This window comes from Chelon labrosus (genome assembly GCF_963514085.1).
Source record: "Chelon labrosus genome assembly, chromosome: 4".
In the NCBI taxonomy this organism is placed as follows: domain Eukaryota; kingdom Metazoa; phylum Chordata; class Actinopteri; order Mugiliformes; family Mugilidae; genus Chelon; species Chelon labrosus.
Genome location: NC_140340.1, coordinates 20,299,507 through 20,438,206, shown reverse-complemented (window position 1 = coordinate 20,438,206; position 138,700 = coordinate 20,299,507). Strand labels below are relative to the sequence as shown.

The following is a 138,700-nucleotide window of genomic DNA, read 5'->3' as shown; positions in this document are numbered from 1 at the left end:
TCGATATGTAACACTCTGCTGCAGCGCCTACATGATTTAGGTGGCACAGTCACATCTGAATCAAACACACACACATACGCACACACTATATATGAAGTGTGTGTTACAGTGAGGGAGGGAATGCATAAGACTGTATTTTGTATCTGCTGTCGCTGTGAAATGACTGGATGCTTAGATTCGTATAATATACAAAATACACGAATACATATGTGTACTCTCTCCATATATGTACATTTGTGTCAAGTATAATGTTTGTTTTGTGTGTTTTTATGCAGAGACATTGTTTAAGCTGTGCATACTTCATCAGTTCCATGTATTGTCCAAGATCGGATGGCGGTGGCAGCCGGCCAAGCGCAGTATTTCAGACGTCCCTCTCCCTAGCAATACATTCCAGTTCCTCGTGAGGAATCCCAAGACGTTCCCAGGCCAGACAAGATATTTATAATTCCTCCAGTGAATTCTGGGTGCAGTCTCCTCCTAGCTGGCCGTGCCTGGTAAACCTCCAAAGGGAGGCACCACGGAGGCATCCTCACCAGCTGCCTGAACCACCTTTTGACACGAAGAAGCAGCAGCTCTACTCTGAGCTCTCTCTAAATGTCTAAGCTACTCATCCTAAACCTGAGCCATGACCATAGCTGAGGGTTGGAACATGAATCTACTGGTAAATCCAAACTTTTTCCTTATGGCGTTGCTTCCTATTCACCACAATGGTTGGATACAGCACACATTACTGCAGCTTTTGCACTAAAATGCCAGTTCATGTCTCTCTCTTAATCCATTTTTACCATCACTTATACTCCTTTGCATGGGGCATAGAGCAGCAACTCATTCCCAAAGTGAAGAGAGCAATTCATTGTTTTCTGGGAGAGCAGAGTTGACTCTCATCAGGTGCAAATCGTCCAAATGTGTGCTGATGGTCTGATGAAACCTACAGAACCACATCATCTGCAAAAAAAAAGAAAAGATGAAATGTGATTCTGAGGGTCCCCATACCAGACATCCACTTCACTCTGGCTGTGCGTTGAGATCCTGTCCAAAATAAACAGAACCTTAGACAGGAGGCCGTTTTTGTGGAATCCGACACCCACTAAAAATGTGCTTGACTTGGTGCAGAGGATACAGGCAGAGCTCTCACTTGGGTTCCACACGGACCAGATTTTTATATAAAGACACTGTATCTAAACAGCATAGGTTTAGGAACTAATGTCACAGCTTCTTGTTGTGGTCAGGTCAGTTTAGAGTGGGCACACAGACATTTAGAAAAGGCTAACACCTCTGCTTCAGTGTTTATGTTCATGGTTAAGTTCATAGTAATTAAAACGTTTGCAAACAAACTAGGGAACAGATTGTTGTTTGTCTGACGTCAGAGAGTGAAGTCAGCTGAAATTATTACTGAGCAATTACGCTCTTGTGGTCATTAAGCAATGTACTGAATACGCAAACAGTGAGACTCATCAGCAACACTCAGTTGACTGATCTCTGTCTTATCTGCAGCTCAGGACTTCCACGACTTTCATTAAAGAGCAGCTTCCATCTGAACATGTTCGCTAATTAATGCGCTCCACTCTCGTTCCCACCAGCCCCACAAATGTTGGGAATGCGCAATTAGAAACTACCATCTGTGTCGAAGCAGAGATCAATCCCGAGGCCACACACACATGAATCCATAGATTTTGCATGATGATTAACAAACGGCAGACTGCTTTCATTTGTTCTGTTAATATTACATGTCTTATCGTGCTAGCTTGGTGCAGTCTTGATGGACTGCTAGGACGTGCAAGATGAGGCTTTGCCAAGCTAGCATTAGCAGGCTAATCTCCATGTTTACCCCAGAGTTTGATCCTTTGATCCCTCAGTGGCTGGGTCAAGTGTGTTTTACTACCTTTTACTCATCCCAGTGAATAGCATTTGTCCTACTGCTGCTGACAGGACAGCTGTGGACTCAATGGATTGAAAGCTTACACATCACTGACATCTGGCATCTTGTGTGGATTCCCAGTTAGTAATCTTTCCACCAAACTGAAACAGTGTTCAAACTTGACGGACAGCAGGAATACCAGTCATAGTTCTATAACTGAAAAGAAGTGAACAAAAACATTGTGTAACCTGTGTAGGCAGGTTCTGCCTTTGTTTCCATTGCACGTCACCATCTTTATTTGCAAATTCCTAGAGCTGGAGGTGATGCTATGTGCAAGTTCCAGGTATTCTCAATGGATGAACATGGCATTACAATCAAGCACCAACCTCCTGAAAAATGAGGCAATCGCGGAAGTGAGAAGTTTCTCAATAGGCTGCTTGGGCCTGGTTCCAAAAATGAGTCAGTCTTCATTGACCTCCATGTTTACATGTACAACTTTAAGGCAGAAACTACGGCTGGGTATCTCTACTGATTTGATTCCCAGGGTCCCGTTTTAATTCAATATCGGTTCATTTAGAAATACTTCAGTTTCTAAACTATTGTGCTTAGCTATAAAAGAGATTTTCACAAAGCTAGCCTAACATTATCATTGGCTTCAGAGATTTGTGATTTTTCCACAATATTTTCCCTCTAGTTTCACCTCTTTCACGTGTCTTTGCTTTTGTCCAGGTCTTCTCTGTCATCATACTATTTAAATCCAATCATCTTTCAGGTCTGACGGTGCTCTCAAAGTTGTAGCTTCTGTTGTGTTTTGTATCTCCCTCACACGTGGATTAATCTTGTTACCCGGTCTTGTGAGATTTGTTGTGCGAAACCAGTGTTGTGAGACCACAGCAAGATTTATAACGAGAAGATGCAGGAAATTGCATTTATCTTTTCTGTCTCTTTCTGTTGGCTGGCCTTAGGCAGATGGGTCCCTCCATATGAGCTGGGTTCTGCTCAAGGTTTCTTCCTGTTCCTGTTTTTCCTTGCCACCATCGTCCTTGCTCTGGGAGTTTCAGACCAGATGTTGTGAAGCTCCTTGAGGCAATTTGTATTGTTATTGACGCTGTATAAATAAAATTTAATTGAACTGAATTTTAAAATCTATCAGAGATTTAATGAATCGATATTGGATCTTTCAAAACAAGATCAATTTTAATTAGATGATTGATTTTTTTAAACCTAGCCCTAATGTTTATGCTTGATGTAAAAACTCTTTTGGTCTCTACAGCTAATTTTATCTGTCAATGACAACTGTTTGGTAAAATTAAAATGTAACTCGGCTGTTAAAATGATATCAAGACTTAAAGCTATGCATAAATTAGGGTGTGCCCACCTTGAGTGACAAGTGGGTATCATCTGCCTTAGCTCCCCTCATGATCTCATACCTCTTTGTACATTTTGAGAGAGGAAGGTGACGATGGCTACAGCCATTACACTGAGCTTCAAAACCACTCTTCTGAAATCTGAAGGTTGACTACTTGAGGGTGGCTCCTGGCTGCACAGGTTCCTGTATAGGTCCAGTAGTTACTGAGCAAGGCTATTTAAGTATAGCAGCACAACTGAACCCTGCATATAGTTGATACAGAGTTAGACTCTAAGGTCTTTCCATGATCCAGAGCCCCCACACTGAGCTTCAAACTGTTTTTCAGGGTGACATTATGAAGGTTTACCTCGTCTTTATATATAGTCAGTGTGTTAGATAAACACTTAAAGGATAATCAGGGTCAACATGTTATAGTTTTTTTCCTCCCTTGGTATTTCCAGCAGCTTCTGAACACAACTTTTTAGCTATGTCAGCGCAACCTAATGTTGAATATTGCCTATACAGAGTTGGAGATGGTCATGTTCTGTCCTCAAGTCCGCGTCTACTGTTGGTTGGCTCTTTCTAATAATAACTTAATGATTGATTTGCTTCGGTACATCATATAAAATCCCGTCCGTGGTTCATGTTGTGTCCCGTCTCGGACTCGTCACTGCTGACTAGGAGCACCCACGAGCCTTGCAGTTTCAGAGATTTTCCGACCTGTAATGATTTGATCCTGTCAAAACTGTCAGCTCTTCACACCTGCACATTTCTCCCACATACAACAAGATGACTGTACCATTCACACGCCGTTTCACAGGTGAGTGGATGCATATATCCATTTCCGCTCCACCTCTATGCCCATTTTTTTGTGATTAACATTTTTTATTTTCATTATTTCAACAGTAACAATAATAACAACGGTATAATAATAATAATAATAATAATAAAATGACATACGTGCAAAAATATAAAGAAGCAGCACAGGCATGTTTGTATCCACAATAACTGGAAACTTGCATCTCTCCACTATATAACCGTTCAGGAGCCATTTAAATATTTGCCTGTGTCCAGGGTGAGAGGGATCAGCCACAATCTTAGCTGCACGCTACAGAGTCCTGGAAGCATACAGCTCGTTGAGAGACTTCAGATGACACGCTGCAGTCTGCTCTTGTCCTTGGCAGAGGCTGCAGCATACCAGGCGGTGATGGAGTTGGTGAGGATGGACTCAGGGATGGCAGTGTAGAAGTGCACCATCACTGTCTTTGGCACCCCCTGATAAATATTTGTCTACCAATCATAATACTGGTTTGGACATAGCTTTTGATATGTTTATCCTGTCCTGTCAGAGCTGAATGACCACCCAAAACAAATAATCTAAAGTCAAATGGGATTTGTATGTATGTAATCTCACACAGGTTATCATTTACCATTAGGCTGCACAGCTGCTTCTGGATGCTTATATAATACATGGATCCATTTTATAAAGGTAATACCAAATCCAAACTCTTCCAGAATTTAGAGTAAGTACCCAACTTGCAGCAACTGGGGACTGGGCGTCAGCCACCGACCACATGACATCAACAAAGCGTCCAATATTATCTGAGGAGCCACGACCGCGAATGAACCGCACTTCGTCAATAAGGGGTCAATGATGTAATCACACTGTCTAATCCGTTTTCTAGAATATTCGAGATAGTTTTAACATCTATCTGCATTAATGAAATAGGACGGTAATTCTCGCATTCATCCAAATCTTTCTTAGGAACTAGACTAAAAAGTGCCTGTCTCAGAGTCGGTGGCAATCTCTCAACCCCCAGCGCCTCCTTATACATTTCTAGTAAAGGTGAAGCTAACTCTGTTGCAAAGCTCTTAAAAAGTCCCCAGTGAAGCCGTCTGGTCCAGGTGCTTTGCTTGATGGTAAAGTCTTAAGTACCCCTTTAATCTCCTCTCTTTACACTTTTTTGAATTACCTGGAAGATGTAGCCAGGCAGTGCCAAGATGGCAATGACCAGAACCCCCACACTAAGCTTCAAAACCACTCCTCAGGACACCTAACATTTGTCCATCTTCATATTCAGTCAGTGGTTTAGGTAGGATGAATATTCAGAGTCAAAGTGTCTGTTTTAGTCTTTTTGGTTTTTATCACTACAAGTCTCATTAACTCTTGTGTAGGTCATAGGTTTCTAATAGTTACTGAACAAAACTACTTTTTAATGGAAGTACCATGGGAGCAAAACCAACCCTTATACTGCATATTAATATTTTATATAGCTCTAAATCTTGTCCTTCAGCAGAGAATCATGTAGCAGCGCTGGACAACCAATGTCTTTACAGCCCATCTTTCCTAAAATCTTCCGAGCCCCCACTCTTGGTTGGACCTTTCTAATAATAATTTAATGATGGACATGTTCTGGCACAATATCCAAAATCCTGTTTGTGATTCAGGATGTGTGCCGTCTATGTCTTCGCCACTGTTGACTGCAGATTCAGAAATGTTCCGACCTGTAATAATTTGGTGCTTGTCAAAGTCTGTCAGTTCTTCACACCTGCACATTTCTCTCACATCCAACATGATTGATGTAAAAAACCAGCATCTGAAATTTATTCCTTTGCAAGAGGTCCTAATGTTTTGCTATATTAATTATGTGGATTCCCACAGTGGAAATCAGGGAACTGATGTCAACCCATGTGAATTAAACACACAGAAAAGCTCTGCAACGTGTAGATATTGACTCATTTGTTATAATTAACTTAATTCCTCAGGTCTTTGTTGAACCTACTATACCTTGACACACCAAATAATTACATGCACTGCCCAGCAATACTTCTGACCCCCTTGTTAGAATACAAGTCTTAAAGGCACTTTTAGAGTACTTCGGGACCTAGACACAGTAACCTGTGCACGTAGCCTACGCCGGTGCGAGCCATTTATACATGTGCTTGTCAGTCTTGCTCGCTCTGTAACAACAGCACCCAAACGCAAGTCGGCGCTGTGTCTTTTTTGCCAGTCAGGTTAATTTTGGTTTCTACTTCCTGCTTCACGTTCAACAATGGCGACTGAACCTTTCGCTGAAATTTTGCCGAACACGAGTCATAGAAATATCTCCAAACCTCCTCAGTTAACCATACCGATTCTTTATTGCTCTGCGTAGGTGTGTGCGCTGTCGCCATAGCCTCTGTGTCCACTTAATGCAGAAGTCTAAACTGCACATAAGTCAGTGGGTCTGGGTGGACTTTGAGACAATTGCATATTTTTGTGGGTGTTGGTTTGGTAGCAGGAGTTTTATAGAGAAATAAACTTGTTTATGGCATATTGTCAACTGTGTAGATTCAGCTTGATTTAAAAAGCTCTGGCTATTTCCTGGAAGAAGAACCTACTAATACAGATCATGTGTATAAGTGTTGAGAGTCAAACAAGTACTTTTTGATCTCTACATTTTTGAAGAGGTGTATTTTATGAGTATTTATGAGGCTGCGGTATAGCTACAGAGGCTCATGGGATCTACTTTTGCACCATTACCACCATATGTACGAGTTTAAATCCAGCTCTGCTCTCAGACTTAAGCAGTTCGTATTTGCACTTGGGAATAATGTGAAGAACCAAGAAAACATCCTAAACAGCTGAACTGGTTCTGCAGAGAAACTGTGTGTGTGTGTCTATGTGTGCAGTACTTACACTGCGTGTGTGTGTTTTTCTTTGTTTACGTGTGTCCCTGACTGCGTGGGTTGAATGTCAAATGAATGCATCTCATTGACATGTACAAAGTGCTATTTCTTCTACTGTTGTGATATATGAACTGTACTACATGGTCATAATGTGACGCTGTGCACGTGTGTGTGTGTGGGGGAGCTGAGGCTGTGCTGCTGTTTGAAGTGAGCGATGGGGTGCAGCGCTGCAGCTGCTGTTTGCATGCTAATGCTGCGGCAGAGCTGGAGGACGTGGGAGAGGAGGGGAAAAGGCCAGAGCCCGCCCACACACACACACACACACACGCACGCACGCACACACACGCACACGATCACAAACTGCCATTTCACACCTCTCCTGCTTGGAAGAATCAGAACAGGCTGGGTGTGTTGACGTGTTTCTGCCTCACTGCAGAAAATCGGGAGGCTCAATCCCACCAACACTAAACACAGATGAATCAAAACTCCATCAGACCTCGTTGAGTGTCTGCTGCAGATTAGAAAATGCTGTTTTTTGTTTTTGTTTTTTTCTCTATTTCAAGGCTCCTGTCTCATCCGAGAAGACTCATGCTGCAGACGTTCTTCCTGGGGACCCGGCTGTGCGAGCTGATAGGAAGAGCATATTAATAATAATGAAAAGAATTTTATTTATGTAGCATTTTTCAAGGACAGAGTTAGGAAATCAAATCCCAAATTTGCCTCAAGGGGCTTTGTGGTCTGCACACCGCACACTCACACTCTATTCTTAGACAATGTGAGGGAGCTGCACTCACTCCCTCACCTGTCAGGTCAGCTCTTTGTTTATTTATTTGAATATTTACTTTTATTTAGAGTATTTCTTTGTGTTGCTTAACTAAATATGGATCATCCGAGTATTTGTTTCACCGTGTTTGTCTGGTTTGATTTCTAATCATTCTCTGTTTTGGAGGTTTTCCTGTTTGGAGCTGGTGCACTTGAACGTCACATATCCACCAGGTGCTTCCAATCTGGACTGCACAATCTAGTATTTAGAGGGGGAGAGAAGGGGATTGCTTTCTTTTGTATAGTCTAGTAACATTCATTTAAAATTAACATATTTGTTTTGAAGTTATTCTATTTAAAATGGTTTAATTTAAAAACCTCTTTGTTTACATTTATAGTTTCTTGGTTTGGTTGTTTTTATTTCAACCTTTGGATCTCTAAGATGGTTTAGTCCAAATGGGTATTTAAGATGTGTTAAGGCTTTATGCCTCTTTTATTTTTTTCGGTGGGCTTGGGAACCTGTAAGATCTTTAATATCCAGTATCACAGCTGCCACGTTGTATTTTCCCTGAACCTTTTAAAAACTATCAGTGCTCTGAATTCTGCTATTTCATGTTCATCATTTTATGCTATGCTGCTTATGGAACTTTATGCTTAAGGTGGGACTCATTATGTGGGGGTAAAAATGTGAATCCCTAACAGACCCCTGGTTCAGATAAATAATGGAAGAAACATCAGGAGCAGCAGAGGTCCCTCTTTCAGAACAGATGAAATGGAAGTAAACACCAAATGTATGTTAAGTGGAATGAAATGGAAACAAATAATAATCAATACTTAGCCTGTGGATTTACTGGGCATCGTTATTAGTTCCTGCTAAAAACATTTGACTGTGAATCTGAATTGGAGGCTAATGCTTTTAATTGTCTTTTATTTTGTATTGTCTCTTGCCTGGTTGGTGGTTGTCGCCTGACCAGTGCATGAGCCGTGTGGACTGTCGACGTACAGAGCACAGAGCAGCGACTCAAATTTAAATGCCAACAATGAATAGAGTCAGACTTAGGGAAAACAGCGCTGCAGAGAGAAGAACAATGATCTATATATCCGGACTCTGTCATGGGACTGGAGCAGGACAGGAGTGAAACCCCACTCCTGTGTCACCCTCGGTTCAGAGCGGAGAGCCATCAGCTGCTTAAATTCAGAGCACAAAAACTGAAACACAGACCAGTCCAGGACAAAACCCTGCTCTGTAGAGATATTCAACTTTATCTGACCTCAGTCTGGGCTGGTGATTCAGCTCATTCACTCAATAAGACGTGACGAAGCTACTCCACTGGCTCATCTTTTATCCCATCACTTCCACTCCATGCAGTCAAGGATTTTATTGTTTACTGTAACCACCCATCAGAGAGTCCTGGATTAGACCTGTTCTCTGTGTAGGTAGGCTGTATGAGGTGCTGGTGTTATAGTGTGACTTGCCATAGATCCCATTTGTAGGAATCTATGGAAGTAATGTTGCCAGTTCATTATAGAAATGCCTGAGGTGTTGTAGGTTGTGTAAGACGCCACATTGTGAGTGTTTACTTACAGTCCATGTATATTTTGGACTGTGTAACATCAGCTTTGTTATAAAATTCAGTTATTTATTATGGTGTATTTATTCTGCAGCTCGTTTGTTTTATACAAGGATAACTTAAAATGATGTACACCTGACCACACGACAGACTTGTACATATATTCTTGTGAACAGCAGCACACGGTAGAGGAGGAAACCTCCCATCCATCATTCATCATCAGTCGCTCCACAACTCGCCAACCTGCTGTTACACTAAGGAATAAAAATGAACTGATGGTATTTATCGATCCTCCTGGGATTTCTACATGACTGTTACACTTTTCACATTTTAAATAAAGAATAAACTAGATTTTGTTCAGGCAGTTAAGGTCCATGATGTTCAAATGACAAATGCAATTGCATAGAGGAGTATATTTATAGTTGTTCCTTTAGATGTACTGTATATATAGTACATGGTGGGCTGTTGTAAAGAAAAAAGCTTCTCTAAGCTGATGAAAAGTTAATGGTATCCGCGTGCAGACCCTCCCACCCGGGCCTCAGTAATGACATGGTTGGACTCCATGACAGAGACCACCAGCAGAGCAGTAGGCAAGGAGGGAAGCCTTGTCCTGCTGCCCAGGGCGGGGACTCCTGTTCCTGGATATCCATCAGCTGACAGCTGGCTGCAGGAGCCTTGCTGCTGAGGATGATGAGAAACTCCCTGAGCAGGTTACAGAGATCAATATTCAGTGTGGAACAATGTCACCTCGTATGGATTCTCTGCTGACCTTTCACATTGACTGTCGGAAGCTATATTTCTTCTTGGTCAAACCTGGAAACGTGCAGCTGAAGTCATGATCAAACTGAATACATTTGAATTTTGTTCAGGGTTGCATTATAATAATTGAAAGACTGAGCTCATTCATGAATGATTCATAACACCTTGTTAAGTGTTTTAGTGTAAAATACCACATATGAGATGAATAGGAGAGTCACAGGCAATTAAAGGTAACCTCAAAGATGCAGATAAGAATAAGATTCTTGCTTATCAGCTCAGGAAATATATGTTGATAATATAATGACTCCTGGTATCCTCTAGGGCACAGGTGTCAAACATACAGCCCGCGGGCCAAAACCGGTCCGCCAGAGGGTCTAATCTGGCCCACAGCATGAATTTGCAAAGTGCAAAAATCACATAGACTGCAATTTTTTCAAGGATAGTTTATTAAATGTAAACATTCTCCTAATTTATTTGTTCTTTTTTGCACTAAAACAACTGGAAAAAATCTGGAGTCGTCATTACTTACAGGTTATTGTGCTGTTATCTTACCAGTCCGGCCCACTTGAGATCAAATTGGGCTGTATGTGGCCCCTGAACTACAATGAGTTTGACACCCTTGCTCTAGGGGCAGGATATGGGAGCAACCTCTGTGCGTCTCTTCTGCAGGTTGTTGTGATGTGGAACACCTGTGGCGCCCAGTCTGCCGTGGTTACATAGGTCCTGCCTGTCTAATCAGTCTCCCTCTGCTATTCTTCCCAGGCATTCACCTTCCTGTTCGGTTTGGCTCTTATAGATTATCTGTATGTCCCTTACACTTGGGTACTTGGTCACATACTTCTCACTCATGCACATCATACGCCACTGATGTTACTGACTTCCAAATTTCATGTGTTGACTCTTGATTTTTCACGCTAATTTGGTTTAAAATGGTGAATAAATTAAGTATTGTATGCCACTCATGACAATACTTTCAAAACTGTATCCCATTTGCTTCATCAGAACGGTGTTGGTGTGATTTGGTCAGATTTCATTGGCAGAAGACCGGAAATATCTGCAAACATCTGTACCACAGTTGAGAGATGCACCATCACCACAGGCGAACCAAGGAATGGTAGGTAAAATAATAAAGGGGAGGCCCCCCAGATGTCTACCTTTAGGCGTATTTTGCAGTGGCACCATAAACCCCTTAAACTATGAGGGTCCTACAGTGTATTGACAATAGATAACCTTCCCTTGAGGTCCTGCTTCTATCTACCCTATGACAGATTATGCTCGTTTGATCTTGGGGGGGCAGCACGTTGCCTGGGGCCACTGTTGTCGTGACTGGTGAATGTTTGCATGGCATCAGGTGTGTCCTTCCATAACATGTACAGAAATGTAGTTGTTGGATGGATGAATACATCAGTCAATTTAATGATGACTCACATCTCTGAGTTGCATAGGTAGAATCTAAAATCCAAATCCAAACCAAGGTACATGGAAAACAGACAGGAACCATCCGACAACAAGCAGGTAACTCAACAGACTGAACGAGGGGAAAGGCAGGACTATATACACACCCAAGGGCTGCTGAGTTCATAAAACACAAGTGAAACCAAGAGGGCATGTGCAGGTAAAGGATGCAAAGAGAGTGAAAGACAAACAACAGGAAGTAAAACTAATTAAGTGGCAGTGAGAAAACCGATTACAAGGTAAAACAGGAAACCAAACTGGATAACAAAAGGTACCAAAACACAGGATAATGAGAGGACAACAACAAGGTGCAGTGGGATTTATTGTAAGTAACAACTGAGAAAATAGATTTTCCAGCATTGTTGAATTTATTTAGTCTCCATAATTCATCATTTCCATCGTTTCTATATACAATTTATTTATTTTTTTAATAAACACATGCGGTTAGACGGTTAGAAAGGTTAGAAACTAATTGTTTCAGATTATCTAAAGCACCGTAATTTGAAAACCAGTCGACAGTGAATTCAAGCAGTGAAGTGCCGAAGGTCAGAGATGAAGGAGGACGTGAGTCTGTTCATGTCTCCAGATCAATCGATTATAAACTTGGTGACAAAACGTTAATATTACTGATAGAGGTTATGAAGAATCTTAAAAAACAACAGCCAACCTGAACCAAAACCAAAGCCTCGTGATGACGAGTCACAGTTTTAGTCCTTTTCTGCTCACGACTTGTATCCTGGTTTATGAGTAAACTGGTAAACTCATCATTTCACGAATCATATAAACGGAGGACTCCTCTCTGTGGTCTGATAGAGTCTAGGTTCATTCACAGTTAATCTTTATGTTTTGTTGCTGCACTCTGAGAGCAGAAGAAGGAAACAGATGAATTCATACATACATCTGGATAAAGCAAACGTGCAGCAAATAAACATAATAGAAACAAGAGTGCATGATAATAGGTGATGCATAATAAATGGCAGATTAATAATGGATAAAAAGTATATGGATACACTTAGCAATTAAAGCATTGATAGTAGAAAACCCTATGTACACATTAAGTTACTGTTATAGGAAACGAGAACACTGGGGCATGAAATAGGTGAGTGAATGAATATATATGAGGTGTAATAAGCAGAGGGGAGCATTATGCATTCATGTAGGAATGAATAAGTATAAGCAATGAACCCTGGGCAGGTGACAGATGCCAAGACTAAGACGGGCACATGTTTTCAGCCCATATCAGGTCTGGTTTTGTTCATCTTTTCAAACACTTATCTCACCAACTGGCTGTTCTTCTGTTCCTGTCCATCCTGGAAACTCGTCACCTGATGTTAACCCCTTGTGGGGCGAACATGCTCAGAAGGAATTGATTTCTATTGAGTGTTTACTTGGGTATTAGGAGCTAATATTTTCCTATAGAACATATTATCAGAGGTTTACACCACCCCTTTTTTACTTTCACTAGACTATTATTTTGATTATTAGCAGAGCACTCAAGCTTTTCCCCAGTCCACAAAAAAAAACAGCAAAAACAAGAGTTACATTTCATAGAAAGGGGTTTGTAGGTGCAACTCTACATCCATGTGATGAAATGTGTATCACATCATTGACTTAAACATCAGTTGAAGTTACCCAGACTCCTGTTTGTACTGCTGATGATAAAAAGCTGCCTCTGTGTTACTGAGCCTGTTTGGTATTGGTTTCTTCACATATAGAACTGAATCTGAGTATATCATGTTAGCAGGAGGCTTGGGGAGGAAAAAACAGAACGTCTTTTGTGATAAAAATAATACAGATTACGTGAGAAGGTAGCCATGGATACAACATCCAGTCACCCTTGTCAGTGCATATATGGAGAGATTTATGTGTTTCCACCTCAAGTAGTTGTCTAAATGCTGTGTGTGTTGTCAGATTGCTGCAGTGTAGGTGGATCCTGACCCCAGGAAGTCACAGCGTTACATAAGCCTGATGGATTTGAATCACAGCCTCCATTTCATAATTAACATTAATGCCATGCTGAAAAAGTTTCTCTGGGAAAACTGCACCTCATTCCTGCTGATCAACGATTTCACCATCAAATCAGTGGTTTCAGTGGGCTCCTGCGGTGGCACATTTTCAGAGAAAACTCCCACGTACGAGACCTCGTGAAAGCCTCCAGCTGAAGTGTAAACATGTTGTTTTAAAGACTGGACACGTTACAGAGAAGCAAAATGACAGTCGTGTGTTTTACAACCTGCGTGGAGTTTTGTCCATTCTTGTAATTTCTGAGATAATTCTTATTGTGTCTGAAAATATTTTACTCGCAAAGGATGTTTCCAGAATCACAGCCTCCTTCAGCGTCAGTGAATAATGGACACTCAGTGTTTTACTCTATAGTGAGAAGTACTTATCCATACAATTTTGCTTTATCACTGGAACATGCTGAGGTTGAGTCACCTACTGATGAAATTAGCAGGAAGTAATGTGCATATCATGGACACAATGTTGAGTGTGTTATATAACGGCTGATTGTATTCTCTGTCAGCAAATAAAAAGCACAGAGAAGTTATTTCAGATGCTTTGCTGTCCACCACACATGCCAGCCTCCCCCAGTACGTCACTACAACATATCCAGAGTGGCAGGAACATGATCGCACACGTTTCACTTCCCAGTTTATCCAGATCATATAGATATGCTGGAATGTGTTGTCAAGGTACATTCAACCGTTTCTAAAAAGACATTCCTGTTTTTTTCTTTCTGGTTCTTGTGCTTCATTATAGAAGTGGAGTCAAGTGAGGAGAGTGGTTTACAATCATCATTCACTACTTACAGCAGGCCTCCACTCCATCTCATCCCCAGATTGTGATATCAGTCACCTGGTAAATATTCTGCTCAAAGTAATTTAAGGAACACTTTGAAAACACATCAGAACTCAGTGGGAAAATGATATTGACTGGGTGTGTTAGGAACCAAAGGATGAAGGCAGCTGAATTCAAAGACTCACCCAAAATCGAATTGAAAAACTGATTTTGCAGGCTCGTCCATTTTTGCTGAAATTTCATTGCAGCAACTCAAAATAGTTTGTATTGCCCCTACATGCTTGTATGCATGCTTGACCATGCTCCTAATGAGATGACAGATGGTTTTCCTGGGATATCTCCTCCCAGATACAGACCAGGGTATCGCTGAACTCCTGGATAGTCTGAGGTGCCTCCCCAGACCATCACTGACCCACCACCAAACCATTCATGCTGAATGATATTACACACAGCATAACTTTCTCCACGGCTTCTCCAGAGCCTTTCTTGTCTTTCATATGTGCTCAGGATGAACCTGCTCCCATCTGTGAAAAGTGCAGGGCACCAGTGGTGGACCTGCCAATTCTGGTGTTCAATGGCAAATGCCGATTGAGCTCCACGGTGTCGGGCTGTCAGCACACATGAAGTCTGTTTCTGATTGTTTGGTCAGAGACATTCACACCAGTGGCCTGCTGGAGGTCATTTTGTCTCTGGCAGTTTTTCTCTTCCTGTTCCCCTTGCACAAAGGAGTAGATAGCGGTTCTGCCGATCGATTGAGGACCTTTTACGTCCCTGTCCAGCTCTCCTAGAGTAACTGTCTGTCTCCTGGAATCTCCTCACCGTTCTTTAGACTGTGCTGGGAGGCACAGCAAACCTTCTGGCAATGGCACGTATTGATGTGCCATCCTGGAGGACTTGAACTGCCTATTCAACCTCTGTAGGGTACAGGTTGTAGGGTCCAGGTATCGCCTCACGCTACTAGTAGTGAAACTGACCCTAGCCAAATGCAAAACTGGTGCCCCTCTAGTGCACCAGTTGTCAATTTCATAAACACCACAGCAACTGAAACTGATTAACAATTAACAATCCCCTTCTGCTACTTAACTGACCAGATCAGCATCCCAGGAGTTTAACTGACTTGATGCTAAGTGCCTTTTCTTGTAGCCATGATTCTGATTTTACTGCCCACTTATTTTACCTTTTTGGACCCCCTGGAGATCACAAGAACATAAAAGAAGCACTCTCTACCCAGCTCAACACCCTTTTAAAAGAAATTAAACTCTTGTTGAATCCTGTGATGCCACCTGCTGTGTTCTGCCTCTGGGTCCAGTGGTCAGCCTCCATCCTGATAGTGATACTGTATGTTTAAATGAAGCGTATGTGAGCGTGAATGGTTGTCTGTCTCTCTGTGTTAGCCCTGAGATAGACTGGCGACCTGTCCAGGGTGTACCTTGCCTCTCTAGAATAATAAATGATAATAAATGTTCTCATGCAGACAGAAAGACATCAATTTCCTATTAGACATTCTCTGTCAGTATGCTGCCTATGAGGCTCACAGCGTTTACATAGAACACTGAAATCTGGTCATTTGTGTCCTGTGTGCATACTGAGTGCTAATATTAGCACTTACTTAGGTTTTGATGTGTCACCCCGTGAAGGCTAAGAAGCGCATGTAAAGCCAGTAGCTTAGAGCCACTTCCTTGGGTTTTCTGTTCATGTAGCAATGTTTGTTTTCCACTGTGAACACAACTTTCTCAACCATACATGTTCTGAAGGCTTTGTTTTGTAGTCTGACGAGTACAGACGTAAATAGGTCAACATTTTAATACTTTTCCTCTGAGAATATTTAATTTTGGCATTACAGAAATGTTGAATGAAAGTGAGACACTTCCATTGCTGCAGTTATATCTGTGGGTGCTAACTTAAGCTAAGTCTGCATAGGTGGGAATTTGAAAGAAACCAGGATAAAGGTGTGGACACATCAAACTGACATAAATGGTGACATTGCCTCACATTTCCTTTGTGGACTAAAGGTTTTTACTTGAATGGCACGACTATGGCAAACAGCCGAAACCTGGATACGGGCTTACCCAGGACATGTTGCTTAGATTAACCAACACAAAACAAGATACTCCCAAAAACAGATCATTGTGAATACAGTCAGCGGTTGGTCATTTCCACAGCTGATTAGTGTTTCTGTTCCCTCTACTGATTACCTGGAGGTGCTGATGCTCTCTCCCACTCTCTGAACACTTCAATCATGCAGCAGCAGTGAGCAGGATGAGTGCATGCGTCCTCCAAGGGACAAAAGCTAACATCCGAATAAGGCTCGGGATTTGTCACTAGGCTCATTAAAGAAATGAAAGCTGCTAAAGGGTCTTTAAACTTAACTGGATGTATGAGACAATGACTAGGCCGCAACATTGCACACAAACCACTTTTTTCTCCAACTCTTGACAAAACCTTTCAAAACATGACAGTAAGAAATCTAAAAATCTAATTTGAAATCTTATTTTTTTTTTTTTTTTTTTTACAGAATAGCAAATCAAAGCTGAACCAAGAGGTGAGTCTAACGAATATTACAGAAAATATCAATACAGACATGCTACATTGAAAGCCACAAAGTTTGTCCTGTGAGCATCTGAACATCTGTGTCAAATTTCATGATCATCACACAGTTTAATTCTTTTAGCTACGCAGCTAAAAATAAACCGAAACTATAAAGTTATGTTTCCATGAAATTCACCAGAGCAGCTGCTCGGTGCTGCAGTAACTCTGAGCTGCAGGTGGAATCAGTCTTTCGTATCTGTGAAACTGCAGGGCAGAAGCACCAATAACACATCACACAGTGATGTATGACGCAATTACACTGCAGACAACGAGATCAGTCAGCGGCTCGCTTCAATCGGTGCTGCACTAACCTTTTTGTAACAAATACTGCCTACAGTGGTTTTAACCATTCGCTCATTTCTTGAATTAAAGCACTACTGTGTTTAATAATATTCTGGTGATAATGATGGTGGTTTTGAAAGGGTTGAGTTGGAGCTTTATTTGTTAAGTTTCGTGTTCACTGAATGATGAATGATTCAGAGGAAGAAAAACTGAAAAATGGATTTGATAATGAGTCATAGGGGGCATGAGCTGAGCTGGTGGAGCTAGTAACATGCTGAGGTTGAATCCAGTGGGTGAGGAAAGGTCCAGTTAAATCACGTTCCTATCTGATTTTTCAGTGAAGTTTGCTGCAGCTCATCTTTCTCACAAAATGTGACTCAAACAAGCTGCTGCTACCAAGGCTGTCAGAAAGACACTTCGGGAAATATTCAGTTATTCACTCCCCTTTGCCTCTTTGTGCTCTTGTATTACTCATATTGTCTAGACATCAGTCTGTTTACATCATTATACTGAAAAGGCCTTGCTTCCTGTTTGCAGTTGGAAAGTCCTCCGAGATGCCAGTCTTTCAAATTGAGGTGGTAAGGGTACGATAAGTAGTGATTGTGGTCATCGTAAATCTGCAGGAAATTAATGTAAGTCAGTGTGAAGTCCTTTTCTGAAGTGATGGAAACATGACTGTGTGTGTGTGTGTGTGTGTGTGTGTGTGTGTGTGTGTGTGAGAGAGAGAGAGAGAGAGAGAGAGAGAGAGAGAGAGAGAGAGAGAGAGAGCGCTCCCACTGCTTTTGAAGCCATGAACAGATGGAGAGGTGACTCTTTTGCCCTGATCTGAGTCTCTCGGGACTCTCTCCCTCCAGGCTCTGGACAACCTCCAACAACTAAATAAATGTCGTAGATGGTTTAGGTTATGGATCAGGGGCTCCATTTACAAAACATCTTTAGGCTTAAAGTGGCTGCTAAGTTGCCAAGTTAGGAAAGAAAACACTGAAAGTATTAATCATGTAAGTCACATTTTTATTTATTTATTTTCCCAGACCTTTTGTGTTTTGTGTTTGTTCTGGGTAAATAACTCTGGCCTCGCTCACCTCCTTGTAGATATTTAAAGAACTCAGACAAAACAGGCTGAATGAGCCTCCTAAAGCTCTCCATAGGTCTTACATTTTTGCATAAGTAATTTCTTGTCAAGCGAAAACACAGAAGGAAGCTCCATAGATTAGAGGGCATTCAGAGGACGTAGCAGAGCAGCAGCTTCATCTGTTTCTACGCAGGAAACGTTCAGGCAGAGTCACAGTGTAAATGACTTCTGTTTTGGTGCAACCCAAAACACACTGACTGTGACTGTGACATATTCAGAAGAATCTGACTTAAAGCATGAAAGAAGTACTGCTGGTCATGTTTGCAGAAGAAGTGAAACATGACTCATTATTCGGCCTGTGTAGACATCTGGATTGATTAAAATAGGAGTGTAGACACGTGAGATGTAGGACTAACCAAACAGCTGTTTGTTCATCTGCACGCATGTTCATGCTTAAAAATGTAATTTTCCAGAAAATTATGTTTTTATTACCTGAAAGGTGTTTGGTGCAAAGATAGCAAGACCCTTAGCCTGTATGAGATCAATTTTCAGGTTAGAAACCCTGTAATTTTCCTTCAGAATTTGTGTAGGAACAATTTAAAAAGCCTTGAAGCACGAGGACCAGCTGCAGTGCAGGGATGGGTTCCAATAGCTGATTCCATTTTGAAATAATAAATATCAACATTTGTTAACATATCCCAACCTTTTCTCTCTTTTTATTTTTTATCAGCAAAGAACAATGGGCAAAACATTCAGGCAATGTAGGCGGCTTCTCCTTTTTTGTTGTCAAAATGACAAAGTCCTGTGTTTGTGTGTGTGTGTGTGTGTGTGTGTGTAGACCATCATTTTTCTATTGTAACAAAGACTTTGAGGCATGGGCATCACATGTTCTGGTGGCACACAGCTGTTGTACAGTGTTCCCTGGTATCTACAGTATATTCGTCATATACACCGATCAGCCACAACATTAAAACCATCTGCCTAATATTGTGTAGGTCTTCCTTGTTCATCCAAAAAGCTCTGACTCATCAAAGAATGATAACAGATCCTCTGAGGGTGTCCGTGTGGTGTTGGCAATTGGTAGTAGGAGCCTTTGGGTCCTAGAGATTGAGGGGAGTGGCCCCTTTGGATCAGGCTTGTTTCATAGCATCCTGCAGATACTCGATCAGTGTGGGATCTGGGTAGTTCGGAGGCCTTTTTTGAGTTGTTCCCGAGCTGTTTTTGTTGTGTTTCAGCCTGCATTGTCCTGCTGGAGATGGTTGTTATGGTCAGGGAGTGTTGTTGCTATGGTGGTGGTGGTGGTGGTGGGGTCCTCAATGTTCAGGTCGGTGGTACGTGTCTACATTACATCCATGTGAATACCAGGCCCAAGGGTTTTCCAGCAGAACATTGCATTGCAGCAAGATGATTAATGTTTTTAACCCCACCTATATCTACCTTATACTGTCACTTTTGTTTTTGCTGTCTACACAAACAACTTCCCTCCTCTGTTTTTTTTTTCCTGAGACCACACTGAGTTGTATAAACTTATGCATTTTTGTGTTGTCTCTCTTTGTTGTGAACCCAATAGCTGAGGAAGGCCCTGAGGGAATTACATTAAATTTGTCACAAATGTTCACAGTCAAAAATAAACTGATTAGAATCTGGTGGTCAAAGGTCAAGGCCACTGCCCCTCACAAAACACTTTCTTTTGGCCTAAACCCAAGAATGCATGTGACTAACATTTTCACACAAATGTCTACTTTGCAAAATAGTCTGGAAAAGGTCAGGTATTTGTCAAAATACATCTGTGTTGTAAAACAGTGAGAAATATGTTGTATTATTGTTTTCTTGAACTGAACCAGTAAGAGGAGGTAGAAGGAAAAGCTTCTCTGACTATTATAGTGATTGGACGCCATGAAAAGATGTTTAGCTTTTGGTTAATCTGTGGGGAAACTACTGTATAACTTGAAAGCTTTTCTTGCTGAAATAGTTTTGATCTGTATTTTAAGGTTTTAAAATGACAGAGAGCCACTGAAGAAACAGACACACTGAGTGTTTATCAGTGTTCTTGTCTGTGCTCGTGCTCTTGTGGATTTGAGACGTCGCAGTCGCTGCTCAAGTACCGCTCCAATTCAAAGTACACATTCAAAGTACAGTCAAAATACTCTGATGTGTTCTTGTCTCACCGGATTTATTGGGGCTGCATCAGGAGGTGACTTGTGTGGACTTGTGACAGACAGGTATCTCAGAATGCATTTCACAGGTGTCAACGAGTACACTGCTGCTGAAATTACAGAATGACCATCCACCATCCTGTTGTCTTCCATAGTCCATAGTCCATGCACTGAACTTGTCAAGTCTGAACTACAGAGTAAAAAAATCTGGAGTTTGCATACTGAGTCATATTGATTCTTCTTCTGTGTTTACCTGTGGCTGTCTTGTATCTTCTGTAAATAGCTAGTAGGAAGAGAGGTACCCATTTTGCAGTTTTAATGGGATTGTGTTTATTGCCACGCATGCTCACACATACAAGGAACTTGTTCTGGTGGTTGGTACAATAAACATAAGTCAGGAAGAAAAAGAACAATACAAAAAACATACAAAATATATAAACAGAAGAACTGTACAGATGATGACCAGTGCATGAAAAAGGTGTGCATTAACAAACAAACAAAGTGTGTTAATGTAACACATGTAGACCTATAGGCGGTTTATACTTCTGTGTTAAGTTGATGCAGAAGCCACGGTGACAACACAGACCCCTACGCAGACCCTAGCGCCGTAGCTGACGTGCACCTCCCCAGAAACTACGCACCGGCGCCGAAGCGACACAGAGCACAAGAGCTGTGATTGGTCCGCTTCATTGTTGCATGTTTCCGCTTCAGTATTTCCTGCTGCTTCTCCATCTCATTGCAATTTTTGAATTGATTGTTTTGGATCAATAAAGAATCAGTAAGGTTAACTGAGGAGGTCTGGAAATACAGACATTTGAATTAAATTGAATTGAAATTCGGCCAAAAGTTTCAGTCGCCATTGTTGAAAGTGAAGCAGGAAGTGGAAACAAAAATTAACCCCACTGGCAAAAAAGACACAGTGCCAGGTAGCCTTTGGGTGTTGTTGTTACAGAGCGAGCCAGACTGACGAGCACTCAAATATAAATGTCTCGCACAAGCATAGGCTACTTGCGTAGGTTACGGCGTCTATGTTCCACAGAGGTATAAACTAGAAATCAGGACCTTCACTATTGGTATATATAAGCTGATGTAATATTTGGTGTAAGTTATGAGTTTGTCTGACTTAAAAACTGCTGCTTTAAACTGTAAAGGTAGAGACAGTCCAGGGGACACCTGGGACACAAATAGCTTCTCAAAGTCAGTGAGGCTGAGGTCGGAAAAGTGATTCATGTTTTAGAGTGTTTTAGAAAATTAATAGAGGTAATAATTGTTAGTGTTTTGAAGGTGTTGAAGTCATGTTATCAACAACTGGGTCAGTCCAGTGACTCTAGTCATTAATGTTTGCACGATGATACTGCAGACTCTGCAGAAATGCAGCCAGGATGAAAATGGAATCATTGTCCACATGTCCACCAGTTCATTAAGTTTTTATTAAGTAATCACTAGAGTGTCAATAATAAATTTCTGGATTACCTGATGCATTTGGCGTTAGATTAAGAAAACAAAGATCAAATCCTAATCCTACAGGTGTCCTCTTTTGCAGACTTTGCATGTTCAGATGAAATGTTCAGCTCTTCTCCTGCCTGTCCTGCCTCGGACCGACCCTGCTGGATGTATTGACATTAGATACACAGGTGTGTTGTGACAACAATGTGCTCGGGAGGGGAGGTGAAGGACTCCAGCGAATGAGGCAGGTCAGTCGTGACATGGTAAATTCTTCTTATCGGATTCACGGTTACACAAACGTAACAAGAATCCAAACACATGCTGAAAGAGTAGGTCTCAAGCCACCAGCGTTATCAGGCTCTGATAAACTCTTCTGTGCACAGTCTGAGGACAATTTAAAAAAATTAAAAAAACTACCTACCATCTTTAGACAGGAATGTGCAATCTCTTTCTTTAGAGAGCCAATGGGTATATATTTCACCCAGTGATGAGTGCTTCTTCTTTAGTTAACAAGAAACTCAGCAGTAAAACCACCTGTTGATGTGATTCAAATAAAAACCTGGTGACTTGTGGCTCCCTGTAGATCATGGACGGACGTCAAAGGTCAAATTCAAAAGAATATCTTGTTTTAACAGAACTAGTCGTCTCAAATGGTGCTAAAACTTCATAACAAAACAAAAAGATATTAACATAAATCCGACATAAGGTACTCCATTGCAGCCAAGTTGGAGACATTGTGGAGCAGTGAATGTAGCTCATTCACATACAGCAGCAATAAAAGGTCTACACATCCCTGTTCAAATGACAGGTTTTTGTGATGTAAAAAAAAAAAAAATCAATAATTTCAGACCTTTTTTCCGCCTTTAATGTGAACCTGTACAACTCAACTGAAGAAAAAATGAAATATTTTAGGAGGGAAAAATAAAAATCCAAAACAATGTGGTTGCATATGTGTGTTAAATAAGTTACCAGAGAGAGAGTACATCAAGTCTCAAAGCCAAGCACACAGGTTATTGGGAACACCCTCCTCACCCTCACCAAAGGCAGACCACGTAGAATAGTTTGCAGCATGGACACAGCATATCACGTGAGAATATTCTGGACAATATTTGACATTGTTTTGGATTGTTGCAATAATAACAACATAAAATTTCCTAAAGCAAGCATATTTGTAACTTTCCCATGTTGATAAGAATATTAAAAACCAGAATAACTACAAAAATGTGCAATTCATTCACAGCAATTAAATATTTTAATCATTTGACAGCCCTAATGCAAACCTTATTTTTGTGGTTTTGAAAACTTTTGACATCTACTGTACTAGCTGCACAAACAATGTACTGCAGCACTTTAATCTGAAGTCTGGGACTGGGATGCAGCACTGATGTCAGACCCAGTAAGGATGAGAAGGTGATGACTCACCGCAACTTTGGGAACAGTTAAAAGATTCAGCACCTCTCGTTCATCTACAGTCATCTACAGTTTTTTTTATATTGAAAGGGAAGCAGTGTAATGTGCTGGTAAATGGCAGCTTTAACCACCTCTCTGCCTCTCTGTCATTAGCATAGCGTAGGAGGCAGAGCTGATTGAGTGGCCAGTTGGCAGTCGCAGAGAATTTTCTTTTCAGATTCTTTGTTGGTGTTCTGCATTTGCACCAGAAAAAAAATAAAACAATAAAAAAAAAATCACCATCTCATCAACATACACCTCCATCTGTGATTCATCATAACATGATGTGAGCTTTTCTCTTGGGTGCAGATGTGCATGGAAAATCACAGGTGTAGATTTGCAAAAAAACCCAGATTAAAATGGTAAAAACAAACATTACTCATCCATAATATCTAGATACAGTACACGATCACATATTTTAAATTTTAAAAAAGTTACTAAAATTAAATTTGTACAAAATTCTACAAAAGATTTGAATTGTTTCTTGAACTATTACACCATCACTCATGAAGTCTTAACTTTTTAAATATTACAATTTTTTTCTAAGAATTGTATGATTTTTCATTTTAAATTCTTACTTTATTATCAAAAAACGGCAGACTCAGACATGTTAGTTATATGATATGGCTGGTGTCTATCTTGAAATACAAATAAATGTATTGTTAAATATTGCAACTTTTACTTCTAGTGTATTGACTTTATCCATATTATTAACTTATTTTAAAATACTGGTATATCTTTTTAGAGATATTACACATTTTTGTTGAAATTAGATTTTTTTAATTTTTTTTTTACTTTTACAGTCACGCACTAAATCTGATCTGCATCAAGTTTCTGGTATTCATAATTTTTTTAAATAACAGACAGCTGTTCATTCCACTGTCTTTTCACTTTTATAGGCTGTGGTTTGTAGAACTATTTAATTGTATCGTTCCTATTATTTTGACAACCTCTTTGTAGTCAGTGGGCGAGGCTGAATAACAAACATTTTGGTGTTTACTTCAATACAGTTCAACACCACCACAAACTACATCCTCCAACATTATCGTACAGTCGAATTACAGTCACAAAAGGGGGATTTAGTGCAGGAGTGTTATATAAGTATATCTGTAAGAGCTCTCAGTCTCATCTAGGCCATGGTATATCCAAAAACAAAACTGAAACAATAGCGACTGGATTTGTTGGGTTTCTTTAAGATGTTTCACCCCCATCCAAGGGGCTTCCTTGGTTCTAAATGACTGCTCAGGGTTTGGGGTTTTTATTAGGGAAGATCTGTGGGTGGTGCACACCTGTAACTCACATGACTAAAAGTCCTCAGGAATTTCTTTTAATCCTGTTTTTCAGAGCACCAGGGGAAAGGAAATCAAAATTCTTCCGATTGCGAGTGAGTGTCTGGTCTTTGCAGATCCTACAGATGTTCCTCATAAAGACCCCAAATCCCTCAAAAACGACTCCAGTTTCCCTTGTTTCATGTTTGTTTCACTAATGTACCTAATGAACTGTCCAGTGAGTGAATACTATTATATATTTTTTTTGTCTCACCGTCTATCAATTTTTTCTTTATTTGCTGTCTTGTCCTACAGCAATAACACCTACATCCCCCCTTGGAGATCAATAAAGTCTTGTCTTACGTGTCAGTTAAAGTAAGGAGGACGTTATGTAATAATAAATGAGATAGTATCTCGTTGCTTCTCTGCCACAGGGGGAAATGAGCCTGCATACATCGCTCCAGATCAGATCCAGATGTTGCATGTTCTTTTTCCGTCCTCTCGAGCCCTCGGTGTGCACCTCTGGGCTGATGTTCTCTGGAGCCGGGGCTCCGTCTCCTGCCTCATTACTTTATTAATTCATAGATCCACCTTAAAAACAGGGTAATCCCGGCCTGGCCCCTCCCTCCACCTCCCTCTCTCTCTCTCTCTCTCTCTCTGTTTCTTTCTCTCTCACTCTCTCTCCAGTCCGGGCTCACCTCCCCTGCCTCAATCGCCCCAGCTACGCAGGAAAAGACGTTGATCCCGGACGTTGGGTCTTGTCTCTGGTCCTGGTCCCCTCCAGTCCCACCCACCGCTCTGACTGCAACACAAAACACACAACGCCAGTCCTCTCTTTGTCGGAGCCGTTTCCCTTTTCTGCTTTTATTCCACAATAGAAAGAGAGCGAGGGAGAAAGGGGAAGGGTGAGTTTTCTTTTCTTCTTCTCTCTTTTTTTTTTTGTTTTTAAAAGGATTTGATTTTTGACTTGAGTCTGGGATCCGGGTTGGTTTTTTCCCCCTTTCTCGGGGCTGCCGTTGCAGGACCAGAACCGATGCTTCTGCGAACATAATTAGTCAAAGAAACTGGTTTCGGAACAAAGAAGATTTTTTTTTTCCCCCCTCTTCCACCACTACCGCCACCTCCACCCGGTCTGCCAGTCCTTTTTCCATCCACCACTGCAGTTGTCAAGTTGGAGCCCTGCTGGGAAATGGACAAACCCCTCTAAACTGAAGACGCTGCCCAGCCGTACCGACACAGCTACGGGACGTGATTTGGACGAGGACCCGCCAAGTGGAGGTAACGTCCATCCTTTTTTTCCTTTTTTTTATTAAACTTTACACATCGCAAGTGTGTAAGGTGAGGGTTTCAAGCATTTAAAGTGACATTTTGACGTGTTTTAAGGAGTCCACCGTGTCCCCAGTTGTCCGCACTGCTCAGCATCCGGGTAACGTTCCTAACGGCTGCTTCTTTACCTTGACAGCCACTTATTAGCAACTACGAGCAAATTTGGGATTTTCCACAGGTGTGAAAACACAGCCATTCAGTTTCAGAACGTTTTAAATCCCCTTTCTCGTCGTATTTTCCGCTAGATTAACCTCGGAAGTGTTTTGGGATCCCCCAGAGGCACGTCTTCTGTCCGTTTCTCCGCGTCAAACGTCCCGACAGTTAGCTAGGTGCCTTTTTTCCCTGCAGTCAGCGCTGTCAAGCCTCCATTCAATGTTGCGGCCATCAAACGCCAACTTAAACATCGCTTTTCGACTAATTAAAACGCTCTATGAAGTACACACAGCGGCACCGCGCGATAGTTTAGACGTATACAGACATAAAATTGATCGAATGGCACTCATTTCTGATAAAACATCAACTTTTTAGACGGGGTACGCAGTGCTCGCTAGTTTCTGTCGCCTGTATTTTCCAGCCTGCAGACAACAGTGCGTGAAGTGAAGTTGTCATTTCAGTTGAATAAGAGGCTTTTACAAGTCGTAGGAGTATGCCGAATATAAGAGTTGCGGCCAGTGATTCTTTTTATGATGTTATGTTGTATAAAATATTCATATTCCCCGCCCAACAAGGACACGTATTTGAATCGGTGAGATCGTGAATAGCGCTGTTGTGGCGGGTCTCCCTTCGCGACAGGAACGGCATGTGTTGACTGTTGCTGTGGCTGCGAGGCAGGAATCAGACCCGCCGGTGAGTGTCTGGAAACAGTTTGCTAACAGTCTCTGCCTGCATTGGTTTTTTTGTTTTGTTTTGTTTTGTTTTCCGAGTCGTATTTCTCGCCCCTTTGATATCTAAAAATAAGCCTTCATCCCATCAGTAAATTACATGGTCTCCGCTAAGTTGATTAAAAACCAGGCTTTTTTTTTTTTTCATTTTTCCTCCACTGCTTGCTGCAGTTGTTCGTTCTTGTTGTGTTATTAATTGTGTGTATTTCTGGTGTCCGCACACTGTTGACACGAAATGCGGCGCCTTCGGGATGAGCTTGTTGAGCTTGTCGGAGTGGTTCCCCCACATTTTGCGGTTCACATCGTAAAGAGCCTTTCTCTTTTTTCTGGCCGGAGGTCGGGGCAAAGAATCGTTACCGATTTTATTTCAATTAACGGGGAGTTCAGCTCATGAAGAACCGTCCTTACGTCATCTGTTAAGATGGGCGGATGAGTAGAAACAGCGGCTCTGCTTCTTTTTTTCCTCCTCTCCTTTCATTTCATCCATCTCCTCCTCCTCCTCCTCCTCCTCCCCTCTCTATCTGGGTGTGTCCTGCCTTATTGCGTTAGAAAGGAGGGGGGATCCCGCATCTTGGCTCATGGTGACTCCTCCTCAGCTTGTGACCTCCAAACGAGGGCATTGCTCCTTCTGTTTTTCTGCTGCCGCAAACACCAAATCTCTTTGTAAGGAAAATCATCTGCAAGACGAAACTTTGTTGAAATATGTTGTGTTTTAGGTGATACTGAGAGAGAAAGAGACAGAGAGAGAGAGACAGAGAGAGAGACAGAGAGAGAGAGAGTGGCACAATGACTTTGCTGTTTGCCTGATCCCACAAGCTAATATGTTTAGTAATGTCCAGTTTTCCACCAAATCTTGCAAATCCACTTGAATTTAAGGAATAATAAGTGATGCCCTTATGTGATGCACCAGATAACACTCTCATTTCATCAACAAGTTTTCTATTCTTTCAGGTTTTCTGCAGATGACATGCGTAAATACATTTTAATATTCGGCACAGGTGATCAACAGTTTATAGATTTTCTTTGGATCTTCATGATTTTCTTTTCTGAGTGGTTGATCGCACAATGTCATTGCTGTTTGCTGGATCCCACAGAGGGAATTGTTGATGATATGTTTAGTAATGCCTTGTTTTCTACCAAATTTTGGACATCCATTTGAATTCAGCGACGCACCAGATCACATTCTTACTCCATCAACACGTTTTCTATTCTTTCAGGTTTTCTACAGATAAAATGCACAAGAACATTTTTATAGTCAGCACATGTGATGAACAGTTTAGAGCAGTGGCCCCCAACCTTTTTTGCGCCACGGACCGGTTTAATGTCGGACAGTATTTTCACGGACCGGAAGGTGTAGCAGATAAAAACAAAATAAAATGATAAGACCGGCATAAAAACTGTAGTATTTTCTCTATAAAATAATAATAATAATAATAAACGTAAATCCACTGTGTATTCATGTGCAACTTTATTAGCAGCGTCCTAATAACGTCACACCAACAACAGAACATGACAACATCGTCTCTGCCCCAACGCTCTCTGGTCGCTATGGTAACGTTAAAACATGCCTTCAAAATAAGACACACCACCAAAACAAAAAGTGCATGAAAATACTAGCTACTCACAATAGCACTGAATCAGTGGGAGCCCTGCGCTTGTTTTGCTGCAACAAGACGGTCCCATCTTGGGGTAATGGGAGACAATGAAACCCGAAGTGTGTTGCAGAAAACCCTGCTTCACACAGACGAGATGTCGGAAATGGCAACAGCGTTTTCAATGCTGTTGTGGCGATCTCGGGGTATTCTGCCATGACTTTAATCCAGAACACCGGCAGAGTTGTTGTCTCAGACGTTTAAGGCCCCCGTCATTTACGATCTCGGGACGTATCATGTGATCTATGGTCTCGAGGCCTTGACATGCGTCGAGTGAGTCATAGACGGATGTAATGGAGAGAATCCGGTCATTTTTCAAAATAAAAATTTCAAAACATCATTCCGACTCAGATAATAAATCAAACGGAAATAATGGAAGTTATTTATTATCTCTGTGCGGCCCGGTACCAAATGACCGGTCCGCGGCCCGGGGGTTGGGGATCACTGGTTTAGAGGATTTCTTTGGATCTTCACGATTTTCCTCATTTTCCTAATATTGGCAGAGATGATGGCACTTTGACTTTGTTGTTTGGTGGCTACCACAAAGAGAATCGCTAGTTTGATATGTTTAGTAATGTCCTGTTTTCCACCAAAACGTGCACATCCCTTTGAATTTAAGGGATAATTAGTGATGCACCAGATCACATTCTGATTTCATCAACACGTTTTCTAATCTTTCAGCAGTTCTACAGTTTAAATGCATATATTAATTTTAATAGTCAGCACATGTGTTGAGCACTTTATAGAATTTCTTTGGATCTTCTGGATTTTTTCTCATTTTGACAGAGATGACGACTTTACTGTTGGGTGGTTTCTTTAAAAGGAATTGCTAGTTTTTCATAATATGTTTAGTAATGTCGTGTTTTCCACCAAACGTGCACATCCATTTGAATGTAAGGGATAATTAGTGATTCCCTGATGTGATGCACCAGATCACATCCTCATTTCATCTACTAGTTTTCTTTTCTTTCTGGGTTTCTATAGAGAAAATGCACAAATACATTTTAATAGTCAGCACAGGTTATGAACAGTTTATAGTACAGTTTAGATTTTTTCTCTTGCATAGGTTCAGCTGAAGTAATTTGACACATAAACCTGATAGAGATCCTGCTACAGTTGCTACTCCGATGGCACTTGCTGTGTGAAACAGCACCGCTGCTCTTTTTTCCCTGAAGGTAAATGTGCATTTTAATAGAAGTGTATCTATTTTTTTATACAGTTAAGTGGGGTTTGCTTCAGGCAAGTTGGCCTACATCACATCTAACTAGAGCTGAAAAGATTAGTTGATTGATCGCTTATATCACTTTAAACTGCTCTCTAATAATGTGTAGTTGCATAGATGCACATCTACACATCTTTACATAAAAAACCTGCAGAGCAGCTGAATCTGATTTCTCTCCAGTGTCTTATTTGAATACCAATTTTTTAATACGATAATTTAAACAATAAATGGCAGACGTCTGACAGACTGGTGACAAACCTACCCCAATGTGTGCTGAGGCCACTGCTGGCACAGAATAATACATAGTTACAGATGCAGCTGGCAGTTGATTTACATCCTGTGTTTATATGTGTAGTCGTCATTACCACTGTGACTGATTGGGACTTGACACATTTAGATTGGGTTAATTGGCGGTTGGGTTAATGTCAGGCGTATAGAAGTTTGGAGATTTATATGGAAGATATTCAAATGAAAAGAACCTCTTGTTGATTTATGGAAAAATAACATGAGCATAGCTTCCACAGTCTGGCTGTTGTGTGGAACAGTTATTATTGAAGCAAGTGTTTTACTTGCATAACCAAACTCAACGATTTCATGTATTGTATTCAGAAGAAAAGTACCATTTAATATCAGTGGTAGTGTCACTACTCACTTTCTGAGTCAAATAGATTCCAATTCACAAGGTCCTGATTCGATTGAATTCAGTATGGATTAATTTTGAGATACTGAAGTTTGCAAACTATTTTGCTCTCCTGTCTGATGGTACTTTCAGAGTTGTTGTTTCCATCATATTTTGGATCTCCCTAAAACATGGACTTATCTCGTTGTGTGGTCTCACGAGACTAGTCATGCAAAACAAAAACTAGTTGTAATTCAAGCTTTCAGTGCGGCGAAGTTTTTTATAGTTGTCCTGGTCAATGCGAAGCTTAGAATACCATTGAGACATGAGGATTTACTGTATTTAAATCAGATACAGTCTATGGAGCAAAGCCTTACAGCTTTTACTTATTTTCTGAAGTTTTTTCAATCCTAATGTGTATTTGAATACCAAAGGTCACTTTTGACTACACACATAGGGGCTTTCATGATCTCCTGGACAGATTTCTTGGTTAAACACTCCCAATGGGATTCTTGAACATTACAGTGCTATGTCAGGTGTGCCACTTCTATAATGAATGACTGCTTTTGCCTCCCCAGATTCTTCTACACATATTAGATAGATGGAGCCAGCTGTGGTCCAAAGCAGAGTATCTGATTTTTATTATGCGCACTTGAAATTATCTTAACAAATAATGTCTGGAAAACAAAAACTAGTTGTAATTCAAGCTTTCACACTGATCAATATTGTCTGAGCGACTTTGACCTCTTCCCAGCAGTCCCGTTTACCTGCAGACAGACGGGTGTTATGTTTGTGTCTGAAGCTGTTACTGAGGACCTGACGTCCACAAGAAGCAACCGAAGTTGACTCTGTTGTGTCTGTACTCTTAACATCCTTCAGCATCAAATAGAAGATAGCATTTAATATTACACTGGTATTTATTTGTAGAAAACAATCCGGAAAGCTGTCTGTTTAGTGCCAAGTGTGACTAATATACAGGTTATATGGACTATTCCTAAGATTTTTAATTATTACAACAAATCTTTTGTTTTTCCACATTTAACAGGAGTTATAAGAAGGACAGTTTATAAAAATCTAAGTAGAGACTGTAAGCTAAAATTGGTTTGGTATCAACAGCTAAATGATGGCTTTAGCTACAAGTTAAAGTTAGATAATGAAGACTTGTGATCAGGCAGAAATAATTTAAAGCAGAGCTCTGCCTCATGTTGTTTCCTGAAATACATAGCTGTTGCTGTCCTATAAAAAGAGTTTTATTCAAATCTAAGTTGATCTGGCTGTTCTGCGATGATAAACCACCCTGAGCCACCGAGCATTAGTGATGTTTGATCTATTCTCTCTTCTTGTATCAGCTTTTCGGTCAACCTGCCTTTGGTAATTTATTATAAAGTCTTGTTGTTCCTACATGTCCTGAGGACAAGGAAAAGAGGAGCTGGTGTTTAATTCTGTTTTTGTGTGGTTGTTGTATCCACTAAACCCATCATGGATGCTGTTGTTTCACATACCACCCATCACAGACTGTTTAAGATGTGAATTGTGGGTGACTGATGACCGTCCCTCTGGTTGTTAAATATTGCTTACAAAATGGCAACTCCATAAAAATCCCATATCAAATTACAACAGTGCACAACACTGATTCTTTTTTCTTTTTCCTGCGGTTGTGGACAGTAACACACAATGGAAGCTTCAGATGTATATCAAGACATTAGTGCAGCTTTTTATGCATACGTGGTTTTTACTGGAAGTGAGTTTCAAATGTTGACATCTCTGCCTAACTTCATGCACTGACAGTGAGGCTGCAAACAAATGAGTTACTGTGATCTCAGTGATTCAGGCCTTCAGACCCCCAGATGGAGTCTAAACCATCTGGGACTTGATTCACAGATCAACGTGATCTGAGTTACCCCCGGGGCAGAACAGCTTCCGCTCCGGCTGCTGAACTCTGAACTGCTTGGACTTCAGTCTTCTGCCAGTATATCACTGTTTATCAGTTGAACGGTGATATTCAAGCTGTTTGACTGTTGCTGCAAATACTAGTATATTTTATTGTTGGAACCCATATTGGACAAAAGCAGTTTAAAATTAATTTATCGCTTTTGATTGCCTTAGGTTTTTTGAGAGCAGTTTTCATAAACCCATCATAACAATCTGTCTGATGGCTCTTATACTAAGCTAATGGCACAATGTGGTTAAACTCTGCACTAAGCTCCGTTCTCATAGGACATGTGTCTTTACAGTGTTTTTGTCTGGTAGGACGCGGGGGAGCGCTTCATTCCATCACCTATTCAAATCAGCGCTGCCACACTGAGTGTGGGTTTTGTTCCTATGACAACAATATTGCGACAACATAACACTCACAAACAACATTCAGTATTTGGGCAGTCTGCTCCCACAAATTAGCATTTCTCGCTTACTTTCTGTCTGACATATAATACAGCAGATCAAGCTTCTCCATTATCTTTCTAAAAAGTTCAGAGATTTTCCGCCAGGTGAATAAAACTGAGTGAACATTTTGAATTTCTCCGACAACCTGTGGACCCCCAGTTGTGTGCATATTAATTATCTTTTGTCAGTCTTTTATTGTCACACGCATCCCCTTAGTGTCTAGCTAACTTAAGTCATTGTTTCAAAATGTCACAGCAGCATGTGCAGCAAGTGTCTAAAGAAACCCAGTAAATGTGAATAGAGCAAGGTGGGAAAAAAGAGGAATTGCTGCTGTGGAGGCTGAAAGACAAGCAAGTCATAATGATAATATTAATCAGCCAGCAGCAGCTAGTGTTAGGGTGAATGCAAGTAGTAGGGGTGGGAATCTCTTGGCACCTCACGATTCGATTCGATTCCGATTCAGAGGTCAACGATTCGATTCTAAAACGATTATCGATTAATCGATTATCGATTTATTTATTTATTTATTTATTTATTTTTTTATGTACATTTCCATGCGTGACTTTAAATTTTGTGATATATATATATATATATACACACACACACACACATATTTTAGTTTGGTCAGATTCTTAAATATGAGTTTGCTACTCAGAATTTGCAAATCATTTCCTACTATTGTGTTGATCATCAGAGAAAGAAAAACAGATGAATTACCTTCTCTAATTTTTTTAGAATTTACCTTACAAACGGTCTTGTCGATCTTTCCTCCATCCTCAAAAAATCCAAAATGCTGCCATACGTCAGCTTTTAAAGAAGCCGGTGCAAGTCTTATGACTGTGTCTCAAATGGCGTACTTTCGTCAGTACACTTCGATATCATGCACCATGAGCACTATGCACTTACGTCCGTAGTGCGTAATTTTCAAAAAGGTAGTATCGTCTCAAATCGGGTGCTACGCTGGTGCTACGCCTATACTTACCGGAAATGACGAATGACTAACGCCGTATTTTGATTTTGACCGCGAGCGTATATCGAGCAGCAATTTAATAGTACTACGTGTAAAACAGCAATATAGATCATTTTCATTAAATGTCATATTATAACTTACATCTGTATGGACCTGTAAAACTGCTCCACCACCGCTTCCAAATCACTGCCGCCGATATCAGCCGCCACTATCGCAAGTTTGAATTGGGTTGATAGTCCCTCCCCTTCCGTCCGCTTCGTAGTCAAGATGGCTACCGTTTAGGGTGGAAAGTGTGCAGCGTTCCACACTCAGCTTTTTGACCGTTATGAGTACACCATCCGGGTACTTGCAGTGCACTTCGTCTCGTTGGAATTTTCAGTGTGAACGCCCTCACGTACTCAAATTAGGTATTGTAAGTGCAGAAGTACGCGATTTGAGACCGCTTGCCATTTTATCGCCGCATGTAAACAACTCGCACGTGTGTGCGCATGCGCGTATAGCAGAGAATCAGCAGGCCAGAGAGGAGAGTTTTCTGTTGAGCTCCGCAGCAGGCGCACAGAATATTGCAGCGGGCGAACTAATTAAAAATTTTAATTTTAAAATTCCGATTATGAACTTATTTGAATCGAGACAGAATCGTTCAGGATAGAATCGAAATAAATCGGAGAATCGATTTTTTTTCCCACCCCTAGCAAGTAGCAGCCAGAAGAGGGAATTGAGATTCAGTGGGACGAGTTTTCTTGGCTGACGAAATGGAAGATGGCAAAATGTTCTGAAATATCTGGAGCAAAAGTGGGTGAACAATCCATCAATCAGTATTAACTTTAAGCTGTTGTTATGTATATAAATTAATATTTCAGTTGTTTTTGAAAATTGCATTAATTTAGCTATCATCATCAATTAAAATTTTGTCAAGCTACAACCAAAAACAACTTCCAAGATGATTGTGGACGGAGGTTTCATAGTTCACTGAAATGTGGAACCCCCTCTGCAGACGGAAATCCCTGCCTGTGAATCAGATCCAGCAGCGCACACTTTGTCTCTTATGTAAGTCCACATCCATTATTAATGGGTGCAATGCAGCTGTGAGAAGCTCGGTCCTTTATTTAAGATATGGATCCTCTCTGCTCAGGAGACCCTCAGTGGTTATAATGGAGCTGTTGGCCTTTATCATTATTTTATATCCCTGCTGGCAGAAAGAGGTCACCCCACTGTCATGGAGAACTGGCGAAATATGACTACATGTTGCCAATTTATTTCTTTTAATTTGACCTTTGTTTTCCAGTGTGTCCAAGCCAATTAACCAGTAACAATGAGCTTCATATTAACGAGACCCATAACACAAAATATACCACAACTCCTGATTTTAAAATCATCATAAAATCACAAAAGATGAACTGTAAATTATTTACAATGCACAAAATGACCTCAAATTTCCATTTTCATGTTTCCAGACTGCCTCATACTGGGTATCTCTGTGGTAGAGTGTCAGCAGGTGCAGTATTTGCATCTGCCGGCCTTTATATGACCTTTATAATCTGTATTTCCTATTTATTTATTTATTTATTTTTTTAAATCATGTTTTAATTTAAATGTAAATAATTAATATTCAGTTGATTTCAAGCTGGGTCTTCTTTTAACATCTGCAGGAACTGTTGGGGTTCAAACTACAATTTTGAGAGAGAAAATTTCAACATAAATTTCAAATAGAATTCATTGTGCAGATTTTAGCATGTGACCCAAAATAGTGCTGGTGTCGTGGCTGCTCACTGAGGCAATAATGTAGTCTCACTCCATTTGTAACACATGGAAATATTAGACCAGATCCACACTGTTAAATGTATGTCTAAGTGCAGGTAACCGTAGCAACATGCTTCAGGCTTTCTTAGCAGTTGACTGACCGGTAAATCTGGTCCATTTGTGGAGACCTTGGAATACAGTGACTACAAACACACTTAAAAGCATAGACGAGTATTCACCTCAGCTGACCTTTGGTCCTTTAGTCAGTGAACATGACAGGAGACACAGTAATGGACTCTCAGGCGTCCACATAGAGACAATTTTGGACTCCCATCGTGGCGTTGTCTGCCTCCTCCTTGGATTATCTTACATGGGAAAAACTATTTACAGTGGGATGACTCTGCACCTGTTTTTTGGAAATATCCACACAGATGACGTGGAGGCGTCAGCAGTATTGGTGATTGTAACTGGACCAGTGTCCTCCCGACCAACACTTGCATAACACCTGTGTGTGTGTGTGTGTGTGTGTGTGTGTGTGTGCGTGCTGATTGGCAGGTGTTTAGTGGGAGCGATGGTGGGAGTTAGTGTGTGTGTGGAAGAACGTTCAACAACAGCATTTTCCTCAACACTGTTTAAAAATGAACCGAACATAAGAGTCTGCCTTTGTACTTTGCAGTATTTCTCAGTTGTTAATAAAGTGTTTGTGTGATTAGGGTTGCTATGCAGTAGCATTTTATCAAATCTGCTTGACTAATTACAACCAGATTTCATTTCCAATCAACTAAAGTTACAAATAAGTAAGTGAAAGATTGAATTCAGCTGTGTAATAACCTTTGTTTGAATGTTCCAGTTTTCATTAATGGCTTAATACATATTGACAGCCTGGAGCTTGAACCAGTTAATTAGATAAGAAGCAGGAGATATGAAATGTTGATTAAATATCTGATTCAGTCCTGATTCACGCTCTGAAGCTGTTAAGAAATTTGTATTATACACTTAAACCTCCTGATATTTATGTGACACGAATATAGAGTTATGTTACAGATTTGACTGCAGGGAGCTGAGTGTTAACTGTTAAACATCCAAACATTAAATTTTAGCTATTACAAAAGTGACATTATTATCTTTTTCTGATTTAAGCTGTGGCTTTGATGTTTATCATTTTAACAAGAGATAGATGATGGTCACACCAGCTTAAAATAAGATGCTGCTACCTGCTGGGTATGTTGCTGTATGCTGATAAAAGTAATGAGTAGAAATAAGAAGGTTCAATAAGAAATAAGCGCGAGAGATCAGATATTTGGGAAATGCATCCAAAGTAAAAGAAGTGATAAAGAAATAAACAGATAAAAGCTGAAATACTACTGATGACTTAATTACAAATAATTTCTTATGTTGACTCACTCTTGTCCAGATTACTTCTAGTCTGACCAGTTAAAGACTGTGGACTACACGTGTGCTAATTTGTTTCCTAAAATGAATCTTAAAGGTATCTTTTTACCCGGATCGTTTAATTTACTGCTCTGATGATCACGCTTGATTTTGTATTTCATTTCTCTTCACTATTCTGTCAGTTTTCTTAAATTGTAACATGTCAAACAAATAAATTAGTAATTCCAGTAAGACACAACAACTATGTTGAGCAGCTGCACACAGACATTTCTCCGAATCACGTCCTCAACCTTAATCCCGCCCAGAAAGGCTGTGACAGGCTGTTCGACCTTTCCGACCAAATTGTTGGCAATTAGCACACAATGGCTGACTTGTTTGAATCACAATACAATCTGAGATATGGACAATGATTCAGTGAGCTGCAACCAGACACTGTTGGCCTATATGCAGTTCTTTGACATCAGTGCACATCGGCAAATTGAAGCAGCTGTTTTGCATACTGCATTCAAACGAAGTGGAAACACAGTCATCTGTCACGGACTGGTCAATGTTGGAGGTGTGAACAAGACCGTCAAGTCCAGACAGAGAAGCTCTTAATTTGAAGGGGAATCAATGGTTAGCCTTTAATTAGTCAGCTGTCTGATTCTTGTAGATGTTCTGCAGCTCCAGATAGGAAGCCAACTAACTGATTGCACAAATAGAAAATAGACTGAAATAAACAATAGGCTAAATAGCAACCAGATTATAAGGAAAACACAACAATATAAAAAGGTTAGAGTAAAATATAATACAGTAAAGAAGACAACAACGCATATTTGAATTATAATTATTATAGTCTGAGCACTATGATTTTGTTCATTTCTGGAATTTGTATCTGTTTAACATAATTTCTTCTGCTCAGTGCTCCAAGTTTAACTTTTCTCACCTCATAGAGGTGAAGGTGTTACTTTAACACGCTTTGTGTGTTTGTGTGTGTTAATCATGATGAAGCCATCGGTGCAGAGGTGTTAAACCTTGTTGTGAATGTGATGAGCTGCAGTGAGATCTGTGTGTGTGTATGTGGGGGGGTGTGGGTGTGTGCGTGCGTATGTGTGTGTGTGTGTGTGTGTGTGTGTGTGTATGTGTGTGGGTGTGCGCCTGTGTGTGTGTGCGAGTGTGCTTGCTTTTCACCACAACACAAAATACCTCCGACCTCCACCGACTGTGACTCGCAAAGATACACCACTCAAAGTCAAGTTGTCTTACCACAAATGTTGCACGATAAATTGCCACAGATAGTAGCACATATTTACAGTGTGTATTGTATACACCGATCAGTCATAACATTATGACCCCCTGCCTGATATTGTGTGTCTCCCTTGTGCCTCCAAAACTGTTGTGACTCATCAGAGAATGGACATGGGCCTTCTGAGGGTGTCCTGTAGTGTCACCCTGGTTGAGGGGAGGGACCTCTGTGGATCAGGCTTGTTCCAGTACTTCCCACAGATACTTGATCAGTTTGGGATGTAGTGAATTTGGACGCCAAGTCAGCACCTTTTGCTGTTCTTCATGTTTTTTGAGTTGTTCCTAAACAGTTTTTATGTGTGTGTCATTGCTATGGGATGGAGGGTGCCTGGTCTTGTCTATGTGTGCGGTACTTGTCTAAGGTACATCCACGCGAATGCCAGGTCCAAAAGTTTCCCAACAGAACATTGTATTGTCAAAAGATGGTCAGTGTTATTTACTTCTCCTGTCAGTGGTTTTAATGTTGTGTCTGATCAGTGTATACTTTACTACAGACAGTTTACATGTATCATAATATATATATATATATATGTATGCTGCATATAAATGCACATTTCTCTTAATTTTACTATATTTGGTTATTGTATATTCTGTTCTAGTCTTTTTGTACACCACTTTTGATGTTTCTGTTTCTGTAATCGATTCAATCAGAATCGATTCTTCCTCTGTGGATTGGTATAGGTCACAGGTGTCGAACTGATCCGTGAAAGGGCCATGTGGCTGCAGGTTTTCATTCCAACCATGCAGCAGCACACCTGACTTGGCTCAATCAATCAACTGAACTGCCTTCACGCAGTCATTTCAGGTGTCCTCTTGCTTGATTGGAACAAAAACTTGCCAGCCACACCCACTGCATGGGTGCTGCATGGTGGGAATGAAAACCTGCAGCCACATGGCCCTTTCACGGATCAGTTTGACAACCTCTTGTATAGGTGATGAGAGAGGGTGGCTCCTTAGCCGGCATGGTGGCTGTTTACATCGGAGGTAATGGAGGCTGGCACCGCTCCATGCCTCAGCGTTCCTTTACATTAGTTATTATATATCAAGCAGACTGTGGTAAACTGACGCAGCTCGGACTGAGAAGCTATGTAATTTGGGACCGCTGTTTGTGAAGAGTCTGAAGTCTGCTATGAGCCTCTGTGTACGTGTGTGTCTCTATTAGGGCTGCAGCTATCGATTCTTTTTGTAATCGATTAATCTAGCACTTTATCGATCGATTAATCGATTAATCGGATATTTGTTTTACGTTTTTAAACAACCAAAACAAATGATGCATAACGAAAATTATGTGGCTGTAAAATGATCACGCATTTGCCTTTTATTTCTCAAAAAAACAGAGAACTCCAACTCCAACATTTGGCTCCAAAACTAAGCCCATGTATTGCAATTTACCCATTAAAAGTGCCAGTGCCAACAATTACATAACAATACAGTTAAGCAAACTTACTGTAAAACAAAAAGCAATTTAATTTATTAATATGCACAACAAGTTTCATGCTGTAATCTAGCCCTGACACCAAAGTAAATATCCGTTTTATGTAGATTTCTACACCTGCAGCATTTACCATTAGGCTACTAACAAATAATACATAATTTCTGGGGTGAGCCTATTTGCTATGGTAACCTAGCAACCTGTGTGTTTTTTTGTGAACGCGTGCTGTGCGTGAGGAAGAGTGAGAGAGATGAGGGTGCAGAGAATTTAGTAACGTCAATGATTCTGATAAGCTCAGGCCGGTCGCGTTCGCCTCGCGGCCGCTCAATTTGTGATAATAGGGGAGTATATGGGAGTATTTGGCCGCTATTCGCGGAGAATTTATTAACGTCAATGATTCTAATAAGCTCAGGCCGGTCGCGTTCGCCTCGCGGCCGCTCAATTTGTGATCCGCTGCGTAAATCCTTCGGCTGGCCCGGTCGTCCCGATTCCCACTCCGCCCCTGAAGCTAAACATCATATCTAGTCAAACCGCATCATGACATCGCTACATACAGTATGCGATTAAAATCAGCGAACATTAATGTATAGGTTTAGGTTACGTTACCTTGTTTCAGCGACGCTTGGTGAAACAGCATGTGGATGTTTTCTGTTTAGATGCTGGATCATTGAGCTTGTACTGCTGTGGTACGCCAGGTCTACTTTGCAGTATCTGCACTTTGTTCTCTTCCTTTTTTACAATGTAATGATCCCAAACTTTAGACATTTTTTGCCGTTTATGGGCATCTTTACTCTCCGCCATCGCGCCAACTAAATTCAAAATGTATCACGCGCTAGTGGTGTGCTTCGCATAGGTGCTTCCAAAACAACGGTCCGTGTGGAACAATCAGATCCCTGCGCGTATAGTGCGCGTCATAGGAATTTAACGAGGCTTCGAGGCAGAGTTTTTGCCTCGACCAATTTTTGTAATCGAGTTAATCGAGTAACTCGACGAATCGTTTCAGCCCTAGTCTCTATTAAATGCAGCCAGCTTACTTGGCATCCCTCTGCAGCATGTTAACAACTGATAAAGATGAGAGAATAAAGACACGGATGCTGTAGGAGAGAGTGGATGTGTTTCAGAGAGCAGAGAGGTTTTAACCAACAGCCTGCCAGGACTGAAACACACAGAGCTGCAAGTGAACTGACTCAATTCATCACTTTTCATTTAGATTACCTCCTACATCCTAATCTGGAATATTGTTGACTAAGTATTTTATTTAGTGTAACCTGTATTTACCAAAACCTGTATTGGTTGATTTTATTTAAGGACTCTGTCCAAAAATGGCAGCACAAAACAAAACAAAGGTCAAAAGACACAATGGTTAAATAGACAAAACCAGTGGATTCGTCTGAGGTATATTTTAGACTATAGAGGAGGAATGTGTGTGTCAGCGCGTGTCTCCTCTCCGAGAAAGACAGAGGAGGAAGTGAGCAGATGGAGGGCGGATAGAGAGCCAACAGGAAGTGAAGGCTCGATGGTTTCCTCATGTTGTGTTGGCAACAGTCAGGATTTCATTTCCCTGTACTCACATAGCCAACAGGTGCTGTGTGTGTGTAAGAAGCTCTTCTTCCTTTTATTTATGGTGCTTCTTCACCTCAGAGGCAGTTTTTAAAATTCAAGACATGTAGGTTTAATCAAAGAGTTTGATTCCTGAACCATGACAGATTTTATTTTTGCACTATAGTCATCAGATGTGGAGAAAGGATCAATTTAGATTTAATTCGCTGTTGTTAAACTGTCTGACCTCTGTCTTTTCCTACCATCCATGTCTCCAAGGCTCCATTTGAAGATGTCTACTGTCAGGTTTTGGTGAAATATGAGTGTAACAGAAAAAAGGTTACGAATCAGTTTTGCTCTGACATGATGTAAGTGTGTACATTTTTAGTTCACCATATGATTTCTTAACATTTTATTATCTTTTTTTAATTATAGCATCCTGACTAAGGTTTGTTACAGCAGCCTTCAGTCAGTTAATGGATAGTGATTTAATGGACATGTGTGCTGCTCCTTCACATAATATGGTACTTACTAAAACGTATTTCTGTTTTGTTAATATCCATACATATTCTTTTAATTATTTAAAAATATCATGAAATTTCTACTTAATAAAATCTACATGCTGGTCACAGATAAAACTGACCCAAGCAAAACCAAACAGCATTTTATAGGCATTAATGGTTTGTCTGTTTTACTTGTCCTGCTTATGCTGTGTGACTATTTTCAGGTCTTCTTGCGTAGAGGAGTGAACTTTGGGTTGTACAGCCTCGCCTTAAATAAACAGTCTCCTGAAAAGGGTAAATTCAGATTATTTTTTTTAACTGGTATAATATCAAGCTTATCAAGCTTCTGAGTAAACTAGCCGTTGTGCTTCATTACACAACAAAGGCTGTGCATTTAATGAGCTTAATAAGCCTCGCTGCTAAGTTGAGTTGTTATATTGCTCCAAATGCATCTGTTGTTTTTGTAATGTATTGATTTTGAAGAAAGGTGGACTTGCATTTAATGTGTTATTTAGAGAATTCACAGCTTCTTATTAACCTTGTAACATCATAAAAACAGTTTCACTTTTGTTAAGACAAATCCGGCACGCTGGAGTTTTCCTTTGTGTTTGTGACATGTAGCCAGAGCCGTGTAACAGGACGAGCTGCATCAAGATGTTTGTGGCTGTACAGCTCCATGGGGAAACCCTGCTGACAGTCAGTCTTGGTTCCTGTTCAGACTGCAGACGTTGCAGAGAGTCCCTGCTGTGGTTTGTTTTCTGTCCTCCTGTCAGTGTGTTGTCGAGCTGACCGGGAGCTCTGCCAACGGGTTTCTCTCCTACAGACACACCGCCTCTGTCTTGCAGGTCTGAATCCCACCAGACCTCAGTCCTGGTCCTGGTCTGTGTGGTCTGTGCTGTGGGAGTGGGGTCAGTGGAATGCAGTGTTTGTGTTGGAGAGATGGGTGTAGCTCTGTTTGGCCATAGTGACTGAGCACAATCAGCACGCAGCCATTCATCACTGTGTGCACACAGAAACACACACTTTGCTGTCACAGCCAAGACGCTCTAAACTGGGACAAGATGAAATCTGTTAAAACATAGAAAACATAAGAGAGGAACAGGGACCTGCTCACTCCTCTGCTGTTTTGAAATAATATCAACTTTTCTACAGAGACTGAATTTATTCTCAGCTGCTCCACTTCTGTCTCTAGAACAGCGAATGTTGTCATAGCTCAGAGGCGTCGGACGTCTGAGGACCAGGAATTAGATCTGGAGCTTTGGTCTTCTGACCTGTGTGTTTTGTGTTTTTCACAGTTTGACTCTCAGTGCAGTCAGTGAGCCTTTGGCCTCAGCTGTGTGGGATCATGTGCTCAATGAAACTGAAGTGGCTTTTCATTTCAAAGTTCACCAGGAAAGAAAAAAAAAAACGAACAAGAGAGGCACATGAGAGCTGTGTGTGTGTGTGTGTGTGCGCGCGCTCACACTTCAACGCGCATGGATGTGCGTGTCTTCAAAGTCACATGAAAACATGTCATGTGTGTGTGTCAGCACATTTCACAGTAGTTCTGGTTTCAGAGAGAGCTTCAAAAGGCACAAATTATACTGTGTTTCTAGACTAAAAAATAATTAGAATATTTTACTGAGTTGGTAGAAACAGGTTGTCACTAGTTTGCGGCTCCTCAGGTCTAGATGTTAAAGTGTCTTGGAGCAGGACATTGAACCCCACATGTCTCCTTGTCTGTGTTGGCAGTGAAAGAAATAGAGGTTGCCTTCCATTGTGGTAATGTGTTTCCAAAGCCAAAACCAGCTTAAATGGAAGTAGCAGCTGAGTCAAAGAATGATTTAAAAGTGCAAACACAACAAGGAATTAAATTGGCAGCGGTGCTCAAATGACCGTCAGCCAGAGTCAACATTAAACCGAGGCTGCTCAATGATTTTAATGCCTTTGTTTTACATGACAGTAGAATCTCTTTGTGTTTTGACCTGGTCAAGCACAGAAAGGAAGGAAGAAAGTGAACCTGTGACACAAGTCTCTGTCCAACTAAATGATTAATGAAATTGATTGATCAAAACAAATGAACACATAATAAAAATTTTAAATATTTAACTTGTTTTGTCAAACTCTTTCTCAAAATGATCAATATACTGTTTCATTGTTGCTTTTTTATATAAAGCGACACAATATTTTATGGTTTTTAATTCATGTACTATGCTGTATCTTCGAATTATTTAAATATATTTCAAATAATTTGGCAACTTAAATACACCTGAAGAGGTCAAGTCTCCAACGTTACTCGACTGACGTGTTTTTACACTGATGTAGTGGAAGCTGTCCCAGGAATACAACTGCGTCTACTTAAATGTAACTAGCATGATGCTAAATGCTGTGCGGCTAAGTACCGGAGTTGTTGCATTCATGTCAGACCTGTAGTTGTAATCGAAGGGCATGGTATTTGTTTAGGCAGTGCATGCAAGCGTGACAAGATAACGTAGGGTGCAGGGTAGGGTAGACTACATTTTTATTCTTACTTTTTTAGTTTTAATGCTGCTGCATGTAGTCGGACACTTGTGGGATTGTAGGTTAAGATTTTAAGTCGTACTTGTTGCAGATCCTCTGAACATTGAGACAGAAACGCCTGACCTTGCATTCCTCGCTATGAATACGGCCCTGTCATACACTCGGCTGCTTCCTGATTGGACTGATACACACTCCTCCCACCCCTTCTCATGAATGGCAGCTTGTGTTTTCCTTGTTCACTCTCCGCTCTCTGTCAGCATGAACAGTTATTTTTCACAAAACCCAGGAATGTTGGGTGTCACATTGTCCAACTGGTTTTCTGCCCAACAAACAGCAGACTGTGAGGATTTTTTTCCACTCTGCTCTCAGTCACAAGATGCTCCACCAACAGTCATCTGAGGCTGAGTAATGTGCCGCTTCACTGTTGAGGACTGGAAGAGGCTGAGGGCTGTTGGGGCTATACTTCACTTCACAATAGGAAAGAAAATGTGCCAACAAAAGTTGTGCACAGCTGAGCTGATTAGAACTTCAGACAGACGATCCTTGTCTAGTGTGAACTCACCAACCTGTCTCTACCTGTTTTGTTGTATTTTTCAAATCATTACGGTAATGCAGTGGAGAAAGGCTACTTCATCAGCGGCTTTTCTCCAGGTCTTCCAAACAGTTGCAGAGGCGTGTTTTCTGTCTGAATGTCCTGGCTTGACTCCTGGACAGCAAGGATGTAAAACCAGGGGCTATTTCAGTCTGCAGTGGGATGCTGTTTCAGAATCAATCAGTCAGACAGAAGGATTCTCCGTCTCCCAGGTCTCTCCTGAGACAAACCTGGATGCACTTCACCATGCAGATGAATAATGGTCGTAGTTATGACCTACGTGTTCTGACCTGATTTCTTCAGCTGATGGACAAATTTTGTTTTGATGCCCTGATATGTATTACTTTGACTGGAAACATTTTGCAGAATATGTAAAATAACTGCTGTATGTGTCCAACAAACAGCAACAAGACAGTTACCTTTCCTCTGCAGCTGTTAACATAACAGTTATCTCCAGTCCAGAAGAAAACAACTTGTCTGTCACATGAATATCATTAGTAAACAATTTTCGGAGAGATCCCTGTGGTGAGGCTGAAAGCATTCAGGAGGACTGTAGGGCTGAAATGTTGCTGTACGAAAATGATTTACCAATCAGCACCATGAAGAGTACACAGGAAGAAAAAACCTCATTGTTTTTATTGACCAATCTATTGATTTTATTTCCCAGCCCACAGCAAGTCTATAAGGCCACAGCGAGACCAGAAAGCTCTCACTGAAGCGAAAGGCCTTGATGCGTCATTGTAGTTGATACAACTTACAGATAGTGGGGGATTTAAGAGATTTAAACAGCTGCCTGTGGAGATTACACTTCATCTTCCAACATACAGTCATATTGAAGATGGGGGTCTTGGATGTTTTTAGCACCGCTCATTTTGCTCAATTTATTCAACTCTGAGGACTTGACGCCTCAGATACACACGACTTCTCATTTTCAGACAAGAAGAACAATAAACTGTGTTTCTCTTCATATATACACTGTTGCCCATAAAGTTGGAATAATTTTGTTTTCAGACACGTTTGTCTTTTTATTCCTATTTATATTCGATTTCTCTCAAAAAATTATAAGCAGTTATTTTAATTTTCCCATTTCTGGTGACTCAACCCGTCTCCCCTGTAATATGATGGTTTTAGTTAGGAATGTCCCAATCAAGTTTTATTGGCCCCCCGATCCGATATCGATGTTTTAATATCGGATCCGAGTCCCGTTCCGATTTTAAATAATCACAGTTTCTTCCCCTGGCAGCTTTGACACTAGATAACCACATTTAGAACAGTAGAGGAAGAAGACATTTTGACGCTACAGGGATGTGGTTTTGGTTCATGGCAGGCGTAAAATTAATAACTACAAAAGATCGGGCTTGACTGAAGCCCAATACCGATCGAGACATACCTGGTTTTAGTTGTTGTCTGTTTTGTAGTCCACTCTGCAACATGGCTCTTAGACTTTGGTTTCAAAAACCACAGGGACACACTTCAAAGTCAAAGACTGAGAATAAGTGACAGACTGCAGTGAAAACATTGCGGGCCGGTTGCACCAGCTGGACATACATGTAAGCACCTCATAAGAATAAGACTTCACAATCAGCTTGAAGGAGTAATGAGAGACTGCACCAGTCCTCTGGATATATACATCTATATGGAGACAACTCGTTAAGAGGTTTCGTTTCAGCCAAGGTTCAGGTTGTGTGTGATGCAGCCTGAAACTGATGTGGCAACGTGGTGGTCTTCCCATGACGCACACATCTTGTTTCGCAATCTGAGTCATTTAAATTTAGTTTTTCCGGCTTGGCAGGCAGTTAAGATGAGGTAAGTATCCATAGCAACGTGACAGCCGTGGCAACTGTCACTGATAGAATGTGCTTTGTGCCTACTTGTAGTTTTAGATGGTGCATCCGGCTGGACATAGTTAAGCTTGATGTACGTCGATGGGCTGAACTGTTTTATGTCCAGCTGATGCGGCCGACTGTGTAATAGAAATAGCAGCAGGTTGCTGATGTTAACATTTGTGTCAATAAAGTTTAATGAAGAAGAGACATCATTGTGTCTGTTGTAACGTTGTTCTATGCTGGCTGTGAGCTGCAGTCAGTGGCGACGATGACTGAGAGCAGTGCAGATTCTCAGATTCAAAGACTGCTCTGTTTCTTGTGAGAATACACAATCTGCTGTGTAATAAAATATAAATTACATGAAAGGGACTGAAATCAAGAGCCTTGTTGTGGAACATAAAACAAAGGAGGAAGGAAAGAAACTGATTGCTGCCCTGAAACATTTCCCTCATGATAGGCATCAGAAACACAGCGGCTTGTAGCTTCTGTTTATTCAGAACAGGAAGCGGCCGACTTCTCCCAGTGATCCCAGTGCAGTGGGTTTGGGGACGTCTATATGTATTAAGGCACTGTATTCAGACTGACACTAGGTTGCTCTTTAAAGAATCAGACCATTGAGATAAGCTGCTTCCTACTGCTGTTTGTCAGTGAGTCTATGCTTTCACCCAAACACGAATATGGTTTGAGACTGACAATTTAAAAGGAAAGAGAGATTAAATGGACTCTCGCCCTTTCTACCTACACGGATAGTTTACAGTGCTGGGAGTGAACTGGAAACAGGGCTAACATAACCAATCTGATAAGCAAATAAAGTCACCTGATACCCCTGGTGATGTAGTGTAGCAAATTGTGTCATACTTTACAAACAGGGATCACCTCACATGTTGCAGGCATTCTGAACTGCTGCATTATGACATTAACACTTTGTCCTACACTTCTCAAACCCACAACTCTGATAATGGCCCGATACTGACACTGAACATGTCGCATACTAATCTTGATGACACCAGGGTAGGGCAGGACCTGAGGTTTGACTTGTAGGATGTCTCTTTGTGTTGTCTCTTCTCAGAATGTTGTCAGCCTGTCATATGTTTAGCTTCTTCTTCATTTACCTCTTGAGGAAAAATGCTGCGTCTCACTTGACGCGCCCCACTTATCACCAAGCTGCAGACAACTGAGTTATCTAATGTGTGAGAGACACTCTCCACGTCTCGTTGGCATGCCTTAACTTTCTGTTGCACACACACATACACACTGCTGGATATCAACTTTGTGATGTTCGTTAAAAAAGAAAATTTAAAGTACGTTCCGCATTTTCTCATGCTCTTGTGAAACCTTGTTAGTCATGGCTCATGTTTATCCCAGAATGCTCATCATGCCCTGAAGTCATCTGGCTCTTCTCATTTTGTTTGATGGAACCTATTGAAGCATATTCAAGTTGAACTATTTAATTCAACGATTCCATAAGAGCTGTCATGGAGGTCATCCCAGAATTGGTCAAACACAATCGTACCGTTGTCTCTCAGTGATGCAGCAGAGGCTCCATGAATGAACAAAAGACGCCTGCATTTCACTGCAAGGTTGACAAGCATGCTGAGGGACAAAGCAGGCGAGACAGGAAGATGTCCTGGCCGGGGATGTGAGTAGGGGTGGGAATCTGGCAGCCTCACAGTATGGCACTGTGAATGAGGCGGGGTCAATTCATGACCTCAGTCACAATGTAGTTTAGCACTATCTACAGACTGGACGTTTTGTAATTCTGACATTCTGAGAACGCATCCTTTAATTCAGCCATCACATGAACTTCAGTCAGTATTAAATATTCATAGAGCGGAAGTGTAACGGGACGGTACCTTTCTCTGATGGTGCTTGGCTAATATGCCTGACTGGTTTTTCTAGCAGATGGCAGAAGTTACAGTTTAGTGCTCATTTGGTTATTTCATTTCCTCTTTTAGCACATTTAAGCACACTAAATAGGAAAAAAGGAACAAAAGAAAATTGATAGTCAGGAAGATTGTAAACCTGTGTTAAATCAAGCAACGTTTTATTATTATTATTATTATTATTATTGAAGCCTCAAACTGTTTTAGGCTTTGGGTTTACAGCTGTTAGTATGCAGCCGAGTGTAGGTCAGCTGGTTCTGACCCCAGCTGCAGGTACTGTCATCTGAGCTGGGCCGCCCACTCAGCTCTTTGGAGCTGGTTAGCTGTCACAACTAATTGGGAGGCGTTCAGAGCACAGATGCTGACGTACTTCAAAGGAGTTCCCTTTCAAAGAGCACACAGGTCAAAGTGGGAATAGGAGGAGGGACATGAATAAATTCATGATTTCATAATAAATACTTTGACTCTGAGGCTTGCAGAGTGGTGAACCTGGAGTGGTTTCTTTTTTGTTAAATGTTAAACATGTAATAATTTCTATTGACTTTACAGCATATTTGTCAAAATGTCAAATCTGCGTCACATGCAATATGACGTGGGATTTCCTGATCAAGATTTTTTGCCCCCCGATCCGATCTTTTAATATTCAGTATCGACCAATCCAATCTTAAATGAACAAAAATGTCCTCTCCTTCACATTCATAAAGTCTTTTCTTATCTTACTTGTAGTGTTCTCAAAGCTAATGTAGGGAGGAAATGGTAGCCCTTGGCTCCAGAAGCTCAAACAGATGGTAAATGTTCTGCTCATCTAACACCATAAACTCCGTAACCCTCTCTCTAATATTTTTTGCCTTGATCCTGTCTCCAAGAACCTTTTTTAAACGTAGCGTTTTTTTGTTGCTCCAGTGCAGCATTTACCTGAATTTACTTGGTGTATTCCGTACCCATAAAAAATTGAGCTCGGCTGAAGCCAGGTACCGATTTAATCCAGTCATTTAAAAAATGCCTGGATCGGTCCAGATACCGACTGGGACATCCCTAAACACAACCAAAACTGTTCCTGAACATTGTAAATATGATTGCTGAGCAGCTCATTCCTAAAGGCTTTCTCATGGTTTTGGAACGGTTTCAACCAGTAGTGGCTTTAGAGAAGCCTGACAGTGATGTTGGGCTAGCAGATCTGGTTCATCGTTGGTGTCCCAGTTCATCCCAGAGCTGCTGGACTGGTCTAAATGCAAGTTAGTCAGGTTCTTCCACATCAAACCGAGAAAACTATTCCTTTAAAGACGTTGTGCACGGGGCGTTGTCATGTTCAAACAGGAAGGGGCTGAACAAAGTGTGAACACAAAGCTGGAAGAACACAATGGTGTCCAGTATATCATCTAATGCTACAGTATGTCAAGCAGAATTTGATTTAACACTCCTTCTGCTTTGTGGTGTTCATCTGTGTGAACAAGGAAATGGAACTGTGGTCCAGCTATGACAGGAGTTTGCCTCATTTGACTGGATCGGTCAACGACGGGTTCTAAGGAGGTGTAGAGAGCTGTCAAAACAATTGGCCTCCACTCAATGTTTTTGCCAAAATACACCCACTTCTGTAATGTCACTCTGTTGCATACTGTACATGAGCAGGATGGTGCGAGCTACTCGTCCCAAATCATATTTGATAGGAAACAGTTATGTATTTGTCCCTGAGTCATTAAACTTTTGATACACAAACATAAAAATAATTAATTTTCCAAGTATTTCACACACAAGGACACACCATTCTCAGGTATTAAGAGGCCCGAGCCATGACAAACAGATCAGAGGTACACTCAAGAGACTAAGAGTGTTTTGATTAATCCCAACAGACTTTTTTTTCCAAGCGCACATTTTGTTACAGTAGGGAAAGCACAGGTGTAAATAACACAGCTAATCATGGCTCAATAAAACAGAGCCATTGTTGATGTTTGTAACAACTGTACCTACATTGTAGTTTGGTTTTCAACATTTAATAATTATAGTCTCCATGTGGCACCACTTTGAGTTTTGTTTCAATATCCAGCACATTGACTATAGGAAAATGGATGACACGTCTCCACTTCCTTCCACTGGCCACACCGACGCTAGTATCCAGGTGATATGGGTGGTGCCAGAGTCTGAGCAATACTGTCCAAGTGGAGTGGATTTGTAGTATTGATGATGTGCCCACTCTTCCTCTATACTGCATTATTGCATTTAATTAATACTAGGGATGCACCGAATATTCGGCCGCCGAAAATGGCCCAAATGTGCAAAAGACTTTTATCACCGAAACAACACGGCCGAAACAGGACGTTGTAATGACGCAAGCAAAAACTGCTTCAGTATATTAAGTTTTATATAAATATTATATAAAGACCCACTGATGGCGATTTGCAAAACATGTAATGCTGAAATCTCGAGAGGGGTCCATCTGCAAAGAATTTCACCATGTCGGGTTTAATTTATCACCTGAAATCCAAACATCCAAGGAAGTTTCCCAGTGCAAAGGGCAGGGGTGCCCAACACGTCAATCGTGATCGACCAGTAGATTGCGAAGGCAGTGTGGGTAGATCGCGTGCCATTGGAGACAAAAAAAAATGTTTTAGATGTTAGTCTAATGATTTATCTGCTGCACCTCCAAAACAAACAGAAAGACAAACGTTCATCTATTTATTTATTTTTTTTTCACACATCCACAGTCTGAACTTCAATTAAGACGGCCATCTTTCTTAAAGGGACATCGCCATTTTTCTAAAGGTGCAGTGCGCTAATTTCTCTTAATAAAAATAAAAACAAATATGCTCAGTCGATTCTGATTTCCAGCTGCAAAAGCTTCTGCTCCATTATTATTTAACATGAGTGGGGTCAAGTCAAACATTTTATTTTTAATTTTATTTTATTTTATATTGTGCATTGTCGGAATGTGCTCAATATTGCCATAATTCTGTAATCAATTTATTCTTTGAAACATTAATATTAATTTATGCAATTGCAATGCCTTGATTTTAGTGAGGTTAGTACACAGTCATGGTCATAAATACAATGGTACTAATAATTGTCATAATAATTTCTTTCGGTGTTTCGGCCCTGGTTTCTTCATTTTCGGTTTCGGCCAAGAATTTTCATTTCGGTGCGTCCCTAATTAATACTGCGTTCTGCTCTACCTCTGCCAGTTACAAAACAATACTGGATTGTACGCTACTCTTATTTTATTACTTTTTTTGAGTGGTTGTCACATCAGGTTTTTGTAGCATCAAATATAAGTAAAACATAACTTCTCACAATAAATTAACACTTGAACACATATCAGCAGTATATTAACTACCTAAAAATAATGAAAAAAATTAGTTGACATGTACTTTGGTGTTGTAGTTTGGCCCAAGTCCCATCCACTAACATGGCGGAGGTGTGACTTATTATCTTTACTGCCGACAGCCACCGGGGTGACCTCAAAATGCTTTGGCTTCACTTTTGAGGAGCTGCCATTTTTTTGCAGTCTGTGGTCCAGCATCAGTGCAGATGCAGTACTTAAGCCTGACAGCACATGATTCAAATGTATTTTGCTATCTGTAAAGTCAAAATGAAAAAAAAAAAAAGGTTCATAGGGAAACTGTGAAAAAGGCGCTGGCTAACTGTTCAACAGTGACACTACATGTTGGTCTGCCTTTAAGGTTTCAGTTGGTTTCAGTTCAGTTGTGGACAACGCTCCAGTACATCCGCAGTAAAATACAACTGTCTTGTTTGGAGGTCAAACACACAAACACTCAGGTGGAGATTTAATACTCATAGCACACTCATCATTTAACCCGCTTTAACAGAAAAAAAAAAACACCCTCATCTCTTCAAAAGGGATAGATAGGTCACAGTGATTGGATCGAAGGTTCCCAGGAATTCTAAAGTTGTGATGTTTGTCGTTGCAAACTTGGAAGCGTTTACAGTAAACAGTGTCTTCTGTTTGTTGAGGTTAGATCAGAAAATAACCTGAGAACTGCTGACTCTGCCGCTTATCATTTCTTTAATAAAATTTTAGCCACATTTTCACACTTTTGAACACTCAGTGTGTTGTTCATTTCTCCAGCCACTGAGCAGTGACTTATCCCTCCCATATGCATCATTTTGAATTGTTATTTCACTGACACTGATTAACAGTAACATATACTGTACAGCTGAAGACACTTGATTTATTTTTCTGTCTTTCCATGCACAAAGTGCTGATAGGTTTAGTTGACCATGACAGAAGAAAAATGTTTGGTTCATTCAACAATTGTTTTATTTTTTAAAACAAAACTAATAATATACAATTGTGTTCTACTAAAAAGCTTATCACAAGGTCCTTTTACTTGTTGTTTCTACAGGTTTCACTTCCATCTGGTGGCCTTCATTCTTGTGTGAAGTTGGCCAAGTTCTAGTGTGGACTATTGGTCATGCCTTGATTTGTATGTAACAACGGCAACAAATTGCCCATAAGTTCTGGTCTAAATCATCTTCATGATCTGGTTGGCTAAGCTTGCCTGTCCTTCTGATATGAGTTATTTCTGAAAAATAAGAATAATGAAATCTGACCATCTTGTTAGAAAGTGGATCATAAACAGCTATGGTGGCCCACGAGGACCATACTGTTTCATAAAAAGCGCAAACATTAAAGGGACAGTGCTTGAAGTGTTTCAGCCATGGAGTGTGTTTTTAGATTTCCGTCTTGCTCTCCCTTCATCTGCTGCAACAATGGAGGCCATTATGAGTCTGCTGCTCATACAGTCACACCTGGGGACCAACCATCACCACCAGTGTCTGATGCCCTCGCTATCATGTATACACATGCTGGCGCAGATCTGCTTCAGTGTATTTGGGCTATGATCAGTGTGGTGATCAAGTCTCTGCAGTGATGAACAGAGAGAGCTTCTGAGCCTCAGGCTGTAAACAGGATTATTGAATCTCTGGATGCTCTCCAGATGTTGCTGCTTTGTTTGGTTGGGATCCATCTTCTCCCTCGTGCCTATCTCTGGTCTAAAAAGGACATGAAGGACAAGAAGGACATAGCAGCTGTGTAGTTAGTTTCTTGTGTATATTATCACATCAAATTTTAACATCTTAACACTCCTGCAACATCAAATGTTTTTATCATTGATTGATTGTTTTCTCCAGTGATGAATCGTTTGTTTTATTAAAAAAAAAAGCTAAAAAAATATGTAAAATTCATCTCACGATTTCTCCAAATCTAAGAAGACATCCTCTGCTTAGAGTCTAGGATCAATTGGTGATTAAAATAATCACTAATCAACTTCCTTATATCAACTAATTGATTCATTTGCAAGTTGTCCTACTAATGCAGTTAGCGAAATGGCTGTTTCAGGCGGCTGATTTCTGTCTTCACTTTCAATCAGGCTTTAAGACAAAAGTTTTTGCCACTGTTCTCCTGTGACTCCTCATTTCCATGAATCCATGAAAGGTGGAGAGTAAAGTGTTGAAATAAACCTGAAGTATTCTACAAAGGCCGGTCAAATTACTGTCAAACACTAACAGAAGAGGAAAATGTTTGAAAGGCAATGAATTTTTAGCCTCAGATTTTGACTCAGCTACTGGAAAACCTCTCTGTCCCCATAGAAGCTTTCAAGAAGTCATAAAAACATTGAGGACTGGATATAATCGTGGTATTCGCTAACATGTGTGTTTGGTGTGTTCAGCCCAGGTTGTCATAAAGTTTAGATAAGGAAAATCACCATTTGGACTTCACTCAACGTTGTCATATAAAAATCTAGTGTACTTTTATTATCAGAAGATATCAGTATATCCAAAGAGTATACAGTAGTCCCTCGCTATAACGCGGTTCACCTTTCACGGCCTCACAGTTTCGTGGATTTTTTTAGTGCAATTTTGCATGCTTTTTTTTTTTTTTTTTTTTTTTTTTTTTTACAGCGCATTGTTTTCTGCGTCCTGATTGGCTAAGGGACTGTAGACCATTGTCAATCAGTCTCCTCGTACGGTGTCTCTTGTACAGTACAGAATGCGTTCAGCTTGCCAAATTTACATATACAGTGTCTTTGATCGCTGGCAGTGTGACTGAAGTGCGGTATGTTTGCAAGTTATTGAGAAAAGTGTATAAAGTGTGTAGTGAGGGGTTTTGCAACCTTAAAACATTTATAATCATTGTAAAAAATAAAGCTGACTACTTCGCGGATTTCGCCTATCGCGGGTTATTTTTAGAACGTAACTCCCGCGATAAACGAGGGACCACTGTACTTAAATTTTTGAGGCAATTTTGAAGAAATAAAAACTATCTGCCACACATTAGAAACTACAGGATGGTTTGCTGTAGATTGACGTTCTACTGCAGAGAAAGATGACTAAAGATGCAGAATGGTCTACATATAATCTCCATTTACACTGAAGACGAGATGGACTTTTAACACTACACACACACACACACACACACACACACACACACACACAGAGACTACAATAGGCGATGGGGCCTCAGTCAGGTTGTCTACACTGTCCAGTCATCCAGCCAGTCGCTCAGGAATCCCAGGAATGAGCTTTCTGCATTAAACCATGAGGTCTGTGTGATTACATAGCTCTGATGTTCAGTGCAGAATGAAGCATTTTCTGAGCTGTTTCACACCGTCACTTGCTCACTGCTCACTGCTCACTGAACAGATTAAATTCTGAACAGATTTACCAGATTGCACCATCTCCATCCATGGAAATATAACCACCTGGAAAGGACTGTTAGTGGTGTGGATCTGTTAATAAAGCAGAAAATTTGTCGAAGTCAGTGCTGGTATTGTTTTGCAAATCTTAAAATGTAGCCTGTCCTCATAATTAAGTGTTTCGTAAATAATAATGTTGATAAATGACATTTAAATAAAAGCTCTGTGGGTTGGAGCAAGCAGCATAAGTTGGTACTTAGTACTAGATGTATGTATACTACTCCATATATATATAATGTATAAAACTGCCAACCTCTTTACTGCACCTTATTCATACAGCTGAGTTGCTAGTGTCCATCTTGATCCTAAGTTGAGGCGATATCTGAAAGCGATGCAGCAGTCTAAGCTGCAGCTCCTTGGCGCTATTACTTATAGACACGTGTCCTTATCTGCTATGTTGGTTGGGCTTGGGCATTTGTAAATGTGAGAAGTTAAAATATATATATAAAAAAAAAAAAAAAAAAACAAATAGACAAACAAAGTCCATACCTGTATTGCTTCTTGTACTGGTGAGTCATTTACCGAGTAGTGAGTTAGTTCGTTTGTGTTTTCTGCAGAATATACATTTTTTGACGACTTGTTGAGCATTAAAACCTTTTTAAAACTTGATGTTTAAGGGTAAAGGTTAATGTAAGGTTGTTGTCAGGATAAGAATTAGGGTTCAGTACTTGGTGGAGATGGCTAGGGTAAGTGGCTGGTGAATGCATTATCTCAATGAAAGGTCCTTTCAAACATAGAAACATTAGTTGGAGTTTGTGTTTGTGGGGTCATGTCTCTGTGCAGAACGGTTAACATCGTTAACACACACACAGCTATTCGTGTGTGTACACAGTCATGTTGTGGATAATTTCCTCCCTTTAGACCGGGGGTGTCAAACACAGGGCCCACCAGAGGGTCCAGTCTGGCACACGGCATAAATTTGCAAAGTACGAATATTATATAGAAGATTTTAAGTGCAATTTTTTAATTTAAGTGACTGACATTTCTAATTTGTCCACTGTTGTACTAAGTAGCAGAAGACAGAACACAACAGTCAGAACTAAACAGCAGACAGCAATGTGCCATTAATGCACTTATTTTTCTTATAATATAAAATGTTTTGTAAAAGGATAGATCATTAACTGTAACAATATTCATAATCTGCTTGTTCTTCTTTGCACTAAAACAAAGTGAAAAAATTGGAGTCATTATTTATAGGCTATTATGCCATTATGTTACTGCTCTGACTTGCTTGAGATCAAACTGGGCTGTATGTGGCCCCAAGAGGAGTTTGAGACCCCTGCTTTAGAGGTCAGAAAAAAGCAAGTCTCCATATCACAGACTGATATATTTTAGGGGGAAGCCCTCAAATGCAAATGTAGGGTGGGGTTTATAAAAACATAAGTGTGTGTGCCAGTCACACAGTGAGTCCACACCTCTGCTCGGTCTCTCTGCAGTGTGGGGATTTCCTTTTTCCCCTCTGGTCACATGACTGCAGATATGGGTGTGGTCTCCTGCATTCCTGGCCTCTCTCTTTCGCTCTCCTTACTCTGGTATGCTGCGACACTCACTCACTCACTCACTCACACACACACACACACATACACTGTTGTCTAGACCTAACACACACCGGCTCAGTGACGACTGTTTGACGTGCCCTGCATGTTGAAATGTCTCCACGGAATCAGTGTGGACATGATTCAGTGGGACAGAGTCTGTGTGTGTGATTGGGTGTTTTGTCCGACAAGAAAAAGAAGTTGCCCTTCGTGCGGAGGGTGTGGCCAGCAGTGAGTTTGCATGGTGGGGCTGTTTGTGGAGGAGGGCAGTGCAGGCTGCTCCTTTAGTATGCAGAGCAGGTGTGTCTGCAGAGGAGAGCCGAGACAGAGGGAGAGGAGGGAGGATAATGGAGTTGAATGGAGCGATAGTCTGGTGGAAGAAAAGAGGAAGAGCAGACTGCCTTCATGACCTGTTACTGAGTGTTTATGAATGTGTGGGGTGGGCGATCATTATTCATCGTGTATTCAAGTCAGACAGTTTGAACTCTGACAGCGTAAAGCCAGTTTGAGGGAAACAGTGCGACTGACCTGCAACTCAGGGAATCTAGTTAATGACCTATATTTACAACTGGATATGTTATACGAGCAGCAGAGAACGATGGTGATTGGCTGTAGTTAGTGAAAGCACAAAGGCTGATGACAGTGAAGTGTTTGATAAGAAGCTTGTTCTCTCTTGTTAGCCATGCTCTTGCAATTTTATGCTTTGGGCCAAGACAAATAAACACAATTCCTTAGAGAAATTGTGGTCTGCATTCACTGCGTTCAAACCTTGCATTAAGATCCGATCGGGGTGATCCGATCACGTAAAAGACAGGTGTGAACACCCCCCCAGGATGCATTCAGATCAAATTCGAGAGATCTGATCTCTGACCACATTTGGAGGTGATCTGGGTCACACATGTGTCCACATTCCTTTGGCAGCAATGCGTTCATGCTACATTAAAGACTGCCTGTACTCAACAGGAGTGGTCCTGCGTGCTGCGCCTCATTCATTCAGAAAAAAACATTCAACCTCTTTTACAAATGATCGCCTGAAAAAGAAAAAGCACAGTAAGTGAGGTCTGTTCATTAGTAGTGAGAGCCTTTTAAAATATTCTGTCCTTGTAGCTGTTAAGTAACTAAATAAAAAATAAATCTAAACATAATATGAGTACACAAGTGTGATTCTGTGTTAATTACTGATGCGGTCTTGCTGATGTATGAGGAGTCATGTGTGGTTAAGTTAAATATTTTCTCATTTACTACTTGTGTCTTTATTTATCTTTATTACCTGAGATTATGGTGCATATGGAAACTTCCAGGGTTGGAGATATAATCTGATGTTTGTGCAGGTCTAACTAACGGGCAGGGCGGAGATCAATGACGCACAAATATAAAACACGCGTACCTAAAGCTGCTCACTTGCGATCAGATCGGATCTTAACTCAAGGTCTGAACAGGCCCTCGTACACCTCTCAAAATAAAATGTAAACCTGAATATTAATTTTACTCTGGAACTAAACATACACTCACTTTAATGGGTACACTAGTGAAAATAAACAGTACTGCATTAAATCTTCACTAGGGTTATGTTGCTATAATTTTGACAATGCCACTTTAGTCACTGTTCTTGGCTAAATAACAGAAACACTTTAATGTTTAATTTAATTCAGTTTAACAGCACCACAAACTACATCCTCCAAAATTAAATTACCATTTACATTTACTTACCATTGCTGTTTCAACAATAACTTTATTGAAATGCATTTAGTCATTACTAAAAGTGTATACGACTAGTTTAACTAGTTTAAAATGAATCTGTATTTGCTGTATTCACATCTCTACATAATGTGTGCAGAACTAAAATGTGATGGGTAAAAAACAATACTGATCCCTGGTGCAGCCTCGATTGAGCAAAAGGTTTCAGCTGTCTATCAAATACAAATACAGTTTAACATCAGTACGCCAGATGCTCACAATCCCACCACAACTTATTCAAATGTTGCATTGTCCAGTTCATACTGTTGTGACAGTTTTATTGATGATCTTGGCCCCCTGGACAAAAGCTAAAGGCCCATTTAAAGTGCTTTAATGTAATTCTGCTGTGTTCATATATTTCTGATATCTTCATAATAACAACATGATGGATGTGCTGTTGGTGTGTGTGAGTCATTCCGCTGCTTGGCTTTGTTTAGTTTACCCAAATGTAGTTCACTGTGTGCTCTGCCAAGACACACATCATGGCCTTGCTGGGGCATTTTATTTCTGAAAACTGTTTACATTTGAAAAGACACATCTACATGTTTCTGTTTTCAGGTGCTTTTCAATCGTCCTCTGTCCACACTGAAACAACAGAAATATTGATACGGCCATCTGCTTCACAGTGGAAAACACAATCATGAAAATATATATTTCTGACCAACTCTGCAGTCCTTCAGCTGTCTTCAATTGTCAGATGATATTGAACAAGTAATAAACATGGGAGTTTTTCCATCTCGACACGATGTGAACACAGCATGAGGCAGGATGCCTGTGGTTTCTGTTGTATTACAGAACGGTTTAAAGCTTCTGTGAACCAAACAAATAATATAAACATAAGTCGAAACCCCCTCTGAGGTAAAACAAAAGCAGCAAAAGACTGCAGAGAAAGACAGAGGGAGTCCACAGATGGATCCAGAGACACCAGGTCCTCTGGTGGTTCACAAATACACACACACACACACACATACAGGCTTATTGTATCTCAAACACACATATAAACTGAGTGGCTGGCAACATGCGGACTGCAGCCTAATTTAATCTGGGGTCAGTAACTCTCAGATAAGATGGACAAAGAACAGACACGCTGTCTCTCACGCACTGGAACTCTGGTTGTCTTAATGCCACCGAGATGTTCCATCTATGTATATATAGATGAAGTCCTGACATCACTTCCTGTCTAGTGTCTATCGATCTGTCCGATCTCTCGAGCCTGTATCTGTTGATCGCTGCTGAAAAGTGAAACGTGGCACAACCCTAATTCAGTCTGCGATGTAGCTACGCTTCACTGATCAACCACACAATATTTGTTAAACATTAGTTTCAGTTTCAAATCTACTGTGTTGTCTTCAGTGTTGATGATCATTCATTTCAGGATTTTGTATTTGACATATATAATAATCCCTCTTGTGTGTGGAATTCTTAATTAAGAAGACTATATACGGTCAGCAAGTGTATAGAGTACTATATATGTTGTATATAAACCTGTAAAACGAGTAACTGACAGCACCAAAAATTTTATTCCAGGCCTGTTGTTTTAGATTTTAGCTTCTTGTCCTGAACAAACTGACAACTGAGTGTATTCAGGAGTTAGTTCTCTGACTTGGATTAGTTCATCTGTCCATTTGTTGTAAATATTTAATAAGTGTTAATCTTAATGTGACAACTAGTGCTGTGTTGTTTATCAGATCAAAGCTGGTTTTCATGGCAAGTCAAAGTCTTCACAAACTACCTCCTTACAGAAGCACATTGTAATTCAGATTTTTAATAGATCTGCTTCTCTCTCTCATTCAAAAGATAATGAAACGAACGAATTGTAACGTCACCATCAACTAGTCATCAGAAAGACTCTTGATCGGCCTTCTCCCTCAGCAAACATTAAACCTCTGACACAAAAATGACAGTGCTCAAAAACAATACTGCGCTGTCTGTCTGGAAGCAGCATTCAGAACGAGCTAATCAGTTATCAGAACTCATCTCTGCTTTTATTGAATCATGTCTCGGTAAATCATTTGTGCCACACTCGAAAGGTGTAAACCACAAATCACTTCGCTGATTTGAATCCTTACGATCCGTACATTTGAATGTGTATACATCAGTACGCATAGGCGCCTGGTTATCTTAGTTTTGAAGTGGGGAAGCAAATGTTGATGCTAAATTGTAAATCAATGAATTGACATTAATGGTTAAATAGAAAAATTTAATTAAATTTAGATTTGTTGTACTTCTAAATGGTGCCATCAGGTGAAGCCTCTTGCTGTTAACCAACCATAAAAGTAACACATATTGTAAAATGCACTCATCTCTTTGGCACTTTGGCAAACTTTTAACAGAAGCTGAGAGCTGGGTTTGAGAAGTAGATGTAGCAGCTAACTGCGCTAACGTTCAGGATCAGTTGGACTCTAATTAAGAAACTAAAGTGATGAAGTGCATCAGTGACGCTCCCGGCTCTGTTAGTGGCGGCGGTAAACACTGACAGATAAAGTTAGTGCAACAGTATTTGTGGGCATCTGTTCTAACTGAGCAGCTGTTACCAGCAGCTGGGCTAACTACAGCAAGCATGTCAGTCCATCTAGTGGATCAGCAATTTTAAATGTCAGTATACTATTTAATTTAGAATTAAATGTAAGATGGTGTTTATCCATTCTCCAAAATCCAAACATAACCAAGCCAACTGCAGCAATCACTGTGAGTGGTTAAAACTGGTGAATGTGTACAGCCACCCTAACAATGTATAATCAGTGCATGCACTGATTATACATTGTTAGGGTGGCTGTAATTATTTAAAATTTCCCTCTATAAAGTTTATACTTCCTAAATTCATTAATTAAATTACAAAATGGCTTAACAGCACAAGTTTAGATTAGTTAGATTGTCTGTGTGCTTTTGTAACATATTGTCAGCTGATCAGCAAGGTGCGCTACACTAAGAAAGATTACTGCTTCAGTCCTTCAGTTGGTCTATCATGCACGCACACACACATGCACGCACACACACATGCACGCACACACACATGCACGCACACATGCACACACACATGCACACACACACCCACACACCCACACACTTTCCTTCATTCTCTGCCAACGCCAAGTGTTGAGCATAGTGCTAAATAACATTGTGTCAAACTTAGTGTAGTGTGTGCACATTTCTAACATTTGTGCTTAATCTGTTCATGTGTGTTAATTAGATGTCGCTTGTTAAAGCTTAACAGCTTTATACACACTCAGTCACATGGCAGGCTACGTGTGTGTGACGTGTGTGTGATCAGGTGTGTCATTAAGTTCCTAAAGATAGGAATGTTCACCTCTGGACTGAGCTGGGTGTGGTCCTCAACTAACATTATAGGTGTGTGTTTGTGTGTGTGTGTGTGCGTGTGTGTGTAAGAAATATGTGAGAACTCCACCTAAAATCTGTCACTTGTGAAGTTATTTCTTTCACTATTGCTACAGTTCTTTTTCTACTCTAAGTACAGTTTAATCTGATGAATCAAATTTTTATTCTTTGATCGTCGTGGCCAAAAATAAAACCGTAAACTGTGTCAAACTACAATCAGCTGTTCATCAAAGCAGATTTACTTTCCAGTTTGATTATCCAGTTAAAGCCAACACGCTGGACTGTGAACTGACGTTTGGTCAGACTGGAAGATAAATACACTCAAAACACTATAAACAAGAGTGACCACTTCTGTTTGTTTAATGTGAATCTGAATAATTAACACAGAACTATGCATCTACGTGGTCAGCTCTAATTAAATGCTTGTAAGCTTCCTCTCTTTCAGTTCCTATATAATGGTAATCTCACTATCTAAAATTAACATGCTCCATCACAATCACATCACCAACTGTTTGTTTAATAACATAAATCCAACAGGCAGTACGTTTCATTTCATTTCCCCGCAGTCTGATCGTAATAATGACTCTGCTTCTGGTCAATGACCGGACACATATTTACTGAAACCAGAGAGAGAGGACATCTGTTCTGGTCTTCTTTATTCTTCTCTGAAAACACTGAGATAATTCAAACTTCCCATAAACTCGTAGGATTGATAAATTATCTCCGGAAGACCCGTGCTTTCTCCATGTTATGTGACATTGTGGAGATTGTTAAAAGAAGAATCTAAAATACAGAATGAAAAAAAAAAAAAAAATGCGACCGCTCCTTCTTTCAAACACGGCCTTCGGGACAGTCTGCCTACGTAACCTAGATTTGTTTCAGGTTGGGCAAATTTGCATCATGGAAAGTCAGGGAAAGCCGAATTAGCCATTAGCACTTTCCGTTTGCACTGTTGCCACAGTAACAGACAACTAGGTTTGGTGTGGAAGAAATCATCATGGTGACATGGTCATGAGAAAAAGATATGAAGTGGGGTTTATCTGTGAAAGCCAACACTGACAACACTTGGCTATCCCTGCACCATGCATGATTCATATTATTAATATTATCATTTTTATTACAGACGAACAGGGAGGTTATGTACTCTGTGTGTGTGGGAGTATCTAAAGAAGGAAAAGAGAGAAATAAAAATAAGAGCCCAAAAATGGAGGGGTAGAGAGAAGAGAATAATAGAGTGAGAAAAAAATAATTAGCATAATGAAATACATTGATGAAAAGACAAGAGAAAGTTTGTCTACTTAAGTAAACCCTTAAAGAAACCAAGCATATGTTTTTTTTTTTTAAATGAAATACAAATAAAATAAAATAATAAATCCCAGCGACGCCCCATTTATGAACGAAGGTGCAAATGTTGCGCAATGATCCAACGGAAGCTTCAACCGTTACATATTGAGCATCTGACCAGAGCTGTCTCTGTGTCTGACCCCAACACATCCTCCCAACTCCAGGGCTATTTCCTGGATCAGCTGGCTATCCCACAGACCACCACTCAGAGAATGCCTGACCCTGGCACCAATAGTAGTACTTCTCTAACAGGCTCTCTGTGTGTGTGTGTGTGTGTGTCCATCACAAAGCACTAAACGGTGAAAAATGGACGATGTCCGTTGATGTGCGCTTACATAATCTGTGGTGATGGACTGGAATGTCACAGTTTGGCAGCACACTCACACACGCTGACCCAGTGGTGTTCTTCCATCTCATTGGTCCATTGTTGATGTTGATGGCTCTCAGAGCTGCAGTGCATTCATTCCTGAGCTCTGGCTCTTCGTCTTTGAAACCATTTTTCTTGTCACTGTACTAAATTATTTTTTTTTACAGCCCCTTTGATCTAACTCCCGATTACGGTATCTAATCTTTTTCTTTCTTGTAACCATTAATTAAATTTGTTGTCTAATGCTGCTTTCACAGTTTCATAGTAATGGATTCAGAGGCCAGCTGCTGTTGTTATCAGTTCTAGGAGGTGTGCTAAGCTCAGTGTATAGCTGTATACCTGCACACATAGTGAAGGCAATGAGGAGGAGAGATTTACAGGTATTCTCAGATGTAGAAATGATGCTGGAGAGACGAGCTGCTACATGACGTTATGTTTTTGTTTCTGTGCCAGCGATGCTAAATTTATTATTATTATTGTCACTGCTAGTTCCTTCCTTTGAGATATTACATTTTGGCGCCGTTGATGGACTGATTTGATGGTGATGAATAAGAGAAAAAACAAAATGATGCTGCTGTTTTAATGATGGTGTTGTCTGCACATCAGAGTCAAAAGCTCACAGTAGATTGTTCAGGGAGAACAGATATTTACCAAACAATCAGGAGTCTCAGAGGAGCGGTGCACACTGATGATCAGTTTATATCATAATGACCTCAGTGATTCCGGGGACTCCTTTAATAATGTGAGACGAGAAACTCTCCTCTAATTGGCCAAATTAGTCTCTGTGCTATTAATTAGAAAAAGTCAAAGGGAGTGCTGAAATGATCCGTCCGCTGATAATGATGTTCGGTTGCCGGGTGTTCAGACAGTCTCCAGTCTGGATCTAGTTTGTGAAGATCTCTTTCCTGTTTCTGTTTATCTCCGCAGCGTCGAACCAGCGAAACATGTTTACCCCCCTGTTTCCATGGTAACCGAGAGGAGCATGCACGTCCACGTCAGGAGCTAACGTCAGCCGTCATTGCCTCCACCTGCCCTCTGTGAGAACTGCACTACCCACAATTCCTGTGAACTGAAAAATACAGTCGACTTTTACTTTATCCCCACGTCAAAGCCACACAGAGGAACACAGAGGACACTGCTGTGAAGAGGACCAACATGGCCAACAACACGGCGGACCACCCTCCGGGGAACTCGGTTGCTGAGGGCAACCATGACGGGGACTTTGGGGTGACCGTAATGGATCTAAGGGACCTGATGGAGCTACGGAGCGGCGAGGCTGTTAACAAGATACAAGACACTTATGGGGATGTGCAGGGCATCTGCCGCCGCCTCAAGACATCACCTATAGAAGGTAAGACCCATCCAGTGCACCAAACCTGACTGATTCCAGCTCAACCAACACAAACTAAAATTTGCGTTCTCTTATGACAAACTTAACTTGCTGTCGTGAGGGTGAAAGTCTGTGGCAGTTTAACAACTTGTATTTTTTACTGTTCACCTTTTATTGCTGGATCACATTGTTCTCAGATCTGTGGGAATGTTCTTCAGTCCGCTACTGTTCCATTGCCTGTGGTGCTGTGGTCCACTGTTTTAAATATTAAATCAGTTAATGTTGTGATAAGTGGCGAGATGGTGGGTCCCAAATGCAGACACAAGGGGACAGGGAACAAAATAGCTTTATTGAAACTTAAAGGCAGAGTAATCCCAAAACAGGTGAAATCCAAAAACAGGTGAAATCCAAAAACTCAGGAACAAATGTAAGTACAAGGAGCCCAAACCCTTGGAAACATCAGTGGGGGACAAAGAAGAAGACAGCACTATAGGACAAAACTCAATATCATGACGGTTAATCTTTTAGTAAAGTCGTCAATAAGGCTGATTCACCAGTCCGTCAGTGGGATCTGGCTTTGGATTAACTGTAGATTTATGTGGCAGTTTGCAGCACAAATGCACACTATCAACAAATCAAAATGGCCTAACTTCAAATCTGACTGTTCATAAAAGGAGAGTAGAGTGTCTCGATGAACATTTTATTTAATTATGCCGATTCTCTCCATCCTCCTCACTCTCCGTCCCGGTGATGTATGCTGAACTACTCCTGAATCGGAGCAGTCCTTGACTCCACCGATGTCCAGTGTGAGCAACACTTCAGCTACAACAATCCACATTGTGTTAGCATTTCATTACTCAGCCATGACACAACAACATACTCTGTGTTTCTTTTGACCGTGGGCTGATCTGACGTTTCCATGTCACTAATGATGAACGGGCTGTTTGGGCTCAGCGTGGATATACTCAGCAGGCCACTATGGTGCAACTGGCGAGGCCACGAATGATTTAGTGTTTCTCATAAGTCAAACTAAGGTGTATTGATAGAAGTGCATCAGTCACTTTACTGACCGAGCACACAAACGAGGACACACTCCTTACTTTATGGTAAAAGCTTGGATTTCAGTCAGAGCTCCGTGTGAGACCAGAAAATGGCCGACATGCTGCTGTTATTTATTTCTCTCTCCCTCTCTTATCCTTTGATCCTTCCCTCTCTCTCTCTCTCTCTCTCTCTCTCTCTCTCTCTCTCTCTCTCTCTCTCTCTCTCTCTCTCTCTCTCTCTCTCTCCCTCTATCTGTGTGTGTGTGTGTATGTGTGTTTTCAGTCATCGGTCCATTCCAGGATTGAAATTAGTTCCAGCCCGTTCCCCTAATGGCTCCATAGATCATTGCTCTGTTCCATTTAGTAATCAGAGGACAGCTGTAGTTGCGTCCTCCACGCAAGAAATTACTCAATTTAATGAAGAAAGTGTAATTATATTTTCACTGCAAAGAGGAGGGTGGTGAGAGGGGGAAAAATGGGGGAAACCTGAACGTAAGACTGAGCGACACAACCCAGACACACACACATAAATGAGACTGTTAGTGTGTGATAATGGACAAGTGTCATCAGTAATATCTCCAACAGCTGCATCATTGTTTAGTTCAGTTAAGAGTACTCCAGGGATACAGATTGTCATTTTTATAAAGCCAGAAGCCTTTTTTTGTTTAGTTTTTTTAATCAAAGCAGTAGAAGCCTAGATATTTCGACTTTAAATCAGATTATATTTACTGAGCTATCACTGGATTTCCTGTAATGTAACTGGATAGTGTCTGTCATGGGACATCCCTGCCTGGTAAGCACTCATAACTTCCAGGCTCGCTGTTCTAAATGTATCTGCGATAAACTGATGAACATCACCATGACATCATTGCTCCTCATGGTTTACCATAGTATTCAGGAATCAAAACGACTCCAGAGCTCAGTCACGATGCAAGCGGCTGGCACCTGGGAAAGATGTATAGCTCTGGTAGGGGTCTGGTGATGTGTAGAGTTCAGATCTGCTGATGCAGACAAACCAGTCGAAACAGATGAAGCTGTGTGCAGTATCTGCTTTTAGAAAGCTGGGCTGGAAGCAGGTAACTCATCAAACCGTTATCATCCATGTTGGCTTTAATTATCTTTGTATGCGCGCTTTAAGTGCAGCATCGGAGTGAATGTTCAGTAAACGTGGGAACCGCGCTATGCTCTCAGCTAAAGCTTGACAAAGTGAATATGCTTGGTAAAGGCAAAGATAGACACTATACAGATTAGGGGTGTGCCAAAATATCGATACTACGATATATCGTGTTATTTCGTCTTGCGGCACGTTATCGATACACTGACGCCAAATATCGATATTTAAACAATAAACATACAGCGGTTCTAAACAAATTCTCTCACAAAAACCTGCTACAATTTTGACACTACTTCAAGCCACCACATGATGGCGCTTAGCATGAATAAAAATGGGTGCTGCGGCCAAGGACGCTGAACATGTAAGCAGCCAATAAAACAAAGAAGAAGAAGTTAGCCGAAGAAGAAGAAAATGGCGGAAGGCGGTGGAGAAAAACTTGTGTATTTACCTCCGCTGTCAGCGGAGGTAAATAAAGGCCGGTCTCTAATAGTATATTTATTAGAACCATCTCGGCAGGTCAGGGTTTCGGCGGCACGGTGTGGGAGGATCCCCTCAGCGGGACCTCTCCCCGGCGTCGGCCGGCCCCCGCCGGGCGCATTTCCTCCGTGGCGGTGTGCCGCAACCGGCTCTGGGCCGGACCGGCGCGACTGCCGACCGGCAGCGGACTGTCCTCAGTGCGCTCTGACCGCGTCGCGCCGCTCATTTGTTGTTAATGTTCTGTATGCATACCATGTTATGGTAACTGTACGTTTTCAATAAATGAACCTAGTATTTTATAGGTTCAAATAGACACAAATCTTGTTTTTATTCATTCTACTGGTAGTTCGTTTTGCTCAAATAGAAATTGAGGCATGCCTCAATTCTAATTCATGCTTCTAATGCGAGGAGAAGAGTCCAACAATCTCCGTCATCCGACATCTGTGTGTCCCAGTGACCAGTGTACGGAACGTGTTTTTTCTACTGCAGGTGGCATAATCAGCTCTCAGAGGAGCTGTTTTCAGTTATCATAATGCACTGAAATGTAAATTTTTTTTGTGAATTTCTGTTAATAAATTCAGAATTTCTTCAGACACAGATATCGTGATGTATTGTGGATGAAATTTCTTGCAATATATCGATTATCGCAGAATCGCTGTATCGTGATATTATCGTTATCGTGGACAAAATATCGTGATAGTATCGTATCGCAAGGTACCTGGTGATACCCAGCCCTAATACAGATATAGAAAATATATTGTGTATGTCTCAGTGAAATCCTGGGGCGTTATTTAGATCTCAAAACATGGATAAACTCAAACCTAATTATCAGGGTGATTGATTATTTTTGCTGCGAACAGTTCAGTGAGAGGAGTTGACTTTCCTAGACATGTTCTGCTTTAAACATCTCACCATCAAACAGCTGACAGTCAGCTGATCATTAAAAAAAAAGATCATTTAGGCTAATCTGTCATTTCTCATCAGCATCTACAAAACAAAAAGAGATGACCTCTATGACAGGAACACTGCCTTACTGTGGCGCAACAAAAGCCACACCAGGTTTTGCCGGAGGTTTGCCTCAGGTCTATTTCCATTGAGCATGCTGAATCTGGTGAAGGAAAGATACCGATGCACAAAAACTAAATATGTGCAGGGGATACTTGGAAATATATAGTTTTTACTGATATGGAAAAAAGCGTCGACCGTGAATGAAAATCGTGTGTGTTACCTACATTTGTCATGTCTTTGTGACAGAAGGTAAACCTGCATGACACCTGAGTTTCACACAGCGCTTATATGTTTTCCACCATGAGCTGATTTCCCACATTGATGTTTGATATTCTTGGGTTCATGTTCAGTGTCTGTCCTGAACTGATACCGCGATGATTCATGTTTCGCAAAACAACAACAGCCTGTTCTACTCTAAAAGGCAGCTGACAGTTAGCTAACCCGATTAGCTTGGTAACAGCTCGTCTTGCCATCGTGTTAGCATTTAGAGAGTTCACACAGTTATATTTAATCATGTGTGTGGGGTGTCTGCGATAATTAAATGTTCCTTTCCAGATGCTCTAACTGTAAAATCAACTTTAAAGAGGGACACTGAGATGTCCTTGTCCTGAGTTGAACTGGACGCACATGGCTCAGCTGCAGATATGCATCCTCTCGGCTAATGTGTATTGATCAATCAGAAAGAGTGTTTTTCACGTTGAGAGGACAGGCAGCCTCTGAGCATGAGACACACAGGCAGATGTAAAGTGGACGTGGCGTCATAAAAAGACACATACGGGCCTAAAAATAAACGACTATTTTAGGAACATGCCAATGAACGGCAGCGTGTGCTGTCACTGTTCAGGTGAGAAGAGGACAGGAGATTTATTCCATTTTGTACGTGTAGCATCGCTTTAATTTCTTCATGCAACGGTCTCCAAACAAAGCTTTTAAAGTTGCAGATAAAAATGGATCGTGTCGCTGAGTGTTTTGGCAGCGGATGATTGCATTTTCCGTGTCGTGTCAGAGGCAGCGCTGTTTCTGTCATGTTCAGATATGAGTTTCATTTGAGACAACAAAGACGATATTCAGTTTAATCAAATAATGCAGAGACAACAACAAATTGTCTCATCAGAGAAGCTGGAACCAGGGAAGAGCTGGTGCTGATGATTGATGAAGACTTAATTAACTGATCGCTTGCTGATTACTTTAATAATTCGCACGTTCTGCAGAGATACAAATGACTCGACCAGCGAGTCTTAAGTGTTTCTGTAGAGTTTGTGGAGAAGATGCAGCAGGTTGATAAAAGTCATCTATCACTGTCATTTTTTTATGTAAAAATTGGACAGATATGTAGGGTGTGCATCTACAGTCTACAGTCTGTACTGTCTCTACAGTCCCTCCTTCCTTTCTGTTCTCTCCGTAGCTGTACATAAAAGTTTATATGTAAAAGTCCTGAACTATGGCCTGAAGAACAGTTACCATGATATCTACTGAGCTAACGATTAATCGGGCAGAGCAAATCCGAGCTATACTTAAATCTCTCTCTCACACACATGCACGTGCACACACACTTAGTAACAGTGCATGTAGGTTCCTCGTCCTGCTGCCGTGTCAGATCTTTTCCAACCCTGGTGTGAGAAGTCAGTAACCAATCTGAGATCCAGTTAGAGCTGCGTGACCCAAGTCCTGTTCACTGTAACACACACACACACAGCGACACACACACACACACACAGCCTCAGGGCATCCATGTCTTTGGCAGTTGAAGCAGAATGATCCCCTGACTGATCAACAAGAGGACGAAGGACATGCAACTCTTTCTTTCCTTCTTCGACATGTCCATTCGTCGTTGCTGTAAGCAGTAGATGATGTTGAATTTATTATTTAAGAATGGCTAACAGCGTAAATCATGTGCACAAAGTTATCTCAGAAAAACACACGGAAAATATGTTGACACTCAAATGGAAATCACGTTTAATTTGAGACTGATCAACCAGAATCAAGTTTAGAAGACAAAATTGCTTGGAAGTATAGATGGAAAGACCTTCATGCCTGCAATGCGGCTAAATTTAAAATTCTAGCTGCTTTTATCTGCACTGACATCGTCTCTAAAACGTATATAAGTGTCAGCGACTGTTAGTCCAGCTGTGAGACAGCAGAGAAAGAAAAAGGCACTGCACTGGGATGATAGAAAAGATGGAGGCACTGACAGCAGGTGGATGAAGTGCAGGCATGATGAAGGATGCAGAGGAAGGAGGATCAGTGCTAAGTCTTTGTAGGAGAGGAGGAATGAATGAAAGGGAAAACTGTGTGTGGTCACAGATGAAGCTGCATATTGGCTGATAACATTGTAGATTTGAAGAGACCTCATTTTGGAGCAATGATGTCCGTTCCCGCTGGAAGCTCAAACTCACAAACATCTGTGGGATGGTGAGTGTGCAGCGGACTGCTCTTCTGTTGTTGCAAAATCATCTCAGAGCTTTAATCTGCATCTCCACTGGGACGAAGCCAGGCACTAGAGAAAAACCTGCCAAAGAATCACAGCATCAGAAAACAGACTCGTATTGATCTAACAGCCAAAAAAAAAAACATGCTCTCTGATTCTGTTCTATATTTTAGTGTGACATCAGCTTTCAGCATCAGTCACTGGCTTCACATGATCAAACCTGAGTTTGAGTGATGAAACACAGCCGGTGTATTTTTAAAACCTATGTGCCCCCAACTCGTCATGAATATTTTTCTTCTTCAGCTTGAAACTCCAGAAATAGATGTCTAATGGTAAACAGCTGCTCTTCCGCGGAATCAAATTAATGTGAAGACTTGTCTCAATGCTGGGGTTTTATTTGAAATTAGTTTTTATTTTTTTCTCATTTTATCTCATCAAATTGTATTTCTCCTTATTTTATAAATCACACCTCATCGCATAAAGCTTCCTCTCAGGTTATCACTCCTCCCTTCATCTTATCTCATGTCATTTCTTTCCATGATTCTGTCATTTACACCTCATCTCATTTCATCACGTTGCGTCTCATCTCATGTTTTCTTTTGGTCTCATCCGTCACACATCATGTCATCTGTCTTCTTAAAGGGGCACTACTGTTTTTTACAACCTGGATCTTATTTCTAGCATAAAATACGGTCGTTTACTCACCCATATAACTTCTGTGTAATTTGTATTCCTTCGGGAGATATTGAGATCGGCGTATATCCATGTAGTGGGAGTGACTGGGGCACCGAAACGCAGCCTCTAAATAACGCATTATCTGCTATTTTTTTTTTTTTTTTGCAACATGGCTGAATATTTTTCCGATTCTGGGGTTGTGGACGAACCATAGCAGTAGCAAATAACAGGTAAACAAGCCGACAGCCGCGGGTGTGCACGGCTCTCAGAGACGACATCATCCAGGTCAGAAGACATCTGACAGCTGTTATCATCATCTGGGGTCTGTAGGTTAATCTACAGACCCCAGATGATGATAACAGCTAACTCTGGACTCAGCAGGGAATAGTATATCTGTGAAATGAACGAGTTTCATGGCAGATAATGCGTTATTTAGAGGCTGCGTTTCGGTGCCCCAGTCACTCCCACTACATGGATATACGCTGATCTAATTATCTCCCGAAGGACTACAAATTACACAAAAGTTATATGGGTGAGTAAATGACCGTATTTTATGCCAGAAACAAGGTCCAGGTTGTAAAAAACAGTAGTTCCCCTTTAACTGTCCTTCTCATCTGACCTCTCATCACATCATCAATTATGATTTCTGCTTTTTATTGAGATCCATTTTGGTTAAAGTTCCTGAATACCATGACCACTTAATATACCCTTTCTGTTCATTAAAAAGTAGCATTTTGTTAGTGTGCATTAAACCGTTTGATTTAATTCAGAATGGCCTGATGCAATTTAAAAATCATTTGCAGAATTTTGACTTGGCCCATGTTCAGGCCTCTTGGCGTTAGGGGCTAAACTTCCATGGTTACCAAATCCCTCGTCCAATATTTCACTCACATCCTCTATTTAGTTCTCTCTTGCCTCTCTCGCTCAGACAATGCCACAGCTGCAAAATATGTGGTAGTCTGCCTGAATGTCGCACAAGATGTTGGCTTTCAGGTATCTAGGTAAATTCATGACATTTTCCTCTAGCTTGTACAACTTCTACAGCCCCCAGTGAGGAACAGCTCACTGCCATGACAGGAAGGTCAAGACAGGGTTAATACTGTAAATGTCACAGAGCGGCAACAAGCCTGTAAAACCCCTGTTTATTAGTGTAGTTTCTATTTTCATGTTGGTCTGTGTACTCGTCCTTAGATCATAATTAAAAATAACAATTGTCTTATTAACACAACTAAAAAAAGCTAGGTTGTTAAATAGAGTTGAAAACTACTTATGCAAAACTAAAGGTCTAACAAGATATTGGGTCGGGATCTTTTGTAGTTATCTGTTTTAGGTCTGCCCTAAACCAAAACCATGTTCCTGTAGCGTCAAAACTTCTTCTTCTGTTTTAATGGCTAGCATTAAAAGCTGCCCGAAAAACAAAACAGGAGAAGAAGAAGAAGACTAAACATGTCTGTGGTATGGACGTACTGGAAAATGTCGGTCAGACAGCCGTTTGTAAAGCATGTAATGTGGATGTTTGGTGAGGTGGTGGCAGGATATCCTCGTTTGATACTACAAATTCAGTTCATTCAACACCTACACATCTAGGTGAATACAAGGAAGAGAAGAAAAGCCTTTATGAATCTCAAGGGTAGGAAATTGATGTAATTTAAGATCAGATCGGGACTGGGATCGACTGATACTGAATATTAAAAAATCAGGATCAGATCGGGGGCAAATCCCTCTTATTGGGATTCGATAAGCAGATGTGGAACTGGATTCAGATTCTATTATATACCGTATATCATCTCAAAATTTTATCACCTCACCTATCTCATATAATCTCACCTTCTTTAATCTCAGTTCACCTCATCTCTCTTCTTTTCTCACTGGTCCTACTTTCATCTTCTCATCTCACGTGATCTTGTATTGACTAATCTTATTTTTCATCTCACTTACCACATCTAACCTCTTTCCTCCTTCACCTCATTTGGCCTCTTCTCGTCTCGATCGCACCACCCATCTAATCATTCATCTCCTTTCAGTCACCTTTAACGTTCACTTTTTAAATAATGCCCCCACCGAAGCTGTCCAATTAAGATTAGATGACATGAATTAGAAAAGAGATAAGGTGCTGTGTGTATAGTCAGATTACTGCATGCAAAGAAAAAAGACACAGACGGAGAGAATTCCTCTTTCACTCTGTTATCATCATCATCAGAGAGGACAGGAGGCCATTATTAAAACATCCGCAGACAGAAACACGTCTCAGCTCACGTTCATGCTGACTTACAGTGTCTGCCTTCATGAGAAATCCCGCCAGTGCAGTCTGTTGACATTCAGATCACGTTCCACTGCACATCTCCCGATTTCACCAAGAATCCACAGCAGCCATGTTGCTGGCCACACAGCCATGCAGAGGAAGTCTCGGATCTTCAGGTTCTACTGAAAAATGCACTGATTTATAAAAGTGGATCGGTTTTGACCGTTTTTCATTCAGATGACTCTCTGTGCTCTCTGAAGTCAAGAGTAAAGAGCATAGAGCTCTGTCTGAGCTGCTGAATTATCTTTAATTTAGAGAGTGCAAGAAACTACAAATAATACCCTGTTTTAATAAAAACAACACGTCGCTCTCAAGATGTATGCAGTCCTCCTGCTCTGTCCTCTTGTGAGCGCACAGGTCGACAGAGAAATCACTTTGTTGTTATTGTCTTTATATGGAGAAAGAAGGAGCTTGGAGAGATATGAGTCACCGCTGGAAAATGACAGTCACTGCTTTGGAATCAATAGCTCACAGATATTGTTTGGTCTTCAGTAAGCAGTAGTCTGTCAGCGGATAGACAGAAAGAAAAATATCTCCCCAATTATTCAATTCACTGAATTTGTCGATTAGTTGAGGAAATACCTTGATGAATATTTACAGAAGTTTGTGAGCAAGTTGTGTTCATTCAAGCATTCTTTTCTTGTTTTTATTCGTCGTTTTTGATCTTTTGTTGTGTTGGGAGCAGGCGTTTTCATTAGCCTACTGTGAGACAGACTGGGTTGGTGTTATCAGGTGATTCTGTGTTGATGTGGAGCAGTTTGGCTCTGGTGAAGCAGCAGATTGCCCGTTCAGCATGAGGTGGGTTTGGGTCAGTTAAGGCCACCATGGATTCATCACTACCGCAGATACAAACAAACACTAGTGGCCCCCGACCTGTGGGTCAGGACCCATACAAGGGGCCACGGGATAATACTGAAGGGCTGCAGGATGACTGACAGGAACAGGAAGCCAGACAAAACATGCCTCCCATATATACACCGATTAGCCACAACATTAAAACCACTGACAGGAGAAGTAAATAACATTGACATCTTGTGACAGTTCAATGTTCTTTTGGGCCTGGTATTCATGTGGATGTAGCTTAGTCATGTACCGCCCACCTAGACCAGACCAGATACCCCCACCCCATAGTAATGACACTCCTTGATGGCAGCAGCCATCCCCATCAGGATGCAGCCTGGTACAGACACGCACCCAAAAACAGTTTAGGAACAACTAAAAAGACATGGAAAACAGCACAAGGTGTTGACCTGGAATCCAAATTCACCTGATCCTAACTGATCAAGTATCTGTGGGATGCTCTGGAACAAGCCTGCTCCACAGTGGCCCTTCCCCTCAACCCATAGGAACCAAAGGCCCCCACTAACAACATTCTGTTGCCAGACACTGAGTCTGAGTTTTTCACAACAGTTTTGGAGGCACAAGGGACACCTACACAATATTCATAATGTTATGCTTGATTGGTTTAAAGTTATATCTATTCGCTAATTTTTCTGCACATTTATTTTTCTCACCTGTACATCATTTTTTAAAATTACGTCTCCAGACAGAAAAGAGGAAATAATAAATGCAGTATTACAGAATGTTTCTGGGTGGAAGAGATCTGTGTTGGTGATTCCCCCAAATAAATAATAAGGATATAGAAATACTGCAGTCTGCAGAAAAAGTGGGTCAGTCCCGACTTTTTCCTTCACTCATTGGGTGCTTTCACACCTAGTCTGTTGCTCCAAAACTGTGAGCGTTAAGCCGCTGGGTTGGTTCATTTGGTCTTGTGTAAACACAGCTATCAAACCTGTATTATTTATTTATTGTATAACCAAGCAGTCTACCTGGTGCATATTTGGAGGAGACACTATCAGGTGAATAGTTCATTGTTTTGTCTTCTCCTTCAGCAGTGCCTGGCAGCAGCAGTGCACCTCCTCAGCATATACAGCACATTAAAATTTAATTTCCTACACGCAGACGAGATGCACTGTCAAACTGAACATGTTCATATACAGACGTCTGGTACGTGATCAGCAGAACAGCAATAAATGCTAGCACCCACATACATTGCTGATGCTCCATATTTCCTGTAATCTAAATTTCCCACAAAGTTATGATCAGACACAAATCTGTTTGCAAGCACTGAAATCATCTTTAGTTTATATAGACAACAAATAAAGGTTAAAGACAGCAGTTGACCTCTAAAATTTACTGGTGGTAGACAAAAATCAGAAAATGATCTGACCAAAGGTATTGTAGAAGTGCATTACAGTAATACAGGACCAAGAAAACAGTATCCCAAAAGAATACAAATATTATTTACCCTGTGCCAAGAAGAAATAAAGCATCACTAGGAAATAATCAACATTAGGACATATATCACAATAAAGAACAAATAATCCTTCAACGTAAGGGTTAAAAAAGAGAAAAAAAATGTATCCCAACAGCAATCGGTAAACAGTTTCTGAGAATGTAGCATTAGCAACACATTTGCTTCAGAATTCTACTGTAATGGTTAGCATTTAGATCAAAGAAGAATACAATCTACTAAATGACAAAATAACAAACACAAAACATATCTAAATATGTCTCAGAGGTTGATAGGAAGAGGAAGTTGGTGTTAAATATTGCTTTCAAGAGGAACTCCACCCTAATTTGTCTTTTTATTACATAGATTCTTGTTGGAAGTTGACTTTAATATTTGGGTTTTAAAATTCAGTAGTGTTGGTCAAGTTGTGCCTTTTTAACTGTGTGGTAATTTAGGAAAAGATGAGGCTGCATGCTGACGCTGTGACACACACCAGAATGCGTCGTAGTAGAGCGATTTTCCTAATTACAGCACAGGTACCCACTCCCACCAAAGACGAAGAATCTAGACTCTGCGTCAACACCAAACGGAGTGAGGTTTTTTTCTAAAATAAAACCACAATTTACACCAATTAACCTAACATGTTTTTGGGTTTTGAGAAGAAGAACATGCAAACTCTGCACAGATTCCCGAGGGTCCATGCGTGTTTTGGTATTTCGAAGTTGCTTCTGAAACCAGAAATGACAATTGGTAAATTTTTGAAAGAAAATAGAAAAATAAACCTTTTTTCTGTATTCTAAAATGAAAAAGAGAGCGTTAATATTAGACTTTCATATTAGATATTCATTTCTTTCTGCTAACATGATTTTAACAATAAAAGTGCCAAAAACAGTCGTGTTTTTCTTCAACAAAACTCGAAGCAGCCTACATCTGGAATTTGCGCCACTCGACACTTGTACACCAGGTATATCACCCCTCACAGGCATGGATCATTACAAAAGACGGGGGCATAGTTAGCGCAAGATTTTCGGATGTTTCTTGCGGAAAAAACCTAATGCTTCTCCATATTCAAAAGACGAACGCTCACTACTTTGTGTCATAAAGTCTAAAACTGCATCTGAATTCATCTCCGTTTTGACCAACAGAGAAGTTTTTATGGAGAGCTACAGCATCATTGACTGCTGTAAACAACTCCTTCTTCTTCATCATCATCTTCTTAACCTTCAAAAACTTTGGGTTTTATATGAATCAAATAATGTTCTCATTTCCTTCTATTTATGTTTCCTTTTTTCATATATTAGGGAATGAAAAGTAAATTTACTTGTTCAGCATTTTTTAAACTGATAATCAGATCAACTCATAGCGTCTAACACCAAACTGAGACCCTCCAGGAACCTCCACAAATTAGGGCTTGGTGGAGGCTAAACCATCTGTGGCTGCATGCTTGGGATCATTGTCACGCTGTAGGATTATTATTTGGGTCTGAACACACACATAAGAATTGAAGCATCCTAAAATGCCTAATCCTCTTGCATAACTATGTACATATAATTTCTTCTTCCATCCAATACCTGAAACTTGTGTTGGTATCAAGTGTCTTGGGTTTGAATTCTTCTGGTGAAATCTGTCTTGACTGTAAGAGCATTTAAAGTAACTGAAGTTGGACTTTATTTCTGCAATAGTTTTTATTTTATTTTGTTTTTGAAACAGTTGTATTAATGTCTTGTGTTTGTGTAGGTCTCTCTGGTAACCCAGTCGATTTGGAGAAACGTCATGCAGCGTTTGGAAAGAACTTTATTCCCCCAAAGAAGGCCAAGACGTTCCTGCAGCTGGTGTGGGAGGCTCTGCAGGACGTCACACTCATTATCCTGGAAATTGCTGCAATCATCTCACTGGGCTTGTCCTTCTACCATCCACCAGGGGGTGACAGTGAAGGTCAGTGTTGTCAGAGTTCAGGTTATTCAATTAAAAAACTGTAATTTTAGATTCTTGTGTATTTAAAATGCATCACTGTTAGCCCAGCAATATAACACATACAACAGGCTTCAGTGTTTCTCCACCAGGATATAACGTCTTCTGTTATGGAAAAAATGGAGCAGTAATTGTGGCTTGTGTAAAGGTTCGGGGACCACCTACTTATAAAGGCTTAGCACTTAATTAAATGGACCTTAATTGAGTCATTGGGATTAATAAGAACAGTCAGAAATTGTTATTTGATCAGTGGTAACACTCAACAACCATGGACCCCACCAAGCAACTAATGGAGGATCTGAAAATGAAGCTAACTGCAGGGGTCCGCTATAAAAAGAAATCAAAGCACTTCCAGCTTTTCCACTGTCTGAAATGTCATTCAGAAGTGGCAGTTAAGGGGAGTTAACAGTGGGAGTCAAGACAAGAAGTCTGCAAAGGAGCTGCAGGAAGCTTTAGCTGACACAGGGAGTGGTGCTGAAGGCTCACCTACCACCACATCAAAAGAGCCAGTATATGAAGTCTGCAAAGCCACACACTGCATGGATAAGCCAGAGGCAACATTTTGGAAACAGGGGATGCTGTAGAAAGATTAAAAAAAAACATGTTTTTAGGCCACAATCATCAAAGGTATGGAAAAAAGAGAACGACTATTATGCACGAACTTGGAAATAATGTGCTTTCAGGTTGTGAGGCAGCCAGTGGTGCAGAAAACACTGCACAGATAGGTAAATACCATCCAGTTCAGGATAGAAATGTCATCAAGTCAGTGAAGCTGAAAGAATTCAAACCAGAAACTACTTTGAGAAACATTATTTTAAGCATCCATCACAATCCCCTGACTAAACATCATCAAAAACTGTTTGTACATCTTAAACATACGGTGTACGCAAGGCAGCCTAAAAATATCCTAGTCAGAAAATCTGTGATCTGAAAACTCCTAAATCAAGCACATAAATGCTCATGGCTGCGACAAAAGGGGTTTGCAAGCTGTCAGAGTATAGACCAAGTAGAGTTACTAAACCCCTGCGCTTGGCACAATTACTGCACCATAGTTAAAATGTCCACAGATCTGACTGGATCTTGTTATACCTTCCCATATTTTCCCAAGGTCATTTGTAGAGGATGTATAAAGTCATCTTATTGTGTGTAAGTGAATCCAGTTGAATATGTCCGTGTTCTCACAGCATGCGGCCAGGCTTCAGGTGGCGCTGAGGATGAGGGCGAGGCCCAGGCTGGCTGGATCGAGGGCGCTGCCATCCTGTTCTCTGTCATCATCGTGGTCCTGGTGACGGCCTTTAACGACTGGTCCAAGGAGAAGCAGTTCCGTGGGCTGCAGAGTCGCATCGAGCAGGAACAAAAGTTCACAGTCATCCGCAAAGGTCAGGTCATCCAGATCCCCGTGGCCGAGATCGTGGTTGGAGACATCGCTCAGATCAAATACGGTACGAAGCACGGGACATATTACTCACGCATCAAATCTGTAAGAATAAAAATCTACCTGACAAGTTTAAAAATAGACTCAAACATGACAGGATGCCCCCCGCTCTTTTTATTTTCTGTCTGTTTAATGTTAATTCCTAACTGAGAAAAAGATTTTACCAAAACCCACAAGGCTCATTCACATCAGTTTCAAGTTATGACAAGAGCAGCCCTGCAGGTTTCAGTCAGAAGGGCATTAGTGAGCTCAGACAGTGGGGTCACAGCATGAGAGGCCTCACGGTGACCAGACAAGATGTTTCTGTACTTCCTTTTCCATGTTGACACAGGGAGTGACATTCTCTAACCTACTGACACAAAGCTGCAAACACACCACAGTCTGACATTTCCTTGTATGCTGCAGCATTAAGAGTTTCATTTATTGGAAAAATAGCCCTAGACCTAACCAGGAACAACACACAGACCTACTATACATTACAGTGGACAGGGGTGGACACTGACACAGACATTGGCTGAGTGTGAATGATGGGAAATCTTCACATACACAGAAGGTGAAGCATCGTGAATAAATTACCATAACGTAAGTTAAAATGTTCTAAGAAATGTTATTTGACAAGCAGGGCATCCTTTTGGTTTTGTTAAATGTTCTGAAGCATTGTTGACCAGAGTGTGTGATGGATTTATTGTGCATCTGTTTGTTCTTTTGACTCAGTAACCACCATGGAGTGAGTTTAAATTTAAATTTGTTTTAGTGTTCAGTTGTCATCAGATTTGGAGACGACAGAAGCAAAATCTGCTTGAAGCTGTTGAGAAATAAATAAAAATGCAGGTCCGGTTTAAGATGCCCTTCACACCCAGTGCTGATGTGAATAAGACCCTCTGACCTTTGATGTCTCTACCTTCAGGAGACCTGCTGCCTGCTGACGGGATCCTGATCCAAGGCAATGACCTGAAGATTGATGAGAGCTCCCTGACCGGAGAGTCCGACCAGGTCCGGAAGTCTCTGGAGAAGGACCCCATGCTGCTATCTGGTCAGTGTCATCACATGAAGCTCAAAAGCACTTCTCCTAACTAAAATATCTGAACAATCTAACCATTGCAGCGGCTGTTTGGTGTGTGGGCTGTGTGATTTAAATGTTCACATTCATATAACTGAGACTACAAATGAAGATCGGAACATTTAGGCTTGCTGCAGATGGTTCTACTTGAATGCATATATACTTCCTGTTAGTGGCTCTAATATTAACCCTTGAGGAATTAAAGCTTAATATCACACCTAATAGTACAATATAAATACATAAATTGGTCTTTTAAATATTCAGTGATGCAACTAAATGAAAGATTAGACAGATAAAATGTAATACAGTGACAGTTAAATAACCTTCATTTTCTAATATTTCCTCAGGGACCCATGTGATGGAGGGATCAGGCAGGATGGTGGTATCAGCTGTCGGTCTCAACTCTCAAACTGGCATCATCTTTACTCTCCTGGGCGCGAGTGAGAATGACGAAGAGAAGAAGGTCAAGAAAAGTAAGAAATCCAAAAAAAAGCCTGTCACACAACTCAAAAAATACAACTCCTGTTGGAGTGTTGAAGGCCATACGTGGACAGTAAGTCTGAAGTGTTGGGAGGAAACTTTGGCTAGATCGACTACCATTGTGTCATCTTCTGAATGTTTGTACTCTACTGTTTGAACAGTGCAGACTGGAATTATTTGCACGTTTTTATCAGCTGGTGTTGATTTGAAGTGTCTCCTGTCGTACTCTGTCAGCAGGTAGAGTTCGTCCAGTTTGGACTGATAACAGCGGAGCTATTTGAAGGGTCTAATTGCAGTGTTTTAACTTCAATCTGAACACAAAAACATCATCAGTGAATAAATGAGACCAAGAATGACCTCATGTGTAGAGATAAAGTTTTCAGACACTGTCATTGGATCTTCTAAAGAGAGCTGACATCAAAAACAAAAAACAAAAATGATGTGTACAGCAGCAATAAGGTCCCACATTTGCTACTAATGGACCTTTCACTAAATCCCTCAGTCAGGTATCGTCCAATCAGATCTCAGCAAAAATAACACAGTGTTCTAGTAGCAGATATTCTCCAAATGGTTTGTAGGACTGATAATGCATTGATCATATATTCTGAGGGATGGGTAGCTCTTTCCTGTAAGACAAGAAAGTGTGAAACTGTATTTCTATGTCCACGTTTTACTTGACACCTTGTTATCTTCAGCCTCATGCTCTTTTCCATCATTACGTGACTGTGAGTTATTACAATATGTGTGTACTAGTCATTAGACACAAACCTTGTGAGGTTCTCATTTCAAACGCGCCAAGTGGAGCCTGATTTCAACTAACTCAGGAGTTCATGTTAGTGATTTTGTTATTTCAAGTGGTTAGTTGCTGGATAAAAATGAGTCTGCTCTTTCCTCCCTCTGTCCTCAGTGAATGTTTGTTTACAAAATGACTATGAATTTTAACAGTTAATTTGTTTTAGCTATTATTAATGGTTAAATGTGAAGCCTCATTGTCAGTAATTGTTTTTTTTTCCAAATGAATGCCCATTTCAGTGAATTCACTGAACACTTCCACACAAGCGTCTTCCACACAGACCTTAAAAAGAACAAAATAATCCATGAAGTTAGAAAAGCACCTGTTTGGTTGGTCACATGAATGAACATGACGGCATCATGGTCTCATTTGTTCATCGTAGTTTATGGCCGGTATACTGAGGTGCTGATTTAACAATGAGACAATATTGGTTAAAAATCGAAAAAGTACCTCGTCCTGTCTGAAATGAAAACCCTTCAAAAGCCAAAGTCCAGATGATCCTCGTACTATCTCAGAGCAGATTGATGTAAACCAACAGGCTTCTGCAGTCGGTCTCTATTGCTTTTGATTTGCTTGTGATCATGCTAACCCCCTTTTACTCATGTCTCTTTCTTTAGTTTGTTTTTGTCTGATCATTTGTTTTATTGGTTGAAGTTTGAGTTTGTCAGGCATTCATTGTGATCTGGCCGAATGTACCAGCTCAGCGGAGAGAGACGCTCAGGGTTGCGTTTTGGCCTCCAGTCACTGATTAAGAAACTAAACAAAAACAGCATTGAATTCCTAATGAGGAGAACCACAAGACACGTTTCAGATTCCCCTGAAATTAAGCTGTGCGAAGATGAGAAGATTTTAAATTACTTTACAAGACATTCACATGAGCTTTTCATATGCATGCCTGTACATTATAGACATATCACATTCTCAAAACTTTGATTTAAGCCTAATCCTATTCATAATCCTAACATAAAGCCACAACCCTCAGAAAAAAATGATATTAACCTTCCAAAATGCGCTCACTTTCCAAAAATGTCCTCATAATTCAAACTGACCACACCCAACAGACTTTAACTGGTCCTCACAAAGATAGAAGTACACACACAGGCATTATCATGTGTATCTTGTGGTGTGGTAACAGCAGACACATGGCAGACTTTACTGTCACACATGGCTACATCAACCCACTACACACATTCACATATATATGCAACCATGTCAAGTCATACCCACTGGTTATCTTACAGTGTGTGAGTGCAAACGCACACTCACGCTTGCAGCAGTTCAGTTTTGATCACAAGCCACCAGCTGAATAACAATGAGCTCTGTGTGTGACTGTGTTTCTGTGTGTGTGTGTGTGTGTGTGTGTGTGTGTGTGTGTGTGGGTGTGTTTGTCTGTGTGTCAGTGGCGGTTGGCTTTGACCTTGAGAAACTACAATAAAAGCACAGAGCTCCATATTCAGAAAACAGGAAGTGAATGTCCCCAAGCAGGAAAACAGCCTTCTCTTGCACCTGTCACATAGTGTTATATATCAGATCAATACATGACAGCTGACACAGATCAATGACATAAACAGCCTGCTGGGTGAGTGAATGAGAAGTTTGCTTTATTGTATTCTCAATGGGAGAATAAACGCCCCTTTCATGTAGAGCAGACCAGGTCACAGAAACTCAACCTATCAACTCCTCTTTATTAGAAAAATGACAGAGAGACAGGGAAAGACACAACAAAGGTCATGGTCAGCACCTTAATCTCTGCACCACTGGTCTGCTCCAATTTCCCCTCCAAAATAAAATGCAAAACTGCCCATAGTATGCGCTATAACAGGAACTAATCAGAGAATTACAAGTGAGTGTTAAATTTCCATTTCATTCAACTTTTTATGCTGCACATGGCATTAGATGCTAATGTATCAGAGCTGACACACTGATATCTATGCTAACATTTGATGGTGAACACTGAACAGATATTTGGTCATAAACTAAATCATGTAATAAAGTTTAAAAAAATAAAATAAAATGGCACATTTTCTACAGTTCATTCTCTGGGAACCACAGATGTTTGTAAAAACATTAAGATATTTCAGTTTCAACCAAAGTGGTGGACCAGATGAACGACATTTTAATCTTCTTTTGGGGTGACTCACTGCGCAGATCAAATGTAATGTGTAGTTTATTTAATAATCTACTATATTTACCGCATAATCTCATCTACAGTACTCAGAGTAGTCTGAGGTTAACTGTTTTGAAGAGGTCACTCTTTGCGTTCATATGTGACTCAACAAGACGGCACCCTTCTTATGTTTCTAACATCCTGTAAAATTTCTGAATTCCACTCTGTATCTGTGGCTGTTGGTTCTCCTGCAGCGGGAAGTCGCGTGTCTCTCTCCTCTGATTCGTCCATTCCTGCCCACGACACGCACACGACACACACACACTTGTTGGTTTCTATCAGTTTGTACTTTGTGTTCTTCCCTCAGTTTGTTTTGATCTTATTTTTCCTTTGAGCCATCTTATCAGCATTCCGCCCTCTCTCTCTGTCCGAACAGGTAAAAAACAAGGACCCCCCGAAAATCGCAACAAAGGTAACCCCTCCATTCATCCATCTGTCCCTCTCTGTCCCTTCATCCTCCCTGTTACTCACCCCCTCCTCACCCTCCACCCAGCGGCAGGAGGGGAGTGTCCAAGTCCATCTCTCTCTCGCTCTCTCTCTCTCTCTGCTGTATAAAGGGGGACGTTCTCTCGCCTTGCTTTACCTGTTAAAGGGTGCAACTCTCAACCTTCAGGTCTTTGACAGCCAATCACAGCATCCACAGTTGCCACGGTAACTATCACCTGTGGTATACCATTAAAGCCTCAATACTCAGGGCAGGATAGGAAGTTTGTGAATGCTTTTGGTGAGAAAATGTTATCGCTCAAAGAATGGCTTAATTTGAGAAAGCAAAAATCAGTTTTGCGCTCAATAATTTTGTTTGTCTATTTACTGTACGACTGTGTGGATAACAGCAATGTCCTCCCTCATTCAGTTTAACTCATTGGCTCTCTAAACCAGTTGGCTAACTTGATAAGTGCTGGCTGCTCAGCCAAGTAATTAATTCTTAATGTAGTTCCATTATAAAACTAATGCAATGCTGCATTTAATTGCTATGGTGCTTTGAAGGTTGGTTTCTTTAATAATTCATTTTTCATTCAAATAAAAATCATAAAATAATACTTTTATTAACCACGCTTTACAGCAGAGGTACCAAAAAAGAAAAATGGCACTAGCGTCGCAAATGTAAGGTTTTGGCAGTCTGATCTGCAAAACAAAAACAAGCAATTTTAATGTGAAATGTTTGGCTTCAGGGAAGTGGTTAAAGGCACTTCTGTTTTATTTGAGCCTCAGAATCAGAATCAGCTTTAATGGCCAAGTATGTACACATACTCAGTGACTGGAGTGGAAAAAATCAGTTGCAACCTTAAGTGACCTAGTGTTTGGTTAGTTACGTGTCTTTAAAGTTCAACTTCACACGACATAGCATAAACCTGAGAGCATAGCTGGCTGTTAAAAGTTATCAGTGTGACCTTTGTATAAAATTACAATTATATATAATACAATTATTGAGCACAAAATACCTCTATTATCTTCTCAAATTATTTTGTGAGTGATAAGGTATATCTAAAATATGATTCATGTGCTTGTAAAACCTTTCTTTTTGGCATCAGAAACTCTTATTTCACACTCAAGTCCAGCAGTGTGGGTCGGTCTATCAAGTCTGACCTGTCCTTTAATAGGTTTGGTGACTCTGTGTGTGATTGTTGACGTCATTCTCCAAACTCAAAATCAGCCAACTGTCCTCCATGTCCCATGTGATCCAACATGTCCAGCTTCCTCTGCAAGCTGTCTCAACACACACACACACACACAAACACACAGAGCTCCCCTCCTCTCGACCTCCCATGGTTTAAGCATCTGCTACAGACAGAATGCTTCTCGATGTACACAGAAACAAGCACACTCGTTTCTTGGACACAGTTTTGCACATAATCGTCACAGACGACCTTCAGTAACTCGTAGAGCAAAATCTCCAGAAAACACCTTAATTTATTTGATACAGTATCTCCTTAGCTCTAATGACCTTTCAAACCCCTGTTAGCTCCAAGTTTTGGTTTTGCAGCTCATTAACTGTATCGTTCAGCTCCAGTGCCCATGTTTCCAGCAGCCACAGCAGCAGCAGACAACTCTTTTTGTATGACTCAAGTGGGATGATGTATTTTTGTCTGGTGGATGTAAAGTAGACAGTGTTTGCACTTTATAATGTGCCAGAGCTGTAACCACAAGCTTATGGTGAAGTTATCTTGCCCTCTAGTGAGCAAAAACTCTGTTAACGCACCACTAAATGAGACACAGCAAGATGTGTCTGCACTGGGAATCACTACAAAGCTGCAACTAACGATGTTTCAGGATTTAAAAGACTCACAGTATAAAACTACGATCAGGATGGTTGCTTCGTCTGCCAATCATGCTCTCCCAAAGCCTCATGTGGCATCTATAAATATCTTGTTTCTAGTCTGAATAATATTTTGTTGTCTATTAGAAAATACAACAGCAGCAAATCTTTACAATTAAGAAGCTGGAAATTACTGCTTTAGACACAGACTTTAAAGGTTAATCAAAATAGGGATGGGTGACACTTTAAAAAAAAAACAGAATAAAGTGTCTTAGTAAGATGTTGGAGAACCATGTCCCACCAGAACAGCTTCATTGGGTAGAGATAGAAAACCATTCCTCCAAAAGATATTCCCTCATTTGGTGCTTTGATGATGCTGGTAGAGAGCGCTGGCTAAAGCCGTTTTCACACATGAGCACATGAATGAGATTTGGAGTTGCCCTTTCGCAGACCGCAGGAAATTGTCTGTGTCAGACACTTTCTCACCTACTGGAAATACTCAGATTGGTTTTTAGGCACGGGGAAGTGCCTGGGCAGAGTGTGCAGGAGGAGGAGGAGGAGGAGGAGGAGGAGGAGGACTCTTCCGCAGTGATGAATGGTTTTGCGTTGATAACAATACTACCCAAGGCAAAGAGTGAAAAGCAACATACAGACATGCAGAGAAGAGCATGAGGCAGCTACACTCGCCTGTTCTCTACCCAAGAATTTTCTGGTCAAATGCTTCATTCACATGTGAGCTCAGCTGGACATTACCCAGACTTTGTACTCAGGGTCTGGCACGATAAAGTCAGATTAGTGTCCAGTCTGAATGATTTGGTCATTTGAATTCACACATAAAAACACATAAAGGATATAAATGTTTCACCAGATGATAAAAGGTGATCACCCAGTACAACATTGTACTGATTTGCAGTGACATTTCCCTCTTAAGGGGACAAGTGGAACCAAACCATAACTGAGCCACCAGATCCCCTCACTGTATGGATCCAGCATTCAAGCCTGTATTGTTCTCTTACTGCATTCACACAGTGTGGTGACTCACCAGTCGAGCAGTCTTTGTGACGGAAGCTCCTGCCATCTGTACCCAAACAATAAACTCCCCTTTCACCGAGTCACCTAAATCTTTCTAAACGTGCCACAGAGCATGATTAGATGTTGAATGCCCAGCTGTTCCGTGCAGAGCTCCTCTATAGAAGTATCTACATGTGTTGTGATTCAATCAGGTTTTTCTTAAATTTGTCGCCTTCCTGTACCTGCTAATTCATTTTCCGTCAACGGCCAAATGATCAATAAACCAAATAATTCAATTTTAGTATCTGCTGAAGTTTAACTAACAGTAACTCAGCAGCAATGGAAAAGACAGTGAGTCGATGCATCTGGATAAAATGAGTGAATGAAAACAGTGTTTGTGTTTAAAAAATGAAAGTTAAAGAAGCAGAGTTGTGAAATGACTATTAATTATATCTGACTAAACAAGTAAAATGAAGAACATTATTAACAAAAAGGGAGGTTAATCAACAGACTCATGTCATTTCTGTTTATGTTTTGAACACCAGCAGTCCATTCGTTCAGTCACTTCTATACTTTGTTGTTTTTTAGTGAAGGTTAAATGAAAATTCCTGCGGATGTTTCACATTATAAGCCAGCGATTGTTTTTGAGCCACTGGAAAGCGTTTAATTTAACACATCTCTCCAGGAAGTGCCCCGGAAAGAGTTTTAGATGAAGATAAATTTTAGATTTCAAATGCTACACAATCAGTTTTCAAATCAAGCTATCAGCCAGTATAATATCCTGATGAATGCGGCTCTCTGCTCTGTGTTGAGAAAAACAAACAGATGTTTTTGAAGGCTGTCGGTGTGTGTGGGAGTTGCATCCTTGCAGTATTAGTGGGCTGTGGGCTGTCGTCTGTTCTGTTTCCGTATCCTCAGTTTCTTTTCTTTTTCGCCTTTGACTCCTCTCATTTCTCTCACTGTTGCCTCCTTGCAGGGTGTTGCTCAGGATTTCATGTTGTCTTGTAATCACTGTTTGACTCTCTCCCTCTTATCTGTTACTTTCTGTCTTGCTGAAGTCTCCTGCAGCCTCCACAGCTCTGCAGCCTCCACTACCTCCTCCTCCTGTCTCTCTGTTGTGGTTCTGCATCGCTGTCGTTTTTTTTTTTTTGTTAAATTATTTTTTTGGGAGGGGTGTGTTCCTTTGAGTTCATCTTTTGTTTGTTGACTTGCTTTCTTTTTGATTGTCAGACACCCCCTCCTCTCTGCCCGCCGTGCGTTCTCCCATGGTTCAGTGCTGCGCCTGTTTACAGTTCTGTGGTTGGTCAGTGGGTCTCAGTCCTGTTCATGTGAAGCTGTGTCGGTTAGTTCTATGTCGTGGCTTGTCTTCAGAGTGGACCATGTGCATAAAGCTCCGCAGCTTCCTGGTTTGACTTCCCCACATCAACAATGTTAAATGTCACGTAGAGGTCATCCTGTTGTGAAATGACTTCTCTTCTGGCAAAATTTCTGTGTGGGGAGTTTCTCATTATCAACCTGTTGAAACTCCGAGCGAGACAGTGGCTCTGACAGTGGAGGGGAACTAAGTAGCCAGAAAAGAAAACACGCAGCACCGAGTACAACAGCTTAACAACAGACCCCCTGGTTTTCCTCTCGCATCCACAAATGTTTGAATTTCCCCAAAGCTCGGTGTGGATGTTTTCTACAGAAATATTCCTGTCTTAAAATTATTTTGGAATGAAATCCATATAAACACAATCTCATTGAAATTCTCATAGCGTCCAGACCTCCTCACTGTATGCACAGATCAGGCATAGTATTACGACCATTGACACGAGAAGTAAATACATTGACCATCTTCTGACAATGCAATGTTCTCCTGGGAAACCTTTGGACCTGACATTCATGTGGATGTTACTTAGACATGTACCACCCACCTAGACTGAACCAGGCACCTCCACCCTATAGCTTTGACACTCCTTGATGGAAGCAGCCATCCCTGGCAGGATGCAGCCTGACACAAGCACACACCCAAAAACGATTTAGGAACAACTAAAAAAAAAAAAAAAACATGAAAAACAGCACAAGGTGTTGACCTGGCCTCCAAATTCATCTGGCCTCCAAATTCAATATCTGTGGGATGCACTGGAACAAGCATGCTCCACTATGGCCCCTCCCCTCAACCCATAGGACCCAAAGGCCCAAACTAACAACATTCTGTAGCCAGACACCACAGGACACCCTCAGAAGGCCCATGTCCATTCTCCGATGATTCACAACTGTTTTCGAGGCACAAGGGAGACCTGCACAATACTAGGAAGGTGGTCATAATATTATGCCTGGTCGGTGTATATTGTAGAGCACTTGTTATTATAGTGTTTTATCCCCTGTGGAGAAAATCAGACATTGTCTGAGTAAATTACAGGAATGCAAACAGTTCCCCTAAATCACAAAAACATTTAATTGGTTATTGTTTGCTTTAATATTTTAAGTCGGTGCTGAAACTATAGAAGAGACCTTTTTTTTTTTTCTTTTTTTTTTTTTACATTATTTAAGGGTTTCTTTAAAATCTGAGAGAACAGACTTCATTATTTCACACTAATGGAAAGAGGTCAGCTGGAACAGTGTTTAAGGACTGGACCTCATATAGAAATGCATTACCGGTCATCCAGGAATCTAACTAGGCTTTATGTCCATGATCTGTTGGTATTGTCGGTCCCAGATGTGATGTTAATATTGATACCAGCAGCTGCTCTCAACAGTTTCAATTTATGAAGATGGAGTTAGCTGATGGGTGCCATTTGATCAGTTGTGCATTAAGATAATTGTCCAACAGAACATTCCCAATGTTAATAATTGAGCAGTAATTGAGCAGTGAATTTTCTAGATAAAATCATTCCAGTTTCAGTTTCATTGTTGTCAGCTCGGTTGTTCACGAGGACAAACGGCACATCAGACCTGAGCGTGTCAGATTAGAGCAGATTTGTTCTGTTTCCATTCATCGCCTGCTCACATTTCTTTGGTATGGAAATATGACAAACAGCAGTGGATGGAGCAAGTGCAGCTGAATTCACTGTAAGCACAGATCAAACAGATCAAAGAGCTTTACATACGGTGCTACAGTCCAAATAGGATCACAGCTGATGAAGTGAAATGCAAATAGAGTTTGTATGTGCAAATGAGGAGCAAAGCCGCCGAGCAGGACACAATATTAGACACCGTGTCAGATTTCAGAACTCAGCTTTGTTCCAAACTCTGGACTCTGATGTGAAACAAACTGCGTGTTTTCGTTTGTGTGTGTGAGTGTGGGTGGGTGGGTGGGTGCGTGTGTGAGAGAGAGAGAGAGAGTGTGTGACTGACAGCCTCATGTTGTTAAATCCTCTCTGTTGTATCTGCTGTCCTCTGTTCTGTCTGCTGCTCTTCATTATGAACTGCTGCTCACAACTCGTCTGTGACACTCTCTGAAAGCTACCTGGACCTTTTCATGAGTGTTCTGTGATCATAAGATGATGAAATATTGCCCTCTGCATTCACCTAAAGGGTGATCACCATGTAATGATAAAGAGTCAGAGGTCTTGTCTGATCTCTTGAGAAAATTTGCCCGGTCGTTTTCAGCTTTCCCTTCGACTGAATCTCTAACAGTTTCTCTGCCTCTCTTTCTTCATCCCCAAACCAATCCTGAACCCTGCTGCCCCCTCCTTGTTTTGTTTTGTGATTTATTATTATACCTTTTATTTATTCACATTTTCCATCACATCACCCCCCCATCCATCTTTACTCACCACGCTGATCCCATCTCCCTTCCCTTTTCCAACTCATTTTCCACTTAAAACCTGCCACCTCCTCCTTTTTACCTCCCACCTAAACCCCCAAACAGCCAAGACCCAGGATGGCATCGCTTTGGAGATCCAGCCATTGAAGAGTGAGGAGGCCGCCGAGTCTGAGGAGAAAGAGGAGAAGGAGGAGGCCAAACCTGTGAAGAAGGTGAACGTCACCAAGAAGGAGAAGTCTGTGCTTCAGGGCAAACTCACCAGACTGGCTGTACAGATTGGGAAGGCTGGTACGCAACACACACACACACACACACACACACACACACACACACACACACACACACACAGGCACAGTGTTTACCTGCTGGAATATGTAATGCATGTCACCTGCCTCTTAGCCTAGCCTTGCACGAAGACTAGAACCAGTGAAGTAACGGCTGACCCAGCTCCATCAAAAGGAAAAATAATATTAAAAATTAATAAATCCCCTTTTATCTCAGTCAAGTCATTTTTAGAGCATATTTTAACACTAGAAATTTTCAGAGTAAACTTTTGAGTGTGCCAATTCTGCTCTTTCATATGATATAGGAATATAAGCCTGTTTTAATTTGAAAGTCCAGCCTGTTTCAAAGCCTCTGTCTAAGCTCCTTTTTACTCGCGAGCTATTATTTTGAAAATCTAGAATACTTCCAAGCATCTCGGTATTTATTTTGAAATTATGACACATCAAGGCCCTGCTCTAAATCCCAGTGATTTGGGGTAAATTGGGGTGATATGCTACTGTGTGTTGTTGAGCTGTGACATGAAAACTGTTGTTTACAAAGTCATTGCCTCAATGAAGCTTCTCTGATATGATGTCAGTTTGTTTGGAGCTGACTCAAAATTTTGACTTGAACTTTTAACTAATAGTTTATACGATGATGAGTATTACTATTTCAAGTTTTTAATTGCACTGTGAAATTCTGCTAGGACTCTCCTCTAAAGCTTTCAAAACACAACCAAGAGTCTACAGTCAGTCTAACAACTGGAGTTTTAAAACACCACCAACAATTAAGAGAGAAGTTTTTAGATTGATCCTGAGTCAGAAAGCTCATGGCAAGCAGAGAAATAAAGATTTTAGCCAACAGCATTATATTACAGCTAGTGTGAGCTTTTTAACTAACTTAACAAAATCAGGAGTCTCCAACTTCAGTTCTTACACGGTCACAATACCAACGGCACTCAAAATCCATTCAATAATGAAAAATCCTATAATGCTATAATTCAGAGCTAAAAATTAAATGACCATTTTAAAATTTGATCCTGCTCATTGTGTGGGCAGACAGCTTTGAAGTAACTGGTGGATGTTTTTGTCTTTTGACTGCGCTAGGCTAGCAGCCTCCCTTTGCTTCTAGTCTGTGTGCCCAGATAAGGGAATGCATTCAGATCCACAGATATGAAAATAACCTTGTCACCTGACTCTGATTGAGACAAGGAAGACATTTGCAGATAATAGAGACTGTTCGTTTAATAGCAGCCAGAGTGATCGGGCAGCGAGGGGACGACAGGCTGGGGGTCAAAATGCACTCAGTTTTATTGGATGGATGTTTTATTGGGAACGTGGTTCATCCCAGAAGTGAAGGTTTTCTGTGTCATTTCAATTGACCTTAATACACTGAGGGCTTTTCAGGATGGGCAGGGGAACGAGGTGGGGATTGAGGGGCAGCGACAGACCTGGTTCAGTAATAAACGGCCCCTCATTACCGGATAGAAATATAATTTGGGCCAAAACACTTTAAGTGGAGGTTGATTGATAGGAGAGAGGAAGCAGAACAACACATGCAGTGGATGTTTCTGTTTCACCTGCCCTCACCTGTCATACATTCAGGACATTGTCTGACACAACATACTGTATTGTCCAGTGAAATGATTTATTATTGACTCTCTTTTGTATTCAAACATTATGCCGTCTGCGTTCTTTATAAGCTCGACATATTCAAATGTATGCCACGTGAAAAGATAAAAGCATTCAAGAACGTGAAAGTCTCGTGTTGTTTTGATAGTTTACAGTAGAAACAAAGTGAGAGAAAGAAAAGATGACATGCAAACAAGATCAAGGACAAGATCGAGATCAGCTTGCCATTAGTTAATGGACATCAGATCATTCTTGAATGCACCAGACATTTTAACAAAAAAGCTAATTACAAAGGGAATGATATTATACATTAAACTGTAAAAAATGACTTGGCCTCCTGAAGGTTTGTTCAATCTAGATTAAATGTCTATGGATAAATCTAGTACAGACTGTAAAGACACCAATAAGTTCATACGTATATACACGGCTGCTTTAAAGTATTTGCACCCCTCAGAATCCTCTACATTTCTGCATAAAAATGACTGAAAACTAAGTCAGCTAAAACCCCTGCAAGCCGCTGTAGATGACAGATCAGCAGTTACTGGAAATAATTAGTTGCTATTCTTCCTGCACAAGGGAGTTACATCAGGTACTGAAAACAAGGATTCACATACTTTTGTAACTCACAGATATGAGCAAAGGATTTATTTTCTCGAACAAACAAATACAAAAGCATAGTATTTCTGTTTCATTTATTTGATTGGGGTCTGTTTGTTTCTACTCTCAGTACTTGTGTGAAGATATGCTGAAGTTCTGAGTCATACTTGTGCAGAGATGTCAAAAATCCTGAAGGGTGCATAAACTTTTAAGCGGAACTGTATGTGTAAAAGTTACTTCACCTGAATGTGACATTGTGCTTGTTCCAACTAGGCCTGATCATGTCAGCTGTGACCGTCATCATCCTCATCCTCTACTTTGTGATTAACACCTTTGGGATCCAGGGAAAGACCTGGATGGCCGAGTGCACCCCCATATACATCCAGTATTTTGTCAAGTTTTTCATCATCGGCGTGACGGTGCTGGTGGTGGCCGTTCCTGAAGGCCTCCCGCTTGCCGTCACCATCTCTCTGGCCTACTCTGTTAAGGTATGCAGGATGGGAAGTGAAAGGAGTCATGAGAGATGGAACATTAATTCTCTCTTCTCAGAGTCATGTGACAGTCGTTGAGGTTATAATAAGTGCAGCGTCGTTTTTTACTTTTTTAGAAAATGATGAAAGACAACAACCTGGTGCGTCATCTGGATGCTTGTGAGACCATGGGCAACGCCACGGCTATCTGCTCCGACAAGACGGGGACGCTGACTATGAACCGCATGACGGTGGTGCAGGCGTACATCGGTGATACACACTACAAGACTGTCCCCGACCCAGACGCCATCAAACCAGAGACCCTGGAAGTGATGGTCAACAGTATCTCCATCAACTCGGCTTACACCACCAAGATCCTGGTGAGGCCTTCACTGTCCCTGTTGTGCCCAGTCTAAGTTACCAACCATTTATTGTTAAATAAAGAATAGCTACAAGAAAGGAAACAGTTTAGAAAGTAGGATCCTACTATCCTACTTGATAGACGGGAGGCATAACATGAACAGTGGAGCTTCAGTCTTCCATCAGTGTCTGCATTGGATGTGTTCAGGTACAGAGCTGAGTGTAGGTGAGGTTGCTATCCCCAGATCCCAATACACTGTGGTATTTGCAAAAATGTGCTTTGAGTCTTTGTTATCTACTGTTTAGCTGAAAGAAAACACTGTGTAGGCAGCTGGGTTGATTAAAACAGGATTGTATCTGTTCTGTCAGACGTGAACGACACAGCTGAAACTCTCACGTCAGCTTCTGTTGTTCTCTGAGTTGGTTCATATACAGGCGAGTGCTTGTGTGATTAAATTAACACACATTCAAATTAAGCACAGCTGAACCACTGCAGATCTACTTCTGGTGCTCTTGTTTATTTGTGCTGACATGAAACTGATGAATCTTTAAACTCTGATCACTTCAGCCTCCTGAGAAAGAAGGTGGCCTGCCCCGCCACGTGGGCAACAAGACAGAGTGCTCTCTGCTGGGCCTGGTGCTGCAACTGAAGAGGGACTACCAGCCAATCAGAGATGAGGTTCCCGAAGAGAAACTCTACAAGGTTTACACCTTCAACTCCTCCCGCAAGTCCATGAGCACCGTGCTGAAAAATCCCGACGGAGGCTTTCGCATGTACAGCAAAGGGGCGTCAGAGATTGTACTGAGGAAGTAAGACAAGATACAATTAACTTAAAAACCTCCATATGTCCTAGCTACTTGTCTGCTAACCTCCTCTCCTCTCCTCTCCTCTCCAGATGCTCTCGTATCTTGGACGCCCAGGGTCAGCCTCGCATCTTCAAGCCGAAGGATCGTGATGAGATGGTGCGCAAGGTGATCGAGCCGATGGCGTGCGACGGACTGAGGACCATCTGCGTTGCCTACAGGGACTTTCCTGCCGATGCCGGAGAGCCACAATGGGACAACGAGAACGAGATCCTGAATGAACTCACCTGCATCGTTGTGGTGGGCATCGAGGACCCTGTCAGACCTGAGGTACAGCACAGTTAATGCTTCCTGTAATTAACACTTGTTGTTGGGTTATGTCTGGATGATTAATGACCATCAGCTGCTGTCAAGAATGTGATTAATCAGCAGTATGCTAGGGAGTCATTAGACGCCATATTTCACCATTTGCAGGCTTCAGCAATTGGATTTTGCTTAACTTCAGTAAACCTTTATTGATGCAACATCATGTCACAATATTGTCTGTCATCCGGTTCTTTTTCAGTATCTGGATGACCCCAAACTAGAAAAAAATAAAGACAAAGCCAGAGAGTAAAATTATCAGAGCAAAGAAAAACGTCACCGATATTTGGAGTGGTGTGCTCAGTCTACATGATGTCAGGGCACACACAGCTAAACAGAGACCATGTCAGAAGGTTTACTATGATCTGGGTCATAGCATATCTAAAACAAATCTAAAACTGTTACATTTAAATAAAAACTCGTACTCCCCACCAGTCTTTTAGAACAGAAGAAGCTACTTGGATGAGTGGTGAAACGTCTTTGTGAAAAACTCAAACAAGTCCAGGTGCCTTTAGATATGATCCAGTAAGAATGCAGTGCTTTTAACAAATACCTGTAGAAGATACACAGCTCATACTGGAAAGATAATATGTCTTCTATCTCCATTACAACATTAACTTTATGTCCACCTTTCAAAACACAGTCACAACGTGTTTGCCTGACAGAGTGTGAATCTAAAACAAGATAAAATTATTAAAATGATCCAATGCAGGGGTTAAGAAGACGCCTATGATAACAGTGTGTTTTAAGAAGTAAACCTGTGACTGAATGCTGTTCCTGATCAGTCTGTTCTGGTACAACATGACCGCAGGTTGCAATGTTTAGATTTACCAACTAGATAAAATTGTACATCTGTTACCACAACAAACTAAAGCTCTCATTAAAAATGGAAACAACTGTCATCATCTATGAGAAAGACTATTCTCTTCAAGATTTGTCACTTGCTCTTTTGAACTGAAGTTTATTAATAATGTAGTCTGGGAGAGCAAAGAGAGTTTGATGCTGAACAACTAGTGTCATTATGGATTGGAAACAGCTCTTATTCCAGCTGTTTCCACCTGTTCTAAATCTCCACACTAGAGGGTGAGGTGGAGGGCCTGTAACCCGGAATCTCTTCAACTAATCTGTCTGTTGTACTCAAAGCCATAAATTACTTAAAAGGAGATAATGGCTTTGTAAAGCTCCCTCCTCAAAGATATTTCATAATGTTGCACTAATAGCTTTGTTGTTTTGATGAACAGTAGTAAGAGCATGCCTGCAGTATTACATCCAGTCTGTTCACATCATAAAATAAAGAAACATCAGATCTACCTGATAATCAGAGATTGTGTTCATGGAGCTGAAATCATCTACATTAAGAGCTGAACTGATCATTACAGACTGGTCATGACTTTATTATATTTGTGTTACAAGGCTGCGTGTTGACAGAGTGGAGGTAAATGAACATTCTCCTAACATAAAGACTGAAGTCAGACCTGGCCAGGTGCTCAGTGGAGTTAAATGAAGCCTGTAATGAAGCTCAGAAAGCGTATGAGCTGCTGCCTGCTGCTTTAATGTCAGAGCACAAAGATCACTGACAGGATGGAAATAACTGGAGAGCAGCAGGAGTCAATCAGCAGTTCAATGCCGACCCCTTCATAACCTGTGATGGACGCACGACTCGTCCGAATATTTTTAGGCTTTTGGCATTAATTGATTCTTTCTGTTCTTACTGTGCAGCAGCATGTTTGTAACTGTGACCAGACACCAAACAAATACTGAATAAGGACGGATACAACCACTTGCAGTTAATGATTGGAGTCCACTTGACTCTCTGGAAGACGCCCGTCATTATGTCAGGATACAACACGACTCGACTCTTAAGTAAAGCAGCAAATCAGTGGATCCCAGCTACCAGACATTTCTTCTGTTTGTACGATTCGTGTGATTTACAGAGGCCCTTGTGTTTGTTGCCTTAAAGTGTCTGATTGAACTGAAGATGTTCACAGATCTCATGTATCATAATAATAATCCAGCCCTGTTCACTCAGGTCAAAGCTCCGCTCTGCATGAATCAAACAAGTGGTGTGTGTATGTATTTCTAAGCAAACAAACAGGACCCCCGTCGGTCTCTGTCAGATGCCAGATTGTATCAGTTGAACCACCTGGTGAGCAGAGGAAGCTGCCAACAGCTTCCTGATGGTCAACTGACCATTAAGTGACCATGAACCCTTCACAGGTGCCTGTATATACCTGCATGTCAACAACAGTGGGTTCATAGGTAGAAAGTGCTGCTGTTGCAGGATGAGTTAGGACACTTGTAGACCTGCGGCCATATAAACCTGCAGGTCAACATCCTGGGAGTTCATTTATTTTGGCAATGGGTGTTTAATCTGGAATGTTTAATCATCATTAATCTGTGACTCAGACAGAAATTTCTGTCATTCTGTCTTGACCTGTGAGGTTGTCTATTGTGACGATGCACAATTTATTTTATTCTCTCCCTCTTCCAGGTACCTGCGGCCATTGCTAAGTGCCAGCGTGCAGGCATCACTGTACGCATGGTTACTGGAGACAACATCAACACTGCCCGTGCCATTGCGACCAAGTGTGGCATCCTGCTGCCCGGAGAGGACTTTCTGTGTCTGGAGGGCAAGGAGTTCAACCAGCATATCAGAAACGACAAGGGAGAGGTGAGACAAGTTCCATAAGACGAATTAAAATAACTCCACATGAAGCACTGACCACGGGATGTCTCCAGAAATGTTTCAAAACAAGTGAGCCTTGATAAAATCATGTTGTCCCAAACATGTCAGTAAGAACTTCCACACCTACTTTCACATCCAGGGAATCATGTGCATCTCTTTAGAGTTCAGAGATTCAAGATGGTTACTACATAGAAGTTGTATTACCTTCTGTAATGGTAAAGTTTGAAGAGCAAAAACCACATTTTCATATTTACGTGAAATATTGTTGAATCAGACTGTGTGTTAAGTTGGCAATTTATGTCACTAATCAATAGTTTCTTTCTTTTTTTGTTCTCTTTTACTGAAAAATAAACAATGTTCACAGTTTTAAATTACTTCAGACTATAAATCTCTACCATAATTTCATATTAAATGTTGGCCAACATATTACTGACACAGATATATCAACAATAAGCAACAGATTTTTAGTCTATTGTGGTTTAATCAGTAGCTGCTTGCTGAGATTGTTCTCTACATCAAAAGTAAACATTTGTTTTCCTTTATCCAGGGAATAATGATTTAAAATTTAAATGTAAGAACTCACAGCTCAATTTATTGCTCATGGTTCTATGATATGAGGGTTTCTCTACAAAAGTGGATTATATTTTGGGAGTACTTGATGCATAATTTGTTGTGTAAAAAGTTCAACTATTTATTGCATGTTTAAATTTTTAGGTGGAACAAGAGCGTCTGGACAAAGTCTGGCCCAAACTGCGCGTTCTGGCTCGTTCATCCCCGACAGACAAACACACTCTGGTTAAAGGTGGGTTGCTTCTAACTGGGATTTAATGTTGGTTGATATGCTTTGTTTAGCCGGCTGTATGTTTGCTCGTCCTTGTGAACGACGTGAATCATATTAGCCAAACTCTGACTGATATGCAGTATATATGGACCGTCCATGTTTCTATAAATATTCATGCAGCCACTGAAATACAGATTCTTTCTTGTTCCACTCTGTTGATCAGGGATCATTGACAGCACAGTGGGAGAAACGCGACAGGTGGTGGCAGTGACAGGAGACGGTACCAACGACGGCCCCGCCCTCAAGAAGGCTGATGTTGGCTTTGCCATGGTAACTACTTCTTTGTTCGACAGCTCTTCACTGCTTCATTCTTCAGTTTTCTCTGCATGATTACCAAAAGAAAAAAATAAACCTTTAAGTTAATTACATTTCTAATGCAGCCATGAAATAGGTATTTTCTCCAGACCTCACCCACTAAAACTCTTGAGTGTAATACCATGGATTCATTAAGGCAGCTGTGAAATGGAACAATAAATCAATAAATCCTTCATCATGGTCCCACTCTGTGAAAAACAAAGACAGTAATGTGGTGGCAGACTGACAGGGAGGGTTTGTATGCGTCGTCTTGTATACAGTATATAGTAAATAATGTACCACAAACAATATTATCAACCCTGATCTCGGTCCTTTAAATGATCTCCTTGATGTTGTAAGTTTTTTCCTATCTAGTTCAATTTGCATGTTTATAGTATATCACTATAACTTTTTGCGAGCCATGCAGGTTTATTTTTATAGATACAGATGTATTTTTCAGACAAATATTAGTTTCTTTTTTTTCTGTTTTTTTCAACAAAATATGTTTTGAAGTTCAGTTAATTAAATGCCGTACAGTCTCAGTATTGTCAGTGCATGTTATTTGCAAATCTGTCAATAAGAGATAAAGCTTTTTACCATTAAGAATATATATACACAAAGGACAAAGGACAAACAGACAAAGAGACTGAATGAAACCTGCTGTAGCTCTGCTCACTGTGAGTGTTTGTCATGAGTGAACGAATCAGCAGCTGATTTCTGTTAGTTCAATTAAGATTCACTGCTGGTTGGCATTAGAGCAGATAGAGTTATACTAAACAGATGATCAGCTGATCAGAGCCGATACAGGCCTGTGGATGAGCCCAGTAACATCAGCTGACTCCTCTGTGTTTTGTTGTGACCTTTATTTACTGAGGAAAGTCATCTGAACACCAGCGTCTCCTGCAGGCTGCTGAGCAGCTGCTGTGCTGTCAGACATCACCCTGACAATAGTTCCTCCTCCTAAACACAACAAAAAAACACTCTGTGGATTTAAAGCAGTGACCTTTGAGTCTTAATATCTCCCGTTTGGAATATTTTCAGCTTGCTCTGGAGTGTCCCCATTCAATTATTGCCTATTTAGCTGGAAAACACAGAGCGACCCACTTCCATCTGTTTAGGAGAGTCTGACTGTGCATAGTTAACACTGAATCCCTGTTTTATTATTACCACTGTGTCAACTGAGTAGTCCAAAACATTCTCACTCAAAGCTTTGAACAGTTTAGCTGAAAAAGGGTTTAACTCAAATATAGTGATGGTCACAGGCCAGGGAGTCCTCACCAAGAACATGAGGCGAATAAGAACCACCCATCCATTATCTATTATCCTTAGGCGGTCGTGGGTGGCTGGAGCCTATCCCAGCTGTCATTGGGCCAGTGAATAAGAACCATCAGTATTTATTTCAGTAGTAAATTTCAACTAAATCCACTTTGGAAGCTGAGCACGAGGACTTTCCCTCTCCTCTCCTTGTACCTGTCACACTGCCCTGCATGTTCGGCACAGTAATGCTGCTGAGGTGAGACAGAAACCAGTTACCCTCAGCTCCATAAAAAGATAATCACTTGTCCATCTCTGGGTCCCAGCTCGTCATTTTGGTCTCGGGTAACCTGAGTAGCCCATGTCACAGCTGAGGTGTTCATGCACATTTATTTAGAGTCAGTGTTTCCTACTTTTTTGGCTTGTGACCGTGGGGTCTCATCAAAGAGAAGAAATGTCTTCTTGTTTTAGCATAGTCTGTGTCTGTCAGTGGTAGGAGGTAGTAATTTTTTTGTACTTTCCTGCCTTATTAATCTCTTTATGACCACTGATTTATCTTTTGAGCTCTTTTGGAAGATGGGACTTTATGTTCTGGCTTTGCTGCCTGGGTAGAAAGTACATTATTACCCTCATATCAAATAAATTTGTGGTTTGGACTTTAAAATCTCTGGGGCTTTATAGATTTGTGACGCAGGCCAGTGAGTCTGATAGTTTGAGAGCACTGCTTTAGACCCAGGAGGAGATAAAGGGTACCATTAAACTGAAAATAGAAAAACGATCGGTTGTCATTTGGTTTAGTTCTGCAGCACAGATGAGGTTGATGAGACAACGACAGGACTGATGGTCTTATTCATTATTTTTCCATCTGATCATCCCTCTCTGCTTCTTGTCAGGGAATCGCCGGCACAGATGTGGCAAAGGAGGCATCTGACATTATCCTGACTGACGACAACTTCACCAGTATTGTCAAGGCCGTCATGTGGGGGAGAAACGTCTACGACAGCATCTCTAAGTTCCTGCAGTTCCAGCTGACCGTCAACGTGGTGGCCGTGATAGTGGCTTTTACCGGCGCCTGCATCACTCAGGTAAAACCTCTGAAATGAATGAGTGGATCACACCATTCATTCATTCATTCATTTTCTGTAACCGCTTGTCCTCTGGAGGGTAGTGGGCGGGCTGGAGCCTATTGTTGGCACCAGGTTGTAAATATGATGGAAGTGGAAACCAATCATTATCCTCACATGGTGATGTGATGAACTGTTGGCTGTATAGTGATAAAATCCTCCACTGGATGGATTGCAGTGACATAGATCAGCTTTCCATCTCATAACAGGTCAGTTTTTTAATTTAACTTATGACCAAATACTTGAAAAAGCACTTCTTATAACTAATGATATTCACATTGCCTTAGCCGTACTTAAATCTAGTTGCAGCTTCATAAACTTAAGTTACATGGTAAACATGTTTGGTGGTATATGTCCTAAATAAGTATGGTAGCATTGTAAATGTTAGTATTTAGCTCCAAGCATTGCAAAGTCAGTGAGTTGCCAGTATATCTGTAGACTTTGTCCGTTACCTATGTTCAGTAGGTACGCTAGTGTATGCATTTTAATATAACAGTCCTGCATTAAATCTTAGCTTCATTACTGCTCTAATGTTCAGTTGATGTTGAAACAGCGTCAGAAAGGTGGTAATTCATCAAGATGATTATTTTGGAGGATGTTGTTTGTGGGGCTGTTAAATATGAAAGTGGTTTTGTTGTTTAGCCTGGCCCACTGACTAAAATGGGGTTGTCAAAATAGTAGAAACATGTGTCGGAATAACACAGTACAATACAATACAATAGTGCTACAAACAGCTTCCTCCAAAATGAAAACACTGAATCAGTAGCTCTCTATTATTTCTGCTATTTTAAACTAATGCTGAATACCAGAACATTCATGAAGCTAAGATTTAGCGTATGAATGTTACATTAGAATTCATTCGTTTTCACTCGTATATCTAAAGAACTACCAAGTGAGTGTATATTTTATTTGACTCTGTATCTTGAAGTTCAAATCTAAAAGATAATATTCTAGTCTGACTTTTTACAGTTGAGATACATAAAACATTTATATCTTGTAGCTTTAATATCATCAGGTTTAAATATTTAAGTTCTCTCAGCCTGCACATTCTGAGGTGAGGACTTGATCTGGTCAACATTTGTAATTCTTGGATCATGATGTGTACGTCATTACAGTGCCAATATGGAACACACAAATAATGTGTTTTGAATATCTGAGATATTGCCCTGGGAACAGTTTTTCTCTCGAGCCATGAATTAATTGAGCATTATTGCTTTTGTCTTTTTCTTCATCAAACCAAATTGCACATGGGATTGTACAGCAGAGACTACAGTAACTTAATATCATATTATGTTACATAATATTATCTTACATATTTGCAAGAGGTCAGCTGCATAAAAGCAAACCTGTGACAAGCCTAACGGTCTCTTATAACAGCCAGTAGCTGTTATCTCCTCTACTTTAGAATACTGCACAGACTCACCACAGACTATAAAGATAGATAATTAGGAGCAAACAAATAATAATGTGTGGAGTAAATTCATTGTGTATCCACAGGATGCAAGCAGTGCATTCTACCTTCTAAAGGTAGCATTATATAACATGGAAACTGCTCAAAAGTTCCTTATGTGTTGCCTTAACATTGCAGAGAGGCACACCTCAAGTGAGTGTGACGAGGTACGAAATAGATTTTATAACATTTTTCCCCGAGAGACCAGAAAAAAAGTTGATTAAAACAACAAACTTTTTGAAAAAGCATGAAATAACTTTTGTCTCATCGCTGTGTTTTGATCTCAGACTCCACTGTGTAAAGCAGCGAGAGAGGATGCTGTATTAGATTAATGGAACCGTCTATATTTTGATGGTTTAATTAAATGTTGAGGCATCCTGCTGTATTTGATACATCTGGTCACACACTGTGGAAACACCTGTAAATTTTTATTTGATCCAATCTCCGCAGAAACAATAAACAGTGCGTCAGTTGAGATTTCAGTGTGACCGTTTGACTTTTTCTTTGTTTCATAACGTGTCTCTAATCAGGAAACCAAACTCCTGAACAAAAAAGATCTTGGGGCTGTGTATTAATTGAAAGGCTCACAGCTGGCAGGACAGATAACTAACTCGACCACAGAGCGGAGTAGGCCTAAGATTCAGCTTGAAACCATGGCAACGCATCACCATCATAATCCTGAAATATAACGGGGACTCAGCAGGTCTGTGGTCTCTGTGCTGTGATTATACTCTCTTATCATCCAACGCTTGGTCACTCGGCAACTGAAACGCTGGCAGTGATCATTAAGAGATGATTTATGTCTTTGTTGTACATACAGAGGACAGACCCAGGGGCGTTCGCTGGGTTTCAGGGTGGAGGGAGTCCAGTGAAGTGTGTGTGTGAATGTGTTTTTACTTTATTGCATGCATCTAAATCAGTCAAGCAATTTATGCTATACACATTAATGTTCTTGTAATAATTGCACTATAAGGCTGACGATGTATTGTACTTATTTTTAGCTATGCATTCACATCATGCCTCCCTGCATGCACTGTTTATCTTGTACTCTGTGTTTAAAATCGACTACCCGTGAGAAACCTGTAGGTCTTGTACGACTGAGAAACTACCTGCAATGTTGCTGCTGCCATTTTTGCACAAGCTGTAATTTCCACCAGATAAACACAAAGTATGCAAGAAGGCTGCCACAGCCACACTTAAAGGTGTCTAGACCAAGGCTGGGAAAAACGGACTATTCAGTTTATTGTTTAACCAATCTTTAATCAGTGTTTTCACTTTGCTAAATCTGCTGCCTTCTTGGCTGGGTCAAAACTGGAAAAGAGTATTTTTTACTGGGTTAAACTAAGGATAAATAAAAATAAATGTTGCAAAAACTTTTTAAATTAAGAAAAACAGCACATTAGTAATTCCCTTAGTTGTGGTCTCTTTATTTCTTCTGAACTGTCTTTTCATGTGGCTGTCAGCTGGCCACTCCACTCTCCCAGGGCATACGCCTGTGAACCTCATATGACTCAGCTTTTTTCTCTTCTCCTCTGTCATTACTTGCCAGGTCGATTTCTGAAACCTGATATTCATTTGTAAATGTATAAAGTAAATACCTGTAATGAATGTTGTACTTATTTGTCACTGGCTGTGTGAGCACAGCTGAACTTGTTTGCGTTTGCGTGTAATTAGAGACTCACACACGACTGACCAAGAGGACAAGACATGGAGAAACCTGTTCATTTGTTTGACTGCAGACAAACCCATTATTTAATGATCACTACATCGTTTGATAATGTCCATGAACATACAGACACTTATTTAAAACTGACCAGTAGGATAAGAATGTGACACAGACAAAAAATACCTAGTAGTATATTTAGTTTATGTCCCTGTCCTGCCCAGTAGAAATGACACTCTGGATGAAGCCACCAGCCTAAATGTACTGTAACGCTCTGTGTTGGTCTGGAATTGGTCCAAAATCCAAACCCACTATTGGCTGCAGATGTTACATCATCATAAAGGGACATGTGTGCTGAGACTAAACGTTGTGCAGTTGCAGAGAAAGCTCATGCAAAGACACAGATTTGCTCTGGGTGACTTGAATTGAGGTGTAGAGTAATTTTTTGCAAGCTGAATATTAAATAATTTAAAAAATTTTCATGTCTGTAATGTTTTATGAATGTACAGAGATGAATGAATGTAAAGATCAAGATTGAAACCTTTCATTATTTATTAATTGATTCTATTTATTTGTTTGCTCATTTAAATTTATAATTCCTCCTGTGAGTTAAAACTCCTGACGTCTGCTCCTCCTCCTGCAGGACTCTCCACTGAAGGCCGTCCAGATGCTCTGGGTCAACCTCATCATGGACACTCTGGCATCTCTCGCTCTGGCCACCGAGCCGCCCACCGAGTCTCTGCTTTTACGTAGACCCTATGGCCGCAACAAGCCTCTGATCTCCAGGACCATGATGAAGAACATTCTCGGCCACGCTGTGTACCAGCTCGTCATCATCTTCACCCTGCTCTTCGCCGGTGAGTTAAACATAGGCAGTTAAATGTTTGTGTAGTGTTTGTGGAAAATGTTTTGACTGGTGTCTTTTCCTTCATTGTTCTTCAGGCGAAACGTTTTTCGACATCGACAGCGGCCGCAATGCTCCACTGCACTCCCCGCCCTCAGAGCACTACACCATTGTGTTTAACGTGTTTGTCATGATGCAGCTCTTCAATGAAATCAATGCCAGGAAGATCCACGGAGAGAGGAACGTGTTTGAGGGCATCTACAGGAACCCCATCTTCTGCAGCGTCGTGCTGGGCACCTTCGCCCTGCAGGTAACCTTCTGTCATGAAAAGCAGAATATATAAAATAATGGGTTCAATACCATAAAGGAAGGGAGGATGCTGTCACACAGTGTAGCAGTGGCATGTCAACCAACTGAAAACAAGTGACTTATTGTATGACTTTAGTAATAGAGCTAAGCTAACAAGCTAAGATGAATAATCATTAGCCAGCTTGGAGAGTTTTATTTTCCCTCTTCAACTTTTTATCAAATTGAAAGACTCGCAGTAGAGAAAAGCTCTAGGAGCTATTTTTACTGCCTAACTCTAGCTAGTCATTTGGAACTGAAAAAGCCTGGATTAAATGTCTTCAAGAAGTCCAGCAATCCTTGTTTTTCTGGATATCTAGGTCAATTAACAATTTCTCAGAGCATTTTTCATATTTTTAACTCCCCTAGATTGGAAACCAAAGATCTAATGACCAGACGCTTTAAATGAGAATTCAGAGACTATTTATTAATTTTCTAAGAATAAACAAAATCCCACAAAAGAACCAAAACCAGGAACGCGTCCTCCATGGCTCGCATGTGGACATCAGCCTCAAGCCCATTGGTTCCTACTGTCTTTAATAACACTTGTTACGACCCCGGCTCTTGCGAAGCAACACAGGTGACAAAGAACCTCCAATGCAGCCAAAGTAACTTTTATTGTAGCCAAAAGTCAAAACCAAGGATCGCAATGAAGACAAAAGGTGGAGCCTGGTGGTATTGCAGCAGGCCCAAGCTGCAGTGCGAGAGAGAGAGAGTGTGGGTGGAGCTACCCAGAACTCTTAAAGGCCTCCAAACAGGTGCCAGAGATCAGGAGGGAAACGATGAGGAGGAGCCTCTGATCACCTGAAAACTTAGAGAGATTAGAGAAAACTTAGAGAGATTAGCCTTGGACATAACACACTACATAAATAAAGCTTACTATTTACTATTAGTGCTACTATTTCTCAAACAGAAGAAAGACTAATTTCAGCTGCAGATTAATATACATTAGGATTTGTAGTGAGTCAGAATAAACTGACTCAAAGATGTATCAGGTGGTGGATAAACAGACACTTCTTGTTGCGAAAATCGTTGGGTCTTTTTGTTGGAGTTGTTGACCAGAACAGAAAATGAAGTGTTACCAGACTAATCCCTCAAGACTGTATCATCACACTGCTAAGATGTGCTGTATGTTCTTTTTCCTCCTCAGATCGTCATTGTTCAGTTCGGAGGGAAACCATTCTCCTGCACAGCCCTGACCATCGACCAGTGGCTGTGGTGTGTCTTCATCGGTGTGGGAGAGCTGCTGTGGGGACAGGTGAGGAAACAACCAAACACACCAACCAGAGTCCTGAGAATAAACAGTGTTAAGAGGTGGATGCACGAGGTTTGTGGCAGCAAACTGTTGCCTGTCACACTTGCACTGCTGCAGCGTTGCCATCACTACCATCGCCATGGTAATGAGCTCAGCACATGAAAGCAGTGCGACTTCTGTTTACGAGCTCGGAGGGAAAACAAACCCAGCGTGCCAGTCCCTCTGTGGACACACTCACCATCACATGTATGATCCTGTTAGCACACGCACGCACGCCCACACACACACACACACACACACACACACACACACACACACACACACACACGGGATTTGAGAACATACGTTAAACAGAAAAGTTGAGGTGTAAGAAGACTGTTGGGTTCAGTTGGAGGGCACAGACTGAGAACAGGAAGACTGAAAGATGCTGACAGAAACAGGCTGATCTGAGGTCTATGATTTATTTCACAGATAAAATGTCTTTTTTTATACCAGAAGGAGAGAGGGGGAGAGGAAGGTGACAGAGATATAAAAAGCTCAAATGCAGCTGCTGTAGGAGGAGGGGTGTGTGTGGGTCGCCTCTAATCCAGTACATGTGATATTATGACATATGTATTAGAAGTAAATTGACTTTTAACTTTCAGTGTTGTATCAGTTTTAAGAATGTTTGCTTTTTAAACTTTTAAATAGTCTTGTATTTATGTGTAGCTTTTCTAACTGTTGGTACTCAGAGTGCCTTACAGTCACAATGACACCTATACCTATTTGTTCACACAAGCACACACACATTCCCTACGCCAGTGCTCAAGGACACATCGGCATGTGGGTCATTTTCCAAGGACTGAGCTACTACCTACCTACTGAGCCTGTAGCAATACATGTTTTACAATTAAAAACTTTAATTAATAATTAAACTGATTCGTTTGCAATGTAGTTAAAGCTAAAATTATTTTATTAGAAAGTAAGTTGTCAAATCTCCCTTGAAACTCAGACAAAACTTGATGCTGATTATTGCTGGTCAGTAGTTTTATGAATCTGTTTATTCAAATGAGATCAATCAAGGAAGTCTGTAAGGCAGAGGTAAAGTTATGCTGTCCTACGCTTTACATTATACAAATGAAAAGCATCTTTTATCCTAAACACCTGTCTTATACACTTGCATCTTTCAAACTTCAGTGACACCACTGTAACACAAACTCAGTCTGGGTTAAGTATTGCAAGACACTGGACAAATAAACACAGCCAGTGAACTGATGTTCAGCATGAATCAGTGGGTTGATGTGTTTCCTCCGTTTCCTCTCAACCTCAGCTGATCTCAGCCATCCCCACTCACCACCTGAAGTTCCTGAAGGAGGCGGGCCACGGCAGCACAAAGGAGGAGATCCACGAGGAGGAGATGACAGAAGGCGCAGACGAGATCGACCATGCTGAGATGGAGCTGAGGAGAGGCCAGATCCTTTGGTTCAGAGGTCTGAACCGCATCCAGACGCAGGTACGAATGCTGAGGTTCACCATGACATCTGAACACCAGTCTGTTGTTATCACTAAATTTGCTTTGCTGTGAGGTCAAATTACCACACGTATGATGGTCATAGTAGTTGCTATTACTGTTAAGGTTAATTTATTGTTTGTGGTAAATTATCATGTCAGTGAATTTCTGTTTAAACCTCTGAAGCTGTTAAATTAATTCCTGAAAAGAAACACTAACTTTTCTATTCAACTCCTCATTGATGGTCCTGTGGTACAAAGGCTGGAACAGAACCAAGAGCAGAATCAGCTGTCGCACACTGTCCCAGCTGAGACGTTAATCCAACGAATGCCTTATTAAATCTCTAGTTTAGAATCACTCATAGTTAATCCCTTTGTCTCTGTGACACTTCAGGCATCTGCAAAGAAAATAAAACTGGTGACGCACAAATAGCATGTCATATAAGGCAGTTGTTCACAAGACCGACTGAAAACTACTTCAAAGTACAATATTTGTCGGCTGATGCTGTTAAAGTGACAGAAGGAGAGAGAAGGACGAGCCTCAGCTTACCGTCAGTGGTACTAATACGTGACCAGTCACACTGTGACCTTCATATTTTAGACATACTGTATGTCCACACATTTTGTGTTGTGGTTGCTTTGAGTTTATTTAACAGGCTGTATTTTGGATTAGAGGGTACTGCTGTGGACTATCTTCTGAACCCGATTTAACTCTTTAATATTTCTAGAAGAAGCTGCTTAGACTCTGACTGGACCCAACACACTCTCATATTTAAAATTCAGTTCGGATTGATATCAAAGTTAAACGTTAAACGTTTACCGTCTCAGCACATGATGAACAGGTTAGTTGTTTGTGTCTCCACATTCAGTCACGTGTTTGAGTTAATGGATGAACGCTGCAGCATGTGTGAAGGAAAAAAAATAAAGACTTAACACGCTGCAGCTGTTGTCCAGTTAATTTCACACTCTGCTGCAAAGCTTCAGTACAGAACCACTCCATTAAAACACAGAAATTAAAGACGGCAACCAGCGCGCAGCGAAAAGCTTATTGGATATTTTCATTAGTCAGTAAACTCATCAGTCACTCTGTCACTAAGGGTTCTTATTTAGTGTGTGTTTTTATGCAATAAACCTGAGTGAAAACAGAAAATTGAAAACATATTGGAAAACAGGATTTAGAACAAGTTCTGAGAGACCATGAATGAGTCGGATCAGTACATATAAGAGAAATCATCAACATCATGTGTTTTATATAGTTACATAAAAAAACTTTGAACTTTGTACTATTCCAACTTTGTAATATAGTCCTCTATAAATTAGGCGTCTGCTTTTCTAGTAGCTACAGTTAGTATTTAAGATAAATTCTTAATATTAATGTGGATAGATGATGACTGGTCACATTATAATACACCTTCTTCTTGTAGTGTAATGGCTCAGACTGACAAACTGCTACATTACATTTATAATTCTACCTTAGATTGTGCCTTCACCAGTCTCTCATAGTTTGTGACTTGGCTGTGTGTCTGCATGTGGACAGATCAACACTTGCTGAGCACTAGCATGTCCACAGGCAGTCCCATTCACTCCCTATGGGCTTCATTAGCTTCGATGCTAACACCTACCTACAGTACCAGTAGCCAGTGGGTCTGCTCCCACACACAAAACACACACTCTGAGAGGTCAGATGTTTTATCCTCAACAGTGGACTAACTTGTAGTTCTTGTAGCCAGAGGGCAAACACGTCTAAATTAGCAATAGCTAATATTTTACCTCTGTAGGTGCATTTGTTCTCACTCAGACGTTTGTTACATACACAATCATACACAGTGTTCTCATTAAAAGGCAAAGAAAAGAAAATATAAGCAAAAGTAAGGCAGTATAAGAAGATATATGGCAGTATAGAGAAATAGTTTACAATGATATAGACAAAAATAAAACAATATAAAGTAATAGATTTTAGTGAGGTACTGGTTGTTATGGCAGTCACTAGGTGTTCCCTGGTCAGGATATTCTGACATTTTGATATTTTGCCAACTTTTAATGCCGAGAAATGAACTGATAACTTACTTTTTTTATAATTTTATAATTTATTCATGTAAATTGACTCTAAACATTGCAAGAAAGCAAATTCTGACAATTTATTTTTTCACAGTGTGTCCTTTAGAGCCATACGCTAACAATAAGTCTGAAAACAACACTTGCTACCTTCTTCCAGTAAAACAAACCTCTGTCTTGAAGGGGCTGTTTTTTGCAACACGGAGAGTCACTGTCTGTTTAACAGTGTTCATAGAATAGTTACCAAACCATAGAATATGGTGAATTATGTCCTTAGCAATCCTATTGTCCTCCGGGTCAAATTTGATCAGTCGAGGGCTATAGTCTGCTCTAACATTTTATTATAATAATGTCACGGCTCATAATGATGAGCTTATCAGATATACCAGAGGAGTCAGCAGCTCCCCTCAGCTTCACATAGATTTTTAGTGAGTTTTAAGTTTTGTTGTTGTTTTCAGTTGCAGTCATGAAAAGAAAAAAATAGTGCACAATCTGCTCAGCACCAGACAGATCAGAATTAGAACGTCTTTATTATCCTTGCACACAGTACAAGGAGAGTTAAAGTCATCTCCTCTGTGGTTTTGTGTAAGAGCAAAAGAAGACAGTATAAAAACACAAATCAATAAGGTGCAGATAACAGTGACACAGTATATAAAAAAACAACACTCAACGACAACTTGACAGCGATAAATAGGTCAAAGCACCAGGAATAGACATGTATGTATATATTTATTGAGTCCGGAGGTGCGAGCTTTCATCGCTCTGTAGCGCCTTTCATAGAGAAGAGAGAGACACAGTAAAACATTTAGTGGCTAAAAGATCAGATATCAGTCAGAGCTAAGCCAAAATGAACAATAATGGAATAATGTAAAGAAGAAACTGTTCACCAAAGCAACTTAAAGTTTTATGATATATCTTGTTTCTGCTGACCACAAATGGCTCAGAGCAGGTACAAATGGAAGGAAGTGTATGGCGTTTGATAATAACCTTCACCTGGTTCTCTTGAAGTCACTGAGAGGAGGATGTCATTTTAGAAGACACAGAAACAAAGCTCTTGTCCTGTTCGTGCTGTGGAGACAAGAGGAAGCTCTCTTTATGACTGTGTATCTGTAATATCAGTCTGTCGTCCTCCTGGGATGGGAGGATGAGGGAATGGAGGGGGAGGCAACGAAAGGCTGCAAGCTAATTAGGTTCTTATCTCTCCACGCTCCTCTTCCTGTCCTCCTCCTCTCTAATCCTGGTGGGCAGCGTTGTGCTGCTCAACGCCTCAACAGTCAAACACAGTGGGGGAATAATTGGTACAAGGAGCACCTCGCTGCTGAAACTTTATCAGTCTCTCCGAATGACACATTTCTCCTCTTTTCCTGTTTCTGCTCCGTCTCTCAAAGTGCTGCCAGGCCGATTCAAAAGTCCTTTCTTCATTGTTCCAGTTTTGCCTTCATCCCCTCGTTCTATCAGAGCTTCTTATGGACTTTAATGTTTTGTCACTGACTGAATGGCAGCTTTCGTTCTTCACGCTGCTCTCTCTCAGACTTCTCTCCTCCGTCCCGATTGCCCTCTTCCTCCTTTCCTTTATTTATTTTTCATGTTCTTGCGTGTCTTCAAGATTTTCTTTCTGCTGTAACACAGATTAATGCTGTGAAGGTTATTCCACTGGGGTTGTGCTCCATTTAAAAACAAATTTTCATTTAGTAAATGCTGTAAGGTGTGCATGAAACACTTAACAGCAGTCACTCTTAATATCTTAATGTTCCTGTGTCCTTCTATCGGTCAGATCAAAAGCTAATGATGTCTCCTGAAATGTCAAAACCTGGACTCTAGAAATCATTTCAATACTTAATTTCTCAAAGTTTCAATATAAATGCTGATACATTGTCTTGGTATCACCTTAGAATAACCTTAACTGTATCTGATGTGTAACTGTCACATTTATGCAGGTGTAGATACAAAAGAAGTCATTACAGTTAGATTTAATTAGATGATGCTTTTACAGTTTTGCTTGAGTCTAGAATAAAACCATCCTTACAAGCTGAAATATGGTGAATATCTCAAGCCGCAGGTGCTTCCTCATTAATCCAGGGTCACATAACGGACAGCTCTTGTTCTGGCAGGTTTCTCCTCTGGTTGCCTCCTTACTGTATGAATAATCTGCATATTAAGATCTAATCATGAAGGTGGCTCAGTGGAGCTAATGAGAACACTTATACGAAGGTCAATGATATCTGTGGTTTCATATCATTATCCTTATAATTTATCCAGATACAGATCACAGCGTAATATGAGAAACAGACTGAGAATCATTTCTGTTGCGAAAACCACATTCTTAGACATTATAGAGATACTGCTTTAGTGGAGACAGTTTTGGCTTTGCTCTGTTAAATGACTTCTTCATGGCCAAAAATAAATGTTGTTTAATTCTAGTTGGAGAGACACAATACTTAACCAAACGTTATCTGTGTAGAGCCAAGCATCTAACAGATTATCGTTGTCATCGTTTTCTGTTTTCTCGATCTAACACCATAAACTATCCAGATCTGCTCATCTTTGTGACTGTACTTGAAATATCTCTCCTGTCTGTCTGAATGAAATAATCTTATCACTGGTTTTCAAAACCTAAACAATCAAACAGCCTTAAAACTCTCTCTAACCTTTCCGAAGTCTTTTCCTGTCTCCTGTCCTGTCTTCTTGCTCTGTCTCTGCTGTCTAACAGTCTGTTGTGGCTGATCTTCCTTCAGATGGATGTGGTCTATACCTTCCAGACGGGCCAGGCGGCGGTGCCTGGTGCCCTGCGCCGCCAGCCGTCTGTCGTCAGCCAACACAATGACGCCACTGCCGCCAAAACTCTCTCTAGCCCCACCCACGTAGGGCTTAGCTCCTCCTCCTCTCTCACCAACTCGGCTGGGGCCCCGCCCCCTGCTGCTGCTTCCTCCTCCACTGCAGGCAGTGAGTCGGTGACTGGAGGCCAGCTAACACCACGCTTCACTGGGCTGGACTCTTTTTCTCTGTTTGAACTGCACGAAACACTGAATGTTGCATGGCCTCACGCTTCCTCTGTCATTAGCATGTGTCTGCGTGTCCTCATCTAATCTGAACTTAATATTGAAACAGGAAGTGTAGTTAGAGCGTGCTCACGAACATAGCTGAATGGAAAAGCAAAATGAAGTTAAACTGTTGCCCACCGTCTAACGTTGCGACCTACTTCTTATTTTTATAATTCTGTGAGTTGCAAGAAAAGACATTTCTGGCAGCATTTAAAACTGAGCAACACATACAGTGTGTTGCCAAAAAATTTTTTTATAGTAGCACCACTAACAAAGCTCTTCTAATCTCTTTACAATAAAAGCCTCCCAGAGGTTTTCTGGTGGTAAGCTTTTAAAGTGAAGCAGCAGAAAATTCTCAGTTTACATTTGCAGTAATTAAGACGAAAAAGAACAAAGCTCTGAAATCTCAGCAGGAAAGCTACAAGTACAGAACTATAAATACTAAAGAGATGGTTAGATATGAGGTACAGACAAATGAATGGACGAGATAGTTAAAAAAATTGTTCTATATTTTGGAAAATACATCTTTCAAGCTCTATCCAAGATTCAAACATATCACTCTCTGACACAAATGCAACCACAGCTGTTTTAGAAATGACTGCTGCATATGCCACCATCAGAAAGTATTAGGAGAACTTGCAGACATCCATCTCCAGCTCTGTTTCCATGTGTTTCCTCCTTCAACTTCCTCTGCTGTAGCTGTTTCTTTGTCTTAATCTTTCTTTTTTTTAATGCCTTCCATAAATTCCCTCTCAGCCTTCTGCTTCTCCTTCTGCATGTTGTGGAGCTTTAAACTCTTAACATCTATTAACCCTGATGAGACTTGCTGCCTGACGAGTCAGGCACAGATAACAGCTGTTGCTGCACTTGGCCACGAGAAGAAAAAGAGGCTGTGAATCCTTCTCATTCGTGATAGCGAGGAGGGAAAAAAAATCCCCTGTCCTATTTTCTTTGTTGTTGTTATTTATTTATTTTTCTTTCCTTTTCTCTGAGGCGACAGGCTGGTCACGAAGATAATTTTATGGGTTAATCCTGAGCAGGGTTAAATCTGTCAGGCTCAGCAAGTCTCTCATGGTTTAACAGCCAAGAGCTTTTTAACTTGTGAGCTGTGTGTGTGTGTGTGTGTGTGATGGTTGCATGTATGCTCCAAGCTCCAGTGCTCAGCCTGCAGCTCTCCTGTGGTTCAGTAATAGAGAGCTTTGAACTGCAGGGTTATTAATTATAATGAAGAGTGTCTGTTGGTGTGTATAAATCAGTGTGATCAGCTGCAGCCTCTGTGGATTCATCGCACAGCAAAGAGAGCAGCTAGAGGACAAAATGATTCGAGCTCTAAATGTGATGATAAATACTGAACAGTGTGCACGCGGTTGTTGTTTTTCCCAAGTGTGTGTGTGTGTGTGTGTGTTGTTTACTGGGGTCGAGTACTATTAAAAATTTTCCGGTATGATTGCTGACACTGTCATGGCTGAGTTGGAAAGCGGGGCCTCGACACATATGAACCCCAGAGGTCACAGTGTGAAAAAACTGTGAATTTACACCCTTGAAATAGAATATGAAGATGATGAACTTGACTTTGATACTCATTTAAATCTGGACCGAAAAGCATTTTTTATCTGTATTCATAGTCTGTGCCTGAAGGCTGGACCTTTATGTCAGGTTGAATCATACTCTCTAAATCCAAGGTCCACAGCAGGTCTGTTGGCTTACACAATAAATTGAAATTCATACTAAGTTATTGATAAGTCAAAATTGAATCTGCCTTTTTTTCTGACTGCAACAAAAAAAGGACATATATGTCACGAGTCCAGCAGACCCTTCACAGGAATAAGCGGTTACAGAAGATGAATGAATGAATATATGTCACATGGTTTCTCTAGTCCTCCACAGTCAATAGTACAAGAATCTTACAGTATAAAACATCTTTAATGTAAGCGAGGGCCTGTCTGATGAAAGAACAAACTTGACAGATGTATTTCTGATTGTACTAAAAACTGCTGAGGTTCAGTTCCCAGCCCACCTGCTCAGTGCCTGTTCTTTGTGTCGAGGGGAACCGGCTGCTCAGTCACATTTTTGAGGATTCATGTTCCCTCTGGGGACTGAGGAGTCGTTCAGACAGACTGACCTTTTAAACCGTTGGAACATCATCATCTTTAAGGCAGACAAATGTTGTTTTTGTTAAAATGCATTTTAAGACGTCTAGAAAATCTGTTGGATGACAGGTTGGACGACAGACTATCTTTAGGTGTAGTCGTGGTCTGTGAAGGGAAATTCTCTTACAGGGCCACATCTATCTGTCTATCTGTCTATCAATCTATCAACAGATTGTGGAAAAAATGTTTGCTTAGTTTGTTCTGTGAAAATCCAACCAACACCTCTGTGACTGTGAGCCAGGAAGCATGCCCGACATCAGCCGACCTCTGAACAGGAGCAAATCCAGGTTCAACATCTGGAAACAAGAGTGGAGGCTGTTCCAGCAGATTTAATCCCATCCTTTTAAAGAGATGCTTGACCTTAGCTCAGGTGTCCGCATACATTTAGTGTATTTGACTCAATATTAAAATGTGAAATTATAAATATAAAATCAATATGACATGGTCTCACTACAGATAAGCTGTGTGTGTGCGTGTGATTGGATGCCCCGCCACCTTCAGCCGCCTGTTGGTAAATCATTTTGCCCTCGCTGCCTCCAACATTGTGTTGACCTTTTATTTTTTACCTTTTAAGTTTTGTGGATATTTTTCTCATTCAGCTTCTTTTTTTGTTTGTGTCATTAGTTGATGTTGTGTTTTGTCGTTGTTCATCTCCCTACCCAGATTCAGACGCACGACCTCCATGTGTCCCATCAGCCCCCGCTGCCTGTTTGACATCACACCGTCATAAAAGTTGAGACCTGTTGACCTGCTCATCCTCTGACGTCGGTTTTCTTTTCTTTGTTTCAGATTAAGGTGGTGAATGCGTTCCGTAGCTCCCTGTATGAGGGGCTGGAGAGCCCAGAGTCCCGTAGCTCCATCCACAGTTTCATGGCCCATCCCGAGTTTGTGCCCTTGTCCGAGGAGGAGGAGGCTCGCATCCCCACCATCGAGGAGACCGGAGACGAGATTGAAACCCTCCCCAGCTCCTCGTCTGGGGCCAAGGGAGGAGGAGAGCCACCTAGCGCCGTCCCTCACGGCAACGAGTCATCCATCTGAGCTCCTCCTTCCTCCTCCTCCTCCTCCTCCTCCTCGTCCTCCTCCCTCCTCTTCATCAGCATCATCTGTCACTCCACCAACCGAACTGTCACAACGAGGAGGGAAAGTATGACTCTGCTCATCCCCTCATTCTGCAGACACATGCTTCACATCGTCTTCCCCTCACCCACCCTCAGTCATCCTGCCACGTTGTGTTTCTCATCCTGACTGTGGTGTCGTTCTGCCTGTAAGTTCATACCTCCACCACTACCACCACCACCGCCACACGAAAATCAGTAGAGGGTGGAGTCCAGAGTCTCCACAGTGGAAGGCCTGTCCCAGTACATTCATGTATTTTTTTTACTTGACGTTCCTTTTTGAAAAGCTTTCAAACTTTGTTGGGTTCAATCTTTGCGGGACTCGCAGCAGCATGTTGTGTTGTGTATACGCTTCATTCCTGCGTCCTCAAAAAACAGCACCGAACTTTTCAAAGAGTGCAGTGATTCTGATGTACATACGCTTCGCTCTTCTACACAGCTATAAGCCGGGTGTGATGTTCAGAAGATTTTTAGGCAAATGCAAAAATGTAACCTTTTTTCTTTTCTTTCCTTTTTTTTATTTTCGTTTTTAGATGGTGACCATTTGTTTGTTCTAAAAACCTTTAACGAATGTTCATTTTATTGTTGATTCAAACTCCTGAGAATGTCTTGTGAGTGTGACACTACAGTCTTCAAGGTTCAGCTGTTAAAAAAAAAATGTTCTTCCCTTTATCGTGTCTGTATGTGTTGGTTTTTCTTTAGCTGCTGTGTTGCATGTGGAAGGATAGAAAATGTTTACTACCCAAAAAATACCCAACATGGCGGCGTCCAGAGAGGCCTCGGCGGGGGCCTGACCTCATCTCATCCAGTCAGGGTTCTGGTTCTCTCTGCCCCCTCCCCCCAGAACATCCACTGTGTCGGTAGGAAATAGGAAAGTGCGGTTCATGGTCCCTCCCCCCTCTAGTAGGATGCATGTTTTCTTTCATTCGTGTTGAGTCGCATGATAACTTAGGAATGAATATTTGGGATTCTGTTTCGACAAACATGTTTGTTAGTCTGCAGCAGCGTCTTGTTCAGAGCTCCATGAACTTCCTGTCTGTAAGACTGGACATTGTGTCACCACAGGAGGACAGAACTGACTCACCAATACTCAGCTATGGACGTTGCTCACGGTTACATATATAACGATGAGGCTACAAAGACGTGGAGCCACGAGTCAGGTTCGCTAGAGTCAGACAACAGAGCCTTTCTAGCTGTTGTCACAACACAGGTACCACTGGTAAAATGAGGCCGTAGCATACAATGAACGATTAGAGGACCAATGACAATAGAGGACGCAGCTTGTTTTTCCACTGCTCGTCCCCCACAGTGTCACTCACTCACTAATTTATTAGTTTTTATTTCCTTCAAGGCTTTACACACTCCCCTCTTAAAATTCCCACTCTGTGTTCTTCTCAAGGATAAATAACGCTGATAAGAGTTATGTCACAAAGACCCTTTAGTATTTACAGGCTTTTCCACGCAGTATTTGAACGTTCAGCCATCACAGACAATACTCATCCACACTTTTGTCTCTTCAGAATGAAGTTCAGCCCTTTCCCTTGTTTTCTCCCCAGACATGACGTCCATCTCAGCCCACGTGGAGGTGTGATGCACAGAGCGTTATTGTCACCTTTAACTCAAAATGAAGCAATGGTCTAGTTTCTCTACTTATTAATTTAATCCCTGTACGTTTATTATTTCATCTCGTGTACACAACCTTTTGCCTCAGTGTAGTTTTCTAAGTTTGAGAATCTAATGAAGCCATTTGATTGAGTGGTGAAAGTTCTTCAAGAAAACTCAAAACAGGTCCAGTTGCCTTCGTTTTAGCTTTGATGTAGATTGTGAGAATCTTCACAGACGCTTTGCTTTCCCACAGACTCTAAAACTGAGCTCGAACAAACATTAAAACAGAACGACAGTCGTATTGATTGAGTCAGTTTAAGTTCATTTGACCAGACAGGAAGTGTATGTAGCTTTGACGAGCACCTGGACCGTCTGCCTGTGTTGAAGACAAATCTTAGTACCGCTTCTGATGTGTTCGTCCCCTCGTTTGTCAGACTTTATTAAACTAAATCAGCTGTCAGTGACGTCACACGGTCAGCGGCGGAGAAGGTGTTTGTTTTCGTCGTCGTCATCTCCCTCCTCCTCTCTGACGTGTTTGATTGACAGGCGTCGGTGTGGCGGCCACGCTGAGGTTCATGGGAGACTGACGATGTCACCAGTCGGCCCGTTGAGTTAAATCCACTGTGTCCCTGCTGCTTGACGTCGTCCGCAGTCTTAAAAGACGAAGGAATCGTCCTCCAATCAGAATCAGAACTAGATCAGAAGCAGCGTTGCGTCTAAACCCCTCTTAGCCCGACTAGCAGCCATCAACCTATCTACGAACACGTTATTGACGTAATGTGCTACTACTGCCATATTTCCAACTTCTTGGTCATGACTAGGTTCTTCCTTCCCCTCTGATGAGCTTTTTCTATGTAACTCAGAGCCATATTTTATAGGTTGTCTGTATTGTTTTTTATCTCATTGTTCTTGAGGTTTCCTTTGGACTTTCTCCCCCCGACCCCCCACCCCACTACCCGGCCCTTTACTCCAAACACGACCAAAAAGCAAGGAGAAAATCTTCAGTCGTCACTGCCGAACCAAGTTTAAAGGACCTCTACAATGTTTACATGAAAAGCGAGTCGGTGGCAGTTCGCCTGCGCTTCTCTCGTCCGACCACTTCCCTTTTCATTCCCTTGCTTTCCTGAATCTTAGAGTTACTATTTAACTAAATGGGGAATCTTTCTTGCATGGTTTTCATATAAAATTCAATGTTTTACTCTTTTTTTACAATTCTTCTGTATTTTTATATTAAGTACTTTTTAATATTTTGGAGATATATGAATATATATGTATAGGCTGAAGAGTTTGGTGACAGTACAGTACATGAATGAGATGAATCTACCGTGGACTCTGTCTTTTTACAGCTCTCTAAATATTTATGCCACGTGTGTCGTCTTGGTCACCTGATGTTAGGGCTCAGAAACCTGCAGTGACTTGTTTACTTCCTGTTGGCCGCTCAATTGGAATCTCAACAATCTAGCCTCATCAGCCCCCCTTTTACATGAGTATAATCACTTTATCTAAAATGTTGTGACACACTACACGCTATGTGATTTTTCGCATTTATCCGACTCCACTAGAGTTCAGCAAATGCAACATGGATACAGCTAACTGAACATTAAACAGGAGTGTATAATTGTTTATCCGAACTCTGGGTTTGTTTGTTTTCTGTACTTTGAAGCTACAACGACTGGTTTCTTTGAATGAGTGGGTCGATGCCGCTTCCGAGCCGGCAGGTGTCGGAGCTGACGGCTTTAAAAGAGGGTCGCAGCTGTGTCCCGCTTCAGGCTCCGCCTCCTTGAAATGGCCGTGGTCACTTAAGGTCGGGCCCAGTGTCGACCAACAGACTGAATTCAATTTGAACCCGAGTTGACTTGTGTCCCACTTAAAAATGAATTGGGCCTTCGAACAAAAAACTCTTTCTTTGAGCTCCTCTCTTTTTTATTTGTTGTAACTTCAGCATTTAAAGATAACTTTTATATACATTTAAAGGTCAGTCATTTAAAGGCACATATTAGGGCTGCATAAAAGTCTAGACCCGGCTTTGGACGACAGTTTTTGTGGTCTAATTTTAGTTTTTGTTTTGCTCGTTAATGTCAAACTTTGAAGGAGGCGGGGTCTGTGATGGGACACGGCTCTTGCTGTAGAAGTCATGTTCATTTATAAACTGCTTCGGAAGAGAGCAGGACTGTTAAAGCGCCGCAACGTCACTTCCTCTGGTCGTAAATGAGACACACCTTCCAAACGATGGCACGTTTCCTCTTTGTTTTGTCCGACTGTTCATTACCTGCGCTCCTGCCATCAGTGCGATGTAAATATTGTCATATAGTAAGTGAATGAAGTGTCTGTGTCGTTGACAGGAAGTGGGAGAGGGGGCAATCAGCCAATCATCACCCAGCAAAGCTTTAAGAGTGTTCTGCCAAAGTCGTTTTCACTTTGCAATACTTCTGCACAAGTTTGTTCACGTGACACCCCGTCTTCCCTCCCTACCACCTGGATAAGACTGCACCCCCTCCTCGTGCTTGTGGCGGTCAAGTGTTGGACTGGTTGGACTGGTTGCCCTCACGTCTCATGCCAGGTGCTCAGTGCAGACGCTGCGACCGGTTTTGTGCTTCTGCTTTCAGCCACGTCACAGACGAAACAGTCAGCGGACTGAAAGTCTTCACTTGGATTCAGTTCTCCAACAACAACGTTCATTGTTTTGTTTTTCTGGAATATGTGAGATCTCAGTTTGCCACCGTTGTTTTCCCATGAGGACTTCAGTATGGAGAAGGAACTCGCTTCTTATCCAGCCACTGTTGCATTCTGACTGCGTTGCTTCCTCTTCAGAGCAAAGCCTTTCTCAGAACAGCTTCCTGTCTTTGGATTTTAAGGGGTTCTTCAGAGAACCTTCACTTCAACAATTCACAAATCAGACAAGCAAACTGGAAAAGTTGGAAAAGTCATAACCACTTAACATATATATCTATATATTTATATATTATGTCTATATATTTCTGTCTGGCATATATATACACATATTAGATATAAATACGTAGATATATGTGGTTTCTCAGTTGAACTTCATTGCAAAAAAGACTGAAAAAGTTTTTTTCTGTAATTACTATGATACACAGTTATAGGCGTTGGTGTTATTTTTGTATAAACATAATATCATCTATGTGGCATGCATGACATATATACAAAATTTGGTGGTTTAAAGCAATATGTCCAACCTGGTGCGATTGGTTCCGTCGTGTTCTGTGTAGCCTAAAGCCACTCTGTACGAAAAGAGACATATATAGAAAAAAAACAAAACGAGAAAAAAACAGAGAAACTGCATTTGGATAAACTAACTGTTCGGTATATGTGTTCAATGTTCTGTGTTCTGCATGTTTTAGTATGGAATGAAACATCCCAAATGTTGACTTGTTTTCCAAATGAATCTCAAACACACACGACCCCTAAACACATCACACGCGCATAAACACACACACACACACGTATTTGCACTGTGAGGTGAAACACACTGAGGAAATGAACACTGTGTGACGTCTGATGGTTGGACTGATGAAAGATGAAGACTCTTCTTTTTGTTTCCATCTTCATTTTTTCCTGAAAACTAAACGACTGACTGATCTCATCCGCCTCCGTTTTTCTACCCTTACGCCACAAACACTCTGATTTACAGACTTCTCTGAACTCATCGTCCGCTCATCTTGTGCAGTGAGGGGATGAGGAGGAGGAGGAGGAGGAAGGAGACAGTTATCAGGCCTCAGACATTCAGCATGTGGTTCAGGTAGAGTTCTGCTCTGCAGGTCTTCATCCCACCGATCACATCCATGGATCCGTCGTCCTCCTGATTCTTCTTTGCTGGAGAAAAAGGAGGGCGACGGAGTTTGTTGCTCACCTGTCCAATGTTTGTCCCATCAGTGTATCTCACCACTGATAAATCACTTTAAGTAAATTTTGAGATTTCAATCTGAAAACTTGTTGCTGCAACTAAAGAATGGATTAATCTGACTTTTCTTTTAATCTTTGAAGTTTTGTCTTCTAAAAATGTTTGTTATAATTCATTAAAAATCAGTTCAGTGCCCATGAATACTGTTTACCTTCATCCGTGACAAAGAAATTCTCACATTTGAGAATATAAAATCAAATGTAGTAACAAGTTCATTACAGAGAACAAAACAACAAAATTGCATCCAGTGGCATCATTCATGTTTTTATAACCAACACAACGAACACAACAAGCTCCAGGTGGAAGGGTTGAGGAGGACTTTATTTAAGATATCGTAGAGTACATTAAGAGAAATTCAACAATCTGTTGCACTGACATTTAATACTATCACTGCCATAAACTAATTAAAAATGTCAACCCTGGAGTTTCTCGCTTAGTGTTTAAAAGTCTGAAGCGGCACGAAGACGCCAAAAACAACATGTTTACAGTCAGTTTCCGCCTACTTCCTGTGTTTGTGCTAAGCGAGGCTAAATACTTCATCCTATCTCTGACTAGACACAAAGACAAAGGAGAAGAATCGAATAGTTTATTCCGATGATAATAAACAGGATTTAAAGTCTGCACTCGTTCACATTTTATTCACACAAATGTCTCATTTTTGTCATAACTCATCTTCATGTATCTCCACTAATATTACGTGTGCATGGACACTCATTCTCATTGACATTTATTTGACAGTTCAGACACAGTTTTTGGGGGTTTTTATGACTTCCGAGGTCAGATAATGTGACAGCGTTGAAGTTCAGCATCAAAGTGGAAACGAATGTCTGAGTTGTCATGTTTAAGAGCATGACGCGTGAAATCTGAGAGCAGCATCGCTGACAGGATTAAAGAAGCTCTGAGGTCGCAATGTCTGTCTTTCATGTAGATTTGGGTCCTAATTAACTTTTCAGCTTCTGTCTTTTCTCTTATTACCTTATTCCTCCAGCTTGAAGATATAAACCCTTTATTTATTTAAGGCCTAAACAAGGTCACATTTATCCAGTAGGTGTAAAAGTACCAGATATCATCCTTGTAAAACCTCTTAGTTAAACCTGAAAAAAATAGCTATAAAATCCTTTTTTTCATTGATCCCTGCTGACGTGAACGCAGCATTGATCCAGGCTTAAATATTAGAAAAGATGTTTGATTATTGCTATGAAATTTGGCACAACTATTTATAATTCACAGAGGAAGAATCTCGATGACTTGGAGGATCATCTGACTTTTCTTTTAGTGTCACCGTGAATTTGACATCTGTGGACAGAGATTTATGACGATGAGGCTCCAGATTTCCATCCAAACCTGTCATCGGGTTAAGTCTTTACCACATAATGATGTGCTAAACATCAGTAGCACGTTAGGATGTTCCCTGCTACAGTACAGAGGAGGTGACCTCAGTGTTTCTGTCCTGTCTGGCAGATTCTGGGCCTCGGCGGTGATTTGTATTCGAGCCAAAATAAAACTTCCTGTGCTTCCCTGAATGTGTGTGTTTCTGTGCGTGTGTTTGTGTGTTGGCCTGGTGAAAGTGTGTTTCCTCAGTGTGTGTGTGTGTGTCACCTTCTCCTTCCCTCCCTCATCCTGTCCATCTCCATCAGACATCCTCCTCCTGTTTGCTTCAATCTATGCAACAGACTCCTCCATCCGGTCCCCCTCACGCTCTCACTCTGTCTGCTCGTCTCTGTCTTTATCTGCTTTTTTTGTGTTTCAATTCTTTGTACAGACAAAACCGCCACACCTGTACACTGATGTATGTATGTATGTATGTATGTGTGTATATGTGGGTGTATGACAGCCGCGCGCACGCACACACACACACACACACACACACACATTGTTTTCTTTACTCTTTTGTAAGATATGATCATGTGGAATGCCTTGGTCTTAGTGTCATGTCGTTTGAACTTTACGCTGAACAAAAGATGATAATCAAGCAACTGAGTAAAAGTTGTTACATAAATATATATAATTATAAATATATATATAAATATATACAAATCTATATACATAAAATAAAGCCATTGGAATTTGAAATAAATCTGTGTCGGTTTGTGGTTCTTGTGTCTTTACGTTACCACTTTCTGGTTTGTCCTATAACGAAAGATATTTGTCAACTGCCTTTTTTCTGTCACTAAAGCTGAGGACAGTTTTTTTTTGCCAGATTTTACCCACGATTCCCAGTGGGGCAAAGTCTGCGCCAGAAAATCTGTTAGTGTGTGAGGGGAACAGACTCGACCTGACCTGAGTCGCAGTCAGTCAAACATGTTTGAATTTTCTGAGCCAAATATTGAACTGATTACTGACCTGACTGCAAACATGTTTAGCTAACTGCCAATGAAAGAGAGAAGGGGGGTGGGACACAGGAAATAGTGTCAGAAGGCAACAGGAAATAGACTGACTGCGTTTCAAAATGCGCGTTCCCATCGTTAGATTGGATCTGATCTGACCTCGGGCAGCTGATGGTAGCCTAAAACTAATCACAAGTCCCGCGACAACGAATTAGGTGGAAAGAATACGACATTTGAAGGCGCATCACTTTTCAGCTGTCTGTTTTGCACTACATGAAGTTATTGCCTTCCAACATTTTACTGACACATATTTAAACAGTGCACAGTATTTAGTGAACTAAACTTGTCCATAAATGTGGTTCCTGGAATGAATCCTTCTTGTGTATAAGTCCAAATACAAAGTAATACAGTAAACTATTCAAGTTGCAAGCCTTCAATTTATTGTTTTATTGATTTGTAAATGTTATTTTGCTTCAAACTGTGTACACCATTAATGGTTTCAGTAGTGTTTTTTACATATATAAGCTTAATTAAATTAAAGAGTTACTCTGAAATGAGAAAAATATTCAAATTATTATTATTTGTTAGCTGCAGTTTGACTAATAATTAAAAGTTGACAAAAATGCAATGACTAACACTATGAAAGATAAAAATGACTCAAATGTAACTAAGACTAAAAAGCATTTTACGTGTGAAGATGAAAACCAAAAATTGATCAAAAACAGCTGTCAGAATTACCACTGCCTATAAACATTACATTACAGGTAACGTCATGAGCTGAAGAACTCTTTCTTTTTGTGTTTTTTAATAAAATGTATGAAGAAGGGAATGAAACCGATAATCAGCAGAGATTCAAAACAAGGAAACATCCTAGATCACCACGTTACCATGGAGACCCAGCTGTGATCTTTCTACTCAACAACAGGTGTGACAAAGAGTAATAATATTCTGTACATAGCACACTGTAGGGATGATAATGGAGAAACATCTTAATAGCTGTTGGACAGATGTTGATATTCCAGCGCTGACGGTTTATAAAGATGTCGTCACCCAAACTGTTTTTGAGGCTCAGTGCAGTGGCTTTGGGCGCCGCCATCTTGGCTCTGTCTGACTCCCTACTAATTCCTGGCTAGTTCAAAAAACGGGACTGAGAGGCAGCCAGCGACATGTGAGGACACTCACCTGTCACTCAAAGAGGCCATGCCCCTAATTATTTAAGCTTTGAGCTTTAAACAGGTGAGTAATATAAAGATTCTCCCTCTTACAGTTGTCATGAATGGAGAAATTGTCTTTGGAGGTCAAAACCATTTTTATACCAGGTGGTAATCATGTTTATTTTTGCTGTAAAGTTGGCATTTTATCATGGACATCTATGGAAATAGACTCACAGCCTCTGTTAGAAGAACTGCAGTTTTTGGGCTTCATTTTTCAAACCTAAAATTTTATGCTTGGAGCCTATCCCAGCTGCTATTGGGCAAGAGGCGGGGTACACCTTGGACAGGTCTCCAGTCTATTACAGGGCTAACACAGAGAGACAGACAACCATCCACACTCACACCTACGGCCAATTTAGAATCACCTATGAACCTCACGAGCATGTCTTGGGAGGAAAGACATGCTCGTGACGGTGGGAGGAAGCTGGAGTACCTGGAGAGAACCCACGCAGACAAATAATGTTTCGTTCAAATGAATATTGTGTTCAACGTGGTGACAACGGTGTAATGTCTTCATCTAGAATAGGATAACCTAATGTAGAAAATGCCAAGGCATGGCTAAACTACTAGATATTAACTTAATGTCCATTTAGCCTGTAAGAAATATGTTCACTTCCACAGCACGGCACTCAACATGACTTTTCTAACCATGACTTTTATGTCCAAACACATGTGTGAATTCAAACCACTGTTTTCTTAAAGATAACACTAAACCTGTTTGACTTCAACAACACATTGTAGTCGCTTTTATTTCAGGGAAACTAAAAAACTAAATTTAAAGACTGACGGTGACTAAATTGTCTGTGGGTGCTTAAAATGTCAAAGTAATACCATGAAAACATTGTTTTGACATATAGAAAGAAAGTCATGTTGCTAAACATTTATTTGTCTCTGAGAACACAGAACTGTCTAAAATAATTTATAAACCATATTACAAAGTGTCTAAAAATCAGGTTTAAAACAAGTAAATAGTCTGTGAAGGTTCTCAGTCATCCAAGTCATGGTATATCCAAAAAGGAAAAAATGCAACTGGCTTGTCTTCTCAAAAACTCTACAAGCACACTTTTTTTAAAAGCGCTTTTTGGATAAACAGGGAATTAATGTTAAAAATATGCACAAACTGGTATGAATTAGAAATAATTGAGAAATTTCCCAGTTTGGGATTAATAAAGAAGCTATCTATCTATCTATCTATCTATCTATCTATCTATCTATCTATCTATCTATAACAATAATATAAACACTCAGGGTTTTCATTTATTTTTGGTGTTGTCTGTTCATTAGTGTAAAAGGAGGCAAAATAACATTAACATTGTTCCTGTGGTTAAAACAATTACATTCATCTTAGTTTGCATCAGAACCTTGAAGGTCATGAAACATTAACTACCGATCCTTATTTACATGGCCTACCATTTAATCAGGTGGTTGAGCAGTAGTGGCAGTTTTATCAATAATCAATTCCTGAGAAAGAGCAGAGGCCAGGACCACAGACGAGCAGCTCTGCAGATAAGAGAGTCCATAAAGTCCTATTTATGGTATAGCTTCAATTTCAATATATTTTGGTAAACAGCTAAAATAAAAAAGTCTCCCAACCATTTATAGACCTATCTAGAACATGCAGTGGTTAGAATTTTTAGTCTCCTATCAAATTAACAAATATGGAGATTAATAAGAGTCAAATGATCAAAATAAAGACTAATAGGGCAATAAAAATTCTGTGCTGCTTATCATGGATTGTATTGTCCTTGTGTTTCAGATGATGAACCGTGACTTCCTCTCTGCTGCTCAGTACAACACTGCCACCATGTGGACACAGACGACTTTACAGCTGGAGGCTGAACAATGTACAGACCACAGGTGAGCAGGTGTTACCAACAAATCACCTCAGTGTTTTAATTTGTGCCTTAGGCCAGTGATTCATCTGTATCTGATACAGCCATTTTTTCTATTAGCACCTGCTCTTAATCTCTGATTATATCTAAAAATCAAGATGAGACAATGGACATATTGCGTTTTCTTGAAGACTTTCGTTCTGTCTTTCCAGTTTAGGAGGATTGTTTTTTTAGCGATGGCTGGGGCGATCAATATGGGTTGATGGTATTTCAGTGGCAGGTGGTCTCTACCTGAAACCCACATGACTAGGGTCTGTTAACGACCAGATACTCACCTTAAGAAGCTGTTCAGATTAACTTTTGTCCAGTTGCCACGGCATGTTTAGATTGGATCACAGGTATGACACCACAAACAACATTTACAAAAAGACTCAATGAACCACAATAGACTGAAGCAGCTAAATGGAATCTGAGCCATCATTCATTTTTTTTGTCCCCAGCTGAGATTTTTCTGCTTCACTCTGTCAAAATGTCGCTTGTGAAGATAATGATTGATGTGCAGGTTTATCAGATCTGGATCAGAACACGGCAGCTCTTACATGTGACGGGTCCTGAGGGTGCAGCACCTGAAAGTCAAAGATGATATTATGGAATATAAGCTGTGTCTCAGGTCATAGAGCGAGTTGTCTGCTGATCACAGGGTTGACGGTTCGATCCCGGGTTAGGTGGAAGTTCAATAAAGAGCGATTTGTTCCTGTTTTGTTGGCTGTCGCTCTATTTTCTTATCTCTTCCCTTTTCCGGCACTGTCAAAATCAGTGCATCCTCCATTTCTGCGTCACTACTTTCATCCGATTCATCATTTGTCAACCCTTTCTGAGCCGGTCATTCCCTTTCACTGTCACACTCACCAACAGCAAGTAACAAGATAGCAACTATTTGCCCAATATGCTGCTGCGCCATGCGTGTTTCCTGCTGTCTTAATATAACAGATACAGATGTCCCACAGGTCTCTGCAGTGGCTCATTGTGACCACTATTCGAGGATAATTTCAATGTTTTATTACACAGAGGGCCTGTGGATTATGATTTCCTTTTTTTCCTTTTTCGTTTTTTCATCCATTGTTTGACACAAAACAAGTCATCTTCCACGGATTTAATATTCATACTGTCACAATGTGTAGCAAGGAGGTGAGAACCAAACAAAGGACACGCGCTCAAGAAACCAAGGACTGGTTGAAATCATTTTCAGTTTCATGAAGACTTACAATTAAAGAAAACAAAAAGCGCAGCAGAGAGAGGCAGGGGAATCCAATAACACCAACAAAAGGTGAAATCCAATAAACCAGAAGCAAGACAAAGCTCAGAAAACAAGGAACCATGAGGAGCTGAACAGAAACAGGAACTAGTAAATCCAGGGTAGGAAAACAGGTGAATGAACAACTGGGAAACAAACAGGTAACTCAGGAAGTGACTGGACAATGGACAAAGGGGAAGGTGGGAATTATAGTGTACACCGATCAGCCACAACATTAAAACCGCTGACAGGAGAAATATCATTGATCATCTCGTGACAATTCAATGTTCTGTTGGGAAACGTCTGGACCTGGCATTCATGTGGATGTTACAAGGAGGCACAAGGGAGACCTACACAATATTAGGAAGGTGGTCATAATGTTATGCTGATCGGTGTATATAGACACACTGGGACTAATGAGACACAGGTGAGACTACTGAGGGAGGAGCACAGACGGAGCAACCAGTCAAACAATCGATGGAGGGAAAACACAGGAATTAAAGCAAGACACAAAACTTTCAAAAACAGAAACAGGAAACACAAAGAAAACCAGGATTACAGAAAATGTTTAAAAGTAAACACGAAGACACATACAGTTCATATTATGGGCCGTGGGTCCTTCCCAGCACACAGTGGGTCCTAACCTGCACACATGGGGCAAAGTAGAGAAACCAGCATGTCACCTGTGCTCCAAAATTGGCCGTGGAGACGAATACAGATGCAATGGACAGGACTGTTATGAACAAGTCAGGTGTCAAAGTTTTATGCTTGAGGATCAGGTTTTGACGGGAGCCCAACGACTGTCTGCTTCCTGCTGTGAGAAATGTTTTCCTCCAGCCGCTGATTAATTTCTTCTTTGTCCATCTGCACTCTCTCAGAATTTCCTCAGGCCGCCGTCATTTACTCTTTAATGGACCCAATCTCTGCGCCCACGGGCCTGCGACGCCAGCCTGCATTTCTCACAGAGGGAAACTCATCCTGGAAGGTGTTGTCAAGACGACTGCATCAGTGAGGGCGACTGTGTCGGCGTCGAGGCGACCAGTTTGTTTGAGTTCATTAGTGATGGAGTTGGTTGCAGCTGCAGAAGAGCTCCAGGCAACAAACATCTAAGCCGCAGACAGAAAAGTTTAAGCCCGAGCTGACAGACAGTTTGCTGACGTTCAGTTCATCCACACTGACTCATTCCTGTGTGTCTTCATTCTCAGCATCAATGAAACCATTCAGACGCAGATCTCTAAATTCCTCCTGTGTCAGACGCCTGGATCTCTCCAAGACGAATGGGGAGGATTAGACCAGAAAATAGAAAACTGATAATCCCTCAGTTTCATTTTCATCCTCCTTTTCAAAAACACCTGATTATGTAAAGTGTGTGTGCGACTGTGTAAACATCCTCCACTGTCACACTGAGGTGCAGCAGGTCTGTTTGGGATCCTGTTAACGCAAATAACCCAGAAAATGTTTCATATCTACTCTCACAATAATCACATGTCAGAGATGATGGCGCTGACGTCGCTTCATTAGCAAATCAAACGACCCGTTTTCAATTTGTGTTGACTCCTAAACCTGTGGGAGGTCTGAACAATATATATATGTGTGTGTGTGTGGGTGTGTGTGTGTGTGTGTGTGTGTGTGTGTGCGTGCGTGCGTGTCAGAGGGCTTTATAAAAGGTCTGGAGGTTGAATCTGAAGTCAGTTCAGTGTCTAATCATTAGAGGAGCTGCTGTCACCAACAGGGACAATGTGAGTACCTTTTAAATATATCGCCACTTAAAGAAGCTCTAAAGAAATCTGATTATTTTAGGTTTATTAGAGTTTCATTGTTTTAGTTCTTGAACTTATTTGACTTTTGCTTCTGTGAATGTGTTCATGGATGTTTAACCTGACAAGACAATTCTGTGAACTTCTGAGTTAAAGTTTATAAGAAGGGCTTTGATTTATTTTAAAAAAAAAAGTGAATCAAAACTTTCTAAAAGGACCTTTTTGCTCATTTGAAATTGTAATTCAGTAGAAAAAAAATCAATTGGGCACTTGGATCTCATAGATTGACCAAGAATTTTACTCATTTCTTTTATTTTTCACACTGAACTGGGGACAGGAGTCAGACTCATTACTTGCTGAGTTTGGGACTCGTGCCCTTTGACCTGCGGTTACCCATAACTCCTTTCTATGCATACAACTGCTGAGATTTTTATGAGATTGTTATGAAGAAGGAAAGTATTTTCAGATTGAATAAGCATAAATGTGTGTGTGCACCTGCTGCTTTACGGAATCACAACCTTTTGAGCTTTTGAACATCAGATCGAAAGTAAAAAAGAAAATCCAGTTCGGATTTACTCTTTGTTCTTTTATCCAAAATCTAGCTGTTGCATTTAAAAAGTTTTTTCAGCAGTTAATGTCTTCACAGATGTATTCGGTTGTATTCTGATGTGCAGAAAAAATGAATAAATTAATAAACGCAAAAATGTAGTTTGAACGCAAAGCTTCTAAAAAAGACGACGAGCTGATATTACCAGGTAGTCATCAGGTAAAAATGTTGAGAATGACAAAGGTGTAAACAGGCACACAATCTGACTCATATTATAGTCAATGAAACAAACTAAACAACTAAATTTATTTATGTCAAATCTTTAAAGAAAGTAAGAAAGTAAAACCTGCCATGTGGTTGTATTTAAAACTGTTTTCTGTTTATTTAGACTGAGTGGCTGGGTTATGTACTGCTGCCGTTTCTTTCTTTTTATTTATGTATTATTGAACCATGCTGAGGTTTTATGATGATGAAATGGAAAAAGCTGCTTGAAAATGCAGCAGTGGAGACTCATATAACTCATCTACTTGTGCAAAATGAATGATAACATCCTATCTGTTTATTAGCATATTTTGTTTTCCTGTTTTCTTGTCTTTTTTATGAGTTGCTACATTCATTCAAAAAATCTTTGAATTCCTGAACATCTGCCAGTGAAAAATTTGTTTGAGTTATTGCTCTTGAGCTAAACGGCTGGGGTGCATTCATATTTAAAGTGTGTTTCTTGCTGTTTTAATGCAGAAGATGCAGATGTCCCACAGGCCCGTGCAGTGGCTCGTTGTCATGCTTCTTGTCGTCTTCACAACCGGCCAGTGTGAACAGAACGAGAGGTGGGACTGTTGATCCCGCCTGTATTTGAATGCTATTCTTCTATTAGTCACCACTAGTACTTTTAAATCTACTTCTTTTCACATCAGTTTTCACAGATTGATGCATGCACTGTTTGCATGATTGTGATTTCCTTCCTGCTTCCTCCACAGTCGCCGAGCTGTGACTGAACACCAGCTGATGCACGACCGCGGCCGAAACATTCAGAGTCTCAAGAGGCTCATTTGGCTGTCCAGCGCCATCGAGGGTCTCCACACGGCCCAGACCCGCTCCGCTGTTTTCAACCCGGAAAAGGTCCTAAACTTGGCTCTGAATCCGGCGCTGATCCCTGCTGCCGGGAGCCCCCAGCCCGTCCGCGTCCGGAGCCTCCTGAGAGACTTCTTTAGTCCCTACCAGACACAGCTGGCGGACGGAGAGCCCTAACACCACACTGATGCACAAACACAGAGATACACACACAAAAATAATTTAATTGTGTCAAATGTTTGTACAATAAAATGCCTAAAGCACCATGACGAAGTCATTCAGCTGCAGAACGTCTCAAGAGTCAAAAAACAGATTTTTTAAATGATTTACTGAGTGATCACACTTCCTTTAAGGCCTGGGCCTTACAAACAAATAAATAACCCAACAGATTTATAACTTTTTGGGCAAAATAAAACAGAAATATCGTAAAATAAAGGTTTAAATGTTCAAAATAACTGAAGAATACCGAATGATTATCACACTGTGAGACAAATTAGAGGATTATCTTAAAGGATTATCTTATCTTAAAGAGTTTCAGTTTTAGCACAAACTAATTGGATTCATCTGCAGACAGCTAGCATTAGCTACTAGAAAACCACAGATCAATCATTTTTCAGTCTGTCCTCATAGTAGAAACAATCGTTGTATGGACACTTCAAGACGACTGCCGTGACAAACACAGCTAATGTAGCCAGCTTTATATAAAAAAAGAGCTGAGCTTTTTGTGCATGTTGTATTTCCTCAGTTTCCAGGATGCAGGCATTTGACACAAGAATGCTAAAATTTGAAACGCTCAAATGAAAGGTGATGTTTTCTTTGCGACGTTCTTTATCGTTTCTTTCTACAGCTGGTTACCAAAGTGCAGTCGGCGTGTTTATTGTGAAGCAAAACTCTTAAACGTCTTACCAAATGTCGAACAAATGTTACCACCAGATGGCGCTACAGCAAGAATAAATACTGAAATAACTGTACTGACTTTACAGAGGCGACAAATATTAACTCAACCGACGCGTGGATGTGTTATCGGATGAATTCAGTGTGTCAGTGCTTTTTTTTTATTTTATTTTTTTTTTACGTCTCTCCCTGCTCTGCTACTGTCCTGCTCACATTCTCTCATTCTCTTCTTTCACATTCGGAGATGACTTTCTTTACATGCAGTAAATAAATTCAGTTTGTGGTCGCTCTGCTCAACATTTACATATTTCCCATGGTAGTCTTTTACAGGTGTGAGTGTGGAACAGCTGTGCTGGACAGAGGGTGGATGTGTCAATAAGACGGAAGGAAGAGAAAAAGAAACAGTATCTGCTCGTACACACTTCATCTCTTCATTTAAGTCCCATCTCCAGACGGATCTGAACCCTCACATACTTTTAGGAGAAACATAATAGCCCTGATTTTATTTTTTATCAGCAAAATTATTGTTTTTAATTTGCAATAACTGGCTTTTTTCATTTGTTTTCCTGGAAATTCACTCTATTACTGTCCACCTGCAGCAACTATTGGCTTTAAAGGCTGTGTTTAGCGAAAATGAGGCAAACAGTGTGGCCTTTGTTAAATACTGAAAACAATCCATAAAGTCTTGAAGTGTGAGACACAACACTCAAATGTTTCTGTGCTTCTGCTGGTTAAAGTCTGAGCTGCACATACGTTAACCTGCATTCTTGCTCTGACATTTTTGGTTTCTTTTATTCCCCCCGTACAACATTTACATTTGTTTTCATCTCCAGTTTGTACCTGCTGCCCGACAGGAGCTGAATCAAACTATTAACTTGCCTAGCGGTGCGACCTGGTTACCCACAACACCCCGGTCTGCACAGGTTTGCAGAGACAATAACAAGTCTCAGCAACAGCCCGTCCTCTTTTCTTGTGGGAAGTATAAGATCTTAGCATTTCTTTCATCTGAAAAAAATTGTAACCCACGCAGAGATTTCTAGTCGTGTATAAGCATCTAGGAGACAGTGTTGCTTCGTTAACTGGAGCTTACTGGCAAAAAAGTGTTTGCAAGTTGCTGTAACTCTATTATATGTAAGCAATAACACACAAAAAGGCAATAATATTAAATTAAAGCAGCGTGTTTTGGTTTAGCTCACTCCGCTAAAGCCTCATATGCTCAGCTTGCTGTCTTCACGGTGTGATCTAGTATACTTGGCCGAGAAACACTTATAAAAAAAAAATAAAAAGAAAGAGACTGAGATGAAGATCAAAATAAAGCTGCAGCTACTATAACATGATGTGTGCGTACGAAGCAGAGGAGAGGACGGAGGTGATCTTTTGTCGTGTATTAAATCTTTAACAGCGTTGGGTTTTATGCAACTTTAAGCATCTGTTTGCATGTCCAGTAATGTGCATGATTGTTATCCTCTCCTTGGCTGCAGATCTAGCATCGCTTAGTGTAGAATAATATCAAGTGGAGTTTGTTGTTGATTCATTGCTGAAAAACCCCACAAAAAAAAATTAAAAAATCTGAAGAGTGTTGTATATAGTGACCGCTGCGTTTAGTGTGGTGTAGAGTTTAACATTCAGAGTCTGTTTGTGGAATAACGTTGTGAACGTGCCTGATCTGATTAATTCCTTGTGCATGTACAAAGAGATGTGTGAACAGTGATTTGAATGCCTGCAGTTTTATCTGGTGAACATTTGTATTAAATTATGTGGTTGCACGGTTGTAGTCTGTGTTTGTGCGTCTGCTTAATCCTGGCATTGTTTTTAATTCGCTAATTATACTAAATCTGGATCTTTACCCAGATTTGTATCAAAAGAGGGAAGCTCTGAGAGGAAAAAAAAGAAAGCTGTAGTCCCTAATGTGTTTCTGAATCTGGAGACAGTCAAGAACAGTCAACAAAGCAAAAATAAAGGCAACTGGACTTAGAAGAGTTTCTTGAAGATGTTTTATCCAAGTAGCTTCATCAGTTCTAATGAACTAGCTGGGAGTTAAGGTTTAAATAGGAACATCCGCATGTGATGCCCCTCACAAACCTGCATGACTAGAGGTAGGTGGACGTTTGAACCCTAACCCGGAGAGCTCCTCACTGCACTGGACTGTATAAACTGTATAAACATTGTTCCGTTTCTGCCCCAACTCCCCACCGTGCCTTTAGAACTGAAGAAGCTTATTGGATGAAACATAGAATAGAATAGAATAAAAAAAGAATAGAATAGAATAGAATAGAATAGAATAGAATATCCTTTATTGTCATTGCACCACACAGGTTGTACAGTGCAAGGAGATTTAGTTTTCAGCTCTGCAAGATACTCAGCATAAACAGTAAAAAAGAAAAAAAAATACAGCAGTAAAAAGAAAATACATAATTTAAATCTAAGTCTGAATGAAATGAAATTGAATGACATGCAATATTAATTTTGAATTAAAATGTAAATGTCACAGTGGAATAGAAAATATGGCTATGGTTTCTACAGTCCTAAATAACTGGCGTAGGTTTAGTTAGGAACATCTATGTTATGGCCCCTGCCAATTCTGTCCTATGAGTTCCCAGGTGTGCAGGGAACTCACAGCCCCTTGTCCAGCCTTAGTGCTGTGCCTTCTGTTGTACTTTAATCACTTCACCTTAACAAAAAGCCAATTCCAGCTGGTTTTAATGTTGCTTCCCTCACCCCTTGCAGAGCAGCGTCGTAACACTCTATGTGTGGTGCTGAACTCACATGAGTCTGTTAATGACCAGATACTTACCTGCAAGAGGATGCAGAAGAAAAGTGATCAAACGGTTTGGATCTTGTAACAACTCTAACTGCTGCATTTTAAAACAACTCCCAGTCTGTTCTGGATGTATTAAAGGTATGAAGAAGGATTTCAAGCATCTAAACTAGAATGAATCCTGGTTTTGTAGGAAAAGAGCCAGAAATTTCCTGCAGCCTGATGTAGACAAACTACTTATTTTGTCCATTTTTTAAGAAAGGTATTCAAGTGTTCTAGTTGTTATTGATAGTTTTTCCTATTTTTTTTTGTGAACACAAACTAAAGAACACTAAACTCACTATTCTGTGTAATCAGTTACAAAACTGCAAACAATGAACAGAGCTTTTGATTTATTGGGGACTGTTAGACTTAGACCTAGACAGACTTTATTCATACACAAGGGAAATTGTTTGGTCACAGTAGCTCAGTTGCAAATAAAAAACACATTTGAGAACCACAACTAAGAAGAAAGATAAAATAAAATAAAATATAAGTAAAAATCTATCAAAATAAAATAATATAGTATCAAAAAGCGTACATAAATGAACAAATGTACAAGAAATTGAGACAGGCATAAATATATATTATATACATAGGAATGATTAATAAGGTGCAATAGTGCCCATTAACATGAATAACATGGAGTTATCTGTTACAGAAAGGTGAGTTGTTGTACAGCTGGACTGAAAATGGTATGAAAGAAGTCCTGTAGCATTCACTGTGGGAGCGGAGCTGGATCAGTCTGTTGGAGAATGAGCTCCGCTGCCCCTCTATTGTCTGGTGTAGTGGATGAGACTGATTGTCCATGATGGAGAGCAGTTTGTCTAGTCTCCTCCTGTCCCTCACTGAGACAAATGTCTCCAGCTCTCTGCCGATCACATGTCCAGTCTTTCGGATCAATTTGTCGATCCTACTTATGTCCTTTTTGCTGGAACTTCTCCCCCATCAAACCACAGCAAGGCTGCAACAAGGCACTCGCAACAACAGACTGTTAGAAAATCTCCAGCAACTTGCTGCATATATTGAAAGACCTGAGCTTCCTCAGGAAGTAGAGCATCGCTATTGTCCCTCCGGTCCAGTCTGCTGTTCATGTGGATTCCCAGGTACTTACAGTGGTCCACTACTTCCACCTCCAGGCCCTGGATGGTGATGGGCTCCACTGGTGTCCTCTTCCTCCTGAAGTCAATGACCAGCTCCTCCACATTCATAGAATGGTTTGCCTGGGACCACTCTACAGATACTCTAATCAGTGTCCTATACTCCACCTCCTGTCCATCTCTTATACACCCAACCACTGCAGAGTCATCAGAGAAGTTCTGCAGGTGGCAGGGCCTGCGGTATTGGAAATCTGAGGTGCAAAGACTGAACAGAGATGGAGACAGGACAGTCCCCTGTGGTTCCTCCCTACAGTATCGAACAACAACAACAGTTCAATTAACATGACTTTCAGGATATGGACTTTTGCTTCTTTTTTCTCCTTCATTTCTATCTAGGAAATGCAGCAAAGTGCCAACAATTGCAGGACATCTTTGTTAGATCCCGGTGACACATATAGTCCAATAATCAATGAGAGAAATCAAGGAAATCAGGCCCTTTAAAAGACGCATGTGGAAAACAAGCAGAAAACATGGCCAGGTCAGGTCATGTTTTATTAAAGCTACTCACTCAATCATTAATATTTACACTGAACATGATTTTGATTAGAGCAGTTTTTAATTTGTTTATTATTGATTATATAATGTATTATTATTATTACCATTAGTCTGTAGTAGTATTATCATTATTATTTGTCTACTTATTTGTCTAAAGCTGCTGAATTGTCAAAGACATATCACGTCTGAGAATCAGTCACACAGGTTTTACTTGTTATAAAAAAACAGGAAAACACCCAACAGGAAAGTGTTCACACTGCAACCAACCGGAAACCATTGAACATGACATGCTTCAGTGCACCAAGTACAGTATACAGAGAGATCATCTGCTTCAGTCATTGACAGTGTTGGGAAGGATACTTTCAAAATGTATTCCGTGACAGAATACAGAATACATGCCCAAAAATGTAATTTGTAACGTATTCCGTTACATTACTCAATCTGAGTAACGTATTCTGAATACTTGGATTACTTCCACATTGAATTGCATTTTATAAGTGTGGGAATGCAACCATCAAATCCTGCTTACTAAACAGGCCTATTCTGGTGTGTTCTTCTGTTCCAACCGGCTGAATGTGTTAGGCCCAAGTCTCCCTTAAAGTGCAAATTATATATTATAATTTGCTGTAGAGAAACAAGACTATAAGGGTATGTTTATGCAAAAGATGTTTTGCTTTGTTAAAAAAGTGAAGAATTTACCAATTTTCCCTTTTCAGTTTCTTTATTTACTCAGCTGTTAAATGTGGGAAAATAGACAAACATAAAATATTCTGTTTTTGTACAGAATTTGTTATTACCTAATATATCTAACATAGGTGTTGCAACTTCAGGATGAGGCAAGCAGA

General features: G+C 40.7%; 2 protein-coding genes across 6 annotated transcripts; both read left to right on the top strand.

Annotated features, from left to right (window-relative positions):
- The first annotated feature begins 25,180 nt into the window (after positions 1 to 25,180).
- LOC311487018 (plasma membrane calcium-transporting ATPase 1-like) lies at positions 25,181 to 124,422 on the top strand. 5 transcript variants are annotated; one of them, XR_014699015.1, is made up of 22 exons: positions 25,181 to 25,761; positions 64,182 to 64,605; positions 77,659 to 77,856; positions 79,077 to 79,334; positions 80,235 to 80,360; positions 80,735 to 80,860; positions 84,204 to 84,239; positions 90,952 to 91,134; positions 93,612 to 93,826; positions 93,946 to 94,188; positions 94,737 to 94,978; positions 95,065 to 95,302; positions 97,827 to 98,006; positions 98,736 to 98,823; positions 99,026 to 99,132; positions 101,304 to 101,495; positions 105,291 to 105,504; positions 105,590 to 105,801; positions 106,987 to 107,094; positions 108,401 to 108,583; positions 116,615 to 117,089; positions 120,888 to 124,422. XR_014699015.1 is itself a non-coding variant. In XM_084543102.1 (22 exons), the coding sequence occupies exons 3-22, from the start codon at positions 64,410 to 64,412 to the stop codon at positions 116,861 to 116,863; spliced, it is 3,594 nt and encodes a 1,197-aa protein (XP_084399228.1). In that variant the 5' UTR covers positions 25,181 to 25,761; positions 50,928 to 50,985; positions 64,182 to 64,409; the 3' UTR covers positions 116,864 to 119,507. The 5 variants fall into 5 exon arrangements, 4 of the variants coding, with proteins under 4 accessions (XP_084399228.1, XP_084399227.1, XP_084399230.1 ...); XM_084543102.1 differs by lacking the exon at positions 120,888 to 124,422 and adding an exon at positions 50,928 to 50,985 and having other exon boundaries at positions 116,615 to 119,507; XM_084543101.1 differs by lacking the exon at positions 120,888 to 124,422 and having other exon boundaries at positions 116,615 to 119,507.
- Positions 124,423 to 131,599: 7,177 nt separating this feature from the next.
- Positions 131,600 to 132,714, top strand: pth4 (parathyroid hormone 4). The gene is made up of 2 exons (XM_084542041.1): positions 131,600 to 132,265; positions 132,416 to 132,714. The coding sequence occupies exons 1-2, from the start codon at positions 132,171 to 132,173 to the stop codon at positions 132,684 to 132,686; spliced, it is 366 nt and encodes a 121-aa protein (XP_084398167.1). The 5' UTR covers positions 131,600 to 132,170; the 3' UTR covers positions 132,687 to 132,714.
- The last annotated feature ends 5,986 nt before the right edge of the window (positions 132,715 to 138,700 follow it).

What these genes read in the sequence shown, in the direction of transcription:
- LOC311487018 (XM_084543101.1), top strand. Translation starts at nt 64,410, where the DNA reads ATGGCCAACAACACGGCGGACCACCCTCCGGGGAACTCGGTTGCTGAG. An exon ending in CATCGCTCAGATCAAATACG is followed by an intron (nt 79,335 to 80,234) that starts GTACGAAGCACG and finishes CTCTACCTTCAG; the next exon opens with GAGACCTGCTGCCTGCTGAC. An exon ending in TCAGAAACGACAAGGGAGAG is followed by an intron (nt 98,007 to 98,735) that starts GTGAGACAAGTT and finishes TTAAATTTTTAG; the next exon opens with GTGGAACAAGAGCGTCTGGA.
- pth4 (XM_084542041.1), top strand. Translation starts at nt 132,171, where the DNA reads ATGCAGAAGATGCAGATGTCCCACAGGCCCGTGCAGTGGCTCGTTGTC. An exon ending in CAGTGTGAACAGAACGAGAG is followed by an intron (nt 132,266 to 132,415) that starts GTGGGACTGTTG and finishes CTTCCTCCACAG; the next exon opens with TCGCCGAGCTGTGACTGAAC.